This window comes from Lithobates pipiens, unplaced genomic scaffold (genome assembly GCF_037356315.1).
Source record: "Lithobates pipiens isolate NorthernLeopardFrog02 unplaced genomic scaffold, aLitPip1_a1.2 Scaffold_16, whole genome shotgun sequence".
Classification (NCBI taxonomy): domain Eukaryota; kingdom Metazoa; phylum Chordata; class Amphibia; order Anura; family Ranidae; genus Lithobates; species Lithobates pipiens.
This window is the reverse complement of record NW_027507748.1, coordinates 328,692,770-328,831,603: the sequence shown is the minus strand read 5'-3', so window position 1 is coordinate 328,831,603 and position 138,834 is coordinate 328,692,770. Positions and strand designations below refer to the sequence as shown.

At 42.1% G+C, this 138,834-nt stretch overlaps 1 protein-coding gene across 1 annotated transcript; it reads right to left on the bottom strand.

Moving 5' to 3' along the window:
• Positions 1 to 47,112: 47,112 nt before the first annotated feature.
• LAPTM5 (lysosomal protein transmembrane 5) lies at positions 47,113 to 128,169 on the bottom strand. The gene is made up of 8 exons (XM_077481755.1): positions 128,007 to 128,169; positions 85,100 to 85,190; positions 74,451 to 74,524; positions 70,782 to 70,910; positions 70,562 to 70,690; positions 60,396 to 60,488; positions 54,416 to 54,508; positions 47,113 to 47,513 (listed from the first exon to the last, which is right to left on the bottom strand). The coding sequence occupies exons 1-8, from the start codon at positions 128,091 to 128,093 to the stop codon at positions 47,439 to 47,441; spliced, it is 771 nt and encodes a 256-aa protein (XP_077337881.1). The 5' UTR covers positions 128,094 to 128,169; the 3' UTR covers positions 47,113 to 47,438.
• Between the last annotated feature and the right edge of the window lie 10,665 nt (positions 128,170 to 138,834).

Below are 138,834 nucleotides of genomic sequence, written 5' to 3'. Positions count from 1 at the left end.
CCTATTTTTGGCTGCTACATTCAACCATCTTGATAGAGGCAGGGTTTTGCTTTCTCATGTCAGAGCCTCCAGCAAGGAGAATAGTAGCAGCAAAGTAGAAACATCAATAAATCTCACCTCAAATCTTTTAAAAAAAGCAGTCAAAGGCAGCTGCGCTTTAGATTTACTCAACATATATACGGTGGCTTGAAAAAATATTCACACCCCTTGAAATTTTACACATTTTGTCATGTTACAAAGAAAAATGTAAATGTAATTTATTGGGATTTTAAGGTGGCGCATAATTGTGAAGTGGAAGGAAAATTATTAATTTTCAATTTTATTTACAAATAAATATCTGATTGTGGAGTGCATTTGTATTCAGCCCCCTGAGTCAATACTTTTGTAGAACCACCTTTTGCTGCAATTACAGCTGCAAGTCTTTTTGGGTATGTCTCTAACAGCTTTGCACATCCAGAGAGTAACATTTTTGCCCATTCTTCTTTGCAAAATAGCTCAAACTCTGTCAGATTGGATGGAGAGCGTCTATGAACAGCAATTTTCAAGTCTTGCCACAGATTCTCAATGGGATTTAGACCTGGACTTTGGCTGGGCCATTCTAGCACATGAACATGCTTTGTCCCCGCTGAAGAAAAGCATCCCCACAACATAATGCTGTCACTGCCATGTTTCACAGTGGAGATGGTGCGTTCAGGGTGATGTGCAGTGTTAGTTTACCACACACATAGCATTTTGCTTTTAGGCCATAAAGTTCAATTTTGGTCTCATCTGACCAGAGCACCTTCTTCCTTTCTGCAAATGGGACTTCTTATGGATTTCTTTCAACAATGGCTTTTTTCTTGCCACTCTTCCATAATGACCAGATTTGTGGAGTGCATGATTAATAGTTGTCCTGTGGACAGATTCTCCCACCTGACCTGTGAATCTCTGCAGCTCTTCCAGAGTTACCATGGGCCTTTTGGCTGCTTCTCTGATGAATGCTCTCCTAGCATGGCCTGTCAGTTTTGGTGGACGGCCATGTCTTGGTAGGTTTGCAGTTGTGACATACTCTTTCCATTTACGGATGATGGATTGAACAGTGCTCCGTAAAATGTTCAAAGCCTGGGATATTTTTTTTTTTAAACTTAACCCTGCTTTAACCTTTTCCACAACTTTATCCATGTCCTGTCTGGTGTGTTCCTTGGCCTTCATGATGCTGTTTGTTTGCTAAGGTTCTCTAAAAAACCTCTGAGGGCTTCACAGAACAGTTGTATTTATACTGATATGAAATTATACACAGGTGGACTCTATTTACTTATCAGTGGCATCCCGTGCATTGAGGGTGCACGGCGTCACCCCCCCATCCCTGCTGCCGCCTTACTATTCATGCACCAAGCCCCTTTCAGGACGCTGGACACATAGATTCCTATGGCGGGGGTGTTTTTTTTTTGAAGCACGTGATTAGAGTCAGAGGCTCTAATAGGCTTCAAAAAGGGGTGGGCTCGGGGCACAGAGCGTGCGCCCTGATCCCACCAAATTGTGTGACCATAGCGAAAGAATTTTTGCTATTTTCATACTACAGTGCCTCCCCACCAATCAGGAGGCAGGTCAGTGAGACCTGTTTCCCAATTGACCAAAGCATCATCCTATTGGATGCCTAGTGGCGCTTTGGCAAGCGGTGGAAGCATGAGAGGAGCGGAAACCTCCTGTGCTTCTGCTGCCTGAGTGTGGAGGAGAGGAGGAGAGTGGAGACACAGAGTATGCTCTTCAGCCCTGCAAGTGCTTGTCCTCCCATGGAGGGGGGGTGCCAGTGTTGGGAGGGTTGCTGTGGGGGGGAGGTTACCTTATCTGTAATGCTCACCTATATACCATATCTGTAATGCTCACCTGTATACCATATCTGTAATTCTCCTCTATATACCGTATCTCTAATGCTCACCTATATACCATATCTTTAATGCTCACCTATATACCCGATCTGTAATGCTTACCTATATACCCTATCTGTAATGCTCACCTATATACCATATCTCTAATGCTGCCCTATATACCCTATCTGTAATGCTCACCTATATACCCTATCTGTAATGCTGACCTATGTACCCTATCTGTAATGCTGGGCTTTATACCTTATCTGTAATGCTGAGCCATGATCTGTGAGGCTGAACTACATACTTTGTCCTGTAATGCTGAGTGATGCTAAGTGGACAGGCTCAGGCTGGCCATAGTTGGTTTGAACCTCGGGTGGTTCAACAGGAACTGGCCAAGATTTGAACCATTAATGGGCTGGCTGAATGTACTAAGTTGATCCATTGATCAACTTGGGTACAACCAGCCTGCCGGATTCTGCTATAGCCGTTAGTGGTAATGACTGTCTTCTCCCGGAGGGGACGGCTTAAACCCCCCCCCCCCGCTGGGAGAAGAGGAGAAGACCATTGCTCAACAGGAGGGTTTCCCCTGTCAAAACTGTCTGTGTTCATGGGGGAATCATGCAAATTTCTCTCCTGTCACCCATGGTGGTAGTAAAGAAATTAGCACCATCTATGGCTGACATTAGATTATGTTGTGCTGGTTGTTAGTGCTCACAATTTATCTATGAATGATATAGAGGTTTTATGGTGCTTGTCTGTTGTCATGGCTTGTGAAATAAGGTTATCTGTTCAACAAAGCTATGTCCTTGTCTTCTTCCAACCCAAAGTCTCAAACTTGCAATTATGAAGGCATGATGATTTCAATGATCAAAACATATTTGATTTATAGCCAGGCTATATATTTCCACATCCTTTTACCAATAAAATAACGATGGCTTCATAACTGAAGGTTTGAAACGTGTAATCACTGAGGAGCAATGTGACTCAAAACATTTGTAACACCTGTGAGTGGCCAACTTCTCAGGAGGCCCTCCATGATTTAAGCAGAAACAGGGAACCCGCATACTCTAAATATACATTGGCATGAACCTTAAATAATTTCTCTACTTGATCCACTTCCAAGGTGCTTTTCCAGCAAAAGCAGTTTATGTGTCATTATATGGACAAAGCCCACTTTATTTTGGAAAATGATGTGCATTTCATGCCCATATTTTTTAGCAATCATGACAGAGACAAGCATTTTATTTCTATTATTTATTGTTCATTATTCAAATACTATTTTGACTAATGCATCTTTAGTGATAATTACAACAGTAACTAGATCTTGGATGCTGAACTTTCAGCAATTTAATAACATAGTTAGGATATAACAGATGTAACGGATGAAAATAACAGTGAGGCGTAAGAAATACACATTTAGGCTCCATGCACACTGGGTTTTAAAAAAAAGTCTGTTCTCTCAGGAGTAAAAAACGCTAATATAGACTAAAGTATTTTTTTGTACAAAGTTTCGATGAGTTTAGGAGAGTTTTATGTTTTTTTTCTGCCTCCAAGCTCCAATCAGAAACGCAAACCAGAAGGTTTTTTTTTTCTGCCTCTAAACATTGAGCTCAAAATATGCCTCTTAATGTCCTAATGTACATGGACACATAAGATAACATTGAGCTGCTTCTACAGGCAGAACACAAAACTCCTGTAGAACATTTTTTAAACCAGTGTGCATGGAGCCTAATGCCGCGTACACACGACCGTTTTTTCCGTCAGAATAAACTCAGACAGTTTTTCCGATGGAGTTCCGCTGAAACTGACTTGCCTACACACAATCTCATCAAAGTCCGATCGTTTAGAACGCGGTGACATAAAACACATACGATGAGACTAGAAAATGGAAGTTCAATAGCCAGTAGCCAATAGCTGCCCTTGCGTAGTTTTTGGTCCGTCGGAACAGCATACAGACAAATGGTTTTCTCAACAGAAATTGATTCTGTTTGAAAGATTTAAAACATGTTGTATTTCTAGGTCCGTCAGAATTTTTGAAAAAAAAAGTCAGCTGAAGCCCACTCACGATCAGAATATCTGATGAAATTATTCCGTCTGACTTTTTCTGCCAGAAAGTCTGACTGTATGTACATGGCATAAGTGTCTGAAAGCAGCCGTCCGGGAATCAAGCCAAGTAGATATACAGGTTTAGTAAGCAAGTAAGCCAGCAATGGAGAAAAGTTTAGTGGTAGGTGGGGAAAGGTGACAAGGGAGATTGGGTGAAAGGGAAGTAATCAAAAAGGGTATAAATCATTTATTAACTATAATAATCCCTTAAACTGAATTTTGGTTTGTACTCTTAGCTGACTGCTAGCAGACTTTCAAAGTCATCAGGGGAGCAGAATAAAGTCTAGGTTCCCATCTATGCTAGTTGCGCTTGATGCGTTTTTCAGGCACATTTTGCGGTGAATTTTGCATTTTTAAACCCTTGTTTTTTATGCTTTTTTCCATGCAATGTTAATGCATTTTGGGTATTTTTCTTCTCTTTAAACACACTGTATACAGCTGGTTGCTAAGGAGCTTGTTGGAAAGCCAGCCACGGCATCCTTAACCACTTCCCGACCAGCGCAGGACGATGTACGTCGACAGAATGGCACGGGCAGGCATATTGGCGTACATGTACGGCCAATATTCGTTGCCGCCCTGCCATCGGGAGCTGGCCACCGGCGGCGCGCTCCCGCGCTGGTCGGGACCCCCGTGAGTCCAGTCGCGGGACCCGCGGACTCGATCGCCGCGGGCATCCCCGCGATCGTCTCACGGAGCGGCCGAATGGAGGAAATGCTGTATAAACAACATTTTTCCATTCTGCCTAGCAACTAGTGACGCTGATCTCTGCTCCATGTGATTGGAGCAGAGATCAGTGTACACTAAATGAAAGCCCAACCCCCCCACAGTTAGTAACACACCCCTAGGAACACTTAACCCCTACACTGCCACCCACTGGTTAACCCTTTCACTGCCAGTGTCATTTACACAGGAATCACTGCATTTATATAGCAGTGATTACTGTATAAATGACAATGGTCCCAAAAATGTGTCAAAAATGTCCGATGGGTCCCCCACAATGTCGCAGTCACAATAAAAATCGCAGATCGCCACCATTACTAGTAAAAAAAAAAATAATAAAAAATTATTAATAAAAATGCTATAAAACTATCCCTATTTTGTAAACGCTATAACTTTTGCGCAAACCAATCAATAATCGCTTATTGCGATTTTTTTTACCAAAAATATGTAGAAGAATACGTATCGGCCTAAACTGAGGGAAAAAAATGTTTTTTTTATATATTTTTGGGGGATATTTATTATTACAAAAAGTAAAAAATAATGCGTTTTTTTCAAAATTATCGCTCTATTTTTGATTATAGCGCAAAAAATAAAAACCGCAGGGGTGATCAAATACCACCAAAAGAAAGCTCTATTTGTGGGAAAAAAAGGACGTTAATTTTGTTTGGGAGCCACGTCGCACGACCGCGCAATTGTCAGTTAAAGCGACGCAGTGCCGAATCGCAAAAAGTGGTCTGGTCTTTGACCAGCAAATTGGTCCGGTCTGAAAGTGGTTAATAACCGATGAGTCATCAGCTGAACATGAAAATAGCAATTGCTGACAAAAAAAAATAAAAAATTGTGAACAAAACAGCATGGGGTCCTCCCCAAATCCATACCAAATCCATGGTATAGATTTGGAGGGGACCCCTCTCACATCAACATTTTAAAAAATGTCATCGGGTTCCCTGCAAAATCCATACCAGACCCTTATCTAAGCATTTAGCCTGGCAGGTCAGGAAAGGGAGTGGACGAGCAAATGCCCCCCTCCTCCTGAACCATACCAGGTCGTATGCCCTCAAGATGAGTGAGTGCTTTGGGGCAGAGGGGTTCTTCCCTACAATCCTGGCCACTTGTTGTGGGGTCTATGGGCAAGGGGCTTATCAGAATATGATCCCACCCATGTGAATGAGTATGGAGTACATTGTACCCCTACCCATTCACCAAAAATAAAACAAGAGACGGTTTTTGAATAGTCCTTTATTAAAAATGAAAAATGTCCCCTGTCGTAGCTCCAACGTGTCTTATTTCTCTGGTACTGCCACCAACGTATTCTTCCTCCGGTCTTCTCCCTCCGCTGTTTTCTCCCTCCGGTGATGTCTTCTCCCTCCACTGTCTTCTCCCTCTGGTGGTTTCTTCTCCCCTGCTGTCTTCTCCCTCCACTGTCTTCTCCCTCCACTGTCTTCTCCCTCCACTGTCTTCTCGTACCGATGGTTTCTTCTCCCTCCACTGTATTCTCCCTCAAGCGATGTCTTCTTCTTTTGCCGCCACTGACCTTCTCAAAATAAAAAAAAGCGGTCCTCCTCTAACTCTGGCTCCCTCCTTTGTGTCATCCCTGGCATCTGCCATTTTTATATAGCCATGGGGCGTGGCCATCTGGTACCACCACCCAGAGAACTCACCCCTTGTTTTCTTAAAGGGGGCTTCCAGATTCCAATAAGCCCCCTGTCCACAGACCGCCACAACCACCGACCAGGGTTGTGGGGAAGAGGCCATTTGGGGTGGGGGGGCAGAGCCAAAGAACCCCCCATGTTGAGGGCATGTGACCTGGTATGGTTCAGGAGAGGGGGACGCGTCCCCTCCCTTTCCTGATCTGTCAAGCTGCAAGCTCAGATAAGGGGCTGGTATTGATTTTGGGGGGACCCCACACCATTTTTTTTAAATTTTGGTGTAGGGGGGTCCATTCCAAATCCATACCAGACCTGAAGGGACTGGTATGGACCCGGTGGGGGGAGGGGGTGACTCCTACGCCGTTTTTTTCACAATTTTTTTTCTGCCAATTATTTTGTTTACATACCAGCCCACTTCTTAGCAACCAGCTATATACAGTGTTTAACGACTTCCAGACCACCCACCATTGTTATACGTTGGTACTTTGAAGGAGAGTATCGTTGTTATGGCTGCAGCTAGCTGCCATAACCCGGTATCTTCTTCTTCAGTGAACGGTCCGGTTTAAGATAAAAGTGGTCTCTGTGGTGGATTCGCGTCTGTCGCTTACCGGAGCCGTCTCTCATCCCATCTCCATATCATTACAGGGTGGAAAAGAGGTCAAAATGTCACTTCCACCCATAGCTCTTTAAAAAAAAAAATTTAATGACAAAATGTATTTATTTATTTTTTTATTGCATTTTAGTGTACATATGAGATCTGAGGTCTTTTTGACCCCAGATCTTATATTTAAGAGGTCTTTTCATGCTTTTTTTTCTATTAAAAGGGATGTTTACATTCCTTGTAATAGGAATAAAAGTGACACATTTTTATTTTATTTTTTTAAAACAGTGTTAAAAAAAAAATAGCTAAAATAAATAAGAAAAAAACAAACATTTTTTAAACGTGCCCTGTCCCGAAGAGCTTGCGTGCAGAAGCGAACGCATACGTGACTAACTCCCGCATATGAAAGCAGTATTCAAACCACACATGTGAGGTATCACTGCGATCAGTAGAGTGAGAGCAATAATTCTAGCCCTAGAGCTCCTCTATAGCTTAACCGGTTCCTGACCGGCGCACGACGATGTACATCAGCAGAATGGCACGGGCAGGCATATTGGTGTACAGGTATGTCCAATCTTTAATGCCGCCCTGCCATTGCTGGTCGGGACCCCCGTGAGTCTGATCGCAGGTCCCGCGGACTTGATCGGCGCGGGCATACCCGCAATCATCTCACGGGGTGGCTGAATGCAGAAATGCTGTTGTAAACAGCATTTCCCCATTCTGCCTAGCAACTAGTGACGCTGATCTCTGCTCCATGTGATTGGAGCAGAGATTAGTGTTCACTAAATGAAAGCCCAGCCCCCCACAGTTAATAACACACCCCTAGGAACACTTAACCCCTACACTGCCACCCACTGGTTAACCCCTTCACTGCCAGTGTCATTTACACAGGAATCACTGCATTTATATAACAGTGATTGCTGTATACATGACAATGGTCCCAAAAATGTGTCAAAAATGTCCAATGTGTCCGCCATAATGTCGCAGTCACAATAAAAATCACTGATCGCCGCCATTACTAATAAAAAAAAATTATTAAAAAAATGCCATAAAACTATCCCCTATTTTGTAAACGCTATAACTTTTGCGCAAACCAATCAATAATCGCTTATTGCGATTTTTTTACCAAAAATATGTAGAAGAATACAAAGATGAAGGAGAGATCAGTGAGGAGGAAAATGTTTACACGGACTGGCTGTTTTCATCTACGTCCACAGATGTTGCTTCATCCCTTCCCCCTGCAGAAACTGACATAAGTGCTCTCCGATCTGAGGCCCCAGAGTTCGTATCTCAGAGTAATCAGAGGATCAGGAAGAGCTTGGTGAGGAGTCCACGGAACAAGGTCCATTAGAGCCAAAAGAGCAAAGACTAACTTATGACATACTGGGTGAGAGTTTAAAAGAGACTATCGTTACTGCCCATAGGTCTCAAGTAGGGATGAGCTTCGAGTTCGAGTCGAACTCATGTTCTACTCACATTGCCTGTTCGCCTGTTCAGCGAACAGTGAACAATTTGGGCTGTTCGCAGCAAATTTGAAAAGCCGGAACACCCTATACAAGTCTATGGGAGAAATCTAAAGTGCTAATTTTAAAGGGTAATATGCAGGTTACTGTCCTAAAAAGTGTTTGGGGACCCGGGTCCTGCCCCAGGGGACATGGATCAATGCAAAAAAAAGTTTTAAAAACGGCCGTTTTTTCAGGAGCAGTGATTTTAATAATGATTAAAGTGAAACAATAAAAGTGTAATATTCCTTTAAATTTCGTAGCTGGGGGGTATCTATAGTATGCCTGTGAAGGGGCGCATGTTTCTGGTGCTTAGAACTGTCCCTGCACAAAGTGTCATTTGTGCAGGAAAAAAAGTCTTTTAAAATCACTTGCGGCTATTGTCGGGTCCCGTAATACAGAGAACACTCAATGAGTGTTCTCTGCATTAGCCGACAATTCATTCATTCATTGATAAAAATAAAAAAAAAGCGTGGGGGTTCCCCTAAATTCAATTACCAGGCCCTTCAGGTCTGACATGGATATTAAGGGGAACCCCGTGTCAAATAAAAAAAAAAAATTGATGTGGGGGTCCCCCTAAATATCCATAACCAGACCCTTCAGGTCTGATATGGATATTAAGGGGAACCCCGCATCAAATTTAAAAAAAAATTCAAAAAAAATTCCCCCTAAAAATCCATATCAGACCTTTATCCGAGCACGCAACCTGGCAGGCCGCAGGAAAAGAGGGGGGGACGAGAGAGCGGCCCCCCTTCCTCCTGAACTGTACCAGGCCACATACCCTCAACATTGGGAGGATGCTTTGGGGGTCTGTGACCCCTCAAAGCACCTTGTCCCCATGTTGATGAGGACAAGGGCCTCATCCTCACAACCCTGGCCGTTGGTTGTGAGGGTCTGCGGGCGGGGGGCTTATCAGAATCTGGAAGCCCCCTTTAACAAGGGGACCCCCAGATCCCACCCCCCCTGTTTGAAATGGTAAGGGGGTACAAAAGTACCCCTACCATTTCACAAAGAAAGTGTCAAAATGGTTAAATAAGACAAACACACTTTTGAAAAATTCCTTTATTAAAAATGAAAAAAACAAAAAAAAGATTCCAGCGGTGCTAATCCACTCTTGCTATCCAGCGACGGGTCTCCGGGGTCCAGCGATGGATGATCATATCCAGCGACGGGGGATCTCTCAGTCCAGCGCTGTCCATACATCCTTCTTCTGTCTCCACTCCGGAGACACTGCAGAGATCCCAGCGCTGACGTTTCTTATATTAGGAGGGCGGGGCCACCTGTCACCTGACCCCGCCCCTCTGACGCTGGAGAGGGAAGCCAGGGGTTCCCCAGTGACGTGTGGGTGACCCCGCCCCCTCTGATGTAACGCAGGTTTCCGTTACATCAGAGGGGGCGGGGTCACCCATACGTCACTGGGGAACCCCTGGCTCCCTTCACCAGCGTCAGAGGGGGCGGGGTCAGGTGACAGGTGGCCCCGCCCTCCTAATATAAGAAACGTCAGCGCTGGGCTCTCTGCAGTGTCTCCGGAGTGGAGACAGAAGAAGGATGTATGGACAGCGCTGGACTGAGAGATCCCCCGTCGCTGGATATGATCATCCATCGCTGGACCCCGGAGACCCGTCGCTGGATAGCAAGAGTGGATTAGCACCGCTGGAATCTTTTTTTTATTTTTTTTATTTTTAATAAAGGAATTTTTCAAAAGTGTGTTTGTCTTATTTAACCATTTTGACACTTTCTTTGTGAAATGGTAGGGGTACTTTTGTACCCCCTTACCATTTCAAACAGGGGGGGCCGGGATCTGGGGGTCCCCTTGTTAAAGGGGGCTTCCAGATTCTGATAAGCCCCCCGCCCGCAGACCTTCACAACCAACGGCCAGGGTTGTGAGGATGAGGCCCTTGTCCTCATCAACATGGGGACAAGGTGCTTTGAGGGGTCACAGACCCCCAAAGCATCCTCCCAATGTTGAGGGTATGTGGCCTGGTACGGTTCAGGAGGGAGGGGGGGCCGCTCTCTCGTCCCCCCCTCTTTTCCTGCGGCCTGCCAGGTTGCAAGCTCGGATAAAGGGTCTGATATGGATTTTTAGGGGGACCCCCACGTCAATTTTTTTTTAAAATTTGATGCGGGGTTCCCCTTAATATCCATATCAGACCTGAAGGGTCTGGTTATGGATATTTAGGGGGACCCCCACGTCAATTTTTTTTTTTAATTTGACACGGGGTTCCCCTTAATATCCATGTCAGACCTGAAGGGCCTGGTAATTGAATTTAGGGGAACCCCCACGCTTTTTTTTTTTTTTTATCAATGAATGAATGAATTGTCGGCTAATGCAGAGAACACTCATTGAATGTTCTCTGTATTACGGGACCCGACAATAGCCGCAAGTGATTTTAAAATACTTTTTTTCCTGCACAAATGACACTTTGTGCAGGGACAGTTCTAAGCACCAGAAACATGCGCCCCTTCACAGGCATACTATAGATACCCCCCAGCTACGAAATTTAAAGGAATATTACACTTTTATTGTTTCACTTTAATCATTATTAAAATCACTGCTCCTGAAAAAACTGCCGTTTTTAAAACTTTTTTTTGCATTGATCCATGTCCCCTGGGGCAGGACCCAGGTCCCCAAACACTTTTTAGGACAGTAACCTGCATATTACCCTTTAAAATGAGCACTTTAGATTGTGAACGTTCGAGTCCCATAGACTTTAATAGGGTTCTAAAGTTCACACGAAGTTTAGGTCTGTTCGCAGGTTCTGGTGCGAACCGAACAGGGGGGTGTTCGGCTCATCCCTAGTCTCAAGAGAAGACTTTTTTTCTTTTCCGATTTTGGTGGCAAGCGACTCTGATACACTTACATCTTTGGCAGAAATGTTTAGTAGAAAGTGTGCAATTAGATAAACCTGTTTTGTTACTATGTCTGTTTAAATGACAGTTGTTGAGTTTGTATACTTATCTGCTAACCTGCTTTTTTTCCTTTGCCTGCAACTTCACAGCTTTTTGCCAGGTTGTGGACTTTTTAATATGGTACTGGATTCTGCCCCTCTTTTGGGGAGCCAAAAGTTCTTTGGTGGGGGGAGTGTGTAGAAGGGGCTGCTGATCCCCCCCCCCCTCATCATACAATGTAAACATCAGGTGGTTCTGTGTTCATCGATCATCTCTCCCCCTACCACTGATGCTGCAGCTGTGTGTATAGTGGCTGTGCTGAATATACAGAGTGGGTTGCGTCTTCTCCCCCTTCCAAGAGGCAGGGAGAAGTGCAGGGCTGTGTGTGTGTGTAGTAGCAGGCTTTCTACTCTCAATTGCAGGATCTATGTAGAGCTCCTCCCCGCTCCTGCTCTCCCCCCCTCAGAGTGCAGGGAGTCAAGAGCCAATAAGAACATCAGAGAGGGCCGGCTGGGCAGGCACTGAGGATCATGGGAGCTTCAGTTCTTAAAGGAATGCTGTGCCATGCTTGTGAATGGAAGCTAAAGGTTACCAGACTTTAATTCCCACAAGACACCCCATCAAGAGGAGAATATCGTTACTGTTTCTTGGGCAAAGTATAAGAGGAGAGTGTGGATCTGCAGTAGGGGTCTGAACTCTCAGCCTGCCGGAACCAGAGTCATCAGGAGAGGAGCTAAGCAGACCTGTTGCAGTACCTCCCCTCTACTAGGAAGAGAAGATAGGTCTGCATGTGAGTCTTATAGAGATGCACTCAGAGCCTGAGCTTGAGGGAGAGAGTCACTGTGCCTCTAGGATTGGAGCTGAGAGACTGCACTCATGTGTGAGGATCTGGGACCTGTTGTTTGGAACCCATTTGTCATCAAGCCATTATGACCAAACAAGTCTCCTGCCTGAAATAGTGAGCTGAGTTGCACATCTTAGTCTCCTGCCCTGTACAGTAGACAACATACAGACCGCTCTCACCTAGTTTCTCACTCACATTCACTAGCAACCTTCCCAAAGGGACAGTGCACCACCTAAAGAAGACCCCCACTGAAATCCAGCCAATGTTAACCATCAGCCGACAGGTAATTTTCCGGCATCTTAAAATTTTACCCTATACACTTGTCGTGCTTATGAGGATAATTTTCCTGCATGGTATTTATGATTGAGTACATTTTAAATGATAATATTTTTAAAATATAGGATCAATCAAATATGACCACAGTCTAAAAATGGGAAATTTATTCACCAGGCATGTAATCATAAAAAATACTATATATATATATTGGTTGACAAAAACAAATGTTACATAAAATTAAACTTCCGAATGTGCTACATAAAATTAAGAGTCTCAATTCAAACACCCGCAAATGGGAGTGTTGTACCTTTGAAATGACACAGCAATGATAAACTTCCCAGACATATAACCATACAAAATAGTTACCGGTATATACAGAATGGAGGAGGTTGACAAAACAAATGCTAAATAAAATGAAAAAAATATTGTACTACAAAAAAGCTTGAATATCAGAAACACCTGCTAAATGGGAGTGCAGTACTTTTGAAAGGACACAGAAATTACAAACTTCCCTGTAGAATCAATAATGTAAAAATGACAATAAGACAGAACGTCTGTTTTTCACAATTTCAACAGTTACTATACTGCAGGTACCTAAAACGTTAACAATAAAATTAAACGTTTGTTATGTCAATAAATTGGAGACCATGCAAATGAAAAATATTGAAAATGGAATCTTTAGAGAAAAATCTACAAAGCGGTTACTGATTCGAGAGAATAATTATCAACTGTATACTACTCGATAAATCAATATCTAAGAGAACATAAATGAATATAAGGTAAGAATCAACACAACATAATTACCCGTTCCCAAAATGGCTACTGGTCTGGATTGCTGGTTACCAGAGTTTTTAGAATGGCTGCCGTGGCTTTCAAAATGGCTACTTTTAAAGAGGAATTATTTCTTGTGACCTCTGAGTTTCAAAGATTAAGGTGTCCAGGAATCTTCATGAATGGAGAGGTATGAGTTGATGAGTGGAGTGTGTGTTTGTGCATGTCTGATTGAGTGGTTGATTAAGTGTCCTTCCATGGCATCTATCTGGCTCCTAAATACCATCTCCAATGATAGGATAATAAAAATTATAATAAGCTCAGCCCAAAAGGAATGACTTATTTTCCATTGGTTGGAAAAAGATCTAATGATTAACCTTTTCTGAATTCAGGTAATATCACCTTCATCCACTAGGCATATCTGAGGGCAGAACAATGTGCTCTGCATTATCTGTTAAATAATACCCTGTTTCCCCGATAGTAAGACACCCCCGATTGTAAGACGTATCGGGAGTTTCAGAGGGGTCGGCTAATATAAGCCGTACCCCGAAAGTAAGACATATGTCTTACTTTCGGGGAAACACGGGGGTATTGCCGCCTCCCTCTCATCTAGCTGCGCGCCGCCTCCTGCCCACGTCCGCACCGTCTCCATACGTCTGCCATTTCCCTCTGATCTTAATGAGCGCCGCCTCCTGCCCACGCCTGAGCCGTCCCCCTCTCCATACGTCACCGCGCCGTCCCCTGCACTTGTCACTGCCGCCTCCTGCTTAAAATATGGTAATGCACACAGTATTAATCATACATCAGTAAAACATACACACTGGCATACTGGGGTATCATCTGCTGTATGTAACCCAGTGGGTATCAGCAGGTGTCACACTGGATTAAATATAGCAGGTGGTACTGTATCACACATAAATCTGTTTTATCCTCCAGTATTCCACTGTTCGTTCTTACCATTTTTCATTGTTTTACATGTTATGCAATGTTGTAACAAGACATTCTTGGCACTTCCTTTTATAAAACAGTTTTGTGGTGAATACAATACTGTTCAGGTTGTTAATAAATGTTAATTTTATGGTTAAAACAAAAAATTCGACAATTTTTTTCCAATATAAGACATACCCCGAAAGTAAGACATAGTGGGGCTTTTGGGGATAAAAAGAAAGTAAGACACTGTCTTACTTTCGGGGAAACACGGTATGTTCTATTTTGATAATGTTTGTCTGTTTGTATATATATCTATATTATTCAGGGACTCTGGTAACCGGTACAATATACAATACACTCTCATTTTGATTAATCAATATCACATAAAATGATTATCTATATTGATAAACATATAATTCTTGAATATCCTATGAATACTTATTTATCTTGGAACAACACATGCTATTTTATGCACATTTTATGCACATGTACAGTTGTGCTCATACGTTTACATACCCTGGCAAAATGTATGATTTCTTAGTAATTTTTCAGAGATAATGAATGATAGCACAAAAATATTTCTTTCACTCATGGTTAGTGTTTGGCTGAAGCCATTTATTATTAATCAGCTGTGTTTACTCTTTTTAAATCATAATGACAGCAGAAACTGCCCAAATGACTCCGATCAAAAGTTTACATACCCTGGTGATTTTGGCCTAATAACATGCACAAAATTTGACACAAAAGGGTTTAAATGGCTATTAAAGTTAAAGCGTGGTTCCACCCTAAAGTGGAACTTCCGCTGATCGGAACCCTCCCCCCCTCCGGTGTCACAATTGTCACCTTTCAGGGGGGAGGGGGGTGGAGATACCTGTCAAAGACAGGTATTTACACCCACTTCCGGGCATAGACTCCCGTGGAAGTCTATGCCTCTTCCTGTCCTGCCGCGCTGTCTGCTGGGACACACACGGGTCCCAGAGACAGCGCAGACAATTCTTATTGTGCTGCGCGACTCGCGCATGCGCAGTAGGGAACGGGAAGTGAAGCCGATTCGCTTCACTTCCTGATTCCCTCACCTAGAATGGTGGTGGCAGCAGCCGAGCGATCGATCGGCCTCGGCTGCCGGCATCGCTGGAACCCGGGACAGGTGAGTGTCCATTTATTAAAAGTCAGCAGCTGTAGTATTTATAGCTGCTGGCTTTTAATATTTTTTTGTAGGTGGAATCCCTCTTTAACCACCCTCACCTGTGACCTGTTTGCTTGTAATTAGTGTGTGTGTGTATAAAAGGTCAATGAGTTTCTAGACTCCTGACAGATCCTTCCATCTTTCATCCAGTACTGCACTGACATTTCTGGATTCTGAGTCATGGGGAAAGCAAAAGAATTGTCAAAGGATTTTTGGGAAAAGGTAGTTGAACTGTACAAAACAGGAAAGGGATATAAAAAGATATCCAAGGAATTGAGAATGCCAATCACCAGTGTTCAAACTCTAATCAAGAAGTGGAAAATGAGGGGTTCTGTTGAAACAAAACTACAGTGAAGTAGACCAACTAAGTTTTCAGCCACAACTGCCAAAAAAATTGTTCAGGATGCAAAGAAAAACCCACAAATAACTTCAGGTGAAATACAAGACTCTCTGACAACATGTGGTTTGGCTGTTTCAAGATGCACAATAAGGGAGTCGCCAGAAAAAAAGCCATTACTAAGCAAGTGCCACAAATTATCGCGCTTATAATACCCCAAACAGCACAGAGACAAGTCTCAAACCTTCAGGCACAAAGAAATTTGGAGTGACGAGACCAAAATTGAGCTTTTTGGCTACAACCATAAATGCTACATTTGGAGAGGAGTCAGCAAGGCCTAGGATGAAAAGTACGGAGGTGGATTGCTGATGTTTTGGGGATGTGTGAGCTACAAAGGCACAGGAAATTTGGTCAAAATCGATGGCAAGATGAATGTAGTATGTTATCAATAAATACTGGAGGAGCATTTGCATTCATCATCCAGGAAGCTGCGCATGGGACGTACTTGGACATTCCAGCATGACAATGATCCAAAATACAAGGCCAAGTTGACTTGTCATTGGCTACAGCAGAATAAAGTGAAGGTTCTGAAGTGGGCATCTCTGTCTCCTGACTTCAATATCATTGAGCCACTCTGGGGAGATCTTAAACGTGCAGTTCGATGCAAGGGTCTGTCAGGAGTCCAGAATCTCATTAACCTTTTATACACACAGACTAATTACAAGCAAACAGATCACAGGTGAGGGTGGTTACCTTTAATAGCCATTCAAACCCCTTAGGCCGCGTACACACGGGCGGACTGTTCGCCCAACTTTGTCCGCTGAACAGTGTTTCAGCGGACAGTCCGCTCGTGTGTGGGCTTCAGCGGACAGTTTCAGTGGACAGTCTGACGAACAAAGTTTTTCGGAATTTCCGTAAAACTGTCCGCTGAAACTTTGTTTGAGCGGACAGTCCGCTCGTGTGTAGGCTTGTTCGTCAAACTAAGTTCCGCGCATACTCAGAAAGAATTTACAGGGCGGACAGGGCGGAAGTGCTCGGTCTTGTAAAACTAGTGTTCGTATTGAAGCTAGCATATTCGTCATGCTGCTAATTTTGTGTTTTTTTAATATAGCCCGTTCTTTTCTTCTTCGTAATGCAAGAAAAGTGAAGTCGCTTTGCTGCTTATATTCACACAGAGTTATACCACATGTTTTTATTCATCCTCATCCTATGATTAATCTTCCAATTATAGAAAAAAAATGATTCTACATTTAAAAAAAACAAAAAAAAACCCTATAAAAAAAAAAATATATATATATATATATATATGTCTATCTTAAAAAAAATCTAAAATAAAAACCCCCCCAAAAAATGTATATATATATATTTATTTATAAAAAAAAAAAAAAAAAATAGAATTTATCTATTACTATATATTTTTGGAACTACTATTGTCATATTTTTTATTGTTTTTTTTTTTGTGTGGGGGGGGGGGGGGGGGGGATTGGTTGAAACAAGATGGACTTGCATTTTTTTTGGCCAAGCAGGACTATGCAAGTAGAGATAGATAGATAGATAGATAGATAGATAGATAGATAGATAGATAGATAGATAGATAGATAGATAGATACCCAAACCAGCATTTTAGCTTACACATGATTGCATGTTCAAAATCAGCAGAGCTTCCCCTCATTTCAAATGTTAAGCCTCAAATTTACAGCGACTGCACTTCCAAGTGCACTTGCAGTGCTTTAAAAATTGCACTTGAAGTTAGCATATTTACATGAACGTGTGTTTTGTAAATAACCCCCTTTGTTTTTTAAGCCAAAATTTTAAGCCAAAATTATAAAAAAATATTTAAAAAAAAAAAACATACAAGATTTTTTTTGAAATAATACATTTTTATTTTTCCTCAGAACAAAAATAAATCAAGAGGGAGGCAACACTGGAGACAATTTTGACGTTTGTGAAGCCTTTTGTCCCCCAGGCACACATCAAGTGAGTGGCCACCAAAATTCCGAACCTGCGTAGCATGTAAATAGGGAGCACAGCCAGGTCCTAGAATCCCAAAGACCAGGAACAGCAGCAGATGACATCTATGTCCCCAGACTGTGGTACTACAACAGCCTGCGTCTTCTTTCAGAGCAGACTGAAGCCAGGCAGTCACTTGCGACTCTTCCGTCTAGCCTTCCCTCCACGCGTCGCTGGAGGCTGTGCTTCTGGTGGTGGAGTTGTGGTAGGAGGAGGAGGAGGAGGAGGAGGAGGAGCAATAGGGTCTGTGTTGTAAAGCTTAGTGGTGGGTGTGAGCTCACCCTTCAGACCCCGTTGGATGGCATCAAAAAAGATTGCTTCACACAAGTTTCGCTGTGGTTTGTCCATTTCTTGTAGCTTACTAGCCAGATAAGTGGCATAGGCCTCCTCTGGATTGGGGGGTTTTGACAATACTTGTGTGGCTTGGCGTATAAGCGCCAAGGACTCCTCCTCTGTACGGGCCATCCTCCTGGGCCTTTTGCTGGCTAGGCGGAGGGGAGGGACCTGGCTTTCAGTCCGACTCCTGCTGGGCCCAGCTAGCTCTTGTGTGTGGCTGGTCCCGGCCTCCTCCTCCATACCACTGGTCCCGGCCTCCTCCTGGGTGAGCTCATCCTGTGTAAAAAAAACAAAGAAATCAATAACTAAAATATGTCTATATTTAGAAATCATCAATCACTAACAATTTTACAGTTCTCACTTGCAAATACATTTGTCTTGAAATACAAAAGGCTATCATTTTGACACCATCATTTTTCCATCAGTTCACCAAGATTTGAGCCACATTTGTGTAAACTACTGTATCCTTCTATCTAATTTAATTTGTGATGAAATCCTAGATTTGGAAGCAATTCAAACATTGAACTTGACATCATTAATATTTGAGCAATCCAAACTTTAGAAACTAAAATATACCTGGCTCCAGCTGGGCGCATCAACTTCGTCCAGCAAGGAAGGGTCTGGATCTTCCAGGGATGGCTCACCTGAGGCGGAGGGAAGGGTGGAGGGACGGGTAGACGGAAGAGTCGAAAGTGACGGCCTGGCTTCTGACATGTCATCCAGAAAACGCAGCCTGTCATAATACCACAGCCTAGGTACATAGACCTGACCTGCTGCTGCTCCTGATGTTTGGGACTCTAGGATCTTTCTTTGCTCCCGCCTATACACGCTACGCAGGTTCTTAATTTTGGCGTTCACAAAGTCATTGTCTGCCTGGGGGAGTCGGGTTTTCACAAACGCCAAAACTGTCTCCAGTGTCTTCTTCCGGGCAGCACGGCTTGAATATTGGGGGTGTTTTGAATCCCAAAGATTGCTGTGCGACTCAACTAGATCAAGAAATGTTGAGAGGAAGGCCTCCTCCTTAAAGGGGTCTGGAGTATACCTTTGCATTTTCTGTATAACAAAAAAAAAAAATAAAAAAAAAAATAAAGTCAGACCAAATGCACACTATATTGTGACAATGTAGGCGAGACACACACTACTACACACGCTACCCCCCACACACACACTACCCCCCCCCCCCCACACACACACACACTACTGCCCCATACACATACACACACACACACACACACACACACACACACACACACACACACACACACACACACACTACCCCTCCCACACACACACAAACACTACCCCCCCCCACACACACACACACACACTACCCCTCCCACACACACACAAACACTACCCCCCCCCCCCCCACACACACACACACACACACACACACGCACACACACACTACCCCACCCCTCCCACACACACACTACCCCTCCCACACACACACAAACACTACCCCCCCCACACACACACACACACACACACACTACCCCTCCCACACACACACAAACACTACCCCCCCCACACACACAAACACCCCCCCCCCCCCACACACACACACACACTACACACACTACTGCCCCATACACATATACACACACACACACACACACACACACTACCCCCACCCCCCCTATACACCTACCTCCACCCCCACACTACCACACAAAACACCAACCCCACTCAACCACCAACCCACATAAAAATCAATTAAACATCAATAAGAATAAAATTCAATATGCACATCCCTAACGCAGGCTTTAAATTAGACGAAAATAAAACGAGAACTATCATACCGTCGCGTGTAGCACTCGCTGCTTCCATTCGGACAAGCGTACGGCCTCGCGGTAACGCTTTATATACAGCGCATGCGCTCAGGCTCCGCCTGCGTCGCCCGCCCCTGACGTTCCTTGTGACCGTGTTTCCCCGCCCCTTTTACCCTCGTTCCGCTGTGGGTGAATGATAGGAGAAAATGGCGGACGCAAATTCTATGAGCAGCGTGAGCAGCGCGGAGGAAAGCCATGGACCCCATGCTTCCGGAGCAAGGAGGAGATATAAGGCCACCAATATGGCCTTTGAAGAGATGGTGGAGATGGTGGCTATATTAAGAAGGGAGGATTATGATGGAGAACATGGCCCGTACCCCAAACCTAATGTCCGGAAAAGCGCCATCTTGGATGAGGTAGTCACAACCTTGGAGCAGAAATTTGGGGTACGAAGAGGCAAGGACCAGCTCCGGAAACGATGGTCCGACATCAAGTCCAGGGAGCCGGACCAATATTACCGCATCAAAAAGGCCCTGAAAAAAAGTGAGTAAACTCCGTGTTTCTCGTGACTGTCGGACATAATCGTTCGTGTAGGCTTGGGAAAACTGGCGGATTTGATCGTAATCGTTCGTGTAGATAGTGTATGTAAATTTGGCGGATTTGATCGTAATCGTTCGTGTAGATAGTGTATGAAAATCTGGCGGGTTTGATCGTAATCGTTCGTGTAGGTAGTGTATGTAAATCTGGCGGATTTGATCGTTCGTGTAGTTAATAGTTCATGTAATGAGCGCATATGGTTGTTCGTATATGTGGGCGTAAATAGCATGAATTTGTGTATGGTGTAAATTTATCTGGTGTTGGATTAGATTTTAATTAGTTTTTTTTTTTTGTATTGTTCATGATAAACTGAATTGTCACGCTCAGTTTATAGGATATAAATTTTTACTAAAGTTTCATAAATGTATTCAGTGCAATGTAGACTCAATTAAAAAAATGAGATAGATAGATAAAATGCTGGTTCAACATCTGGACTGGGAAACATTTATAAGTGTAGTTTGGGCCATCATAGAACATTTTTTGACATAATCACACACAGGTACTCCAGGGGATGATTCGAGTGTGTCCGCCTGTGAAACTTTTAAAAAAAGAAATACAGTATCACAGTTTGGTTAAAGGCTAGGTTCACATTGCTGCAATGTACGAGATCAAATGTGATTTGCAACGCACTGCAGTGCAAATCACATGTGATCTCTGTGTGATGCGATTTCAGCCATACATATAGTATGGCTGAATTCGCATCGCATCCGGCCCAAACTTGTACATGGCCCTTTTTTTAGTCCACAACCGAATCGGATCACATGGGTGTTCACACCATGTGGTCCGATTCCTGTCCGAGTTTAAAGATTGCACTGTGAAATGAGAACTAATTTGGAGGTGTCAATAAAACTTTACACTGATACTCCCAGCAGGTCACATAGGGCAGTGCGAACTGCGCATGCGATGCGTGAAACCACAGTAGATTTGCAGCGTTCGCACATCGCAGCAGTCTGAACACAGCCTAACTAAAAAAAAGTAATTTTAAGGATGTATTAAACTAGGATCTTGTAATAACCAGCTAATAATTGTACACCACTTCAAACCAATGTTTCATATTCAAATTTCTGAACTCAAATATCACTATGCTTAAAAGTATCTTTTTTTTTTTTTTTTTTTTTCATTCTCATAGGGGAACAAAGACTCAGACAAGAGGCGGAGCAGCCCAGGACCCCCCGACCTCGCCAGCCTGATTGGGCACTTAGCCCCAGCCCCGCGTCAGTATTGGAGCTGCCCAGCCCTGTGTCTGTGAGGGAGCAGCCACGCTCGGTATCCTCCGCTGGACCAAGCTCCGTAGCTCCACTGGATGAGCCCAGCCCAGGGCTAGATGTGGAGGAGGAAGAGCAGGTGGAGTTACACACCCCACAAAGTGAGTGTCTGACAACCCAGCTTAAGGTAAACAATTAATGGCTGTATATTTTAACCAATTTTTTATCTACACATGTTTTTAGGTGATGATCTGGTTGTGGTTGGGAAGCCGCGGAGCCATTTTCAGCGGACAGTGCCCAGAGGCTAATTGGTGACATCATGGCCTGGAATGGGCAGATTGACCGGATGGAGAACCAGATTCTCAATATCCAAAGAGAACTGGTCACTATGAGGCAGGGAATGAAGAACATGATCGATGTTTTAGGGAGAATCTAAGCCCCTTTTCCCTAAAACCCAATCGATCATGTTCTTCATTCCCTTGTAAAAACGTTTTTAATGTTTTAAAAACAGAGTTTTTAGAGGCCAAATTTTGAAGATGCACACGGTGTGTCAACATGTGCTATGTGCCATCAGAGGATCGCAATGGACGCATTTGGTGTTTGCAAACCCTTCCTCATTCTAGTATGTGAGAGGAAAGGATTGCACACACCAAACACGTCCATTGATCACTCATGATGGTACATAGCACATGTTGACATTACCAATTTTTGGTGTGCATCTTCAAAATTTGGCTTTACCCCCTGTTTTATGTAAATAGTTAAAAATATGCTTTTATTTATTTATTTATTTTTTTTTGTGATAATTGTATTTTAGATATATCTATATATTTCTATGTTTACAAAAAAAAAAAAAAAACAATAAAAAAAAAAAAAAAAAAAAATTTCCCAAAAAAAATAACACACAAAAAAAATACGATCTAAAAAAGAGGCACTGGTTGGAATGTGCACTATTAAATAATCAAAAAAAAAGATGTGTGTGTGTGTGTCTACTTCTTTCAATACTCAATCCCAGTTTGGGAAGTCATTTTGTGTTTTCTGTCACAAAGGGCCTTATTTCCTATTGTCAAAAACCACTTTGCTATACAAATGCACTAGGACAGGAATATGCAATTTGTGGAAATCCAGCTGTTGCAGAACTACAAGTCCCATGAAGCATAGCAAGACTGACAGCCACAAGCATGAGACCCAGAGGCATGATTGACTTGTAGTTTTGCACCAGCCGGAGGTTGGCCAATTGCATATCCCTGAATTAGGAGAATGTAGGATACAAGCAACGTGAAAAGCAAACAAGAACCAAACTTCAAAATTTGAACAGACAAGACATATTTCAAGAAAAATACATTTTTATTGGTCAGCTGGCATTGGAATAGCCCCCCTACCATTAAAATAGCTGACATAGCGGTCACGCACCTCACGTGCTGTTTGGGGGGCTAAGCCAGGAAGGGCATGATCCAGCCCTGTCAGTTCTGGAAGCCTGAGTCCGGCCTCAGGCCCAATAGGCTGCAGGTACTGGTTACCTGAAAATTTCCTTAGAAAATTGTGCAGAATGCAGCAGCACAGAATAACATAGTTCAGTTTATATTTGGCCAGGTTGATGGCTGTCAGTAACAGACGGAACCGGCTGGCCATAATGCCAAAGGCACTCTCCACAACCCTTCTTGCTCTGGCCAGCCGGTAATTAAAAACCCTCCTCTCCGGGGTGAGGGTCCTTTGGGGGAAGGGTCTCATAAGATGTTCACTCAGACCAAACGCTTCATCAGCCAGAAAAACAAACGGGAGCCCCTCCACATTCTCGGCATCTGGTGGCAAGTCCAGGCCACCAGTGGTAAGACGGTGGCAGAACTCGGTCTGCCTAAAGACTCCTCCGTCAGACATCCGGCCGTTCTTCCCCACATCCACATAAAGAAAGTCACATTGTGCCGACACCACCGCCATTAGCACCACACTATGGAACCCCTTATAATTCCAATAGTAGGACCCCGAATGGGGGGGGGGCACAATCCTCACATGTTTCCCGTCGATGGCCCCTCCGCAGTTGGGGAAGTCCCAACGGGCAGCGAACTGGGAAGCCACAGTCTGCCATTCCTGTGGCGTGGAAGGACACTGGGGAGTCAATCACATGAAAAAAAAAAATTGTCATTAAATAAAAACAATTCATAACAAATAAAACTCAAAAACCTTTTGGAACAAAAGTTAAACAGAAATATTGCAAATTTGTTTTATGCCAAAAAAAAAAAGTAGGCGGACCAATTCACAGATTAATCAGCCCTCTGATGGACCAGGGGACATAAATTAGGTGGGTAAGTGGGGTGGGGGGGGACTAATTAATGAGTATCCAACACCTGCAAGCAATTTGAGTGGGGGGACTAATTAATGAGTTGACAATCTATCTATCTATCTATCTATCTATCTATCTATCTATCTATCTATCTATCTATCTATCTATCTATTCTATCTAATCTATCTAATCTAGCTATCTATCTACACACACACACAGGGTGTATACAAAGAGTATACAAAGGGTGGGGGGGGCAAGTAAAATAGTACAATGGAGCTGACAATATGAATTATAGATAAAAACAGTCTCGGCTGTGGGTGTATATGGGGCCCAGGATCGAATGCTGAGGACGTTAATGAAAGCAAATATGCACGTGGGACACAAAAAGGTAAAAAGCTCCTACAAAATGACACAAAAAAAAAAAAAAAATTTTAAACAAAAAATAAATAAAATAAAATAAACCACAAAAAAAAATGGGTGGCACAATTCACAGATTAATCAGCCCTCTGATGGACCAGGGGACATAAATTAGGTGGGTAAGTGGGGTGGGGGGGACTAATTAATGAGTATCCAACACCTGCAAGCAATTTGAGTGGGGTGGGGGGACTAATTACTAAGTATCCAACACCTGCAAGCAATTTGAGTGGGGGGAATAATTAATGAGTTGACAATCCATATCTATATATCTATATCTCTATATCTCTATATATCTATATATCTCTCTCTCTCCCCCTCTCTCTCTTCCCCTCTCTCTCTCCCCCTCTCTCTCTCCCCTCTCTCTCTATCTATCTATCTACACACACAGGGTGTATACAAAGAGTATACAAAGGGTGGGGGGGCAAGTAAAATAGTACAATGGAGCTGACAATATGAATTATAGATAAAAACAGTCTCGGCTGTGGGTGTATATGGGGCCCAGGATTGAATGCTGAGGATGTTAATGAAAGCAAATATGCATGTGGGACACAAAAAAGGTAAAAAGCTCAAAAAAAATGACACAAAAAAAAAATGCATGCATTCATATAAAGGGGACATTCACATCATATTCCTGTCATGGATATTAAAAGTCATGATGAAATGAATACAAACATACAATGCATATAATGCATATAATGCAATATTAAAAGAACAAACTTACCTTCATATATTCCTCCTGCAGGACCCGAATAATGGCAGAACAGGTCTCTGGAATAATGATCCCCAGAGCCTGGGGGGAGATGCCTGTCGAGAACTTGAGGTCCTGAAGGCTTCTCCCTGTCGCCAAGTAGCGCAACGTGGCGACGAGCCTCTGCTCCGGAGTGATGGCTTGCCGCATGCAGATATCCTGCCTGCTGATATAAGGGGTCAGCAAAGCCAGCAGACGGTGAAAAACGGGGTCCGTCATCCTGAGATAATTCCTGAAATCATCAGGATTATTCTCACGGATCTCACGGAGTAAAGGCATATGCGAGAATTGGTCACGCTGGCGCAACCAATTCTTTGTCCATGAACTCCTCCTCACCCTGTTCACAGACTGGGCTCGGGTCAAAGTATTAACCCCAACACCAAGCCCCAATATAGCACGAACTCGTTCCCGAGTACGTCCACACTCCATGGCTTTGAAACGGTCGGCTGGACAGACAAGCTCAACTGAACGCACTGAAGAACAGCCAGACCTATGAAGAACGACCTGAAACCCAGAAACGAGCGGACCAGAAGCGCCTAATAACAGGTACAACTGATCCACGCGTACCGAAAGACAGATACAAACCTCACAGGTAGACTGCGCCGCAGTGAACGGACAAATTAAGCTGAAGTCTGAAAAGCGCGAATCGTCTCTAACCAAACTTCTACTAACGCAAAGTCAGCAGAAGGAGCCCAAAGGGTGCTTTGCTGTGTCTTGGACTTCCTATTTCTAGTCCCGTCGTACGTGACGTACGTCATCGCGCACGGTTTCAGCGGACTGTTCGTTCATCGTGTGTAGTCAAGTCTGTTCATGCTAATTTTGAGCGGACTGTTTGTCAAACTGTTTGACGAACAAAGTTGGGCGAACAGTCCGCCCGTGTGTATGCGGCCTTAGTGTCAACTTGTGTGCATTTTATCAGGCCAAAATCACCAGGGTAAACTTTTGATCAGAGTCATTTGGGTAGTTTCTGCTGTCATTATGATCAAAGAGTAAACACAGTTGATTGATAATAAATGGCTTCAGCCAAACACTAACCATGAGTGGAAGAAAAGTGTTTGTGTTATCAATCATATTCTCAGAAAAATGGCCAAGAAATCATAAATTCTGCCAGGGTATGTAAACTTATGAGCACAACTGTAGTCACAATGTATATGTCTTTCGTAACAATGATTGGTATCTTCAAACAATTCTTATTTCTAATTTGTTGTAACTTGTTCTACATCAAAATATTATATTTTTACCTTATGACAGAATAATCATTGGGTCAGTAGACACTAAAGTCATAATTGTTAATATGACCTTGAATATAATACATAATTGAATGACTTATAATCATATGTATTTTAAAATATCACTGGGTATTCAGATGTCTCTCAGAAATTACTTTGGGCAGGCTCAATTTTTTTTAGATAGCCAGCTTTATACACATTCCTGGAGTCCTCACAATAAGTTTTGTTAAAGATTTTGTTTGATAATGGCTTGTCTCACCTGGGAAAACAACGTGTTTTCTGGGTTTCCCAAGCTTTATTGTTGCTTCAAAGCTTCTCAATTGAATCTAGTTTAGAGATAATAAAATATACTTTTTGATCAGACAATCTATGTACAGATTTATAGCTGAGTGATAACAAAACAGCATGTTCTACTTAAAAAAATTCTCATGTGACAGCCCTGGGCTTGAACTCTGTTTTGAGGCCTAACTGACTTTGCAACCATATGTCCCCATATTAAACTTATGAGAGATGGTTACATCTTCCTCATAATTACAACACACTAGACACGCATACTTCGTCTACCATTGGGGTTTTATGCACAGCATGCACGCAAGGACCCTGATATAATTTGGAGTTAGTTTATATAGTTCTAAATACTCTAGCTGCACTCGCTTTAGTGTTATCTAACTCTGCTACAGTTTTTTTCTTGTTCAAAATTTTTTATTTTATGTTAAAATAAATTACATGTACAAAATATAAGACAAATTATGTGATACCAGAAATAAAAAGTAGACATATTGAAGTACGGATGATACAAAGCAAAGAAGAATTTCAAGATATTCTCGTGGGAATGACAATAAATGGCCTTATATATTTTAGAATTTGAAAACATTCTTATAGCTGAGTTTTAAACATTTTAATCCCAAGAAAATATAAATATGTCTACAATAAAATATATGATTTTAAAGTTTTGACCATAACTTCTAAAGTATGTTTATAGTAAGTTTTATGAAGTAAGGGAAGAACATAAAAGGTATATAGGAGGGGAAGGGGAGGGAACAATTCTCCGGAGGAGGTTTTATATATCATCTAATGTTGTAATTCTATAAAAAATCTTAATCACCATAACAATAAAACTCGGTTGTCAATATTATCTGACGTATAATATTTAATCCAGGGTTTCCATATGATATCAAACTTAGTCATCTGGTTTTTATCTTTAGCGTCCATTTTAGCATGGATGAAAGATTGATTCATTCTACGTTTGGTTTCTGTAATATTCACCACATCTGTTTTCCACGCATTGGCTATAGTCTGCTTTGCGGCTATCAGGAGTGTAAGAACTAATTTGAATTGTTTCTGATTCAGAAAGGCTGGTTTTAAATTAAGGAGAGCTATAATTGGGTCTGGAAAAATTGGATGATCAAAAAATGTTGTAATTATCAGAAAGATCTTTTTCCAAAATGATTGTACAATTGAGCAATGCCACCAGGTATGTATATAGGTACCTTTTTCTGGACAGCCACGAAAGCAGAGGCCAGTGTTGTCTGTTGAGAATTTGGCGATTCTCGCAGGAACCAAATACCAGCGTGTGAGAACTTTATATGATGATTCAGACGTCAATATATTTATAGAGGAAGATTTTGGGAAAGACCATATGTTGGACCAAGACCTAGAATCGATCGTACAATCCAAATCTTTTTCCCACTTGGCCACATATTTAGGTATAACAGTATTAGAATTAGATATCAATTGTGTATACAATGATGTAATACGACCTTTAGCATGTGGTTCCTTGAGACAAAATCTTTCAAATTGAGAAATGTTATGTAAGTTTACATTTAAATTGAAAAGAGGAGTATAAAAATCTTTGATTTGGAGATATCTGAATATTTCTGATTGTGGAAGCTTATATAATTCACATAGATCTGTAAAAGATTTTATTGATGTAGTTGAAGTTAAATTATATAGACAAGTGATACCAGCCTTAGACCAAGCTTTAAAGGTTTTGGGATATTTCCAGGCTGGGTAAAAAGTCGGATTCTTGTGGAAAGATAATAGCGGATTTTGCGGAGATTGCAGACCATGTGAATTTCTATACCTATCCCATATAGATAGAGAGTGCTTAGAAATGGGGTCATTTATAGACTTACTATCCGCAGGTTGTAACCATAATATATTGTTTATAGGAAGAGGATCACAGTCTACAGCTTCAATGAGGACCCATAAAGGAATCTCTGTAGAAGAGTGATATTTTGTTAATTGAGATAATTGAGCTGCCTTATAATATATGTTAAAGTCAGGGAATCCCAAACCACCCAAAGCTTTGGGGAGAACAAGTGTTTTTTTGTGAAGTCTGGGTTTTATTTTCCCCCAAGTAAATTTCGTTACTTTTTGTTGAATCAGACTAAGAAAATATGCAGGAATATGAATCGGGAGAGTTCTGAATAAATATAAAAATTTCGGAAGAACAGACATTTTTATGATATTGATTTTCCCAAACCATGATATCGGCATTGATGACCAATTAGATAACGACCTTGTAATATTTTTTAATAGAGCTGGGTAATTAGCTGCAAATAAATCGGAGGGGTTAGGAGTAAACTGCACACCCAGATATGGGAGGCTATGATCTACCCACTTAAAGGGTAGTGAATTTTGTAAAGATTGTTTATCTTTTTCGACAAGTGAAATGTTTAATGCTGAAGATTTTTGAATATTGACCTTAAGGCCCAAAATAAACGAAAATTCTTGTAGTACAACCATAAGATTTGGGGCCGAAACATGTGGAGAAGATAGAAAAAGGAGAATATCGTCTGCGAATAAACAGAGCTTATGATGAAAGCCACCCATTTCAATACCTGTTATAGTGGGTTCCATCCTAATTCTTTGTGCTAAAGGTTCAATGAGTAAAGCAAATAATAATGGCGAAAGTGGACATCCTTGACGAGTCCCCCTCAGTATATTAAACTCGTCCGATTTGTACCCTGCATATCTGATATAAGCTTTGGGATCTTGATACAAATTAGAGAGCCATCGTAAAAAATGAGGGCCGAATCCCCATTTGGAAAGGGTACAGTTCATATATGACCAAGATACTGTGTCAAAAGCTTTCATAATATCTAAAGAAAGAAAACAAGTGGGAATACGTCTTTTTTTAGCGGCATGTGACAGGAGTGTTGCACGTCTAATATTATCTCCTGCTTGACGTAATGGAATGAAGCCCACTTGATTACGATGTATTAGATTGCCTATAATAGTATTTAACCTGTTAGCTAGAATTTTGGCTAAAATTTTTATGTCCAAATTTAATAACGAAATAGGGCGATAATTAGACCATATTGAATCGTCTGTGTGAGGTTTAGGGAGCATACAGATAATTGCAGTTAGGGTTTCTCTTCTAAAAGAATGACCTTCCAAAAGGGAATTAAAAGTGTTTGTCAAGACTGGAGATAGGGTGTCTACAAACGTTTTGTAATACAGCGCAGAAAAACCATCAGGACCTGGCCTTTTATTTAGTTTCAGATTTTTGATAACTTCAGATACCTCTATAATTGACACTGGTTCCTCCATCATTTCCATTTGTGTTTTAGATAGTGTCGGTAGAGATATATGAGAGAAAAAATCATTTGCTCTAGAAGTGTCCAACTCATTATTAGAAGAGTATAAATTTTTTAATTGTGTTTTGAATTTTTGTAATATTTTTAAAGAATTATTTGTGTATACCCCCCTAGAGATTTTCAGACGTATCGGTTTCGTTGGGTTCTGGCAGGATTTTAATGCCCTGGCTAATAGTGTGTGAGGTTTATTCGCATTGATATAGAAATTGTGTTGTGATCTCTTGATGGTTTTATCCGCTGCTTCAGTAAGGAATAGATCAAATTCCAATTTAGCTTTGTCAAGATTTATTTTAGATAAAGAAGAAGGGTTATTTTGGAATGCTGTGTGACATTTATTGAAATTTGTTTCTAAAGTCTGACAAAGGATTTTCCGCTCTCTGTTGAATATGTTTGCTTGCTGTAGACATATGCCACGGAGAACAGGTTTGTGTGCTTCCCATAATGTAGTCGGAGAGACGTCAGGTGTGGAGTTATATTTTATATAATCTTTGAGCGCAATTTCAATATTATTTTTATGAGCTGGATTTTTGAGTAGGAAACCTCTTAATATCCATGTTGGATCTTTTTTTTTTTGGAATTATAGAGGCAACAGTAATGTAGCCTGCACTATGATCGGACCATGGGATGGGAATAATTTTTGTAGATATTATTTCTGGAATTAGCCCTATGGACATAAATATATGGTCTATCCTAGAGAAGGAGCGATGAGGGAACGAGTAATGTGTGTATTGTCTCTTGGTTGGATTCAATTCTCTCCAAGTATCTACTAGGTTATGTTTTGTAATTAGTTTTGATAAGAGTTGTTTGTCTGCTGTATGTGACTGTGGGATTGGTGATTTATCCAAAAATGGGAATATGGTCTGATTAGAATCTCCACATAGAATTGTAGTACCTATTTTGTGGTGTTCTATAGTTTGAAATAAATGAGAAAGAAAAGAAATAGGATTTTTGTTAGGAGCGTAGTATGATGTAATGGTGATAGCGGTGTCAAGTAGGTGTCCTTTAAGAATCAAGTAACGACCTTCTGGATCCTTGATTTCCTTCATTAGTGAAAATGGTGTATTGCGATGGAAAACTATAAACACGCCTCGTTTTTTAGAGGAGGCCGAAGCTGTGTATACTTGGGGGTAGTCTTTACTGAAAAATTTGGGAGTGGATTGTGACGCAAAATGAGTCTCTTGGAGGCAAACTATATGTGCTTTCTTGGATGAAAATGTGCGGAAGGCTTTAGTGCGTTTGTGTGGAACGTTTAGTCCCTGAGTATTTAATGATATGATGTTTAATGGGGCCATGGAGTTGGGAAAAGTAAATATGTGTTGGTGTTTATGTTAGAATGTGTGTCATATAAGAAATTATTTGTCTCCAGAGTATAGGGGTGGAGGGAAAGGAGATAATGACTGAAAAAGAAAATACAATTAATATACAATATTGAAATATATCTTAACATATCTATGTTCTTAATGTGTCCGTTGGGAGGAGAAAATCTCTCCCTCCAAGGGTACATGAGCCACTGTCAACTGCCCGGTGTACACCGAGCTGCTGAGGGTAGCAAGAGAGGGTGCAAGGAACTTCCCTGCAGGACACCAAGAGCCAATCATATAATTTCATTTTTCAAGCAAAAAATAAAAATGTAAGATTAAGGCAACCTCAGAGACAAAGAAGAGAAGAGAGAGAAAAAAAAGTTATAATAAGGTGCCTAAATTATTAGGAACATTTCTTAAATAAGATTATGATAAAAATATTGATTGGAAGTCAGAGAAAAAACTCGGCAGTAGCCATTCTGTTGAAAAGGCAAGATAGTAGCCTCAGTACAAGTGTTTCAGTCCATAGTGTCAGCCAGATCTGGAGGTGGAGATTGTATGCGACTTCTTTTCTGTGGATTGTAGTCTTCTTCTCTTCTGGAAGCAGAGGAGGGAGTATCAGCATATGAGGATGATTTTTGGCGAGTGTCCGCAGCATCTCTTGATGTGTTTATCATCCCTAGTTTCTGTAAAGTAGTTTGCAGGTCCTTAGCTGTTCGGCACATATATTTGCGACTTTGGAAAGTAAAACGCACTGAGAAAGGAAAGCCCCATTGGTAGATTATGTCATTTCGCTGTAATATTTGCAGTAGTGGTTTCAGGGTTCTTCTTTTGTTGACTGTAATCTGTGAGAGGTCTGTGAATAATTGATATTTATGACCCTGGAAAATTAGGGGATCTTTATTTCTAGCTGTATTTAGCAGTAGTTCCTTAGTGCGGTAGAAATGCAATTTTGCGATAATGTCACGGGGAGGACCATCTATTTTCTTTGGTGCTAGGGCTCTATGAACCCGGTCTATTTCAAGACGCTCTAGTGGGATAGCTGGTTGTAATTCTTGAAAATTTTAGTAATAGCACCGTTTAAATCAGTCACAGATTCGGGTATTCCTCTAATACGTATATTGGAGCGTCTTGCACGATTTTCGAAATCCTCCAATTTGGATTGTAATATGTAATTTTCCTCTTTAAGAAAATCAATTTCTGAGGCAATGTTAGATGTATAATTTTCCAGATCGTCTGCTCTAATTTCCAGTGCTGATGTATGCTGACCAAGTATTCTAATTTCTTTGGTAAGGTTTGTGGTGATGATATCTGCAGTGGTTTTTAGTGATTTTTGAAGCAGATTTTCTATTTGTTTCAGCGTTACAGGAGGGGATAAGTCTTTTTGTGTGGAAAGTTCTAAATTCTCCAGAACTGACATATTTTCCTCAGGTATTTGGTTAGAGAGACTATGTGCTTTTAACGAGAGAACATCTTTATGTAAAGCAGCAAAAGAGGCTGTCTGTTTGTTCTCCTCACTGTGTCTCCCCTCAGAGGGAGAGGGTTTCAGTGCCATACTGCTGTGTGTGTGAGGCGGCACTTTCTTGTTAATTTTCTGCCTCATGAGTCTCCTCTGACCCCCCCCCCCCCCGAATGTCACCAATGTAAGGTAGGGATATTTATCTACCGTTTGGTATGATATATATGCGGTGGGTCAAGTAACCTCCGCCGTTATATGGCTCTGTTGTCCTGCTGAGAATGGAGCTCTAAGCCAACATTACCTCTCGGCTAGGCTCCGCCTTCTCCCTCCCCGCTACAGTTTTTTTCTTTTTAATGCCAGTAGTGGGTCAATGACTGTTTACTGGATGTAGTTCCCTATAGCATTGGCAATCATCTGTTCATTGATGCAGGCCTTATTTGATTGCAATATTGCCTTAATACATTTAAGTAATTTACCAACAAGTTGTTGTGACTGTTTTCCTGTGTTATTATAAAATAGTAGCTCACTAACTCTTTAGTCACACAGGGATAACAGTTTTGGATAACAGTTTTTTTGCCCACAACCAAATGTGTCAGGGGATCATACAGTTGAAAGAGTCATGATAGAACAGAGAACCTTAAGCGGAGTCACGCACTGACTTCACTTGCGGGTGTGATATCGGCTCAGGGAATCTGTAGAATGCAGCTGGAACGCATGCTGCAAATGGGATATACCACAGCTTTGTAGCTATCATTCTTCCCGTAGATGTAGAGCTTTTTGAGGAGTTTCCATTAGATGGAATGCTTGTTTTTATTTTTATCTTAATTTTTCTTTTCTCCCACTGTTTGAATCTTTAAATAAAAAAATTCCCAATTTGATACTACACTATGGGAGTCCATATCTAATTTTTTGTGCATGAATTTCCTACCTGCACTGAATACTGGAGAAAGAAATAGGAAAGGATTCTAGTTGGGTAATCTGCCCCTGGAGAAACCAATTTCATATTCAGTCTGATCCAGATGTGAGATATCCTTGGGAGGTTCATAGGAGCTGGATATTGGATGTAAAGGCAGGAAATATCATCTGGGCATCAAGGCTGTCCTATATGCGAGATACCCCTGTAGGGGTTATTGGAGCTGGTGAGTGGGGACCCAAGAAGGGGAGCACTAAACGTCACCTGGATTTTTCCTGTGTTCACAGTCACCAAGCACCTAAGAACCACAAAAAGACTTTGTTTTGATTGATTTTTTGATGTGTATCTTTTGGATTTAACACTAGGGACTTTACTTTTTGGACTTTAAAAATAATAAAGTGATTTTGCGCAAATAAGAAACAGATCACTTAAATAGAAACAGTCAGTAATGAATGTTCTATATTAATGCAATAATGGATAGTAGGTGAAGTAATAAAGGGCAGTGATCCTGTTAGGTAAAGTGTCTCAGTGCAAACAAATGTCAATCAAAAGTGACCAAATGTGCAATGAAAAAATAAATAGATAAAATCTGATAGGTGGACAGTGTAGGAAATAGGTGTCCTGTAGTGCAGATAAATGCTTTAATTTTACTATATTATATGCAACATATGTTGATTCTATCACCCTTCATGTGACCCTTATGCATGGGTGTTATATGTTTTATTTAGCTTGATTTTATTAATTAATCGTTTTTTTACAAATGTTTTTCTTGCGCAATATTTCCATGTATTGTGGCCTCTAGTGGGTTAAACCGTCAATCTTTTTTCTATTAAAATTTACTCTTAGATTTTAACGGTAATTCACTATTGGAGTCCGTTTTTTCTCCCCTTTCCTACCCGCACCCGTGGCCGGCTGGTCCAAGTGTGTGTGTTTTTTCTTTTTAGATAAAGCTGATATATCCAGTAGACATGTGCATTCGTTTTCGTCCGAATGCATTTTCGTCCGAATTTCAGCTATTTTCGTTTTCGTTTTGACAAACGATAATGAAAGCACAGAATCCGAAAAATGAAAGATCCGACATAAATAAATGCTTTATTTTTGTTTTCATTGTTACAACAGTTCGATATAGAATAGGAGATTCGATGTGACTCTGACAATAACAATCTGTCTATAGAACCTGTGGTCGAATGTGCCTAACCTTACCTCTATTAGTCCAAGATTATATTGAGAAAATATTCGACAGAGAAAAAAGATTTGACAGAGAGAAAAGATTCTGCAAGTTAGTTACTGTCTAAAAAGTGTTTGGGGACCCGGGTCCTGCCCCAGGGGACATGTATCAATGCAAAAAAAAGTTTTAAAAACGGCCGTTTTTTCGGGAGCAGTGATTTTAATAATGATTAAAGTGAAACAATAAAAGTGTAATATTCCTTTTAATTTCGAAGGGGGGGGGGGGGTGTCTATAGTATGCCTGTGAAGGGGCTCATGTTTCTGGTGCTTAGAACTGTCCCTGCACAAAGTGTCATTTATGCAGGAAAAAAAGTCCTTTAAAATCACTCGCAGCTATTATGAATTGTCGGCTCCGTAATACAGAGAACAATCATTGAAAGTCATTGATAAATAAATAAATTAAAAAAAAAGCGTGGGGGTCCCCCAAATTCAATTACCAGGCCCTTCAGGTCTGGTATGGATATTAAGGGGAACCCTGCCTCAAATTTAATAAAAAATTTGACGTGGGGTTCCCCCTAAATATCCATAACCAGACCCTTCAGGTCTGATATGGATATTAAGGGGAACCCCGCGTCAAATTAAAAAAAAAAATTGACGTGGGGTCCCCCTAAAAATCCATACCAGACCCTTTATCCAAGCACGCAACCTGGCAGGCTGCAGGAAAAGAGGGGGGGACGAGAGAGCGGCCCCCCTCCCTCCTGAAACGTACCAGGCCACATGCCCTCAACATTGGGAGGATGCTTTGGGGGTCTGTGACCCCTCAAAGCACCTTGTCCCCATGTTGATGAGGACAAGGGCCTCATCCCCACAACCCTGGCCGGTGGTTGTGGGGGTCTGCGGGCGGGGGCTTATCAGAATCTGGAAGCCCCCTTTAACAAGGGGACCCCCAGATTCCGACCCCCCCTGTTTGAAATGGTAAGGGGGTACAAAAATACCCCTACCATTTCACAAAGAAAGTGTAAAAAATAGTTAAATAAGACAAACACACTTTTAAAAAATTCCTTTATTAAAAATAAAAAAAATAAAAAAAAGATTCCAGCGGTGGTAATCCACTCTTGCTATGCGATGGCTGATCTGAATCAGAGCAGCGAATCCATCCTTCTTCTGTCTCCACGGAGGAGACACTGCAAGGATTCCGGCGGCCTGACGTTTCTTATATACGGAGGGCGGGGCCACCCGTCCCCTTACCCCACCCCCCCTCTGACGCAAGGGGAAACCCGGGGTTCCCTGTGACGTATGGGTGACCCCGCACCCCTCTGATGTAACACAGGCAGGTTTCCGTTACATCAGAGGGGGGCGGGGTCACCCATACAACATGGGGAACCACAGGTTTCCCCTTGCGTCAGAGGGGGGCGGGGTCAGGTGACGGGAGGCCCCGCCCTCCGTATATAAGAAACGTCAGCCGCCGGAATCCCTGCAGTGTCTCCTCCGTGGAGACAGAAGAAGGATGCTGCGCTGGATCAGATCAGCCATCGCTGGACCCCGGAGAGATGATCGTCCGTCGCTGGATAGCAAGAGTGGATTAGCACCGCTGGAATCTTTTTTTTATTTTTTTTTATTTTTAATAAAGGAATTTTTCAAAAGTGTGTTTGTCTTATTTAACAATTTTTTACACTTTCTTTGTGAAATGGTAGGGGTACTTTTGTACCCCCTTACCATTTCAAACAGGGGGGGCCGGGATCTGGGGGTCCCCTTGTTAAAGGGGGCTTCCAGATTCTGATAAGCCCCCCGCCCGCAGACCCCCACAACCACCGGCCAGGGTTGTGGGGATGAGGCCCTTGTCCTTATCAACATGGGGACAAGGTGCTTTGAGGGGTCACAGACCCCCAAAGCATCCTCCCAATGTTGAGGGCATGTGGCCTGGTACGGTTCAGGAGGGAGGGGGGGCCGCTCTCTCGTCCCCCTCTTTTCCTGCGGCCTGCCAGGTTGCGTGCTCAGATAAAGGGTCTGGTATGGATATTTAGGGGGACCCCACGTCAATTTTTTTTTAAATTTGACGCGGGGTTCCCCTTAATATCCATACCGGACCTGAAGGGTCTGGTTATGGATATTTAGGGGGAACCCCACGTCAAATTTTTTCTTAAATTTGAGGCAGGGTTCCCCTTAATATCCATACTAGACCTGAAGGGCCTGGTAATTGAATTTGGGGGACCCCCACGCTTTATTTATTTATTTATTTAGTTATTAATTTTTTTATCAATGACTTTCAATGAGTGTTCTCTGTATTACGGAGCCGACAATTCATAATAGCTGCGAGTGATTTTAAAGGACTTTTTTTCCTGCATAAATGACACTTTGTGCAGGGACAGTTCTAAGCACCAGAAACATGAGCCCCTTCACAGGCATACTATAGACACACCCCCCCCCCCCTACGAAATTTAAAGGAATATTACACTTTTATTGTTTCACTTTAATCATTATTAAAATCACTGCTCCCGAAAAAACGGCCGTTTTTAAAACATTTTTTTTGCATTGATACATGTCCCCTGGGGCAGGACCCGGGTCCCCAAACACTTTTTAGGACAGTAACTTGCAAATTAGTCTTTAAAATTAGCACTTTAGATTTTGAACGTTGGAGTCCCATAGACTTTAATAGGGTTCTAAAGTATGCTATATACTAGCTCCGTCGAATCTTCTTTATACATTCGACAGACACCATAAGCCTTCAAAGACAGATTCGACCGTAATTCATGTAGATTTTTGGACGAATGCAATTTTTGAACGAAAAACGAAATAAATAAAAACGAATTTCGGGAGTAACTAAATAAATTAAGTTTTCGGACGAAAACGAAATTCCGAAACGAAATATTTTACTCTGCACATGTCTAATATCCAGAAACCAGAAAAGACAATTCATTTGATGGGTTTAATTAGATTTTATTTGTGAGGGTTTTTTTTCATTTTTTTCACTGTGATCTTCACTCTCATTTCGCATCTTGCAGCGCAACTTTATTTTTATATTATTTTACGTTAGCCCTAAGGATATTTGATGGTGTTTAGTTGCAGCTTTGTTTAATACTTTTTCTATATTTGTTTCTAGCGCGGTAATTTCTCTTATTTGGTTAGTGTAAATTTTCTGTTCCCTCAAAATAACTCAACACACAGCGATTAATGGCTAAAACGCTGGCAACAAAAGTGAGTACACCCCTAAGGGAAAATGTCCAAATTGGGCACAATTAGCCATTTTCCCTCCTCGGTGTCATATGACTTGTTAGTGTTAGAAGGTCTCAGATGTGAATGAGGAGAAGGTGTTTTAAATTTGGGTCACTGGAAGTTCAACATGGCACCTCATAGCAAAGAACTCTCTGAGGATCTGAAAACAATTATTGTTGCTCTACATTAAGATGGTATAGGCTATAAGAAGATTTCCAAGTCCCTGAAACCGAGCTGCAGCATGGTGGCCAAGACCGTGCAGCAGTTTAACAGGACAGGTTCTATGTAGAACAGGCCTCACCATCCAGAGGTTGTCTTTGGGAAATAGATGTATGAGTCCTGCCAGCATTGCTGCAGAGGTTGAAGGGGTGGGGGTCAGCCTGTCAGTGCTCAGATGCCGCACACTGCATCAAATTGGTCTGCATAGCTGTCATCCCAGAAGGAAGCCTCTTCTAAAGATGATGCACAAGAAAGCTCACAAAAAGTTTGCTGATGACAAACAGACTAAGGACAGAAATTACTGGAACCATGTTCTGTAGTCTGATAAGACCAAGATAAACTTATTTGGTTCAGATGGTGTCAAGCGTGTGTGGCAGCAACCAGATGAGGAGTACAAAGATAAGTGTGTCTTGCCTACAGTCAAGCATTTTCGTGGGAGTGTCATGGCCTGGGGCTGCATGAGTGCTGCCGGCACTGAGGAGTTACAGTTCATTGAGGGAACCATGAATGTCAACATGTATTGTGACATATTGAAGCAGAGCATGATTCCTTCCCTTCAGAGACTGGGCCAAAGGGCAGTATTCCAACATGATAACATTCCCAAACACAACTCCAAGACGACCGCTGCCTTGCTAAAGAAGCTGAAGGTAAAGGTGATACACTGGCCATGCTCCAGGCCTAAACCCTATTGAGCATCTATAATAAAAAGTGCAGCACTAGAAAATATCAAATGCAAATATACATACTATAAAAGGTGCAGATGTGCACATGTGAACCGTAATTAATATACAATATTTATGTGAATATAATATAATGCAAAAAACAAAAATGGCTAACTTGCAAGCAAGAATAAAGTGCAAATTAAACACATATGCAGAAAGTTCATTGATGATAAAAGTTCATAAGAATAGATCCTCATGAAGCATGGATCCAATAGTTGAAATCATGTAAAGTATATAATATAAATTTGACCACGTGAAACACCACAGAGAGATAAGAGGCTTACCAGAGAGACAATGACCACCCTTATTCAGGGGGGTCATAGGGCGCTTGTTGGATCTGAGGTCCTGTGAAACGATAACCTAATGTCCTGGTGCATCCCTCTGCAATTTGGGACCTTATACAGGGATAACCCAATGTCCTAGTTTGTCCCTCTCCGGAAATCCTCACAGGTACCAAGCAGTGTTCAGATCCAATACAAACGAAACCAAGGCCCGATTGCAAAAAATGCACATATGCAAAAAAAAGGGGAAAACTCCAATAGTGCAATAATGCCTTGTAAGGATACTTTGATAAAGAGAAATGGAAGGCTGCATGTAAAACTAAGAGAACCACGTACGAGTCAGGCAATAAACATAGTAAACTGGAATTCCAAGGAAAAGTAAAATCACATCAACATGTGAAAGCAATCGTTCATGCGCAGATTGTGTATGCGTAGTGTCCCGACGATTGTTTCATCAGATTTGACGTCATCAGGGGTACACCCACACGCCTGCGCCATCACTCTAAATAGTCCCCTAGCAAGACAGAGTAGCACTGCCATTGGCTGAAACGAATGATCCAAAAGCACTCATTGGATGGTTGTAATAGAAAATATAGGAGGACATGTCTTGTGTATGTTGGTCAGACCATCAAAAAAGGGAGTCTGTAAGCCAATAAAAACACAGGACAGCAGAAAACATGCCAGCCCTCTATAAACCGCATGTACTGACATCATGCAGCCATTAGGTAAAATAGCAACATATGTAGAACAAATATAAAAAGGCCTGCTCAAACTCCGAGCCACATATGTCGCCATCATGTGGCCAAAAAGTGAAAAAGCAAACCATACAATATCATTATAAAAAGGCTTGCTCCCCTGTATTACCAAATTACCAAACTTAACAAAACAACATTATCATTGTAATATCCAAATAGGTAATAAATAAAAACAAAAACGTGCCCTTTAAAAATATATATGGGCAAATGTGAACAATTAATCTGTCAGAGCAGAGAAACATTAGTGATAACCTCCCCAAAGATGAATAATTCCGAAAATTGGATGGAGGGAAGTGGACATCAACTGTTATTAATAAAACAGTTGATGTCCCACTCCACATTCAAGCCTCCAGGCACATGAGACCCCAATTTAAAGATCCAGTTGGTCTCGGTACTGGAGATGCTTTGCTTCCCATTGTTCCCATGCCAATGGGGCACATGTTTTTCAAGGGCAACAAAGGTAGTGCCCTAGAGTCCCAGTTATGCTTAAGATCATAGTGTTTTGAAACATTATTCTTATCAAAACCATTACAAATGTTCCTTATGTATTCCCCCCAGTCTAACATGCAACATTCGTATAGTACGCCCTACATATCCCAGGCCACAGGGGCAACTAAGAAGATAAACCACACATTTTGTCATGCATGTAATGCACATCTCAATGGAGTAAGTGACCCCCGTGCCAGTCAAAGTGAATTCAGTGATCTTCCTACCCTGATGGGCATTAATCTTACAGGTACGACACTTACTACACATGTAATACCCTTTTAGATCACCAAAAAAGTGGGTCTAATCGAGAGGGGGATCGGGAACATTCAGAGCTATTGTGTTCCTCAAATTGGGAGCACCACTAAAGATAACACAGGGCTGCTCAGATAAGAGAGGACCTAGGACTTCATTGTTCTTAATAATCGGCCAATGCATTTTGATCACCCAGTGTTGACTGGAGAATGTGGTAAAGAAAGCCAAACCGTAGTCCCCCATATCAGCAATCTGCACCTCTCTCTCCACCAGCAGTTCCTGACAATCCCTATTACTGAGCTCAATTATAAGGGAGTCCAAGGCTTTGCTAACGTAATCTTTAGCTACAAACCTAGTTTTTAAAACTGCAGCCTACTTAAGAAAGTCTCCTGGATTTGTGTAGTTCCTTTTCAAGAAAAAGAAGTGACCCAAAGGAATATATCCATTTCAGTCAGTTTGTTTAAAGATGGTAGAAGTGACTATTCTACCCTCTTGTATTGTGATCTTTAAATCCAGAAATTGGATTTCTGTGGGACTTATCTCATGGCTAAGAATAATTCATCTGTCATTATTATTCAAACAGATCAGAAAAGCTTGAGCAGATTCAATGTCACTATCCCTAACAAAAATTATATAATCGATGAATCTTTTCCACACATCAAGTTCAGGGCATCTCTTGCATAGAATCATATCCTCCTCCCATTTCAACATAAAGAGATTGGCCATGCTTTGGACAAACTTGGCTCCCATGGCCACTCCTTTGATTTGCAGGAAGAAGGCCCCAGCATGTCAAAATTAATAATGGGTTATTGAGAAGTCTAACAGTTCCAAAACAAAATTACCCTGTGTAGCTGAGATAGTAGAGTCATGATGTAGGAAATGTTGTACTGCGTCATGCCCTAATTAGTGGGAAATTGGCGTATATAGAGAAGCGACTTCTGCAGCCACTAATAAGTAAGTTGGTTGCCATTCAATGCTGTTTAATACAAAAATGGCATGTTTAGTGTCCTTTAAGAATGAGGGGGTACCCATCATCAGGGCCAGAATGGCCTACGGGGATACCGGGAAATCTCTTGGCAGGCCGCCTGCCCTGGGGCCGATTTGAGCTGCGGCTGCAGTGCTCCTGTCCCTCTCTCTCTCCTCCTGTTTATATTAGAGCTGGGCCGGTGTGTTTGGTGGCCGTGCTGTTACAAGGTCCCGCCCATCTAGACCAGCTCATGTGATAGTAGATTGAAGGTTCCGCATATCACACAAGCCGGTCTAGGGGGGTGGGACCTTGTAACAGAGCGGCCACTGAACACAGTAACCAGCTCTGTGATACAATGCGGGAGATGTCTGCTGTCTCGGTGTGTGTTAAAATGGTGAGCCTGTATGGATTGGCACAGTGAGTCTGCATTCATGGGCACAGGCAGGCTGCATTCACGGCACAATGAGGCTGCAATGGTGGGCACAGTTAGGCTGAATTCACAGGCACATGCTGCAATGGTGGGCACAGTGAGGCTGAATTCATCAGCACAGGCTGCAATATTGGGCAGAGTGAGGCTAAATTCATGGGCACAGGCTGCAATGGTGGGCAGAGTGAGGCTGAATTCATGGGCACAGGCTGCAATGGTGTGCACAGGCTGAAATGGTGGTCACAGTGAGGCTGAATTCACAGGCAAAGTTAAACTGCAATGGTGGGCACAGTGAGGCTGCATTCACGGGCACAGTGAGGATGCAATGGTGGGCACAGTGAGGCTGCATTCATGGCCACGGGCTGCAGTGGTGGGCACAGTGAAGCTGCATTCATGGACACAGGCTGCAATGGTGGGCACAGTGAGGCTGCAATGGTGGGCACAGTGAGGCTGCAATCACAGGCAACGTGAGGCTGCAATGGTGGGTGCAGTGATGCTGCATTCATGGGCACAGTGAGGCTCAAATGGTGGGCACAGTGAGGCTGAATTCATGGGCACAGGATGCAATGGTGGGCACAGTGAGGCTGAATTCACAGGAACAGGCTGCAATGGTGGGCACAGTGAGGCTGAATTTAGGGTACAGGCTGCAATGGTGGGCACAGTGAGGCTGAACTCACGGGCACAGTGAGGCTGAATTCATGGGCACAGTGATGCTGCATTCACAGGCACAGTGATGCTGCATTCATGGGCACAGTAAAGCTGCATTTGGTAGACACAGTGATGCTGCATTGATGGGCACAGTGAGGCTGCATTGATGAGTACAGTGAGGCTGAATTCATGGGCACAGTGAAGCTACATTTTATGGGAACAGAGATGCTGCATTGATGGGCACAGTGAGGCTGCATTCATGGGCACAGTGAGGCTCAAATGGTGGGCACAGTGAGGCTGAATTCATGGGCACAGGATGCAATGGTGGGCACAGTGAGGCTGAATTCACAGGAACAGGCTGCAATGGTGGGCACAGTGAGGCTGAATTTAGGGTACAGGCTGCAATGGTGGGCACAGTGAGGCTGAACTCACGGGCACAGTGAGGCTGAATTCATGGGCACAGTGATGCTGCATTCACAGGCACAGTGATGCTGCATTCATGGGCACAGTAAAGCTGCATTTGATAGACACAGTGATGCTGCATTGATGGGCACAGTGAGGCTGCATTGATGAGTACAGTGAGGCTGAATTCATGGGCACAGTGAAGCTACATTTTATGGGAACAGAGATGCTGCATTGATGGGCACAGTGAGGCTGCATTCATGGGCATGGGCTGCAGTGGTGGGCACAGTGAGGCTGCATTCATGGACACAGGTTGCATTCATGGGCACAGTGAGGCTGCAATGGTGGGTACAGTGAGGCTGAATTCACAGGCATGGGCTGCATAGGTGGGCACAGTGAGGCTGAATTCACAGGCACATGCTGCAATGGTGGGCACAGTGAGGCTGAATTCAGGGTACAGGCTGCAATGGTGGGCACAGTGAGGCTGAATTCACAGGCATAGTGAGGCTGAATTCATGGGCACAGTGATGTTGCATTCACAGGCACAGTGAGGCTGAATTCACAGACGCAGTGAAGCTGCATTTGATGGACAGTGAAGCTGCATTTGATGGTCACCGTGAGGCTGCATTTGATGGGCGCAGTGAGGCTGTAATGATGGGCACAGTGAGGGTTAAGGCAGTGCTGGAAAATAATGATGGACACACAAAATATTGACACTTTGGGCCCCAATTTGGACATTTTCACTTAGGGGTATACGCAGTTTTGTTGTCAGCAGTTTAGACATTAATGGCTGTGTGTTGAGTTATTTTGAGAGGACAGCAAATTTATATTGTTATACAAGCTGTACACTCACTCGTTTACATTGTAACAACGTGTCATTTCCTCAGTGTAGTCACATGAAAAGATATACAATATTTACAAAAATGTGAGGGGTGTACTCACTTTTGGGAGATACTGTATATATGCAGTATACAGGTGCATCTCATTATTAGAATATCATCAAAAAGTTCATTTATTTCAGTAATTCAAGCCAACAAGTGAAACGGTATTTTATATAGATTCAACACACAGAGTGATCTATTTCAAGAATTTCTTTCTTTTAATGTTGATAATTATGGCTTACAGCTAGTGAAAACCCAAAATTCAGTATCTCAAGAAATTTGAATATTATATAAGACCAATAAAAAAAAAAATAATAGAAATGTTTGCTTACTTGTCAGGGCTCCTTTGCATGAATTACTGCATCAATGTGGTGTGGCATGGAGGTGATCAGCCTGCGGCACTGTTGAGGAGTTATGGAAGCCCAGGTTTCTTTGATAGTGGCTTTCAGTTCATCTGCATTGTTGGGTCTGGTGTCTCTCATCTTACTCTTGAAAATACCTCACAGATTCTCTATGGGGTTTAGGTCAGGCGAGTTTGCGGACCAATCAAGCACAGTGATACCATGATCAATAAACCAGGTATTGGTACTTTTGGCAGGTGCCCAGTCCTGCTGGAAAATGAAATCAACATCTCCATAAAGCTGGTCAGCCGAGAAAAACATGAAGTGTTCTCGGTAGAGGGCTGCACTGACTTTGGATTTGACAAAACACAGTGGACCAACACCAGCAGATGACATGGCTCCCCAAATCATCATGGACTGTGGGAAATTTTGCATTTAATTAGTAAATCAAGGTTCCAGAGTCTGGAGGAAGAGAGGAGAGGCACAGAATCCAAGTTGTATGAGGTCCAGTGTGAAGTTTCCGCAGTCAGTGATGATTTGGGGAGCCATGTCATCTGCTGGTGTTGGCCCACAGTGTTTCATCAAGTCCAAAGTCAGCGCAACCCTCTACCAGGAAATTCTAAAGCAAGTCATGCTTCTTTCTGCTGACCTGCTTAATGGGATGCTCATTTTATTTTCCAGGACCTGGCACCTGGCCACACTGCCAAAAGTAACAATACCCGGTTTAATGATCATGGTATCACTGTGCTTGATTGGCCAGCAAACTCGCCTGACCTAAACTCCATAGAGAATCTGTAGGGTATTGTCAAGAGGAAGATAAGAGACACCAGATGCAGCAATGCAGATGAGCTGAAGGCTGCTATCAAAGAAACTAAGGCCGCGTACACACGCGCGGACTGTTGGCCCAACCTTGTCCGCTGAACAGTGTTTGGGCGGACAGTCCGCTCGTGTGTGGGCTTTCAGCGGACAGTTTCAGCGGACAGTTGGACGGACAAGGTTTTACGGAAATTCCGAAAAGCTGTCCGCTGAAACCTTGTTTCAACGAACAGTCCGCCCGTGTGTAGGCTTGTTCGTCAAACTAAGTTCCGCGCATGCTCAGAAAGGATTTTCAAGCCGAAAGTTATAATGCAGTGTATAGGACGTCGTATTTTGCGTCCCGTCGTACGTGCCGTTCACGTCATCGCGCACGGTTTCAGCAAACTGTTCGTTCGTCGTGTGTGGCCATGTCCGTCCATGCTAAGTTTGAGCGGACTGTTCGCTCAAACTGTTGGACGGACAAAGTTGGGCCAACAGTCCGCGCGTGTGTACGCGGCCTTAGGCTTCCATAACACCTGTGCCACAGGCTGATCGCCTCCATGCCACGCCGCATTGATGCAGTAATTCATGCAAAAGGAGCCCCGGACAAGAATTTAGTGCCTACTATGCTGTACATGGACATACTTTTCAGTAAGCCAACATTTCTGTAATCATTTTTTTTTATAGGTCTTATGTAATCAAATATTCTGAGATACTGAATTTGGGGTTTTCACTAGCTATAAGTCATAATCATCAACACTCTGTGTGCAATGATCTATATAATATATGAGTTTCCCTTTTTGAATTGAATTACTGAAATAAATAAACTTTTTTTTATGATATTCTAATTTTATGGGATGCACCTGTATATAATTTAGCCAGTAAGTATGTAAGTATTTAATTATACTTTTAATATCTCTATATTCTCTATAGACATTCGTACAGCAAAAATATCTCCTGATGAAGTGAACCATGGATCACAAAATGCGTTGAGAGCCCAGACAATTTTCCTGGCTATGATCTCAATTTACAGGTTTGGATGTATTTATGCAGCTGATAAATGCATTCTGTCTGTGTACATTAATTAAAAGCTTTTGGATAAGTGAACCCCTTAAAAGGAGAGACACAGAATGGCCATGGTGACAGTGTATTAGAAGCTGCTGTAGGGAAAGGATAGGGAAAACAAAGTGCATAGGGAAATGTAAATGAATTCTATCTGCTAGCTCTTTGGGCAATAAACTTCATTGACTTTTTTGTTCTTATTATTGGGGAGTTTTGTCTTTAATGTTATTTTGTGTTTGATTTGAGGTCAGTGGTCACTTTTAGTGACTATTCTGTCCAAGAAAAATGTTTGTGTGTATTGCAAATCATCTTATTAAAAATAAGATTTTGTTTCAGAGGGTGCAATTTGCAGTTTTCATTTTTTTTTTTTTTTTTTATATTTTGCATATCATGTTTGTTGTTGTGATCAGGACCCACTCGAGTATTTTCTGGTAGGTTTTATGGGCATGTGACCCTGCTTACAGTGCTTCAAAATTATATTTATGTTGCAGTTACTTATACTTTTACTTAATTTACCAATATAGGTGCTTGTTTGTTAGTTTTTCTATTTTGTATTTAGATAATCAATATAGATAAATACCGTATTTTCTTCTCTATTTGTGTTTTCAGCCCGTGTGCTGAGCCTGTTTACTTTCTAAAATATTAGTTATATTTTTTGCTTCTCTCTGGCCTTTTACGATTGTTTGTGTCACAGATTGACTGTAATACCTTTACAGTGTTTATAATCAATAATGTACTTTACTCTGCTCGTTTCAGAACTTGTGTGTTATTATCAATAGTTTATTTTTAAAGCAAATTAAACTTTAATTGGCAAATCTAAAAGTTACTTTTGATTTCCCAAATGTTTCCTCTAATTTAAAAGTATTTTTCTCCTATGCCATAACTGGTGTTCTATTGTTCCAAGGTTAATAATGAAACTTCCCTATAAATCTTGACTCACAAAATGATACAAGTGCACATAGGTTTATACTGAGCACATTTTATTGCATATAAAAGCACAGCTCATTTCAATAGATCTTTTGCTTGGTATTAAGAAGAGTTAAAATTAATTTTTAGTTGTTCTGCTGTAATCCTGAAATTCTGAAGACAGTCTGTCTGCAAAAATGATTTTGAAAACATGTTTACTAGCATTGCTTTGTATAGCAAAACAGCCTCTATGCACTGTAGTTCTTTTTGGTCTTTGTTGCTTTGCATTGGAAACTATGTTCCCTTTGGTCTCCATCACTTGGAGGCATGAAGAATGTCTCATTACTGTGGACAGAAGCTGGTTTCTTTTATGGGCTTGTGGTTTAGACAGTGGAATAAGGAGGTGGCAAATCTTTTGATGTTGTTTTAACGGCCTCCTCATAGGATGGTAGTGCTACCTGTAATACAAAGAAACAACATTTGTAGAAAATAAAGAAGCAGTATATTGACAGCTTTCTGGGTGTTTTTTTTTTTTGTTTTAGTTACTACTTTTCAATAACAAAAAAATCTGAATGAAATAGAGCAGCCTAAGGAGCTTCTAGATATGCTTTAGCTCCTCTGCAATTTCCAGTGGTGACCCATTCTGAATTGGACCTAACAATCACCGACACACAAATAATAACACAAAGGTTTTTTATTAAGGCCAAGCCCTGTAAGAGAAGACTCGACAATGACAGGATCAACCGTGTATTAAAGTCGGAACAATTATAAATACAGCCAGATAAATGCCGTTAGTTTCCCAAGCTGTCTGTGAAACAGCCTGGCCAGAATGCCCTAAGCAGGTGTAAGAGAATAATGTTAACAAAGCAATATCAGCAGAAACAAAAGTAAATATTCTGGTAATGTAAGGTATTTGTAATCCAAAGGTAACATAAGAGCAATGCAACCCCTCATAGGCAGAAACTCAGTGACAGCAAACCATTAAGCATACAGAAATACTGGTAGCTAATAGGTCTCCTACCACAATGATGAAGGATAGATGTCCTCCTACCAACAATCTGTCAATTGATGGCCACTTTGTCACCTCATCCCTTTAAACCCACAAACACATTAATTACACAGGTTATGTGGCTAATTAAGGTGATAATTAAACTCACTTTATCTGCATTAAATTTGCCTTTGAACCTGTGTGATTAATATGTGTTCGGGTTTAAATGGGATGAAGTGGCAACACTAATGGCCACATTTGTAGGCTAGGTGGAGGCAGGTGGCTGTAGACCATACTCTCCCTAGTAGTCTGTGCACAGTTGGTCTCTGGGGGTTCAGGAAAGACCGTAATGCCCTGACCCCTCCTTCTAAAACCTGCACATTTCCTCTGCTCTAGCTGCTCTGGTGGTCTATGTGTATCCTTTGTATCTAGTAGGTTCCATGTAAGCAAAAGCAAAAGAGCTTTTTTTGTATTGATTATTGGCCACATTTTTTTCCCTATCATCAGTAGCATTAAAGAAGTCATATACAGTATCTCACAAAAGTCAGTACACCCCTTACATTTTTGTAAATATTTTATTATATCTTTTCATGTGACTACACTGAAGAAATGACACTTTGCTACAATGTAAAGTAGTAAGTGTACAGCTTGTATAACAGTGTAAATTTGATGTCCCCTCAAAATAACGCAACACGCAGCCATTAATGTGTAAACTGCTGGCAACAAAAGTGAGTACTCCCCTAGGTAAAAATTTCCTTATTGGGCCCAAAGTGTCAATATTTTGTGTGGCCACCATAATTTTCCAGCACTGCCTTAACCCTTTTGGGCATGGAGTTTACCGGAGCTTCACAGGTTGCCACTGGAGTCCTCTTCCACTCCTCCATGATGACATCACGGAACTGGTGGATGTTAGAGACCTTGCGCTCCTCCACCATCCATTTGAGGATGCCCCACAGATGCTCAATATGGTTTAGGTCTGACATGCTTGGCCAGTCCATCACCTTTACCTTCAGCTTCTTTAGCAAGGCAGTGGTCATCTTGGAGGTGTGTTTGGGGTCCTTATCATGTTGGAATACTTCCCTGCAGCCCCTTTTCTGAAGGGAGGGGGATCATGCTCTGTTTAAGTATGTCACAGTACATGTTGGCTTTCATGATTCCCTCAAAGAACTGTAGCTCCCCATTGCCGGCAGCACTCATGCAGCCCCAGACCATGACACTCCCATCACCTTAATTGACTGTAGGCAAGACACACTTGTCTTTATATTCCTCATCTGCTTGCTGCCACACACGCTTGACACCATCTGAACCAAATACGTTTTCCTTGGTCTCATCAGACCACAGGACATGGTTCTAGTAATCCATGTTCTTAGTCTGCTTGTCTTCAGCAAGCTGTTTGCGGGCTCTCTTGTGCATCATCTTTAGAAGAGGCTTCCTTCTGCAATGACAGCCATGCAGACCACTTTGATGCAGTGTGCGGCGTATGATATGAGCACTGACAGGCTGACCCCCCACCCCTTCAACCTCTGCAGCAATGCTGGCAGCACTCTTATTTCCCAAAGACAACCTCTGGATATGACGCTGAGCATGTGCACTCATCTTCTTTGGTCGACCATGTCAGGGTCTGTTCTGAGTGGAACCTGTCCTGTTAAACCGCTGTATGGTCTTGGCCACCATGCTGCAGCTCAGTTTCAGGGTCTTGGCAATCTTCTTACAGCCTAGGCCATCTTTATGTAGAGCAACAATTCTTCTTTACAGATCTTCAGAGATTTCTTTGCCATGAGGTGCCATGTTAAACTTTCAGCGATCAGTATGAGATAGTGAGAGTGATATCACCAAATTTACAATATACAATGAGTCATATGACACCGGGGAGGGAAAATGGCTAATTGGGCCCAATGTGGACATTTTTACGTCATCGTGACATGTAATCATGGAGGAGTGGACTCCAGTGGCAACCTGTGAAGCTCTGTTGAACTTCATGCCAAAGAGGGTTAAGGCAGTAATGGAAAATAATGGTGGTCACACAAAATATTAACACTTTGGGCTTAATTTGGACATTTTCAATTAGTGGTGTACTCACTTTTGTTGCCAGAGGTTTAGACAGTATTGGCTGTGTGTTGAGTTATTTTGAAGGGACAGCAAATTTAAACTGTTATGCAAGCTTTACCAAGCTGTACACTCACTACTTTACATTATAGCAAAGTGTCATTTCTTCACTGTTGTCACATAAAAAGATATAATAAAATATTTACAAAAATGTGAGGGGTGTACTCACTTTTGTGAGATACTGTATATATTTGAGTACATTTACAGCGTCTTTCCTTATTTTAAACTGGGTAGGAACCTGTAAAACAAGCTTTGTGTAAAAGAGGTAATTCTAGCTAAGGGTCTGAGCTCCGGGTGTGCTCACCTACAGGTTCCAGTAGTAAAAATATGGCCACGGTACCATCAAATCTGGATATTTCAAATTTTACAGAAGATTAATTTTAAAGGCCATGTCTGCTCTGCAAGTTTACAAACTTGGTTTTGGAATTGCTGTGTAAGGAAATATTGTAACAAATGTGATGTGGAAGCTTCTGTTCAGATTAGATATCCTTGGGGGTAGGGAGTGTGTCTATAATAGACATCAATACTAACTCTACTGCCGCGTACATACACACGATCTGACTCTTCGGTAGACTTGATCCGGCGGACAATTCGCCAGACTTTGCAGTGGAGGTCCGCCGGACATTCCAAATGAACGGACTTGCCCACACACAGACTGAAGTCCGTTAATTTTGAATGTGACTTCAGGTACGATGGGACTGGAGAGAGAAGTCAATCTCGCAGCTTTCATCGGCTAGATTGACCCCCTATGCCAGAAAAACAGTGTGGGGGGCCCCCCCAAAGTCCATACCAGACCCATATCTGAGCACGCAGCCCAGCCGGTCAGGAAAAGGGGTGGGGACGAGCAAGCGCCCCCCCCCCCCCCCCCTCCTGAACCATACCAGGCCGCATGCCCTCAACATGGGGGGAGGGTGCTTTCAGCTTAATATTGAACCCTATGAATTAAGACTGGGATACCATTAAGGTTTATGTGTGTGTAAAGGCAGGTGTCCTAATACTTTTGGTAATATTGTGTATGTTTATGTTTGGTCAGATGACTTATAGCTCCAGAATTAATGCACCAAATTAAAAATCATGATTTGCTTTCATTAGAGTGAAAGGCATGCTTAGTATTTGTAGTGTCCTTGTCCTCTTCGCTACTCTGCTCTCTCCTCTGCTATTCTACACTGGGTCACAAGGCTGGGGAGAAAGCAGGCACGGCTGGTTGTGGCTCTGATGCCGCGTACACACGATCAGACTATCCAGCGGCAGGGCTGGACTGGGACAAAAATTTGGCCATGGACTTCATCATGAACGGCCCACTTTAATTTTGAGTGTCTCCATCAGCACTCCTTACATCAGAGTGTCCTCCCTCTCCTCCCCCTCCCACCTGTACTCACAGTTTTGAAGGCAGCTTCTCGTTTCTCTCTCCAGCCATGTGATAAGTGACAAGTGGTAAGGAGAGAGAGGATGGGATGTCCAGCTGTCTATCTCCCCCTGCAGGCTGGAAGGAGCAGAAAGCCTAATGCTCTCTCCACCAAGTGACAGCAGCTGCTCCGCCTAACACCCCTTTCACACCAGGGAGTTTTGCAGGTGCTATAGCGTTAGAAATAGCGCCTGCAATCCGCCCTAAAGAAGCAGCACCATTGTTTGTAGTGTGAAAGCCCAGAGGGCTTTCACACTACAGCGGTGCGCTGGCAGGACGTCAGAAAAAAGTCCTGCCAGCAGCTTCTTTGGAGCGGTGAAGGAGCGGTGTGTTTACCGCTCCTCCACCGCTGCTCCCCATTAAAATCAATGGGGCAGCGCTGTATTGCCGGCGGTCTTAACCATTTTGCGGCCGCTAGCGGGGGTAAAAGCGCCCCGCTAGCGGCCGAAATGCGCCGCAAATCCGGCGGTAAAACGCAGCTAAAAATAGCGACGCAAAGGGCTGTGTGGTGTGAAAGGGGTCTAACAGGAGTGAAATCGTGATCACTCACTGTCAGAGAGGAGCGGCTCCAGGACTGCACCTGATCGGCCCACCGGGAAACTCCCTGTAGTCCCGATGGCCAATACATGCCTGTCCAGCGGACTTAGTTCCGGCAGACAATCTGCCGAACTTTCCAAATGAACGGACTAGCCCACACTCGGGCTAGAGTCCGTTCATTTTGAACGTGACTTCATGTACAACAGTACTAGCGAAGGAAGTTAATGTCGTTGCCGCCTCCATCGGCGAGATTGACACCTTGCGAGCCCCGTCGCCAGGTATGGGTTTTAAAAAATGGCATGGGGTCCCCCAAAGTCCATACCAGATCATTATCTGAGCATGCAGCCTGGCCAGTTAGGAAAGGAGCGAGCAGGCCCCTACCCCAAAGCACCTTGTCCCCATGTTGATGAGGACAAGGGCCTCTTCCCGACAACCCTGGCCGTTGGTTGTTGGGGTCTGCGGGCGGGGGGTTTATCGGAAACTGGGAGCCCCCTTTAATAAGGGGGCCCCCAAATCCCAGTCTCCCACCCTATGTGAATGAGTATGGGGTACATTGTACCCCTACCCATTCATCTGGGGGAAAAGTGTCAATAAAAATACACACTACATAGGTTTTTAAAGTAATTTATTAGGCAGCTCTGAGGTCTTCTTCCGACTTCCGGTTCTTCTCACCGGGCTCCTCCACTATCTTCTGCTATTTTGCCGCTCTTTTGCTAGCGGAGGAGCCCGGCTTTCTCCTTCTCCGCTGTCTTCTACTTCCTTCTTCCGATGTTGACATGATGCGCGGCGACTTATATAGGCATACGGCGCGGGGTCACCGGGTGATGTCACATGGTGACCCCTTCCCTTATGACGTCACAGTCCCAGCATACCCAGGGCTGTGACGTCATAAGGGGCGGGGGTCACCATATGGCATCACCCGGTGACCCAGCCCCTTATGCCTATATAAGTCGCTGCACACCGTGTCCACGGCATTACAGTGGGAGAGAGCATCATATCAATATCGGAAGAACAGAAGAAGGAAGAAGAAGAAGAAGAAGGCTAGCAAAAGAGCGGCAAAAGAGCAGCGAGAAGAACCGGAAATCGCGGAGAAGTCGGAAGAACATGTGTAGTGTGTTTTTTTTTATTGACAATTTTCCCTCCAGGTGAATGGGTAGGGGTACGATGTACCCCATATTCATTCACATAAGGTGGGGGCTGGGATCTGGGGGGCACCTTATTAAAGGGGACTCCCAGATTCCGATAAGCACCCCACCCACAGACCCTGACAACCAACAGCCAGGGTTGTCGGGAAGAGGCCCTTGTCCTCATCAACATGGGGACAAGGTGCTTTGGGGTGGGGGGGTCACAGGGCGCCCCCCTTCCCCAAAGCACCCACCCCCCATGTAGAGGGCATGCGGCCTGGTACGGTTCAGGAGGGGGGCACTAGCTCGTCCCCACCCCCTTTCCTGACCAGCCGGGCTGCATGCTCGGATAAGGGTCTGGTATGGACTTTGGTCGACCCCCACACCGTTTTTTTGGCGTAAGGGGTTACCCTTAAAACCCATACCAGGCTACGGGGCTCGCAAGGTGTCAATTTCGTCGAAGAAACCGGCGAGATTGATTTCCTTCTCTAGTCCCATCGTACCTGAAGTCACGTTCAAAATGAACAGACTTTAGTCTGTGTGTGTTGGCGTCGGACCAGCATACAGAAGAGCAGACTTCGCGACAGGAGCTGGGTCTGGCGGACTTTCGCGGAAAGATTTAAAACATATTTTAAATCTAGGTCCGCCAGACTTTGGGGAAGAAAAAGTCCGCTGGAGCCCACACACAATCGAATTGTCCGACGGGCTCTGGTCCACCGGACCAAGTCCTCCGGAAAGTTCAATCGTGTGTACGCGGCATAAAAGAATATAATATAGAACCTAAATGTCTATTTAAATATATATATGTATATATATTTGACCCAGGGGACAATCTAGAAACCCACGGTGTCCTTTTTTATATATTCAGGCCAAAGAAAATTATTTCAGCACTCTTTCCTTGTGTCCATTCTGACCCATTGAAACATGTTATGGTTAAAAATCCTTACAAAAGCTTCTGATCTAAATATCTATTTCCATTCATATTCTTACTGCTTCTCAGAAAATGAGAAATGCCTGCGAATTAGGTGATCTCCCTGCCCAGTATTCAGCATAGAATAGAGGTCTCTCACAGAAGTCTTCCCTTGGGTAAACTTCTGAGTTCTCCACAAAAAATCCATGATGATGTATCTTACAGTTACCGTATTTCTACCTATATACTATTGTAAAGTCACTGGTAGACAGGTAAGCTTGACATCTTACCTTTGTGAACTCTTGTTGTTGAGGCACATCTTTCTTCTTTGCCAGAGGATTCAGAGACTTGAAGACTTTCCAGACACAGGAGATCATAAGTGCCTGTAGACATTGGGTAGAACCATTAAACTATCACTCTACACGCTATATAAAGGATGTGTGTCTTTGACAAATTTAGACTATGACTTCTTTTTACCTACTGCCAACTGGACCATGGCAAAGACAGTGTAAAACTTGCTGCAAACTGGCACATTGACTCAAAAGACTTGTGTTACTTTACCCATAAACAACTTTCCCATCCAATAAAATGCAGGTAGTTGGTGTAACTAAATAAATGCATTTCTGCCCAGAACAGAATCTTCTCTTTAATAAGATATGTTGCTATAGCCTTTATCAGTCACTTTTTTTTAATCAAAACTACTTTCAAAATAAAGTAAATAAAAAATAATTTCTTTACTTTGTAAGTAGATTCATTAGGCTTATATTTATCCAGAGATTTGTGACTAGTTTGCAGTCTGAATTTTGCTCTCACAGGAAGTACATTTATGGGTTTACTAAATGTAATGTCAAAAACCTTGTAGTGATCATTATACAATTATCTATTTTTTTTTTAATAATGTGCAGATTTAAAAGAATTGTATGTTACTTGCAAAGTACTAGATGCTCAGCTCAGCTTGATGTTTTATGTCTCTTTATTGCACCTTTACTTATTAGTTGTTTGTCATTTTCATTTTTCTGAGTTATTCCATTAAAAATGAACACTAATAGTGTTTGTGTATGTAAGATATAAAAGCCCATGAAAATGATTAAAAAGTTTCATGTGCCTTTTTGCATACTTTACTATCTATAAAATGAATAATAAACATAAAATGTAATGAACAGTAATGGCTAGGAATTTGAGATTTACTCATTAGTACCTGTATTTTAATTGTTTTCATGGTTAAAATGTTCATCTATCACTATTATCCACTATTCCATGATTATATCCTGTTTTCAGGGCTGTCTTAATGATTGGACACAGCTGGGCACTGCCCAGGGTCCCCAGCTGCATGGGGGGCCTCTGCACTTTTTTCAAAGCAGCTGGTCCTTGAGCCCACGTTGCCCCAAAATTGGGGATCCATGATGGCACTGAAAGTGATGGATACTTAGGGGAGGCAGACTGGCAGCAGTGCACTGTGCTGTGCAGAACGATACCTATTATTTCACAGCCAGCAGGGAGGGGCAGGTCCGCAGCTCCAGTGATGCTCTGACCCCGCCCCATGCAGCTTGAATGCTCGGGACTCCAAGGCTGCGGAAGTAGCATTGTGGATGGTGTCATGGTGAACCCAGCTGTCCAGCACTGTTTGCATTGAAAGGCTTGGAATGGAATGCTCCCTCCTCTGCCCCTCTTTCTGCCTGCTTGATTGGTATAAATGAGTCCAGTGCTGGAGGTGGGCACATAGCCAAAAGTTTACATACACTGTATCTCCACTGGGAAAGGCGATACTACATGGATGGAATAATGGTGCTGGGGGATATCAAGGGTGTATGGGGGAAAACAATGCTGATGGGGGTCTGGGGTGTATAGGGAGTAGCAATGCTTGGGGTAGCTTGGGTGGCTATGGTGCTAGAGGTATCAGGGATGTAGCGAGGCCACAGTGTAGGGGGTATCAGGGATGTCGTGGGGTCACAATACAAGGAGTATTTTATGGTATATGGTAACAGTGCTGGGGGGATATCTGTGGTGTAGAGGGATCAGAGTGCTGAGGGGATATCTGGGGTGTAGAGGGGTCAGAGTGGTGGGAGATATCTGGGGTGTAGAGGGGTCTGCGTGCTGGGGGGATATCATGTGTAGAGGGGTCAGAGTGCTGGGGGGTTTCTGGGGTGTAGAGGGGTCAGAGTGCTGGGGGGTTTCTGGGATGCAGAGGGGTTACTGTGCTGGGGGGATATCTGGGGGAGTAGAGGGGTCCGAGTGCTGGGGGATTTCTGGGGTATAGAGGGGTCAGAGTGCTGGGGGATATCTAGGATTTAGAGAGGAATTCATCTGTCAGATATATTATATGCACAGGCAGCTTTGTTACTTTATGTATGTAGTATTTCCCCACTGTTTCTTTGCTTTACAGAATGATTGTTCATGTAGTTCCCCAAAAGGGGAAGCTCCGCTTGTATGCCTCCTACCTTGTTGATATCTGTTTACCTGCGCTGTCTCCATTGTAGGGGCCCTAGAGCATTACTTTGCCAGGGGCCCATGATGCTATTAAGACGGCCCTGCCTGTTTGACTAGGGCACTGGCAATTCTAGTGTGTGGCACGATCACAGAAGAGGGAAGGGGATGCCTAGTTGCCTACTATGGCACAAGTCACACAGAGGTCATCAGTAAGCTGTTCTAGACCAGAGTACATGTAGCCTCTTCATTCTATGTTCATCTCTCATTCATTACACCTAAGCAAATCATTGTCTAATGCTGGTATAAAATTCGGGAATAAAAACAGCATTATGAAATTATTCTAAAATGTGCACATGCTTCAAATCTCTCTGTTAGAAATCCAATTATTTCCTCATTTGGCCTCTGGAAGCAGCTTCGTGCAACCACGGGAATACATAGTCAACTTCCCGCAGTGGTGTCTGAAGTCGATGTAACAGGTTTCCAGCTTGACCACCCCCTGATCTCACAGTGCAGTATGGAGCAAGCAGCAGATGTCATGTGATCACAGTATACAGCAAAGAAAAAAGATACAATATATTTTGCTTCAGTATTTCCAGTGTGAAATGTACTACTGCTTATGGTAATAGGGATGATGTATGTGAAATACTGTAAAAGGGTTTAATGGCACTTTACAAAATCTAAAGTCAGAATTTGAGATGGCTGGATGAGTGCTTGTAACATGTTGACTAATGTGCCAAATCATTTTGACACAGGGAAGCTGGAGCAGCTGAATCACATGTCCAGATCAGATTCCAAAAAAGGTAAGTACATAAGGTTGTGTGAAAAAGTATTTGCTCCTTCCTGATTTTTTTATTTTTTTTTTACATATTTCTCACACTTAAACGATTCAGATCATTAAACACATTTTAATTACACAAAGATAAGTAAATAATAAGTACATTATAAAGTAAAGAATAAGTAAATTCAAGATGCCGTTTTTAAAATATTTTTTCATTTATTAAGGAAAAAAAGCTGTTAAAACCTGCCTGGCCCTATGTGAAAAAATAATTGCCCCCTCCCATGCTGAATCATGAATTAACTGTAATTAACCACAATTTTTTGGAAACCTGAGTTAAATTTCACTTGCCACACCCAGGCCTGATTATTGCCAGACCTGTTGAATCAAGAAATCACATAAATAGAAGATGTCTGACAAAGTGAAGCATGCTAACAGATCACAAATGTCACACATCATGCTACAATCTAAAAAAAAATTCAAGAACATATTAGATTAGATTGTAACAGATTAGAAACATGTACATTACTTTGTTTCTAATCTGTTACACAGTTAGATGGACCAACTAGATGGACTTGTGTCTTTTTTCAACCTGACTAACTATGTAAATATGTAACAAATTAGAAACAAAGTAATGTACATGTATCAGTCTATGAAGGGCTTCAAAGCCATTTCTAAGGCTTTGGATCTCCAGTGAACCACAGGGAGAGCCATTATTCACAAATGGAGATAACTTGAAACAGTGGTGAACCTTCCCAGGAGTGACCAGCCTACAAAAAGGACTCCAAGAGCATGCCGAAGACTCATCCAGGAGGTCAAAAAAGAACCAAGAACAACATCTAAAGAACTGCAGGCCTCACTTGCCTTGGTAAGAGCAGTGTTTATGATTTAACAATAGGAAAGAGTCTGGGCAAAAATGGCATCCATGGGAGAGTTCCAAGGCCAAAGCCACTGCTGACCAAAAAGAACACAGAGGCTCATCTCACATTTACCAAAAACCATCTTAATCACCCCCAAGACTTTTAGGAAAATATTCTGTGGACTGATGAGACACAAATTTAAATTTTTGGAAGGTGTGTGTTCCATTACATCTGGCATAAAACTAATACAGCATTTCATAACAAGAACATCATACCAACAGTCAGACATGGTGGTGGTAGCGTGATGGTCTGGGGCTGCTTTGCAGCTTCAGGACATGGACGACTTACTATAACTGATAGAACCATGAATTCTGAGCTCCACCAGCAATTAATAAAGGAGAATGTCCGGCCATCAGTTCGTGAGCTCAAGTGCACTTGGATTACGCAGCAGGACAATGATCCAAAACACAACAGCAAGTCCACCTCCAAATGGTTCAAACAAAGCAAAATTTAGGTTTTGGAGTGACCTAATCAAAGTCCGAACTTAAATCCAACTGAAATGTTGTATCATGACCTTACACAGGCCATTCATGCTGGAAAACCCTCCAATGTGGCTGAATTAAAACAATTCTGCAAAGAGTTGGCCAAAATTGCTCCACAGCAATGTGAAAGACTTATTGCCAGTTATTGCAAATGCTTGATTGCAGTTGTTGCAGCCAAGGGTGGCACAACCAGTTATTAGGTTTAGGGGCAATTACTTTTTCACATAAAGCCAGGCAGGTTTGGGCAGCTTTTTTTCCTTAATAAATGAAACCATCATTTAAAAACTGCATTTTGTATTTACTCGGGTTATCTTATCTGTGTAATAATGAAATTTGTTTGATGATGATCTGAGTCATTTATGTGAGACATATATGAAAAAAAAAAAAAATCTGAAAGTGGGCAAATACTTTTTCAACTGTATATATATATATATATATATATATATATATATATATTTACCACTTTAGGTCCACCCTATAGTAGTTCCATGGCTACAGGAAGGCACCTGTGTGCCAGATCATGTATATATATATATGTGTCTATATTTGTATGTGGCTCCCTTCCACTGTGATTATATAGAGTAGAAGCCGACCAGTGAGTGCAGGGTACTCGATTGTCTTCCGACACCCCCCGATCGTAGGGCATAGAGCCAGAACTACGATCTGCCTATGTAAGCAAGGCAGATCACCGTTCTGACAGGAGGGAAGAAATGGAGTTTGTGTCCCCCCCCCCCCCCCACCTCTTCCCTTAGTAAAAGCACCTCACACAGTATAGTAAAACACTGGCTAGATTCCCTTTGATCGCCCCTGATGTGAACCCCTTCCTAGTCAGTGTCATTAGTACAGTTTTTTTTTTCTAAATTGTCAGTCTTTTTTTTGTTTATTTGTTTTTATTTTATTTATTTGTTTATAGTGCAACAAAAAAAATGCAAAGGTAATCAAACACCACCCAAAGAAATCTCTATTTGTGGAGAAAAAAAAGGACATATGTTTAATTTGGGTGTTGCATAACCACGCAATTGTCAGTTAAAGTATTGTAGTGCCGTGTCGCAAAAAATATCCTGGTTATTAAAGGGGGTAAATCTTCTGGAGGTCATGTGGTTAAAAAGGGTATGTAGGATAAACAGGTAAAGGAAGTGGGAATATTTCTGAAATAAAAGATTGCGTTCAAAATGCAACAACACCGTTCACCAGAAATGCTCTGGTAGCAAGCCACGTTGTGGCTGTTGTGGTTCCATTTATATAGCCGTGTAATTTTACCACTGCGCATGTTTTATGTGCTCTACTGTAGCTCATCAGAGAGACTTCTCCAAGGACCACTGGCACTGCTCTGGTGATGTTGCCTGGACAGTTTTGATTTTCAGCGTTTACAAAACCTAATTAACTTTAGGCTTTAAGTACATAACCTTGTTTTTTTTCAGTAATCTTCATCTTCTGATGACCTTTTAATAGTATTTTGCTAGACAATGCACCGTGTTTATTCCAGTGAGTGCTGGAACTCTTCTTGTGCTAAGCAGCAGAGTTTATGGAGCAGGGATGGTATATATTCATCTTGCTAATTACATCGCACTGAACTGCTGAATCGTCTTTTTTTTCTGCTCACTCGGTTTGATTAAAAAGCTTTCTATAAAGTTTAGACATGTGTACTCAAACAGAGAAATGTTACCTTGTACAAAATCACTGCAGCGTGGAGCAAAGTGAAGATGATCAGTCTGGTGGTATATTTCTGAGAGGGGACTTTGTTCACCAAAATATAATTCTGAGAAGATAAAGAAAAGTGCTCATTACTATTTTGTACCCTGAACCTAATTGCTAATGGGTGTCATAAAGAGAAACACAGTACATAAATATAGCTATACTAGCACAGGCAGCTGGTGTACTCTATAACATTTGTTTTTTTCAAGATCATGGCCTATTCTGATTTCAGTCTTAATAAAAGCCTTAAAATTAAAGATAATTAGTCCAACCATATACTATATAATGCTGGTCTGTAATACGGCTTCTCCAAGATTGGTGGCAGCTGGCAGGGTGCGTTAACAAATAAGCAATAAACAGTGACCCAATCTGATCTCCCATTAGGTTTTCACTGCTATCTAGGAACCCAGTGGTGAACTTTCCCGGTATTCTCAGCAAGTATACAAGAAGGCTAAAAGCTTGTGTTTTCAGCAATGATAATTGTCACCAGCTTGAGAATTCTTTATCTCTTCCTAAGGAAAATCAAAAAAATGGAGCAGGATTTTCTGTACTCTGCATCTTTTATGAACAATTCATTTCAGATAGCAATAATAGTAGCTCTACCGAAAAGCCAGGTAAATATCTACATCAGACAGCTGCTTGTTTACAAGAAGGAAAAAGTAGCCAGGGGATGTCATAAGCCAGCAATTTAAATTATTTTTTCTTTTTATATGTCCCTTTAGCTGCAGTACATTGTAAAGGTGCACTATTTCACAGACAGGTTTAGGGCATCCCCCCAAGCATTGTATTTCAAAGGAACTGCGCTTTTTTATTATTGCCCTTTAGGCCTCTTTCACACGGGTGCCTCCATGAAGCAGAATCCACTTGCTCAGCAGGGGATCTCTCCGCCAAATCTGCTGAGCAGGCTGATGACAGGTCCATGTCTGCTCCACTATGCAGAGCGCACACAGACATAGTCCCGCTCTCATCTATAGGGCAATCAGATGGAAATGGACTGCCTGTCCATTTCCATCCGATGCCATCTGATCCGATCCACCAGGAGGATGGGGAACAGGTCCACCATCTGTCTGCTTTTGGTGGACAGGATCGGATCGGATGGTGGCAGGAGCAGGTGTCAGCGGACATCTTCTACTCCATAAAAGAGACTGGAGGATCCGAACAGGTCAGCCTGAAAAACTGAGAGGCGGACCTGATTGGATCGTCCATGTGAAAGGGTCTTGCATCCCTTATCCTTTAAGTGCTGCTCCCCTTTTTCTTTTTCTTTTTTTTGACATTGGTACAGTGGTGTATCATCCATGTGTGCAGGGTGTTCACTGCACATGGGCCTCCGAGGGGAGGGGGACCCATTGTGACCCACCCTGCACACATGGATGATTGTTCCTTGGTCCACAGCCAGGGATGACCGGTGCGGCGGGAGGGACAGCTGTAAGCACCAATCTGCCTGAATGACAGCCCCTTCTCCTCCTCTCCCTCCCACGGCTATCAGTGCTTACAGCTGTCCATCCCACCGAACCGATCCTCCTGGGCTGTTCTCTGTGTCCTCCTCCTCCTCCGCTCCCTATGCTCTCTCCCAGCCCGCTGTGTCCTCCTTCTCTGCTCCCCTGTTTTACTCCTACTCCACCCCTCATTCTCCTCCAGTCCGCTGTGTCCTCCGCCCCTCGTCCCCCACAGCCAGCTTCCCTCCTCTCCTCTCCTGCGGTCGGCGGGGGATGTGACAGGATGGAGAGCGAAGGAAGGGGCCAGTAAATATGTAATTTACTGGCCCCTTCCTTTTCTGAATTGGACACAGAGAGCGATCGTTATTGAACAATCTCTATGACCTGTAAAGACTGAGCAGAGTGTTTTACTCTGCTTCAGTTTATAAATGGACAGGAGCCTGTGTCTCCTGTCCATTTATCTTCAATGCTGAGAATGGGACTGGGCAATCTGTGTCCTCAGTCCCTTTCCCTGTCTCAAAGGGGAGATGTCAGGGGTCTCTTTAGACCCTTGATATCTCACAAAAGACCACCGACAAGGCTGATTAAATTTAAAAAAAATGCAAAAAGTATTAAAAAATGTAATAGTAAAAAAATTCTAAAAAATATAATTTGCAAAAAATAAAAATAAACTACTGACACCCTGCACTGTCCACTTCCCCAACCCCCCCTCCCCTCCCAAAAAAATAAATAAAAACAAATTAAATTGTAAAAATAAATAAATCCACTGCTCTACTGACACCAACCTTTGCCCTATTGCCACCGTCCACTGCCTCATACCCCATCCCCACCCCCTTCCCCAGAACCACTGTGAAAAAAAAATATTAGGAGAAATATCAAAAAAATAAAATAAAAATATACAACAAAATCGTAAAAAAAATAATAGCTAATAAGATAATAAAAACCAAAAAATTACTGACATCGTCCACTGCCCTACTGACACTGGCCAACAACCCCCCCCCACCCCCAAATCATTGTGAAAAAAATAAAATAATCCAAAAACAAACAGTAAGAAATTATTTAAAAAAAATTATTAAAATAAATAAAATTCTAACATTTCCATTGCTCTACTGACACCATTGGCACCACCCACTGAATGCCAAAAAGCATTTTGAAATAATGAAAAAAAAATACAAAAAAATGTAATTGTAAAAAATAAGAAAAAAAAATACTGACAACGTCCACTGCCCTACTGACACAATCCTGAACATAATACCCACCACTGTACACTTTGCGCTCCTCACCTGCACATTCTACCCACCACCATACACTCTGCACTCCACTTCTGCACATAATACCCACCTCCATACATTCCACACTGCCCTTCTGTACATAGTACCCACCACCACCACCCACTCCACACTACTCTCCCTGCACATACTACCCACTGCTGTACACTCCACACTCCTCTCCCTGCACATACTACCCACTGCTGTACACTCCGCACTCCTCTCCTGCACATACTACCCATCTTCATAAACTCCATACCCCTCTCCCTGCACATACTACTCACCTTCATACACGCCAGACCACTCTCATGCACATACTACCTACCTCCATACATTCTGCACTCCTCTACTGCACATACTACCCACCACCAAACACACCCCACTACTGTCCTGCACATACTACCCACCACCAAACACACCAGACTCCTCTCCTGCACATACTACCCACCGTCATACACTCCACACTGTACATTACCTATTTAACATTACCGCATTCTGCACTATGTGAGTTATCTCAGACACTATTAAGCCACACCCAATTTAGAAATGCCCAATATTTAGCACAATCTAAGCCAAGCCCATTTTTTGCAGTGCTATGCGTGTCACATTTTTTCTTCTGTGCCTAGGGCCCACTTTTTATCTTGCACATGGGCCCACTCATTTCATGATACGCCTTTGCATTTCTACATGTTCTAACTGCCAGTATTCAGTTCTTCTTGCCATTTGTTTGACAATCCCTTGTCTAGTAACCTTAAAAATTGGAGAAATGTATTTGCAGGGTTGCTTATTAGACTTCAGTTGGGTTCAGGGAGCATTTGCAATTTCCAAACTTTTTTTGCAAGCATCCCATGAACCAAACCCAAGCGCATTCTGCTCCTCACTTTTCACTGACAGGGGGTTACATCTTTGGGAAGTATCCTTCTGCTGATTGAAAAATCGAAGATAATCTGCGCTGAGGTGAAATAGCAGTAAGTAGAAATCAGCTACTAAATAATTGTGATACCAACTGAAATAGAACAAAGAAACTTCAAGAAGCACTAAATACAAAATAAGTATAAAGGAAATACAAATAAAATAAATAAATAAATAGTATAGTGAAAAACAATAGATTCAAAATGTTCATGTGAAGTGTTCAGTAAAGTGCACACATTTTTGCAATACTATAAAAATGTGCAAAAACCGCAAAGAGAGTCCTGATTATAAACCTGACATCATCATTCATGCCTGCCAATCTTACTGGATACATTTTTTTCTGGTGTATTAAAAAAAAAAAAAAAGGAAGTGGTTTGCTGTTTCTTGATGAATTCTTCCATCATTGATTATCATTCATACATTATTGACCATTTCAATTTTAATGGTCCTGGCAGTGTGGTACCTTTTTTGAATGGTGATTAACATGCTGGAAGCATAGCCGTCTTTAATGCAGGGCAAACGGGGCAGCTGTCCTGGGCCCTGTCATTAATCGGGGGCCCAAAGTAGCTGCCCCATTAGCCCACACTGCCCGCCTGTGGGGCTCCAGAGGAAGTAAGATCTATGGCACTTTGTATAAAAGACCGGGGGAGTGTTGTTTTTAACACTCACGCTGAATCCTTAATTAACTCCAGCAAGTTCTTAGCTAGGCAGATTTTCTCTAGCTAAGAGCGGTTGCTTGGAAATCAAGCTGTAAGCGCTGCCTATCCCGTCCTGTCACTACCTTTCCCCCAGCCCTTCCCTCACTATACCATGTCCACATGTCCAATCCCACACTGTGCTGCCATTTGGGTCCACCTAACCCCACCCAACACCCTGCATTGCCCGCAGTGTGCTGTGAAAGGGAATCTGTGAGCCACTGTGCGGGAGATTTAATACAAGTATAGCTGCCTAAGCCGCCCAAGGGGAAGCAGCCTGAATGGGGGAGGCATAATTGGTGAACAATCCTTTTGCACTCAGAATAGCCCCCACCCCTCCGTGCCCCACCACCTTTTGCTCTGCCCCCCTTCTCCCTCCCTCTCTAATTTTGCACTCCCTTCTTACCCCCCCCCCCCCCCCACACACACACACACACTCTCTGCTCTTTCACCCATCCTCTTTCCCTCTCTCCCCTCATTTGCACCCTCTCTCTCTGCCCTTTTCTCTCCTTCTCCCCCCGATTCTTTTCCCCGTCTATCTTTCACCTACCTTTCTCTCACCTCCTTCTCTCCCCCCACCTCCTCTTGCTCCCCCCTCTTCCTCCCTCCTGTCTCCTCTCTTTTGCCCTCTCTATTTTTTTCTCCCATCTCTTTCTCCACTCCCCGCCCCCCCCCCCCATGGTCCCCCCAACAGTCTCTCCCCTTTTCCTCAGTCCTCATCCTTGTCTTTCCCTTCTTTTGTCCCACTGTTTTCTTCCTTTCTCTCCCTCCTCTCCATCATCCTCACCGCCCCTATATTTTCTCATCCTTTCTCTCTCACCCCCCTCTTATCCCCCGTTCTCTTTCTCCCCTTCCCTCCCCCTCACCTCACTCTTTCGCCTCTCTCTCACCTCACTCTGTCTATCTTTGCCCCCCTCTACCTCGCCCCAGCTTTTTTCCTCCCTTTCTCTCTTGTTCCCATATCTCCTTCCTTTTTTTCATTTCTTCCCCTTCCGCTCTCTCATCCACCTTCTTTCCCCCTCACACTGCCCCTTCCTCTTTTCTTTTCCCCTCTTTCTCCCCCCTCTCTCACCCCAGCAACCCCCACACTCTCCCCCCTTCTCCTCCCTTCCTCTTTCTTTCACCCTCCTCATCTTTAGCCCCTCCCCTCTCATTTGCCTCACTTTCTGTGTCCCCTCTCTCCCCCATGCTCTTTTACCACTTTCTCTCCCCACTCTCTCTCTCCATTTTTCCTACTTCCTCTCTCTTCTTCTCTTCACTCTCTCATATACCCCCATTTCCTTCCCCAGTCCTGTCCTGATGGGGGGGGGGGGTTCCAACCCTGTTCACCACCTCCCCACTGCAGCATATCAACCTATTTAATCACTTTTACCATTTTAACTATGCCCACTTTTCACTGTGGCCTCTAGCAACGAATCAGTGAGCAATAGTGACATGCTATAACCTTTGGCAATAAATTGCTGTAGCTGCCTGATTTGCTGCAGTAAACAGATTTTGAGCCTAGCTGTTATCTGTTGTAGGTCTCAGAGCACTAGGGTGATCTTTAACGCAGGGCAAAAGGGGTTTGTTTTTTAGGATGTTGGGGTGGAGAGCAAAATTACTTGGAGGGAGGCCCAAGAAAATATTTGCCCAGGGTCCAGTTAATATTAAAGACGGTCCTGGCTGGAAGCACATATTCTCCTACTGGAAAGTGGAAAGCCTTCCCAGAAGAGTTGAAGCTAGTATAGCTGCAAAGGGGGGAGAACTCAATATTGAACCCTATGGATTAAGACTGGGATACCATTAAGGTTTATGTGCGTGTAAAGGCAGGTGTCTTAATACTTTTGGTAATATAGTGTATGTTTGTGTACTTATAGCTCCAGAATTAATACATCAAATTAAAAATCATAATGTGCTTTCATTAGAGTGAAAGGCATGCTTAGTATTTGTTGTATCCTTGTCCTCTTCGCTACTCTGCTCTCTCCTCTGCTATTCTATACTGGAGCACAAGGCTGGGGAGAAAGCAGGCACAGCTGGTTGTGGCTCTTAGTCATGTCCTTGCCTCCCATAGGATTGGTGGGAACTCCATAAATATTTAGGCTGCAGCCTCTATTCCGCCACCTTCTAAGTTCCAGACCTATCCAGAGCGTTCTAGATAGTTGTAGAAACCAGGAGGAGGTAAGAAAGCCACAGCATTTGAAGTACTGCAGTGTCCAAAAACAAATTAACCCATGCTCCTCTGTCAACAGAGTAAATTTACCTAAGTTGCAACTAGAAAGGTGCTACAGAATTCTTTAATTACTTCTATAGCTTGCAGGCATTCTACTGTTTCTAGTGTATATCGTATATGGTCCTACATGTGCTGGCTTTCATTAGCTTAGCCTGGTAGAGCTTTCTAATTAATGCAGTTTATTACTAAGATTTTCTCTCTCATGCCCTTTCTGTAGCTCTTCTCATATTTGTTTCGAGATTTCAGCCCTGCAATTGTGCATAACTCGATCACCATCTATGCTCAAGGTAATAGTACTTTGAGCTTTTTTAACTTTTTCTGTCAACTAATTTGTAGGTGGATTTGATCTGGGCTCTCTCTCATATAATACCAAGTATCATTTTTATCAGTAACATCAATATTTTTAAATTCAAGGACTGGAAATTCTTGTTTAAGATTAACAATTGAAAAAATTGATGAAGCACTTTTAGTAGCCATCATATATACGTTCTGACCCTTTTCATTTTTCAGAGCAGTACTTTAATGTTTTGGCTGAAACTGTTGGAAAGCTGCTAAAGATATGACTCTTACCAGTCACAGGCTGCTTTACATATGGTTGAGCCCTTCTTGGTTTGTTGCACAAAGAGACAGAAAATTACATCATAACTAAATGGTTCCACTAGGAGGAATATTTCATTGAACCAACATAAACATAATACTACCACAACTGTTGTGAAGTACCTATTTTACCCACCATGCTCAAATGCATGTAAAAATGCCTTTATCTCTAATACCAGTATCTCTAATGGTTTCCTGGACATTCCCAGGGGATATAAATATCTCAGATGCCCTCCTTCATCAGCTAAGATAGGTCGCACCTGATGAGGCAGAGGAAGTAGGGCAAGTGATTTGCAGCCAGGTGAGATATCCTCCACTTCCAGAACCAGTGTGCAGACAGCCAGGCCATTCTTTATTTCCATACACTGATCCAGCTACTGTATGAATCCCCTCCCCAATTGCTACCAGATTAATCTAGTTCCAGTGTGTTGGCTGTTGTCAATGGACCTTGGATTCTTCCAGCTGTATACCTGTGTTAACAGCGCTACCCTGAATTTCATTATGAGGGATGCTGTTTATAAGAAAAATGGCAAGTAGCTGTGTTCTCTAATGTTTTACTGAAGGAGTGATTCTCAACTTGACTTTATGTTGTTATAGATTCTTTTAGACCATGTCATTAAGCCATATGTTACCCTGATTGAGTCACAAAGACTTTGCTGTGTAGAGTCCATGTTTGTGCATGGTCTTTGTCGTCAGGAACCTGTTTTTGAATATTCTGCAATGTATGCCTGTTTTTGCCATACTAAATCTATTGTCCATTATTGTTTCTAACTTTACATATGCTTAGGAAACTGCAAGTTACAATTAATCTCTCTCTCTCTGATGATTTAGTTGATTACTTATTCTGTTAAAGCGTTGGAAAGCTTTTTATATGATGTCCTCAAGATACTTATTTCCAAAATCATTGAAACAGGCTTTTCACTCACATTTTGACAAGGAATGCCATGAGAATGAACACACCTATTAAAAGCTTTAACTGTTCAGCTGAATAACTTATCTGAAGATTAAAATAACCATTCCTCCTTTTTATATATTCCATAGCTGTATATGGCCATTAGGCAAGTGGTCATAACAAAAAACTAATCAGGATGGAAAAACTTGTCATGGTAGGTCATAGAGAGCAGCTAAACACCCATTCTTCTTTGTTGGAGCAACTAAATACGTAACAAAGTACATGGAAACATAGTTTGCTAAAGTGCCATGTGTGACAATAGCCATTTTTGTTAACTAAGTATGTAGATTTACCTTTTGATTATCCTTTGATATGTTTGAGTGCTGCTAATCTCCTGCAGCCTCTACATGCACACACCTGTCAAAGAATGCTACACCTACATGGCATCTCTCATGCTAGATTTTTGATGGAACATATCTGTTGTTAAAATGGCCAATTGTAGTTTCAGAAGCTTACATGACTGGGTGACAATGAAGGGACCCACTCCGAAGGAGTCACTATATAACAAAAATGGCCTGAACACAGACCATGGTGACAGAATCATCAAGCATTACTGTAATTATAGCCACAGATTTCAAAATACTGAAAGTTACTTTTGAAATAACATTATGTGTTAAAAGAGAATTTGGTGATTGTATTTAAATCTGCTTTGATGGATTAAAGCAGTGGTCTCCAAACTGCGGCCGCTGACACCAAAGATGGGACATTGTTTATTCCAACTGACTTCAGTACCTTTTTAACTCCCAATGGCTACAGTCCAGCCCCCCTTAAGTCGGAAGAACAGCAAACTGACCCTTTTGTTTAGAAAGTTTGGAGACTCCTGGATTAAAGCATGATTATGTATTGGCACATTTTCTCTTTTATGTGGCACTGGAAAGAATTTTAGAAAGCTAGGAATGCAAACAACAGGCCACATCTTTATCAAACAAGAACAGGTATTAGTATATTCTGATAAAACTGACACTGTTGCAAGATATGTAAACACCCAAATCTAAACTCAAAGGCACTAGAAAATACAGCATGTAGTATGGAATGTATGGTTAATCAGGAGAAAACCAAGTACATGACTAATGCTAGAAGTAATGAAGAAGATGAAAGCCACTGCTCACACATGGACATAAGAACAAATACAGATGGCATATTTCTCTTAAAGGTCTAATAGGTAGAATCAGACAATTGTATTGGTGACGGAACTGAAGTTGGTGTAATGATTGGCAGCAGATCTTCATGCACAAATTAATTGAAATTCAAACTTTTGAGAAAGACAGCCAAAGTTCAGCTATATAAGACTTTTGATTATCTGTCATGTATAAAACTGAATATTTAAGCTGGTCACAATAATATAAGGAAAGGCTGGATATATTTGATAGGATGGTGTACTTGAAAATGGAATGTGTGGATCAAGAAATAAAAACCTTTATGAAAGATATAATGAGTTTATATTATCATAAATCATTTGCATTGCTCTTAAATAATTAAATAAATATTTGAAAATGTTCTGATCTAATTAAAGAGGTGGTTGGAGATCGTAGACAAAAATTGATTCAGACAACAACATTAGGTGGAAGGAGACATACTGGCTGACCCAGAGCAAGATGTCGGATGAAGTCAAAATGCAAGAATGGAAGCAGGGGATGGTGACCTGTGGTCAGGATCAGAACATAACAAAGGAAGCTATTGAAGGAAACCATAACTCTGAATCAGTTGTTTCACAATGATGATGATGATGATGGCGATTATGAACAACAATAGTAATCATTCTAATATAAATATCCCCTATTCATTAAACATAATAAAATTGCACACTGGCTCATTGGTATCTTTGCAACAGCTTTGTTATATGGTGCACGACTGATGGTTTAAAGTATGGAATTTTATTTGCCAGGTAGTTTTTACCTGTTACCTTGGCTTGTGCTTTCTTTTGAATAACCAATTAAAGAAATGGTCATAATGAAATTAAGATATATCTTCTATATTAGATTGTGAATTTAGAGTGAACTCAAATTAGGGTGTAAATCACACCCCCTACCCTTCTTATAAATAAAGTAAACTTTTGCTTGTTACTTACCATGTAGCTTATAGCCTTGAGATCAATATAGGTTGGCACTTCAACAAAGCAACTACAAAAAGTCAACAGTCTAAGACACATTTCACAAACTTTCTGTACTCCAACTGGAGTGTCAGGATCGAGAATTACCTGAAAATAATAGACAAGAGTTTTATGGATGTAAGTAAAGTAAAGGCAAAATAATTGAGTGCTAATAACAGTACTGGAGAACATCACGCACCATCTTGTCTTCTGTGATAGATGTTTGGCTGGAAGGCATATCGCTGTAAAAACTACAGAACATGACAAAACTTAGGATCAAATCCATTGTCTGCAAAGCCAAAAATGGAATAACCAAAGATCTGTGATTCTAAAACACAGGAAGAAGAAGGAAAAAATAAATACAGTTATCTGTTTGTTTTAAAGAGACTCTCATCGTATACTGTACAATATGACTATCTTAGCAAACACAGCGGCCCCTTAAAGGTGTTCTATAAGATTCTGAAACAAAAGGCCTCCAATTTCTGTTTTTATACAACGAACATAACTTGATGCTGAGATTTAATTTACTGTATAAAGATTTTCAGACTGGCAAATCCCAAGATCATGTCGCCAATTTTAATGATTGCAGAACCAGAGATAATTATGCACCTAGACACTAACAGATGTGTTCAGACACATATACATCGAGATCTGAGACTCGTGATAAACCCTCTTTAACTCAATTCAATGTATTTTTGAATAAAATTTACATTTTAGTTAGATGAAATGAACTATGTAGCAGAAGAGATTTTCTAAACATTTAAAATGTAGGTTGCAAAGTACATCACAACAGAGCTTACCTTAAAGTGACACTAAACTCTGGTTTTAAAAAAAATATTTTCAAGTATGCAGTCTTAGCTCAGAATAGTACCTTTATTGCTCTCAGCCTTGGAGCCTCTCCTCCAAAATCTCCAAATTCCTTTTTTTCTTTTTGCTGTGATCCAACTTCCTGTTAGAGGGTGGCTATGTTCATTGGTCACCCTATATGTAGGAACATAGCCACCTTCTTTTGCTCGCATTGGGGATAGACTTTAGACTGTGGACTATGGAATGTGTAATATATATATATATATATATATATATTAGGGCTGTGGAAATTTGGAAATTAAAGATTAATTCCTCCATTAATCAATACATTTTTTTGATTGATCAAAATTCTTTTGATCGGTACTCACGCCGGCTCCCGGGTCTTCAGGGAGTTCTGTTGGCGATCCGGTGAGGTCACAGACATCAACGTCACTGGACCCCCCCACCCCGAAAGTGCCTCCGTGTGCTAACGAAGAGAAGGGGGGAGGAGTCCAGTGACGTTGAAGTTCTGATTGAACGTAATGCGTATGGTGGAGGAGCTACGCATGACGTCACCCGCTGCTGCCCTATGGAACTAACGCTGTTGTCAGCTTTACATGCTGTATTTTTATCATCTTTATGTGAGTAGTTTGTGTTTGAACATAAAAATTTAATCTTATACTTAAGTGGTGAGCACTTAGATCTTTTCTTTCTACCCATGACCTGGCGTCCTTGCTGAGATCTAAGGAGACGCGAGAGAAGTTTATGGTCCGTGTTAACCCTTTTGATACCCGCTTGCATGACCACCTGTTTGCACAGGGGTCCATGCCATAAAGTGAGAGTGATTAGTTAGACCGGAGGTGGAGGGATTGTGACGCTACTGTGGAGAAAAAAATTACTTACGTCAGTGCTACAGTTTGAATTTAAAAAGTATTTGTGTGAACTGTGAAGTTAAGTCATGGATTGTGGAAACTAACTAGTGTCGGGTGATTGTATATAGTGTATACCACATATACCACTGACTAATGCAGAGTTGCAATGCAAGGAGATCAGCTAAAAGTAGTTGGATCTGTATGTGCGTTATAATTAATCAAAATTCGTCGATTAATTGATTAATAAAAAATTGATTAATCGAACACAAACATTTTAATCAATAACAGCCCTAATATATATATATTGTATAGCAGTGTACATTACCATAATTAACATGCACTGTTTGTAAGCAAAAGTGAAATGGCAGCACAGAAAATAATCTCCCCTGCCAGCTAGAACTGTGCTGTGAGGCAGAACTGTGTAAATGTGGATGGACCGGAATACAATTATTTTTAGAAGGTAAAACTGCTCTCATATACTGTATGTATTTCATCTGTGTATTTAGCTGTATTACCAGATTTTTTTTCATTTTGGATAGAATAGGAATTTAAACAAATCCACAGTTTTTTTTCCCCCTCTGTGTCATATTCAAGAGATTTCTATTTACTGTCTGTCTTGTATACAAAGCAGAAAGTGTGAGGAAATGTATCCAAAGTGAAGGACATCCCCACCTAGAAAGTTGTTATCAGAACACATATCCCCTTTGAAAGATTTCCCTTATTTTCCAGTTCTGGTGTCAACGAAAACTTTTAGATCTTCTCTCACTTTTAGGCTGTATTCACACTACAACGCTTTGAATTGCGGGCAGATTTGCCATGGATTTGCACCAAGGTGTGAATGACAAAACACGGGACTCGCATTCGAGGTGGCGTCCATTTGAAAGACACCACAAAACGCGGTCTGACGCATGTGTCGCATGACAAAACGTGCTGCAATCGCAGGACGCATGTCACATAAAAGTAGCTCCTGAACTATTTTTGGGCGACACGCTCCACGATGCCGCAATTGCAGCACGTTTTACCACGCGACAATCACGGCAGACCCGCACCGCGATTTGAGGTGTAATTCAAATGAATGGCATCTCGAATACAAGTCCCACGTTTTGTTACAAAAGTTACGAAAATTATCGTACGGCAGCTTAAAGAATCGGAAGTGATGTCATGTGTTGTAGTGTATTTCTATTGTATTTTCGGACAACTGTATTGATTAAACAAAAATCGTCCGATCTGGGATCATATGAGAAAATTTTTCGTGTTTGTCAGAGCGAATATTGGATGAACTGTCATGATCGGCTCTCGAAAGCTCTGTAATAAGGATCCGATTATCGTACGGCATTAGTTGCAGTATGTTACAGGGTTATTTGAGAAATATGAGCTGCCTCTCTGAAAAGCACCATGGTAAATGGATGCCAGAGCCCCTGGCCTCACCTGCCTATCTTGACTCCTGCGATCCTCCTGCGTCAGTTCAGGAAAGTCCTGGATAATATCCCAGTCTACTCCATTCACTTGGCAGCTACTTCCTGCTCTGCATGGCTAGAATCATCCCAAGCTGGGATGTCCGGTCCACTTCTCCCAGAGTTACTTGGTGACTTAGTTTCCTTGAAACCATCCAGCACTGAGATCTCTGAACCCTCAGGCCTTCAGGTTTTGCTCCTGCTATCCAGCACTGGGATCTCTGAACCCCCAGGCCTTCAAGTCTGCTCCCTGTGGGTTACATTCTTGCTGCTGCTCTGGATCCAACTCCTCCCATCTCCTCCTAGGAACATGTGACCCCCAGTTTATATGCGAGGCCTGCCAATACAAGTTAATGATTCTTCCAGGGCTCTCCATACAAACTGCCTGCACCCTCTCCCCAGCCCGCCTTCCTTCTAAAACATTTCAATAGAAGGTAAGGGAGATCTTTCAGGGCAGAATGCAGGTGGCCACACTCTCCTTTCTCTTCTCTGTCACTCCTCCCATCCAAACCAAACAGGCCTCAAAGTGCAAGGACCTGGTAAATTTACCTAACACTTACTTAATTATCACCCACCTAAAGGTGGTGGGTGCTACATATCTATAGAGCTTTGGCAAACACATAACATACTGTAAGTGTTTTTTTCTTCTTTTACAGTTTTTTGTTTTATGGTCAATTTATTTGATAACAATGATTAGTAGAGCTCTTTTTTTAACATAAGACATCAATTTAAAGTGTAAAAACATGATTCACTTACCACTATAACTCCATATAAAAAAGTACTGCTGATCAGAAGTAAGACCATAAGCAGAAGATAACTTGAGATTATATCTGATGAAAAAAGAGAGATAGTATAAAAAAAAAAAGACAAAGGTGTGTTCCAGGTGATTATTATTTTCAAACAGCTACTGATTAAATCTCAAACACTTATTTGTATGTATATATCCATGTAGTTGTATGCAAGCCTCTGCGGTTCTATGGGCCAGCTCTCTTGTGCCGTGTGTAATATGCTTTAAAGCCTTTTTTCTATAGAACTTTCTTGCCAATTAGCTTATAAGGTTGGTTGCTAGGTCTTTCCCCAACCCCCCCCCAAATTGCTCTGATTAAAACATACATGTACATAGCCAATTAGTGCACACATACTAGGGCTAATTTAAACAGGAGCCAATTAACCCACTTCATGTCTTTAGAATATAGGAGGAAACTGGAGAACCTGGAGGAAACCCAAAAGAACACAGAGAGACCATGCAAAAGGGAGTGCTTTTTTTTTTAATAGAATTATTATTCAACGAATTCCCATTCCAAGGTGGATTGTTTCAGGTAGCTAATACTTTGGTACAAAAACATCGATAGGTATTACCTTTATAATATAACCATATATTAATTCAGGATTTTAGATACATCATATCTGTCAACCCAGAGATCTGGTTAATACGTATTGTGTCTTCTTCCGAAGAATACTAAAGAGACAGAGCTTCGTAGACTCAAAAAAATGCAATTTTTATATATGTATATTTTATATCAGTGGACCATAGTATTCATATATATTATTATCAGATGGTCCAGTCTTCTACATACTATCTTCCATTAATTATATTAGTCAGCACCATTGCATCATTGACAGTATGTCTATTGTAAACAACAGTTTTTTTGTGTGTTGCCTCAAAAGAGAACCACAATAACTTATAGCAGTGATGGCGAACCTTGGCACCCCAGATGTTTTGGAACTACATTTCCCATGATGCTCCACTACTCTGCAGAGTGCCAGAGCATCATGGGAAATGTAGTTCTAAAGCATCGGGGGTGCCAAGGTTTACCATCACTGACTTATAGGATGTAGGTTTAAATTAGAAAATGATTTCCCAGCTCACCAGCACCTTAGTAGAAGGTCTCCATGCACCTCATTGGAAAAAGTTGCATCTAGTCTGCTACGTATGTTGTATTAATCCTGTTCAGTCCAGTCATTTTTGCTATCATACATACTGAATTTGACATGCATATCAGTGCAACCATTTGCAGTGCTTTCTTAATAATTGTTCATATCTTTTTCACATCAGCAAGCTGTGTGCTGTTATCTGTACTGTTATACTTCTCTAATGTGGGTTCCTCCCTCCCTGGTTTTTCACTGCAGGCTGTGTGCTGTCATCTCCACTGTGCCACCCCTCCATTCTTCCCCTGATTCTGCTGTAGGTGGTGTCCTCTCTTTCTCACTGTGTCTCTTTTTCACTGTGACTCTTTTTTCCTGGGTTTAGTGCCACAGGCTATGTTCTGCATGGTGTTTGTATGTTCCCCTGATGCCTGTGAGGGCTTTATCTGGGTACTCTCATTTCCTTCTATTCTCCAGAGAAATGCTGATCAGTTAAATGGTATGTGTGTCTAGTATGTGTATGTGAGATAGGGACCTTTAGATTGAAAACTCCTTAAGGGCAAGGACTGATAGTTCATGCTATATAAATACCTGCAATAAATACATTTGCTATATTTTATATTTCCATTATGGCTTCTTCTACTCTTGACTCTTTGCACCAAGCTATATGCTGCCACTCTTTATCATCCACACTGTACCACTTTTCCTCTGGTGGCCTCCCATCTATATATATGTACCACACTGTATGTCCTCTATCCCCTCAGCAAACCTGCTTTACCAACCATTTGTCTTGGATTTTCTTGGCAATCACTGTGGCTGTAGGGGGGGCTGACAATTAGTAATGTAATGCATATTAGTAAGTTGAATCTCACTAATGTGTCACTTCAAAAACATCCAGGCAGCAAGAATCACAGCAAGAATCACAAGGAGAAATCTGAAGTTACTTTAGAGTGTGCATGAAACATATCAGGTATTTAGTATTTGCTATATAATTGCACACACTGATAACATTGACATGGAGGAAGAAAGCAGAGAGAGGGCACAGTTAGGTACCTGCATTTTAGTACTGAGGCCATTTTATTAAAGTGGTTGTAAACCCTTACAACACACTTTGACCTACAAGTAAGCCTAGATTAAGGCTTACCTGTAGGTCCAAGAAATATCTCCTAAACCTACACGTTTTAGGAGATATTTGCCGAAAGACAGGCACCGCTGTCTACATCGCATGCATCGTAGGCAGCGGCGCACAGGCGCACTGAGCGCGCCGCCGTCAACGGCAATATACCGCGCGTGGCGGCTCCCGTGCGCATGCGCGGGAGTGACATCATCGTGGCTTCGCCGAATGACAGCGGCGGAGCAGCGAGACCCACCGAGAAGATGGATGCGCTGGACCTCAGGGGACATCGGTGACTTCGCTGGCTCCTGTATCAGGTAAGTGACACATAATGGGCTACTATGCGATGCATAGTAGTCCATTATGCTTTACCTTTGCAGGGAATGAAAGAGGAAATAAACTCATCAGGGTTTACTTCCTCTTTAAGGGCAATTTTATTAGCATTGTCTTAGTTATACAAAACAAGAAAATGCACAATTACACAAAAGTATATTCAGTGCAATTGAAAATACACTATGTTGTCAAAAGTATTGGGACACATGGTATAGTGGAAAATGACCGGCAAAAATATCAGGTATCGGTGAAAGTGGAAGACAGTGATCACAGAGGGGAGAAGCATGGGCATGGATCTATGAGGATGAAAATGGCAAGAAAGGAAACTAAGCATCTCCTATCTGGGGCAGCCTAAAATAAACCTCATAATATCCAAAGTTGTTAAAATGGCCCCAGGACATGAGCCCTCTAGTGAGACAGTACTGGTTGAATATTTGAAATTTTTTAGAGGAGAAGTTACCTATTCCAAATATCTGTCCACAAACTCGCTCATCCATGTCTTTATGGACCTTGCTTTGTGCACTGGTGCACAGTCATGTTGGAACAGGAAGGGGCCATCCCCAAACTGTTCCCACAAAGTTAGGAGCATAAAATTGGCCAAAATGTCTTGTTATGCTGACGCTTTAAGAGTTCCTTTCACTGGAACTAAGGGGCCAAGCTAGGGTTGCCACCTGTCCAGGATTCACCCGGACAGTTCGGGTTTGGAATCATGTGTCCAGGTTTTGACCTGTCTGAAACCCGGACACATTATTTAGACTGGACTATGGCTAGGGTTACTGACTGCAGTTGTTTCAGCCGAGAGTGTCTGTTACATTCTTTCACACTGCCCAAAGCCAACACTAACAAACCCCCCCCCCCCCAAACACATACAGAGGGCAGAGGAGAGAGGCCTCAAACTGCACCTCTTCCCCCCACCTCTCTTTGTCTGCCCACACTCCAATCCCTGGCACTGTGCCTCAGAAAAGGAAAGTGACGGCTGGAAATTTGAAGTCCAGCAGCCTCAAATCCATCTGGATGAGAGGTGCTAACTGTCAAGGGTTGAGTGAGCTCACCATCCATCCATCTGTCTGTGACTGAAGTCTTCCCCTTCTCTCTCTTGCCTCTGAGTAAATACACTAAGGTAAATCAGGGTTCTCAGAGCACCCCTTACTTCAGAGTTCCCCTTTACACCAGAGGCCACAGTGTTTCCCCTTACATCAGAATCTTCTCCGTACATCAGAGTTCTCAGTGTACACCCTCAGTATTCCCAGAGCATCCTTTATGTTGGAGTCCCCAGAGTTCTCCCTTACATCAGAGTCTGCAGAGTCCCCCCTTACAGTGAAAGGGAACTCTGAGTTCAGATGTAAAAGGGAACTCTGTGGACTCTGATGTAAAGGGGGACTCTTGTTATTAACTTCATATGATTAGAAATGTTATTTAGTAGAAAAATATATGTATAGTTTATACTATAAAAAAAATTGCGGTGCGCCGCAAAAGTGTTCGGTTTGACTTGAAGAAAAGGTGGCAACCCTAGGCCAAGCCCAACCCCTGAAAAACAACCCCACACCATAATCCCCCCTCCACCAAAATATTTTGACCAGTGCACAAAGCAAGGTTCATAAAGACAAGGATGAGCAAGTTTGGGGTGGAGGAACCTGACTGGCTTGCACAACTGACTGGCCTGACAACAACCTGATAGAATGCCTTTTTTTTTTTCAATTAAATCATTTTTTTATTTTTATTATTAAACATACATACAAACAAATAACTATATTTAAATCACATAGGGATAAATAACCCCCCCCCCCAAAAAAAATAAAAATAAGAAAATACATTCAATGACATATATTATGTAAAATGAATCCATAAAGTATCGAAATAGGAAAGCACACAAAACAAACAAACCTTGCACCTCTCAGATTAAAATAGCTTAGCATATAATAAACAAAACATAATATTACAGAGATATGGATACATTTACTGTAACTTCACCCCTGATATCAAGAATCAGATTATAGCAACTTTCTTTTAGATGCTCATTTCTTCTCTTCTACTCCTCATCCCTACACCTCTGCTCTTTGCTCCCATCTATCTCCTCTACCGTCACTCCTCTCCACTAGGCAAACCATCATATAGTTGATTACTAGGTTCTATCCAACATGACCATATTTTACTAAACCTTTGGGGTGTACCTCTATGCTTATATGTTAATTTTTCTCTTTTAAGTATACAGCTAAGTTTCTCAACCCATTGTTTATGTATGGGTTGGAGGATCAGCAGATGACCATTTTTGTAAAAGAACTTGTAAAATAACTTTACGTGCTAAATATAAGGATCGTATCCACATAGTATGCATCTCTACCGCTAACGCTCCATCAGGGATTATTCCTAGTAGTGTAAGTATGGGCGTCCCTGTTATCTCAGTGGAGCATAATAAATTTAGGGTTATAAAACTATTTTTTTGTTTTCTAGTATTCTCTATTATTTGTAAATTAGAATAAAGGTCTCCTATTAATCCTCGTTTCATGCAGGTAACCAAAATTGCCTTTGACAGTATTTTAGAGTAGTTATACTGTCATTGGATTTTTGAGCTTTGGATTTGTAATCCCCTTCATGTAACTGATACAAAAATATTATGCCCGCTTTTTTCCAATCTAAGAATCCAGAAAGTCTATTCAATTCATAAAGGTAGTAGTTATCCCATATAGGCATATGTTTCGTATAACCCTTATGCTGAGTAACATTTCCCACTGCTTCCCATACTATATGAATCAAGTAAAAAGTAGGGAATGTTTTTAATTATAAAAGTGGTGAGCTACTATTAATTGAACCAAGGGGTATTTTTTGAATTGGGATATTATTATCTTCTGTGTGGGGTCCTGAACCTCCCAGCCATGGCAATGTTGCAATTGTGATGCAATTAAGTATAATCTTGCATTAGATGTCGCATTTCCCCCTTATCTATGGCCTGTTGTAATGTTTCAAAGCTAATTCTAGGTTTTCCAGACAAAATCCCTAAAAAAACAAGTCGCTAGTCCTAGATAATCATAACGTCAACCATATGGAACCATTATGCAATACATATAGCAATTGGGACATCCACGCCATCTTCACCAAATTCGCTCTTCCTACCGTGGATAACAGGAATTTACTCCATGTTTTGCTCAGTTGTCTAAATTTGACAATAAGAGGGAGTATATTCTTATCTGTATATTCTGTAATATTCAGTGTAATTATCACTCCCAAATATTTAAATGATGTAACCAGGGCCATCTGATGAGCCTGGTGTGGATACTCCAAACCCGCAGGGTCCAAAAGCAGCATTATTGGCTTGTCCCAATTAATACTGAATCCTATAAAGGATCCATACAAGTCTATTAAGGACATAACATAAGATAACTATCCCCCAAAAACACTAGAGTGTCATCCGCATAGAGTGCTATCTTACCTTCGCCTGTAGATCTACAAAATCCTACAACATTTGTAGAAGAGCAAATAGCCTCAGCCAGTGGTTCAATGACCAGAGCAAAAAGAAGCGGGGATAGGGGACATCCCTGCCTTGTCCCTCTGGTCAATGAAAAAAGGGCCGATACTAATCCATCCACCTGTACCATTGCACTTCTATTAAGGACATAACATAAGATAACTATCCCCCAAAAACACTAGAGTGTCATCCGCATAGAGTGCTATCTTACCTTCGCCTGTAGATCTACAAAATCCTACAACATTTGTAGAAGAGCAAATAGCCTCAGCCAGTGGTTCAATGACCAGAGCAAAAAGAAGCGGGGATAGGGGACATCCCTGCCTTGTCCCTCTGGTCAATGAAAAAAGGGCCGATACTCATCCATCCACCTGTACCATTGCACTTGGGGAGTCATATAAAAGTTTTATCCATTTAATAAATCTAGGGCCAAACCCATATAGTTTTAAGCAATTTCACAAAAAGACCCACTCTATACTGTCAAATTAGCTGCATGGAGTGACAGTATAACTCTGTTTCCCATGTTTTCTATTGGGAGTTGTAGATTTAAAAATAGACACTGGATATTATTTGCTGTAGATCTATTAGGAATAAAGCCCGACTGATCACAATGAATTCATTTTGAAATGCATCTTGATAATCAAACCGCCTACCTTTGCCAGCAGCTTGATGTCTGACATTAACAAAGATATTGGACGGTATGAGTCAGGATTACTTGGGTTCTTATCAAGTTTCAATAAGACAATAATTACTGCTTCAGTCATAGAGGTGGGTAATGAACCCACTTCCATAGCATAATTAAAGACATCAAGCAATTCAGGTAACAACACATCCTCATATTTTTATATATTTCCACTGGAAGACCATCTGGTCATGGTGCTTTATAATTACCGCATTTATCGGCGTATAACACGCACCCCAAGTTTAGGAGGGAATTTTAAGGAAAAAAACTTTTAGGCGGGAAGTTTAAGCAAAAAAAAATTACATTTAAATGCCCATCAATACACCCTTATCAGTGTCATTTGCAGCCTTGTCAGTGCAGCCCTGCCCCAGTGTCCATTGCAGCCTTGTCAGTGCAGCCTTGTCAGTGCAGCCTTGCCCCAGTGCAGCCTTGCCTCCAGTGTCCATTGCAACCTTGTCAGTGCAGCCTTGCCCCAGTGCAGCCTTGCCCACAGTGTCCATTGCAGCCTTGTCATTGCAGCCTTATATGAATTTATATGTGCCGCCAAGATCGCTGCTGAGACTGGGCGGAGCGAGGCGAGCGCTGCCGAGATCGCCACTGAGACTTTCCGGAGCAGAGCGAACGCCGCAGAGATCGCAGGGACTGGACTGGATACACATAGCCGAGTGTACTTGGCTCTTCTCAGCTCCGCTCGCAGTCACACCCAGTCCTGCCTTATGATGGACATAACACAGGTCAAATTGCAGGACTGGGCTTGACTGTGAGAGGAGTCGAGAAGAGCCGCGTACACTCGGCTATGTGTATCTCGGCGGCGATCGCTCCGCTCACAATCAGCTCCGCTCACAAACAGCAGGGATCGGCGGGGATCAGCGTATAACACACACCCATGATTTTCCCCTGATTTTAAGGGGAAAAAGTGCATGTTATATGCTGATAGATAGGTAGGCAAATTAGATGCAGAAATTCTTAGCTTATCCAATGTAAATGGGCCCTCCAAAGCTACCCTTTTATCATTTGAAATGCTTGGTAAATCAATAGTATCATAGAATCTATTCAGGGATGCCTCCGGGTAAGATACCCTACTCTTATATAGTGCCTGGTAAAATTCCCTGAATACCTCCAATATCTCTGGGGTAGTATCAGTTCTCTTATTTGAAGATGATTGTATTTCAATTATATATGATGCTGAGCTTTTACAATAGTTGCCAATAGGTGTCTTGTCCCCTTCCCCTCCTCAAATATGGTTGTTGTAGAAATAATCTTTTATTTTCTGCCTTCTTCTTAGCCACTGCTGCATAATGCAGTTGGATAAGAAGCCATTCTTTTTTAGTATCTTCATTTGGATTAGTTAAATATAGGAATTCTGCCTTCATCATGTTATCAGCTAGAGTTTTTTCCCACTGCTTAGATTGTTTCTTAATTTTTGATATCTGCACAATAAGGAGACCTCGGAGTTACACTTTCAATGCATTCCAATATATTAGAAGTGAGACTGAGGTTCTGGAGAAAAAAGTGACAACCAGTGTGAGTTCACCTTCCATACTGTACATCCTGGACTAGTCCTAACTCAATATTGAACCCTACGGACTAAGACTGGAATGTCATTAAAATACATGTGTGTGTAAAGGTCTGCGTCTCAATAATTTTGACAATATATTGTAATACATTCTCAAGACACAGTACCAATATTAAGTAACATTTTGCAGCTAAATGTACATGGCATTTAGTTACAAATGACCAGAGAATGTGTTTCAAGTTTCACATTGAAAGGTTCGTATTTAACTTATGGCAATATGAATAACTGGTACGAATGCAATACTGCACACATTTTTTCTCCAAAGAGTTCAGAGTAGAGCGAACATCATAATACACGATAGAAAAAGTCTACTTTAAATACATTCAGTACCAAGCTGGAGACACACATTTAATATATAGTATCACTCCTCTATGGTAATGGACATAATGGAGAAGATCTATCCAGAATTGGATGATGAGTAGATTTACTTCTTTCCATTTCTAAGACAGAGTAATGCCTTCTGTGAACCATGCTGTTACTCTTCGACAAATGGGGTGCATATATGCGGAATAGACAGCTTTGCCTCTAGACACCTAATAATATCCAACCAGTTCTGTCTCACTCGTGGACAAATGTCCTGGGGCAATTTTGATAACTTTGGATATTAAGAGGATTATTTTAGGCTGCCTCAGATATGAGATCCTTAGCTTCCTTTCTTGTCATTCTCATCTTCATTGATCCATGCCCATTCTTCTCCCCTCTGTGATCACTGTCTTCCACTTTCATCAATACCTGGTCTTCTTTCTGGTCATTATCCACTATGTCTATTCATGCTTACCCGATTCACCTCTTTAATCATTATCTATTCACCGACTAGGAACGTTCTTGACCAAGCTATATTGGTGTTGGAAGGAGTTTCTCTCTGATTGATACAACCAGGTGACTTAAGTTAAAAGTTGACCCAGCAGGGTGTTGATTCACGCCCCTATCAAGGATGCTGAACAAAAGCTTGGCTCCTAACCAACTAGTATAATGAGATTGAAATCCTTGATTAGCACTCTGCAGGCAAGCTTCAAAGAAGGCCATGGCTGCCAGGATGATTGATGATGTTGGGCTACAGAAGATCAAAGGACCAACAATCACCGAAGATGACCCGGGTCACATAGTGATGATGCATGAACGAATGTTGCCCCTAGAGGCCAATACAGCAGGATGGACAGAAATATATTAACTACTTTGAATTGTCAGAAACCGAGATGGGCTAGCAATGGGGTTGGGTCTGGATGGTGTATGGATGGATTTTAAAAAGTGCACACACAGAAGGGAAATTGTCCCTTTCCTCTCTTAGCTTGCTTGACCGATGGCTCTCGTGCCGCATGGCTCTCTCTTGCCATTTTGAGCTTAGCTAACAAGGCAATATCTAGAGGATAGCCTTGCGTTAAGTATCTTTGATGTTCTTTGTTATATGCTCTGTAATATTTTCCTTTAGTGTTTTTTATGTTAGCATTCCCTATTTTCTTGGGAAATAATTAAGACATTGTTTTACTAAGCAGTGTGTTTGTTTTCATAGCTAACCTTGTATCAGTGTACTATAAACAATATCAGACTTTTAATAGACTAGCTAACTATAGGACTAGACAAATATGTATATGGAATAAATAGAGGAAATCCATAACCACCCGGGCAATATTATTTAAAAATGTTTATTTCAATTGGTTTAACGCAAGTAGAGAAAAGTGAGGTCAGATCTTTGCTGTGATATCTGGCAGGACTGTGTAGATTACAAAACTGAAAGAATAGCATCAGGGTCTCTGTTGACAGGCTTTTGGGCTTGTGTCAATTGCATCAATTTGACATCAGTTTGAGAGCTGAGATCTTTCAGAATTCATTGACGGATGCAGTTGACCTGCAGTTAACTGCTTTCTGTCCTGCATTTGACCTGCTTCAAGCAGGTTTTGCATTCCCATAGACGTGTATGAGAATGAAAAAACTGTCCTACTATTCCTAATTGGGTTTTTTTCAACTGGGAATTAGCTCTTTGCCTACTTGTTCACTTCAAGTGTTATAGTTTTCCTAAGATGTTCATCCCCATAGAGGTAATAGGAGAATCTCGCAGGTGATGTCTGTCTGGCAGTTTATTTGGGGCACTGGTGTTAATGTCAAGTTCCGCAGTGAATAATTACTACTAATCCACTCATCACATACAACATATCTATTACAACATACTGGATTTCTGGTTTATTTTCAACTGAAAAACAGCTGCTGATAATTTAGCTAGAACTGCAGCGTCTAACAAGCACAGTTGATGATTAACATTAATTTCCGGTTTGCTGCTTTAAGAAAAAGCAGAAGTCCAGGAAACCACAACCGCATATAAGAAATATTAATAGTCTGAAAAACAAGCCTTAGCTTCAGGTAATGACTGTGTGCTTACCAAGGCGAATATAATTGCTGATCTCCAGGCAGCAGCTCTTTCTTCTGGTCAGTTCAACAGAATATTCGATTAAAAGAATAATGCTTAGTACCTGTAAAAATTTAAATTAGAATATGTGTAAGGTACTTCATAGTACATTGAATAGGATACACTATTTTATGCACAGCATCATAGAATATTTATGATCAATAAATACCTGGTGATTCCTCTAGTGGGCACTTTATTTTACTTATTAATGCTCGTGTCTATTGGCAAGTCTGTGTCTATGCCAATCATGAAAATAATAAGTGCAGGTTTAAAACTCTTCAACTGTTTTAAAATACCTAGGTTGTCTCACCTTCATTTCTATTTGTACATGCTATCCTTCAAGTTTGTTTATTTCTTGATGTTAAAAGGTCATCGATACCTTGCGTGTTGGCAGTCAACAAGCATTTGATGCTGCAATATATTTAAAGCGGTAGTAAACTAACTTTTTTTGTTGTTATGTTTTTTTTTTTTTAAACCTGCAAGGCAAAGTTATAATGTGTGAGTATGCATCGCATACTCACACATTATGTGAAACTTACCTTAAAATGAAGCCCTCCAGCGGCACGCTGTCACCTCTGACAGAGTTTCCATCTTCACCCAGTCTTCCTTTCAGGTTGGCAGGCTCTGGTCATTTGATTGGATGAGCCGCGATGATGTCACTCCTGCGCATGTGAAAAGGAGCCACTGTTTATGGCACAAGGCTCTGAAGGAACAGCAAGGTATGCCATTCCTTCAGAGCGCATGCGCCAGTGACGTCACCGGAGGCTTCACAAGTAAATATCTCCTATACAGTACACGTTTAGGCGATATTTACTGTACCTTAAGGTAAGCCTTACTATTCGTCCATGGGAGTTTACGCTAATTTGAAAGTGTATGTAAACTCTAACCATTAATGCAAAATTTTTTGCTCTGTGCAATATACTATTGATAGTATTTTAATATATCTGTTGTACAGGTTGAAAAAAATACCTGTTCAGCCATACATTTTATGAGCTGATAACTTTCTGTGCTTTCTGCCTCTAGACTACTATCAGTTAGCACTGTTCCCTGCTATCTCCTGGACTACAACATACCTCCCCTTGTTATGGAGAACAGAGGGAGGTGTTATGTAACCCTAACATGCGTCTTGTGCTAGGGTGACAATGCTACTTAGTACAGTCGTCACTCAAGGAAAGGAAGTTAGAGGCAGAATTACCTTACTGGGTTGAAACAAAGGGAAAAAAGTGTGAAAAAAATAAATGTGAAGGTAGGAGGGGAAGCTAGGCACCAGCATTGCAGGGAGGGGGCACCAGGGGATTGATGAGGTGGGGAGCTGTACAGTGGGGAGTCAGAGCAGCTGGGGGGGTTACTTTCAGATTTAAATCCCCTGAGGCTCCCTTGCAGCACCCAAAGCCAGCAGAAGGAGAAGCCGGAAGCTGCAGGGGAGTCTTAGGGGATAAGCACTGTGATGGAGGGGGATTGGTGGACTACTTCCAGTGTGCGATGTGTGAGAGGGACCCCATTCCCTCAGTGCACCCCACAGACTTGCACACTGGATGATAGCCACTGGTGCTCACCCGCCACAACAAGAACAAAAGTCATGTAATCCGCTCGGTAGCTTTGAACATTAGTTCGAAGCTGCCTGAACTATCCCCAGGAAGCTCTCAAAGCTGACAGCTAATGATAAGTAGGAACACCTCTGTCACCTGTGATTAGCTGTGGACTTTGAGAGCTTCCCTGCGGACATAGGCATGTGCACGGAGTGTGCCAAGTGTGCCCTAATCACCCCATGTGAGTCTTATTTCCCCTGCTTTCTACCCTCCCCCCACCATCTCCCACCTGCAGTGCTGCTAGCTTCCTTCCTCTCCTCTCCTGCCTGCTGTGCAGGATGTTTTCAGGATGGAAAGAAGGGGAAGGGGCCAGTAAATATTTCATTTAGGGGCCCCTTGCTTTTTGGAAAAAACACAGTGAGTGATCTGTACCAGTCATTCCTGTATTCATTCCTATCCTTCAGTTTGTGAATGAACAGGAAGCTGTTCAGCACAGAGCCCTATCCGTTCACTGTCCAGTGCAGCTGAGGCTGCAAAGAAACGGACTCTGGAATTTCTGTCCCCTTTCTCTGTTTCAAAAGTGAGACATCAGGGGTCTGTTTAGATATGTCACCAAAGCCCCCCAATAGGGCTCCTAAAATAAATGTAACAAAATCTAAAAAAAGTGTAAAAAAATTATTAAAAAAATGTAATTGTAAAAAATAATAAAAATAAAAAACTACTGACACCATCCACTGCTCTGCTGATGTACATGAATGTGTGTTTGTGCTCTGTGGTGCACACCCTAATGCAATAGGATGTTACCAGATTATGAATTAAAACCAGGACTGGGGGCACCTTAAGGTGAATAGGAATACCCAAAACTCTAAAGTAGGCAGAAACAGAACAAGAAGTTAGGGTATATTATAGTGTTTGTTAAGGCAATAAAATAAGTCTATGCCAGCTCCTTTATTAGAGGCTGGCATAGCACAATGTTTAAGTCATATTTAACCACTTGACCACTGGGCACTTAAACACCCTTAATAACCAGACCAATTTTCAGCTTTCGGTGCTCTCGCATTTTGAATGACAATTACTCAGTCATGCAACACTGGACCTGTATGAAATTTTTGTCCTTTTTTTCACACAAATAGAGCTTTCTTTTGGTGGTATTTAATCACCGCTGGGTTTTTTATTTTTTGTGCTATAAAAGAAAAAATACCGAAAATTCTGTAAAAAAATGAATTTTTCTTTGTTTCTGTTAGAAAATTTAGCAGATTAGTAATTTTTTCTTCATAAATTTTGGCCAAAATTTATACCACTACATATCTTTGGTAAAAATAAGTACAAATTGGTGGATATTATTTGGTCTTTGTGAAAGTTATAGAGTCCACAAGCTATGGTGCCAATATCTGAAAATTCATCACACCTGAAGTACTGACGGCCTATTTCAATTCTTGAGACCCTAACATGCCAGAAAAGTACAAATACCCCCAAAATGACCCCTTTTTGGAAAGAACACATTCCAAGGTATTTAGTAAGAGGCATGATGAGTTTTTTGAAGTTGTCATTTTTTCCCACAATTCTTTGCAAAATCAAGATTCTTTTTACTTTTTTTTTTTTTTTTCACAAAATTGTCATATTATCAGGTTATTTCTCACACACAGCATATGCATACCACAAATTACACCCCAAAACACATTCTGCTATTACTCCCGAGTATGGCGATACCACATGTGTGAGACTTTTACACAGTGTGGCCACATACAGAGGCCCAACATGCATGGAGCGCCATCAGGTGTTCTGGAGCACCCAGGACAATTCTGACATTTCTCTCCTACATGTAAAAATCATCATTTATTTGCTAGAAAATTACATAGAACTCCAAAACATTATATATGTTTTTTTAGCAAACACCCTGGAGAATACAATGGTGGTCTTTGCAACTTTTTATCTCGCACGGTATTTGCGCAGTAATTTTTCGAATGCTTTTTTTTTGGAAAAAAAACAGTTTTGTGCTTAAAAAAAAAAAAAAAACACAGTAAAGTTAGCCCACTTTTTGCATAATGTGAAAGATGAAGTTACGCTGAGTAAATAGATACCTAATATGTCACTCTTCAAAATTGCACACGCTCGTGGAATGGCGCCAAACGTCGCTACTTAAAAATCCCCATAGGCGACGATTTAATTTTTTTTTACTGGTTATATGTTTTGAGTTACAGAGGAGGTCTAGGGCTAGAATTATTGCTCTCACTCTAACGTTCGCAGCGATACCTCACATGTGTGGTTTGAACACCGTTTTCATATGTGGGCGGGACTTAAGTATGCGTTCGCTTCTGCATGCGAGCACATGGGGACAGGGGCGCTTTAAAAAAAAACATTTTTTTTATTGTTCATTTTACTTTATTTATTTTAGTTTGACATTTTTTTCCCCAAAAATAATTTTTTTGATCACTTTTATTCCTATTACAAGGAATGTAAACATCCCTTGTAATAGGAATATGGCATGACAGGTCCTCTTTACAGTGAGATGTGGGGTCAATAAGACCCCGCATCTCACCTCTAAGCTGGGAAGCCTGAAAAAAAAAAAAAGATTCTGGCTTTGATCGTATTAGCGATTCGGTAGAAGCACTGAGCGATGAGCGGCCGTTTACCGTGATTCGTGATGCGCCGGGTCCACTGGACCCAGCGGTCATGGATGCTCTCGTGTGCGCGCCCCAGGGGGCGCGCGAGAGCAGAATTCTGGGAGGCCGTTAATTAACAGCCTCTCAGAGTTAAACAACCGCCCTGAAGCCGTTAATCGGCAATGGGCGGTTGTTAAGTGGTTAAAAATGAGTGCTATAAATATTGAATTTCCGCTGTCTTCAGGCCAGCCACTTTCCAACTCTTATGGATGTCTTCTGCGGGAGGGGCCATGATCTCCATCTGACGTCAGAGGGAGATCACGTGGCCTCTCATCTCCTCTGCAAAAGTCACCCATCGGAAATGGAAAGCGACGGGCCTGAAGACAGCAGAAATTCAGTATTTACAGTGCTCGTTTTTAAATACAACTTACACAGTGTGCTATGCCAGCCTCTAATAGAAACGCTGGCAGTGACAAATTTAAGATTTTAATATTACAATAATAGCGGCAGTGGAGCAGGGCCGGGCCGAAGACAGACAGAGAGGAAGGAGGGGGGTGAGGGGGGAGAGAGGAGATCAGAGGGCAGGCAGCCTATCACGGAGGGAGGCACTTTGACCACGGTGATCAGTGAGGAGCAGTCCTGGTTATTGTGGTCTGTTTAGAGAGGGCATACAGGAAGTGGTAGGTTTAGTTTTTTTTTTTTACAGTTTAGAGGGGGGCACATTACACAGCACAAGTGCTGTGCTGTATAATCTGCTTTAAGTGTCCAGAATCTACATATTTATTTTTTGAGTTAACAACCAATTTAATTCCATCACTGGAGTTCCAAGTGTCTTTGTCCTCTTTATTGACATAATTTTGTTTCAGGTACTAATGCTAATGTTTTTGTTTTTTTATTCCACAATATTATATTAGTTGAAAAAAAAGAGTGTAGGTTTACAATATTGTTAAACAGAATGCTGGTGAAACATGTTGGTAATTACAATCAAAGGTAAAACAGTTGTGGTCAGAACAAACATATATAACTATGCTGAAAGTCACATATAAAAGTCGACAAAACAAGTATTAATTAAAGTGGTTGTAAACCCTCCCCCACAACTTTGTACCATGTAAATCAGCATAAAAAACCCTAATGGACACTGCTTGTAGATATCTCCTTACTTGCTTAGTATTGTTGTAATCCTTGTTGTTCTGTAGAATGACGTCACTGAGCATGCCCAGATCTCCCCTGATTTAAGGCACACTCTCTATGTCTTATCTATCTGTTATCAGGACTTCCTACAACACACCACTGAACTCTGCTAATCACTCAGAGCTTCCTCCTACACACCATGTGACCATGTGACCACACATACAGTCTAAACTTGGCCATTACTGCAGTCTTATCAGTATAAGTCTGACAAAGTGAAACATTAGACATCCGCACAAGTAAATACTATGAAATAAACAAGTAAGCTATGAACAGGGAAGCAGGGTTGCCATAGAAATGTTGGATTGAGAAGGAGACTTGGTTAACAGTACAGGAAGTGCTCAATGTAAGGGCGGAAATACACTCCACTGTGGACACAGAAAAAAATACTTAAGATGGCGCTGCCTAACCCCTGGAAACAAGTTTTTCGAAGTTTCTTTACACAGTAAGTAATATGCAATTTGGGCTGGATTACAGTGGCTATAGTCTGATAATGACTTATTATAATGGACTAAATGAAAAGAAGCATCAGAGTGGGAGAGTTTACTTCCTCTTTAAGACACAGGGTGTGGTTGTGTTGTATCCATTAAGGTTAAGTGCTAACTATAATAACAAGCCTTCTGTCTATTGCTAGATTGGTTTGGGGTGTGTATCTTGTATAAAATGTAATGTTTAAGAGTAGGTATAATAACTACAGTCATTAGGTGTGGTATTTTGGCCATGTGACACCTGACCCGATCTGGTACATTTTTGATGCTTTATGGAATAGAGCTCTAGTGGTTGCATAAGTTTGGTGAAGATGTAAGCCATAAGAAAAAAAGAAGAGAAAACGAGTAAGGCTTCATGTACACTGAATGTTTTTAAAACCTCTCCTGGATGATTTTAACTTGACAGATAGTAACCCACGTTTAAAACGTCCGGTTTGCTGTGTTTCAAGTTTAGAAGTGTTTAAAAAAAAAAAAATTTTTTTTTTTAAATAGCCTAAAATGAAAAATGCCTGTAAACGAAATGCAGGTAGACGCGAGATACCACGTTTAGCCATGTTTAGAAGCGTTTGGCGCTTGAAATACCTGCAAACTCAGCTTCTGAATGCATTTTTTTGCTTTCCAAAAAATGCCTCTAAACACAACTGCCCAGAAATAACTATAAACGACCCTGTGTACATGTACTGATAAGATAACATAGAGCAGAGTTCAGGGGCAGTTAAAAAAAACTCCCAACTGCTCCTAAACGTCCGTTTACCAGCAGCAGTGTACATGAGGCCCAAAGGAGGGGGGGAGAGGAAGTTGTGTTGGGGGGGTGTAATTCACCTCCCAGTCTCCACCAACCATTGCCAAAAGTTGATGAAATACGGATAGAACAGCCAAGTCCAAAAGTTTTAGACATGTAATTAGATGTCTCGAGAGGGGTCCTCCCTCACTCTTCCTTTAAAATATGAGACATAGGGGAGGCGCTAAGTCTCGTATTTTATTAGTTGTCACACTAAGCTTCCAAAAAGCTTGCGTTGAGGTTAAACATTAAAATAAATGACTTTACACAAAAGTTATTTTATTTAGAGTAGCAGAGCAGTTATATAACTCTAAAATGACTCCTTCTCTATTTGCAGTCAGAACATCCTTATAACTCAAAATACAACTTACAGTTTCAAGGTTTACAGTTAAAGTTCTCTTATCACAACACATGTCACAGTTAGATTCGCTTTGTTCCCATCTGACAACTCTTTTTTTAGATACTATTGAGAATTTTCAGTTTTATCCTTGTATTTCCCCTATGTGCGCTTTCCGACACTTGTTTACTGTACTTTGGGTGAAATGACTTTGCAACTTAACCACTTTCAGACCAGACCATTTTGCTGGCTTAAGACCAGAGCACTTTTTGTGATTCGGCACTGCGTTGCTTTAACTAACTATTGCGCGGCCTTGCGACGTGACTCCCAAACAAAATTAACATCCTTTTTTTCCCCCACAAATAGAGCTTTCTTTTGGTGGTATTTGATCACCCCTGAGGTTTTTATTTTTTGCGCTATAAACAAAAAAAGAGAAACAATTTAGAAAAAAAAAACACATTCTTTTTTACTTTTTGCTATAATAAATATCCCCCAAAAATATATAAAAAATGTTTTTTTAAGCCGAAACATATTCTTCTACATATTTTTGCTAAAACAAATCGCAATACGTGATTATTGATTGGTTTGCGCAAAATTTATAGAGTTTACAATATAGCGGATAGTTTTATGGCATTTTTATTAATAACTTTTTTTTTACTAGTAATGGTGGCGATCAGCGATTTGTATTGTGACTGCGACATTATGACGGACACATCTGACATTTTTGACACATTTTTGGGACCATCGTCATTTAAACAGCAATCAGTTCTATACAAATGCACTGATTCCTGTGTAAATTACACTGGCAGTGAAGGGGTTAACCAGGGGGTGGCAGTGTAGGGGATAAGTGTGTCCTCGGGTAGTGTTACTAACTGTGGGGGTGTGGCTGTGTGTTAGTGAACACTGATCTCTGCTCCAATCACAGGGAGCAGAGATCAGTGTCACTTGTTGCTAGGCAGAACGGGGAGGTGCTGTTTACTTCCGCATCTCCCTGTTCAGCCGCCCCGTGAGACAATCACAGGTATCCCCGCGACAATTGAGTCCACGGGACTCGCGACTGGACTCACGGGGATTCCGACCGGCGCGCATGCGATGGCATGGCGGCATTCTTAAAGGGAATTACCTGTACGCCTATATGCCTGTCCTTGCCATTCTGCCGACGTACATCGTTGTGCGCCGGTTGGGAAGTGGTTAAAGCGGAGAGCTAACCGTATCTTAGCACCACAAACTGAAAATGCTTTTAAATTAATTTGTAATATTTAAAACAAATTCACCCATCCACCCTTGCCTCCATTCTTTATTTTGTTGAGAAATTGCTCCTCCCCCTCATGGCCATCTTGAGTAAGGGCAGATGATTCATGAAGAATTTACTTTCTGGAAACCATCTTCCCTTAGCTCAGGCATGCAGGAAGAAGGTGTGCTTGGCTGAGAAAGTACCTCCTCCAGATAAAAGATGATGAAAATATCCATGAAGACATCACTTTGGCCTAGGCCAGAAAATAGGAAGCAACTGAACAAATGTAAAAAAAAAAATAAAAAAAATGTTTAACTTTTTTTTAGGGAGTTTAGCCCTGCTTTCAATTTTTGAACTTCCAAGATATATATTAATGATAATTCCTTTGCAAGCTTTTTGTTTCAAATATGCACACATGCAATGTAAATGGGATTATGTTTTTAGGGCCGGTACTAACAGGCTTTAGTTTGTGTCAGATCTTCTTTACTCAACATTAGACATGTGCACACTGAAATATTTTGTTTCCGAATTTCGTTTTCGTCCGAAAAATACATTTATTTAGTTACTCCCGAAATTAGTTTTTATTTATTTTGTTTTCGTTAAAAAATGCATTGGTCCAAAAATCCAAATGAGTTAAGGTTGAATCTGTCATTGATAGCTTATGGTGTCTGTCGAATGTTCAAAAAAGATTTGACAGAGCAGCTAAATTGTATGACTCCGTATAGTTTAGCTGCTTCGTCGAATCTTCTTAGAACTTTCGACAGATACCATTAGCCAAAGATTAAACGTTTGGATGTTTTTCACTGCTTTGTCGAATCTTTGTCGTTCACGTTGAATGTATATAGTTCAAACAGAAAATGGACTGGTGATAGTGATCACTGATCAGACAGGTAACAAGATAGGGTATATAGAATCTATATAGCACCTCAATCTATACTAGAAAATGCATTTCCTGGAGAAAATGCATGGGAATGCTGAATAGCGTCAAAACCAGGGCCGTACCAAGGGGTTGGCGAGACCGGCACATGCCGGGGGCACAGGCGGAGCAAGTGGGCAGTGTTCTACTGGTGCCACACTAGTCCCAACTCCCACAGAGGCCGCCCGCTGCACTGGCTCCTAACTCTCAGCCAGTGGCGTAATGCAGGGGTAGCTGGAGCGCTGGAGGGGTGCAGAAATCAGTGCCATGCTGCCCCCTCCAGAAAACCAGTGGTTCCATCCACCTGCTCCTCTTCTCCCTGCCCCCCTCCTTTCATGTCCCTGGTCTCGGTGTGGGTACAGTGCGGTGACAGGCGGCTCACGAGATGTGTCTGTCCTGTCCTGGAAGCTGGAAGGACATGATCCCCACAGGGCTCTTTCCACTTCCAGTAGCAGACACAGTATGCCAGAGCGTGCCTGCATCCTTCTTCTCCCGCCCCCCTCCCTTTCTGTCTGTGTGCTGCATCTGTAGGAATGTGGGGGCTGGAAGATTAAACAAGCCGACAGTGACTGAGAGCTCCCGGGGACCATCCAAGTGAGTGACCAGACCCTGACTCTCTCTCTCTCCCCCTTCTCTTCTCTCTCTCCCTCTCTCCCTCCTCTCTCTCTCTCTCTCTCTCTCATCTCTCTCTCCTCTCTCTCCCTCTCTCTCTCTCTCCTCGCTCTCCTCTCTCTCTCTCCTCTCTCTCTCCTCTCTCTCTCCCCCTCCTCCCCCTCTCTCTCTCTCCCCCTTCTCTTCTCTCTCTCCCTCTCTCCCTCCTCTCTCTCTCTCTCTCTCTCTCTCTCATCTCTCTCTCCTCTCTCTCTCTCATCTCTCTCTCCTCTCTCTCCCTCTCTCTTAGCTCTCCTCTCTCTCTCCTCTCTCTCTCCCCCTCCTCCCCCTCTCTCTCTCTCCCTCCCCCCTCTCTCTCTATCTCTCTCTCTCTCCTCTCTCCCCCTCTCTCTCTCTCTCCCTCTCTCCCTCTCCCCCTTTCTTCTCTCTCTCTCTCTCTCATCTCTGCTCCCACCTCTAAAGCAAACATTTATTTTATTGCAGCTTTACAAATTTTAGATGTGGTGGCCGCACTCGTGTTTTTTATTTTTTAATTTTATTTTCACCTGCTGATCCTGCTAAAATTTCTGATGGCTGCCCTGCTCATTGGCGTAGTGATGGGGGCTGTGGGGGAGACATTCCGCACCAGTGAGTGTCTCCATCCGTCTCTGTCCTCCTAATTTTGATCTGTGTCCCTGCGCTTTGGCCACCGTGTTTTGGGAGTCGCGTTGCTGACCTGGGGGGTTGGTCTGGGGAGAAGGAGCAGTCAGTAAATCTGGTCATTGTGTGGTGGTCAGGTCAGTGTGTAGTGTAGTGGTCAGTGTGCAGTGGTCAGGTCAATGTGCAGTGGTCAGGTCAGTGTGCAGTGGTCAGGTCAATGTGCAGTGGTCAGGTCAGTGTGTTGTGGTCAGGTTGTGGTGGTCAGGTCAGTGTGCAGGGGTCAGTGTGTGGTGGTCAGGTCAGTGTGCGGTGGTCAGGGTGTGGGGGCCAGGTCGGGGTGGTCAGATCAGTGTGCAGTGGTCAGGTCAGGTTGTGGTGGTCAGGTCAGTGTGTGGTGGTCAAGTCAGGTTGTGGTGGTCTGGTTGTGGTGGTCAGGTCAGTGTGTGGGGGTCTGGTTGTGGTGGTCAGGTCAGTGTGTGGTGGTCTGGTTGTGGTGGTCAGGTCAGTGTGTGGTGGTCAGGTTGTGGTGGTCAAGTCAGTGTGTGGTGGTCTGGTTGTGGTGGTCAGCTCAGTGTGTGGTGGTCAGGTCAGTGTGGTGGTCAGCATGTGGTGGTCTGGTTGTGGTGGTCAGGTCAGTGTGTGGTGGTCAAGTCAGTGTGTGGTGGTCTGGTTGTGGTGGTCAGATCAGTGTGTGGTGGTCTGGTTGTGGTGGTCAGGTCAGTATGTGGTGGTCAGGTTGTGGTGGTCAGGACTGTGTGTGGTGGTCTGGACAGTGTGTAATGTAGTGTAGTGGTCAGTGTGTAGTGTAATGCAAAAATGACATTTATCCTGCAAGGCTACTTAAAAACATCTGAACATATTCAAAAATATGGGGGTGACAATGTATATTGAGAGGGGGGCGCCGATACAGATTCTCGCTAAGGCTGCTGGAGACCCTAGGTACACCTCTGATCAAAACTGCCCCATTATATTGCCCCCATCAAAATCAGCTGAAAGAGATGAACATTTTAAACGTTGAATGGCTTTAATAGCTGAAAGTATGCAGAAGTTACGCAGAGCCAAATAACATACACAATAAAAAGATGATTAATAAATAAAAAACGAATAACAATAGTGGGACTGCTAAAGCATTCCCATTAAATATAGAATCTATAATAATAAATCCCCCCCCCCCCCCCCCACAACACGGGCAGCCTTTGAGGCTATCACAACACTAGTAACTCTAGTATTACTATCAAGTTCCCAACACTAACACAATAGCAGCAGATTATTATGAAAAAGTTAAGTTGAACTGTAGCTTGCTTCATTATTGTTCTGCTGCTGTGCTTATGCTTAATTGCTAAATAATTTAGGCTCTCTAACAAACGGACCAGCTAAGCTTGACTGTCTTCTGAAATGAATCAGTGTGTGTGTCTCTCTCTGCTAGTATTAATAAGTGAAAATAAGTTGGCTGTACGTGTGTACTTAGTTCTAGCTATATTACTGCTCCTCCTCTTTGGTTACAATCAGCCAATGAAAGGCAGGAAGAGCTAAATAGCGACCCTTGCCTATGGGACCAGGGACTGAAACAAACAGTGATGGTTATTATTTTAACTGTTAATAAACTTTATTGATAAACTGTCAGTTTTTTAAGAAAGTCAGGTGACTTGAAAATCCTATATTAGAAAAGGAAAAAATTAACGGTCATCACTTCAACGGCAGCGCTTCAAGGAGAAACATCCTTCCCCCACTCCCTATGTTATATTTCTTGTTATGTGGCTGGTTTGATTTGTGTTGTGTGGTTGGTTCCATCTACCTTAAGGGGTAGTTGGTATAATTATTTGTATATAGTTTGAGTTTTGATGGCTGAACTATTGAATTTAAATATTTAATTATATAGTTCAAGCTTTGATAGCTGAACTACTATTATTCTGGTATAAGTTTAGTATTGGTTATAAAGAAAATGTATTATTTAAATTTGTATTATTTTATGCCAATAATAAAGGACCATGGACATTTTTATTCAAATCTTTAGTCTGTGTGTATTCATTATATTATTAACATTACATTTTAAATGAAGTTTTCAGCCTCTGGTCCCATAACATTTATCATCATCATTTTTATTTTACTTCCCCCACCCAGTTCCAGCAGCGATCTTTTCTCTCTATGTCGAATCTTTTCTCTCTGTGTCGAATCTTTTCTCTCTAAGTCAAATCTTTTCTCTCTATGTTAAATCTTTTCTCTCTAAGTCAAATCTTTTCTCTCTATGTAGAATAATCCTGGACTAATAGAGTTAAGGTTAGGCACATTCGACCATAGGTTCGATGGACACAGATTGTTATTGTCAGCATCATGTCGAATCTCCTATCTATATCAAACTGTTGTCACAATGAAAATGAAAATAAAGCATTTGTTTATGTTGGATCTTTCGTTTCTCGGATTCTGCACTTTCAAAATACCTGAAATTCGGATGAAAATGCACACGTCTACTCCCCATGAGAGTGTGTGGGAATGCAATACCAGCTCTAAGTAAGTCATACGACAGAAATCTGTAGGTCGAATGCACCTGACAATTACTTTTGAAAGTGTTATTAAATGTTATGTCATACTCACCTGCAGTGGTTTTGCACAGAGCAGTCTGATCCTCCTTTTCTCGGGTCCCTCACCGGTGCTCTTGGCCCCTCCCTCCTGCCGAGTGCCCCCACAGCAGCTTGCAATGTGGGGTGCTGAAGCAGGCTAGTTCCCCCACCACGGCTATGCATGTGTCCATTCACACACAGAAAACTTCCAACGCACTAATTGCAAGACACACGTTTATGTATGTCACATGCCTGATGAAAGTGTCCTGCATGTTTCTGAAACGTTGCTATCAATTTAACGATGTGATCACTGATTAAAGCTTTGTACCCACTCTGGAGAACCTTGGTGTGCTGGAGTTGGCTTGGCCTGCTCTCTCTCTCTCCTCATTGGCTCCCTTTTTGTGATTGACAGCAGCCAGAGCCAATGGCGCCTGCTGCTGTCTCAGCCATGAGGAGGGAAAGGAGGGAGAGTATCCAAGACTGGATATATATATTTAGCTCTTCACCAGCAGTAGCCACTTGGTAATTTGGGTTCTCTGTTCTGTGCCTTGACATTAAGAACAGCCTCAGCCCCACTGACACACCTAGTCAAATGAAAGTTACTTCAAGCATTTATAAGAATATGACTATATCTTGAACCCAGCTATGAATTAGCCCCGGAAATAGACACAAGACCGTTTAGTGGTAAATAAACTCAGTATAATGGTACAGGTTCAAATAAACGGTGGTTTGAGCATAAATGAACACACAGAAGGTAGGTTCAGACACAGTCTGCTAGACCGTATAATCACTATGCCAAAGTAACTTAGAATAGACCTTTGTACCACTAGACTGGGATTAACTCACGAGTCAGCAAAATCACAATAAACAGTGCATATAAGCATTAACTGCAATGTGAACAATAATACTATAGCTAGCCTAAAGGACAAGGGCTAGCATATGGTGCAATGTCCTCTGAGAGATACCTCTTAGGATAAGCAATAGGTGAAGATTTCTGTTCAGCAGCTGTTAAAGGACAGTCTTTAGATCTAACTCCGCTGGCTAGCGTTGGGGTCCAGGTGTACTGTTGGTGCATGTGCTGATAGTCCCAATAAAGCCTGTAGGCAGCACTAAAGCTGCTAGATGACTGTATGGTCAGTTACTAAAGGACCCAACCTCTCTAACAGCAGATAGTAAATACCCACAACAGCAGCTCACCAGTCCCAGTGATATGGCAGCTCACCATCCGGTCTCACACAGTGATTGGTCTACTCTTTGTACCCAGGTGTCTCTGGCTGTTGAAGCCCCCAAACTCAGGGCTCCAGATCTTAGCCAGGCTGACAACATGCAGCAATGGTGGTGCACACTGGACAGTGAGGTGCACTCTCTGATCACTCCCATGGGAAGAGGATGCTGACAAAATGCAGTCCTTTCCCCTTCTCCTGACAATCTCTCTCTGGGAAATGCAGTTAAAAAGCTCTTGATTATAATAGTGTTTGCTCTGGACTACAGTTCCCACAGTGCAATGCTTCCCACAGTGCAGCTGCAAACAGTGTTTCTCTGGAGAGTGAGAGAAATATAAGAGATTTGCAGGTGTTGTCAGGTGAATAAACTGTACAAATCTGAGCTGCTGCTTGCTAAAAAAAAAGTTGTTATTAAAATTTTAAATTTCTTATTCAGCTGCTATAAGTGTCTCACATTGCAGGAACTAGTAAAAGCCATTTTTCAGGATGTGACATCAGCTGGTGAACAGTAGATAGTGATCTGCCGCCTTCTACTGTCAGGTGTTAAAATTATAATGCTATGTATAACCACTTCAGCTCCGGACCAATAAACACCTTAAGGACCAGTCTTTTTGCAATTTCGCACTGCGCTGCTTTAACTGGTAATTGCGCGGTCATGCAATATTGCACCCAAACGAAATTTGCGTCCTTTTCTTCCCACAAATAGAGCTTTCTTTTGATGGTATTTGATTGCCTCTGCGATTTTTTTTTTTTGCGATATAAATGGAAAAAGAGCGAAAATTTTGAAAAAAAAAGATATTTTCTTCTTTTTGTTATAAGAAAAATCGAATAAACTAAATTTTAGTCATACATTGAGGGCAAAATTTATTCAGCCACATGTCTTTAGTAAAAAAAATGTCAATAAGCGTATATTTTTTGGTTTGCGCAAAAGTTATAGCGTCTACAAACTAGAGTACATTTTCTGGAATTTACACAGCTTTTAATTTATGACTGCCGATCTCATTTCTTGAGGTGCTAAAATGGCAGGGCAGTACAAATCCCCCCCAAATGACCCCATTTTGGAAAGTAGATACCCCAAGGAAATTGCTGATGGGTATGTTGAGCCCATTGAATATTTATTTTTTTTGTCCTAAGGGATTGAATAATGACAAAAAAAAAAAAATATTTTTACAAAAAGTTGTCACTAAATGATATATTGCTCACACATGCCATGGTTATATGTGGAATTGCACCCCAAAATATATTTCGCTACTTCTCCCGAGTATGGGGATACCACATATGTGGGACTTTTTGGGAGTCTAGTCGCGCACGGCACCCCGAAAACCAATCACCACCTTCAGGATTTCTAAGGGTGCAAATTTTTGATTTAACTCCTCACTACCTATCACAGTTTCGAAGGCCATAAAATGCCAAAATAGCACAAAACCCCCCAAAATGACCCCATTTTGGAAAGTAGACACCCCAAGCTATTTACTGAGAGGCATGTTGAGTCCATGGAATATTTTATATTTTGCCACAAGTTGCGGGAATATTACAAACTTTTTTTTTTTTGCACCAAGTTGTCACTAAATGATATATTGCTCACACATGCTATGGGCATATGTGAAATGACACCCCAAAATACATTCTGCTGCTTCTCCTGAGTACGGGGATACCACATGTGTGGGACTTTTTGGGAGTCTAGTCGCGCATGGCACCCCGAAAACCAATCACCACCTTCAGGATTTCTAAGGGTGCAAATTTTTGATTTAACTCCTCACTACCTATCACAGTTTCGAAGGCCATAAAATGCCAAAATAGCACAAAACCCCCCCAAATGACCCCATTTTGGAAAGTAGACACCCCAAGCTATTTACTGAGAGGCATGTTGAGTCCATGGAATATTTTATATTTTGCCAAAAGTTGCGGGAATATTACAAACTTTTTTTTTTTTTGCACAAAGTTGTCACTAAATGATATATTGCTCACACATGCTATGGGCAGAAGTCAAATTACACCCCAAAATAAATTCTGCTGCTTCTCCCGAGTACGGGGATACCACATGTGGGGGACTTTTTGGGAGCCTAGCTACGTACGGGACCCCGAAAACCAAGCACTGCCTTCCGGATTATATATAAAAAACAAACTAACCAGAGTCACCCGTAACACTTATACGGTGATCAGTGGTGAAAGGGTTAACTAGGGGCAATCAGGGGGTTCAAATTTTTATTAGGTAGTATATGGGGGTCCCTGGCGCTATATAAAAACCTGACGGGGAACCTAAATAACTAACTGGCTAACCAGCGTCACCAGTGACACTTATACTGTGATCGCTGGTGAAAGGGGGTGAAAGGGTTAACTAGCAGCAATCAGGGGGTTAAAACCATTATTGGGTAGTATATCGGGGTACCTAGCGCTATAAAAACCTGGCGGTGAACCTAAAAAAATAACTAGCTACCTAGCGACACTAGCGACACTGATGCAGCGTTCAGAAAAATTATCGCTTAGTAACACTGGCAAAAGGGGGTGAAAGGGTTAACTAGCGGAAATCAGGGGGTTAAAACCATTATTGGGTAGTATATCGGGGTACCTAGCGCTATAAAAACCTGGCGGTGAACCTAAAAAAATAACTAGCTACCTAGCGACTGTAGCGACACTAATGCAGCGATCAGAAAAACGATCGCTTAGTGACACTGGCAAAAGGGGGTGAAAGGGTTAACTAGCGGCAATCAGGGGGTTAAAACCATTATTGGGTAGTATATCGGGGTACCTAGCGATATAAAAACCTGGCGGTGAACCTAAAAAAATAACTAGCTACCTAGCGACACATGCAGCGATCAGAAAAATGATCGCTTAGTGACACTGGCAAAAGGGGGTGAAAGGGTTAACTAGCGGCAATCAGGGGGTTAAAACCATTATTGGGTAGTATATCGGGGTACCTAGCGATATAAAAACCTGGCGGTGAACCTAAAAAAATAACTAGCTACCTAGCGACACATGCAGCGATCAGAAAAATGACACTGAATGCATTGATCAGTAAAGAAATGATCAATGCAATCAGTGACACTGTGACTGGGGGGATCGGGGGGCGATCAGGGGGGGGATCGGGGGGGGGGGGGTTTGTGTGCCTGTGTGTACCTACATGTCAGTGTAGTGTTGGTGCACACTTACTATTAGTCTTCTCCTCGTAGTCCGGTCAAAAAGACCGCCCCGAGGAGAATGACATCACTTCCTCCTTCCTGTGTAAACAATACACAGGGGAGGAAGCTTCTCATTGGCCAGGAGCGATCCAGAGGGGGTGGCCGAAAACCAACGGCCATCCCCTCATCACGGAGCACTCCTGGACCGAATCGGACCGCCGTAAACAGCGGGAGGGGGTCCGATCGGACCCCCCACCCGCTGGAAGGCAATCACGTAAATCTACGTGATTGTGCCTGCCTGTGCCATTGTGCTGACGTACAATGGCAATACGGCGGTCCTGAAGTGGATAATTATGTATTAGCACTTCCTGTCTTGTACGAACATGTACTGTGGCAGGGCGTACCTTCATCATGAAATCACGTACCTGTACGTCTTTTTTATTTTCGGGTCTGGGATGCCCATGTGTGCCACTGGTGACCAGCTCCTGCTGTGATTGGACACATCAGAAACCAATCACCAATGTTCAACGGCACCTGCCAACCGTTCCCAAGAGAGGCAAAACGGTGGTCAAACAAGGGAAATTGCTGTTCTGTGAGAGGAGAAGTTGGAGATCCTGTGTTTCTGCTAATCTGGAACAAGGATCTCTGTCTCCCCACAGTCAAAGCCTCCCCCACACTGTTAGCAAGCACTCCCAGGGACACACATTTAACCCTTTGGTTGCCCCTGATGTTAACCCCTTCCCTGCCAGTGTCATTAGTACAATGACAGTGCATATTTTTTAGCACTGATCACTGTATTAGTACCACTGGTCCCCAAAAAAAGTGTCAAAAGTGTCACTTGGCATACGATTTGTCCACCACAATGTCGCAGTTCCGCTATAAGTCTGATCGCCGACATTACTAGTAAAAATACTAGTAGATACTTTTAATTCAAGGCTCAATAGCCAGCCTAGGCTAGGACCAGGTTAGGAAACCAACGGCCACTTCTGGTAGTTAGAGGTCAAGTTGCATGTCAGATTAGAAACTACTAGGGAAGTACTGAAGCACAGAGTGGATAGAAAGGCTCTGATTTCCAGTGCCACGCCACTGTTTTTGTACTTTTTTTTCTTTTTCTTCAGGTCTTCAACACAAAGACAGATGCCACATAATCCTCAGGGGTCCCTGTAACTGGACCCTACAACATTCATCTGGAGGTATCTGTGGTAATAACTATTATTATATATCACCTGGTATACATGAACAATTCCACCAGGACTCCTATCAGGCCCAATTGCTAATAATACTACTCTTTTCTTATATAAAGTTTGTATTATTTCTGTTAATGTTATATACCTTTTGCAGTATTTCTTCTGCTCCCACTTACTTTGTTTAGATTACTGGTTAATTTCCCAGGAAGGGACTCCCCTATGTTCACAGAGGCCCTGTGAATGTGCTGCCAGCTTTATTATCAAACCCATGCTTCCACTTAGCGACGATTCTGGTTCTCTTATTTACCTGCAGGTTTAGCACAATATCCCATTCGAGGAGGACCATTTCTCATAACACCCACCCAAAAAAGGGTTACAGATGCTAGGTGCTTTCATTAGTTTGTGGATCACTGAGGAAATGAGGTTTGAGCAGGGTGTGATTGGGAGAGGTTAGCACTTCCCGGCTCACCAAGAGTTACATACTTCTGGCACTGTTTAACTCCTGCCCAGCTTACCAGTCCATGGAAATGACCATGCCCACCACATTCTAAGTGGGAGCCCCTAGATGCTCCTAGGTGTCCTGTTTAATTCAGCTCTAGCCAATACTATGAAGCTGAAACATGGAAATGCTCAATGCACTGTACAACTGTACTTTTATTTTGCACAGTTTTAAAAGACCTTGGGTCCATTCACATTAATGTGATGATTTGAAAGATATTGGTTCCAAAACACTGTTTTTCACACAATCAGATTTCTGTACTTTACCTAATTTTTGCATCATTTAATTGTTGGTTTTACTAATAGTGCAAACTTTCCAAAATAATAAACTTCATGTCTTTATGTTTCTCTATATATTCGGAAAATGAACTGTGTTGTAAATGTCTTGCATAGAGACAACAAAAATAAATATATATCGTAGCTGTCATATATTCCGTGTTTGAGACTAGTTAGCTGCTATTAACACCATTAGAGTGTAAGGCTATCCAAAGCAATTATTGCTTATAATGAAACCATATGTAGTTCCAGCTATAAGCACATGAAGCACTAATTGTGCGTAGCCATGGAATATGCTGCACGAATATTTCCATGAAGTCACTGAATGTTTAAATATCATTATAATACGGCACTAATTTAATCCTAGCACAGTTTTATAGTTGACTGTAGAGAAGCTTCAGTAAAAGTTGAAAATGAACAAATATGAAACTTTCAGAAAAGGCAACAGCAGTGTCATCCAACTTTCACCAGGTGTTTGACTGTAGAAAAATTATATACTGATAGTCAACAGCTGTTTATAAATTGGAAAAATTACAGATATTTACAGTGTTAGCCAATAATATTGTACATATCCAACATTGGGATGGGAAACGAATGCCGTATACACGCAATCAAACATTCCGACCACAAAATCCTGGGATTTTTTTCCAACGGATGTTGGCTCAAGCTTCTCCTGCATACACACACAAATGTTGGAAATTCCGATCGTTAAGAATGTGCTAACGTACAATGCGTGCGATGGCACTATAAAGAGGAAGTTCAATAGCCAGTGCGCCACCCTTTGGGCTACTTCTGCAAATCTCGTGTTTATCTCGTGTTAGTAGAAGTCTGGTGAGAGACGATTCGCGGTTTTCATCCTCGTGCTTTTCAGTTCATTACTGCTCTTCAGCTTGCGCTTGTGGGTTCGTATCTGGTTTTCAGTGCATGTAGTCAGTTTGCATCTAGTTTTCAGTGCGTATTTTTATATTACATATTTGATTTTCAGTGCATTCTTGTCCACTCATTTTTGATTTTCAGCTTGCTCTTCTTAGGCCTTTCTGATTTTTAAGCCATGTTGCGGGTACGTACTCATCGTACAGTTCGTGCTGTGCAGGGGCTTGGTGTTGAGGTTCTTACTTTGACCCAATACCAATCCATGAACAGGGCGAGGAGGAGTTAATGGACGAAGAATTGTTTGCTCCAGTGTGACCAATTCTCTCATATGCCTTTGTTGCAGGAGATCTGTGAGAATAATCCTGATGATTTCAGGAATTATCTCCGGATGACGGACCCCGTTTTTCACCGTCTGTTGGCTTTGCTGTTCCCTTATAGTATGAAGCAGGACACCTGTATGCGGCAAGCCATCAGTCCCAAGCAGAGGCTAGTCACCACCTTGCGGTACTGGGTTCCCTCCCAGCAAAAATCCTTCCCCATCTCCCCCTCCCAGCATATTTCCTCCTCTTAGAAAAAAAACCTCCCCCATCTCCCCCTCCCAGCAAAAATCCCCCCTCTCATCACAAGTCCTCCCCATCTCAAACCTGTGCCTCCTTCTCTTCCCTTTCAGTACAAATCCCCCTCCCAGCTCCTTCTCCTGTTCTGTAAGAGCAGCCTGATATGCTGGAACTTGTAGTGCCCTAGATTATAGGGGACTGAAGAATGGCACCCTACACTGCTGGGACTTTTAGTGCCCTCTGTGGGGGGACTGAGGATTCCTCAGTCCCCCCACAGTCTAAGGCACTACAAGTCCCAACATAGGAGGCTGCCATATCTCAGCCCCCAACAGAGGGCACTACATGTCCCAGCAGAGCGGGCTGTCACCAGTCCTCCAAACACAGCATGAGGAGACCGCACAGCCTTTCACCCCCATACACTCCTCCCCACTCTCCCCTTACAATAGTGTCCAGCTCCTGGCCACCCCTCTCCAGAAAATCGGGGCGGCATGTCACACTGCATGGTGGGGCAGTGGGTGGGATTTCCCCTTGTCAGACATGTCCTCCCTCCCAGACTCCAGGGCAGCACACAAGGCTGGAGATCACTCTGGCACTGCTCAAACACCTCAGTAGCTGTGGGTAGCAGTGGCCAGAACTACAGACTGGGCATCGGCAGATGCGGCTGCCGACTTCCTTCCTTCACTGTGTCCTTCTGTCCTTCACTATGCAGCGATGCTGGGCATCGCCACTTAGTGAAGGGTCGGCTCAGGCGGCTCTAGCCCTGCAAAGGGAACGGCGTTCCTGCTGTGAAAAAAGTGCAGGGACACCGTTCCCATGCATTCCCGCAGAACTCGAGCCCTGGTTGTGTCCAATGGTTCCACATAGATGTAGTTCGCTTCTATATCAAAAAATGTACTCTAGATCTGGGCTCAATGGCATTAACAGTAAAAAATAACATTACATTGTCTAACTAGCTTCACCAGTACCAATTAAGCACTGTAATATGAATCCTCTTATTGTACAGAGGGGCATAAATGTCACAATTATAGTGTAGAGGCCCCATTGGCCCAGTCCCCATATTGGCTACGTAAACTGGAACTCCACACAAGATTGGTGGTTATTTAATAACGTAACCAAGAGCTAGGATGTGTAAACAATAAAGGAGCGTCTCTTCTCAGTCTAACTAGTGTAGGTTAATACAAATCAATTCCTGATTTTTTTTTATAGTATATACTGTACTTGCACAGTACACTGTGTAGCGCTGGCTCCTGACGAGCATGCCCTATATGTTTTTCAAAATTTATATTTCTGAAACCACAGCTGGGTTTTAGGGCTAATTTTACTAAATTATGATTTCAGTACCAGTCCAGCTGGGTTGGACTGGGTTCTCCTTGGCCGCAGGTGTCGCTGTCCCCGCCGGCAAGTGGTAGAATGCAGTTTAGCTGGGTGTATTGAGTGCCACGTTTTCTCGGAACCAGCCCAGTGGGAGTGTTCTCCTGCTGTGCACTCTGGGAGGTGGTTTTTAAGGTGCTGACATCACGTGTTATGGGGTTCCGTGCCAGAGGATTTTCTGTCTGTTTGGTTCTGGTCCTCCTGACCGGCCCCCATTGCCCTCCTGACCTCGGGTGTGGTTCCATGCATTTCCAAGTCTCGGGGCTGGATAGCCCGAGGTGAAGCAACTGTAGTGACAGGCCTGAATGGATGTCAAGGCCTGGTGATTGAAGGGTGGTCTGGTGCCGTCTCACCTAAGGAGAGGCCCAGCAACTGGAGAAGCATCCAGGGGAGGACTCTTCAGGAGAAGGCTATGCACAAGGATGGCTTCTTTGAAGGAGCCTGGAGGCTCAGTTGAAGGACAGAGACTTGGCAGAGACTTTTTCTCAAGTATTCTACATTCAAGTCTGTGGCAGAGACTTTAGTTTACTTAACACCCTACTGGCTGATAGGCCTAGTGAGAGGAGGTCTATCCGGGGGTTGTGAAAATCCAGGTATGAAACGGTTATTCTCTGGATTCCTTCTTTAAAGACTTTCCATTTTTGACAGTCTAAAGTATCTCAACTTCCTTCTAACCCTCTACGTTAAACTGAGAGATCTTGTTCCTGCTCTAAATAAATAACCCAAAAAAAGATCCAGTGTCAGTTTATGCATTTCTGTGGGCCATCTACCACGGGAAACCCTAGACGGAGACGAGGTCAAGAAGGTAACGGTAGGCCCAATAAAACCAGCAGCTCCTTCGGGGGTCAGTGCTACTACTGTGTCATTAAATAATCCCCTAAAACTTCATCACATACCTAAAACCCAAAGAAGAGTGAAAGCTCCTTTCCAAAGCGGAATAAGGTGCACATGTTGACACTGTACAAATTCTCTATACCTTCTGCTTATTTTGCACCTACTGCATATGCTCCTGCTTCACTACTGACTGGAAACATTTTCATCTTCCGATTCAGTGGTAACTTTAAAGTTTCCATTTTCACTCAGCAATAGATTCCCTTGAGATGTGACCATGTCATCCTACAGACAAGATGAACATTTGTGTGCTGGCACCTGCTATCTTTAGTGTAACCGCAGATACCAGCTGCTGCAGCAAAGCTAGGTATTTCTATTTATATTATATTGGCAGATATACATGTCTGAATTTAAATAAAACCAGCAATATTAGTCATATTGTATTCACACCTACTATTCTGATTCAGTAAATAGTAATTTCCAGACTGTTCAAAGTTATGATGGAATAGCAATAACTTACAAATTGGCAGAATCCACAGATATGTGACTCAATAGAAGACAAAACTAAGTAGCTTCTGGAAACTGCATTGCTGATCTGTGTGGCCTGGGCATCCAGGAAGATTGTTATGAGTGACAGTGGGCAGCCATCTTCTTCAGTAAGTGAACAAAGAAAGCCCTAAAATAAGCTGAAAATTGGTTCACTAAAATGACTTGCAACAGCCTTGGATCATCTCCTCTTGACTCCTGGCAGCTTTATGTGCAGCTCCAAGCCTTCCACCAGACTCACACACCACACACACCTGGGCTCACTCTGTAGACACCTTACAGTTTTGTATACTGTATAGGACTCTATATAGAGACACGTACTCTCCAGGTTTACACCCCATGATTTTGTACTGACTACGTAGGATGTGATAATATTGATTCCAAAAATGTACCTATTACACATTATCACTTACCATCAGATATTTCTTTATCTTTTTTTTCTTCAGATTTTATTTATTGAAATGTTTAATCTTGAAAAATACAGACACAACATACAAAATACATTGCGGAGCCTCGTGCATGTGCATTAGGGACCCGGCGTGAAGCCATAATGCTACACTGCTGGGCTCCCTTACCCGCAACAAGTCGATAGATATTAGCAGGGGTGGCTGGTATCGATCCTCCACACTGTAAAGTGCAGGGACACTGTGATATAAAGGGAACTGCATTAAAAAGGGGCATTGCAATGATTACAGTGCCCCTTTACAGGGCAGTCCCCTTAATATTACAGTGTCCCAGTCCTATTGTGGCCATACAATGCCAGTACTGTCTGTCTCCTATTGTGCCCACTGCCCAGTGACACTGACCTGCTCTCCTTCTGGCAGTGCGCTAGAGCGTGGCTTTCTCTCTGGTTGTGCAGGTACAGCGTGTCTCTCTCTCTGGTGGTGTGGTACAGCGTGGTTCCCTCTGGTGGCACGGGTACAGGGTGGCTCCCTCTGGTGGTGTGGGTACAGTGTGGCTCCCTCTGGTGGTGCGGGTACAGTGTGGCTCTCTCTGGTGGTGCGGGTACAGCGTGGCTCTCTCTCTGTTGGTGCGGGTACAGCATGGCTCTCTCTAGTGGTGCGGGTACAGCGTGGCTCTCTCTGGTGGTGCAGTGCAGCATGGCTCTCTCTAGTGGTGCAAGTACAGCGTGGCTCTCTCTAGTGATGCTGGTACAGCGTGGCTCTCTCTAGTGGTGCGGGTACAGCGTGGCTCTCTCTAGTGGTGCGGGTACAGCGTGTCTCTCTCTAGTGGTGCGAGCACAGTGTGGCTCTCTCTAGTGGTGTGGATACAGCGTGGCTCTCTCTAGTGGTGTGGGTACAGTGTGGCTCTCTCTCTGGTGGTGTGGGTACAGCGTTGGTCTCTCTTTGGTGGTGCGGGTTCTCTCTCTGGTGGTGTGGGTACAGCGTGGCTCTCTCTCTGGGGGTGCGGGTACAGCGTAGCTCTCTCTCTGGTGGTGCGGGTACAGAGTGTCTCTCTCTCTGGTGGTGCGGGTACAGCGTAGCTCTCTCTCTGGTGGTGGGGTACAGAGTGGCTCTCTCTCTGGCGGTGCTGGGCTATTAGTTCCCCCAGCACAGTCCTCTCTTTCGTTTTCCATGACTCCTGTAGTAGCTGCTACAAGCACTCCTCAGCTTGTTTCTGGGTTTTCTCTTTCACCCCAGCAGAGTGCATGCTGGGGACTGTAGTCTGCTCCCTGCTGAGACCAATGGTGCCACCTATCTCTGGGACTACATTTCCCATGATGCCCCTCTAGTTGCTTCTGATTGGCCCTCTGTTTTGGCCAATGGGGAGGGAAAACGAACAGACAGGAAAGCTTTCTCTTCCCCTGCTGCCGACATGAAAATGGGAGGGGGAGCGAGGGGGGAATATCGTGACAGCAGCCTGCAGCTCTCCCCACCATGCAGACGCTCATGGCTGGAGGAGGAGAGCGGAACTGTCAGCATGGCTCTGAGGCTGAGTTGTGTGTGAGAGAGACACACAGCTCAGCCCATGCAGCCGCCAGTTCCGCATGGCACAGGCATGGTCGCATGGCGGTAGGCAAGCGGCGGCCGTGGCCTGTGCTACCCATGATCAGGCTGCGGTCGCCGCTTACCTCCCGCCTGATCATCAATATTCCACGGAGCGAGCGGCCCCGGCCCACTGGGCAAATGCCGGTCTGCCCTATGGCCAGTCCGGGCCTGGTTCTGGATACCCTGTGGAGAATAAAGATCTAGGTCAATCTTTGTGATGGAGAAAGAGAGGCAAGGGATAGGGAGCGAAGGATCTCTCCCCAAACCTCCTCAGAGATAGGGCCAATATGCTGTTCCCACCCCGCCTTGCAATGGATAGGAAACCTCAATAAAAACTAGACATGTGCATTCGTTTTCGTCTGAATACATTTTCTTTCAAATTTCGGGTATTTTCGTTATCATTTTAACAAGCGATAACGAACGTGCAGCATGCGAAAACCGAAAGATCCGACATAAACAAATGCTTTATTTTCGTTTTTGTTGCAACAGTGAAAAAACATTGTAAGAAAATAGCTGAGGCTGGGTTCATACTATTTTCCGCATGCGGCTCACAGCAGGAGTCCGATGCATCCCCGTTCACCGTTTCAGGTCCGATTTCACCCCGAATTTTTGGATGAAATTGGACCTGAAATGGACCAAAAGACACACAAATTTGCACCGGAGCCGCAGTGGAGATGTGTGACTGGCTCTATAGAAAGTCGGTCACAATCTCCTGCTATTGCGAATTGGATGCGGAAAAATTTGCACTGGTGTGAACCCAGCCTAAAGATCTGTGTTTGGGCTGGATCTTCTGTAGAGATGAACCCAAATCTCATCCCTATTGAAGAGCAAGTTAAGTAGATGAGGATCAATGGGCAATGAAGGATGGTCTGCTTCTGCTTCAAGTTTCAGTGTTAGTCTAAACTTAAAGTTGATGTGAAGCCAAAACTTTATTTTATTTTTATTTTTTGGGGTGAAATAAAAACCTGACATGGTCTCTAAAACCATGGCACTCTATCCAAAACTAAAAAATGTTAGCCTTTAGGCTGGGTTCACACCGCTGCGGGGGGAGAACCGGATGTGATTCGCACAGCAAATCACATCCGATCTCCGTAGCACTGCGAGTTCAGCCATACAGATAGTATGGCTGAACTCGCAGCGGTCCCGCAGCAAACTCGCACAGGACCCTTTTTTGGGTCCGCAACGGAATCGGATCGCATGGGGGTTCACACCATGCGATCCGATTCCTGTGCGAGTCGGCAGATCGCACTGCGATATGCCGACGGATCTGGGGGTGTCATTAACATAACATTGACACCCCCAGCCGTCCGCATAGGGCAGTGTGAACTGCCGGCGGGAGGTGAGCGATGCGGGAAAACGCCGCGGATTCGCGGCGTTCCCGCATCGCAATAGTGTGAACCTAGCCTTAGGCTGGGTTCACACCGCTGCGGGGGGAGAACCGGATGTGATTCGCACAGCAAATCACATCCGATCTCCGTAGCACTGCGAGTTCAGCCATACAGATAGTATGGCTGAACTCGCAGCTGTCCCGCAGCAAACTCGCACAGGACCCTTTTTTGGGTCCGCAACGGAATCGGATCGCATGGGGGTTCACACCATGCGATCCGATTCCTGTGCGAGTCGGCAGATCGCACTGCGATATGCCGACGGATCTGGGGGTGTCATTAACATAACATTGACACCCCCAGCCGTCCGCATAGGGCAGTGTGAACTGCCGGCGGGAGGTGAGCGATGCGGGAAAACGCCGCGGATTCGCGGCGTTCCCGCATCGCAATAGTGTGAACCTAGCCTTAGACCCAATTTAAAAAAGATATACTTAAGGAAATCAGCTCACTATTGTTGCCACTGACATTCTGAAAATGCTAGCTGTATGACTGTTTATAGCCATAATACTTTTTAAATCACAGAATTGAAGTAAATATGCAGCAAGTAAAGTCAAGAGTCTTGATGTTCGTATATGTTCCTCATGAGTAACTTAGATAGTACAATATTGACCAACAACTAGAGTTTTGAAAGGGAGCTGAGCAATGGCAGTTTAGGTTTCCTGGTTGGGACAAGAAAGTCTCTTGCCTAAGCAGTTACAACAAAGGGGCCAAGCAGTATAGCCTTACAAAGTAAAGCAGTTTATTGATTATATGAAAATACAAAACACTGGAAACATCACCTCCACCCAAAACCCCATTAAAATCACATAATGTTGTCATTTATAATGGCCAGGTGCTTCAGCTCTCAAGTGCACACACAGACTATCGTACTAAGCTAGCAAATTATAAAAACCACATAACATGGTAAAGCCAGCGGGAATTAGCAGGGAGCACCCAAAGGTGATAATTAGTGGTTTAGATTTCCTCCAAGGTTTTTTTACGCAATGGACAGTTTAATTTCAGTATCCACACATACACTATAAGCAGTATGAATCTCATATGAAATTATTAATAACAGTTTTGAACATTGTTTTAACACTATTAACAGGGATGTTTAGTTTGTTTTCTTCTATCCTGATGTTCAGAGAGACCGAAATGTGCCAGACTTTGCCCTTAGTAGCCAGATTTGACCATTTATAAGAGTATAACAATCATAATGAAAGGTACTTGCTAATTGGTTGTTATAGGTTTTAGTTTTATGCATACTGTTCTTTTTTTGGGCTTAAGTATTCAGACAGTACAAATAGCTGTGATGATGCATAACGCATGAAGAAGATAATGAAACAACTTTAGTTCTTCATGCATCAGTCTACCCCACTCCCTTTTGTCATTAATCTGGTGATATGGGATCAACTATTTCCCAGGAGAGTTAAATATGAGTGTATTATCCAAACAACCCTTAGAACTGCTTCTCTGTGTAACCATAAAATTAACATTTACATCTACTGGCTGAAGTGAGACTGAGCCTGGTATAGGTACGGTAGAGCAGGTTTTTCACCTACACCAATTTCTTAAAGCTGAACCCTAGGCAGGTATAAAAGACACAAATTAATGCAACTCTATAATTATTAAAGAGTAGCTCTACTCTGGTGGAAAAAACAAACTCTCACTCTCTCTCCCTCTCTCTCTTTGTATGTATATATATATATATATATATATATATATATATATATATATATATATATATATATAGTTGAAGGTTTTTCTTTCAGACACTGCAACTCTTCTCATCAGAACACAAAGAGTGTACCAGCTGAATGATAATGAAAAAGTCACTCCCATTCAGAATCAATATACACACAAATACACAATATACGATAAACAGCTTTTTCTTCAGAGTTGAAACAGGCAGGAATCTGTAACAGTTTATTAAAATCTTTGCAATTGCAAATATTGATCACCTAGACTAGAAGGTAATTTTTTTTTATCAACAGAAGCGGAGTTACTATTTAATAAATTGTATCTGTTTAGATACAAGTAGTGTAAGTATGAGAATTTGGTCTGGTATCAGCCTCTTGCAGTCCCTGTATTGCAAAGCTGGAGCATACGAAGAAGAATTAGTACAAGGAACCAGATCATGTGCTGACAAGAAGCAAACTGTGCTGCTTCTCCTTTCGCTGTCCAGTAACAGGCTGGAGCATTCCAGGATAACCTGGGCTCAGAGGAATTGGATTGAAGGATGACTGGGTACATTTAACAGCAGAAATAAACAACTACAGTAAAAATCCCTGCATTGAATGGGAATATCACATAAAAAGCTGGCTTTGTTATTTTATATTTTATTGAACTTTTAATTTTTATCCTGTTCATATTTAATGGAATTCTGCACTGATGAGGTTGCTCTGATGGGCCCAAATTATACGGCACTGATGGGCACTGATAAGCTGCACTGATGGGCACTAATGAGGAGGCACTGACGAGGCTGTACTGATGAGGCGGCACTGATGGGCACTGATGGGTGGCGCTAATAAGCTGTACTGATGGGCACTAGTGAAGAGGCACTGCTGAGGTTGCACTGATGAGGTGGCACTGATGGGAAGTGAAAGGTGGCACTGATGGGCACTAATAAGCTGCACTGATGGACACTACTAAGCTCTGATGGGGCTGCACTGATCATCAGGGCACTGATCATCAGTGCCCTGATTATCAGTGTAAACAATGTACTCACTGTGCCCTGTCAGACTTGCTGGTTATCAGCTCTCCTTCCCTGATATAGAGACAGTGTGTGAAGGATGGGAGCCGATAACCAGCAAAGCCTGTTTACATGTGACTAGTTGTGATTGGACACAGCTGATCACATGGTAAAGTACCACCACTGTGATTGGTCCTTCCTTTTACACCAATCTGTACTTAGCTGTGTCCATGACAGCAGTCACAGAGCACACCCCATGTGTTCCCTCTGGGGTTTTGCAGGCAGCACGCTCATGGGATATCATCAAAGGGGTGAACAGCGCTGATCAGCAGACATAAATAGCACCCTTAGAGGCAAAGTAAAAACTTTTTATGATTGTTAAACAAATAATAAAATGTTCACCAAGCAGCGGCTGACTTCCGCCAGGCTGTGACATCACTTCTGGGCTTAGTACACAGTGCGAGCAGCCACTGTATACTGGCTCCAACAATTCCTGTGCTTGCAGTTTGGTTCCCCCTTCATTGGACCCCTGGCCTTACCATCCTGGATGGGCCCTCCAACAGTGGTGCTCCTGTGTTCTTTGTCCAGCGGCTTTGTGCTGGGTTTCCCTAAGCCCCTGTGTCATCCATGCTGCTCCAGCCTCCAGGTACTGTTCGTTTTATTAATCCAAGTCTCTGCATGATCATCAATTGACTGCTGTATGCCTTGGTGAACATTTTATTATTTTTTAAACAATAATAAAGAGTTTTTACTTTGCCTCTAAGGGTCCTATTTATGTCTGCTGATCACCCCTTTGATTGTATCTTCTGTCCTCATTTGTCTATGAGTTTTGGACAGCAGCGGCCACAGCTACATTTCATTTTTCTTTTTGACTTTTCACTTGGCCTCTGGTCTGTGCGCCTGGATTTTTGTTTTTAGTTTTTAATGCTCATGGGAGAATATCCATGGACATCCTTCCAAAACTGAAGGCCTGTGCTGTAGCAGCCTTTCAGTTATAGTGCGGGTGAAAACTGGTTAAAAGTTTTTAAATTTATATATTCCTTATTTCTAATGTACCTATCTTTTTTTTTTTGTCTGTGCACTACTACTCCTTATAAGGGGGGCATTGCCACTACAAGGGTTAGGACCTCTGTCTGCCATCTGTGCCACTTTTGTGCCTTAATCAAGGTAGAACGTGAGGGGATACAAAAAAAGACACCTCGCTTAAAGAATATCAGTGGCATATAACAATCCTTACTTATTTCAAGTAAAAAAGTTTTGCTAGGAGCACTACCTTAATAATAACAAGAATATGGTAATACCTGTTCTATTCAGACTTTAAAGTGTGTGTCTGGCAGATTAAAAGAAAAAAACATGTAAAACATCTGTGATACATGCACTTTTCCCCATGTTCTGTCTCATTAAAATTTCTGTAAGAACAAAAAAATATCTGATGATCTGCCAGATAACCAGTGAGCATCTAATTTCCTGTTTGAGCTGTGCTACACTGAAATCCCAAGCAGCGTTGTCAGCCCTGCTTCCCTCTATGGATGGCTACAGAATACCCCCCCTCATGTTATGGAGATGAGGAAAGTGGGAGATTTTCAGTGTTCCAGCAGGAGAGGTGGCAATGTTAATTGGGATTTCAGTGCAGCAGAGGCAATGTTCCCAGCCTAAACTAAAAGCTATAAACCCACTGGATTTCTGGCATGATCATTAGATATTTTCGGTAATTGGAGCATTTTAAAGGGCAAAGATGTATGAATTTATTTATATTTTTTTGCCCAGACACACTTTTAAAGGAAATTCCATTTTTGTTGCGATTAAAAAAAAAAAAAAAAACATTATTTTTTCTGTTCTCAAGAAAATGCTATTTGCTCCTCTATGTTCTTATAAGACTGATTCCTGAATGGGAGGGTCTGCACTCCTTATAATCCCCTGGTGCACCTTTAGTGATTGAATCCCTTTAGAAGTAGGGAGTATCTCACCTAAAATGAAAATCCTATTGCAGGGGATACCTACAATGTTACAAAAGAAAAAGGAGAAAAGAGAGCCTCACCTGCAGTAATTACTACGGACCATGCAGTTTATAGATAAGGGAACTTTATTGCACAAAAATATCAATTCGTAATACAAAAAACACCCGATAAAAATCCCATCACCAACACCTCAGTAAAAAATTATTTAAAATAGACAACATTGTCTAATCAAGATGCAGCTGCATCAAAAATTCACACACATACATAGATTAATATAACATCCCTGGAGTAATAAAGCAACTGACACTATGGTGAAGTCACTGTTGAAATACCATAGATAAGGAATATTCCCGCAGGGTAAGTGATGATTTAGCAAAAAGGGAGGGGGGGGAGCAAGTTTTTCCTATGACCACCATAGATAGCAACTCCGGGTACTAACATGCCGGATGTAGTGCAAGTATGTATCCCAAGTCCAAAGCTTTTCACAGGCGGGTGAAGCTGGGAAGTAGTGATGCAGTAAGGTGACCAGTGTTCACTGCAGTACAAAAAGACACAGCATAGGAGTATAGTGCATGAACCAACAGATCCGCTCACCAGCCTGGAAGCAGTGTGGACTTCCGTGGATACTGGCCTTCCTGCCTGCAAATACATTGGATTTTGATCAGGGATGTGGCCGTGTTTCCGGTCACGCACTAGATCAGCGGTGGGTGCAGTTTGATGCAATCCAGTCCCGTAGCGGTCTCAGCATCCCTTAGTTAAAATGAATGCCGTGTTACTCCCCGATTCCTATGAGCATGTGCAGGCTAGCAAGCCGACATCGATGGTGACGCCAGTGCATCATTCACGTGGTGTCGTGAAAAGCGACTAGTTTTGCCAAATCAGCTTGAGCTTCTTCTGAGATGGGGGGGTTAGTGGTGCGCTTTTATTTATACTCTCCAAAAAGCATGGAAGGGAGTGCGGTTATTTGCTTTCGCAACTAGAGATCACCTTAACCATCAACACCACATACTGTACAATTTATCTGTAGCTGGCTTTCATCAATCAAGTTTAACCCAATATTGGGGAAGCTTAGAGTAAAAATGAAAATGAAAAGGGGGCAAACTGGTAGCAGGAGAGAAGCAGGGAAGCATTTTTCTTAAATGGCAAGCCAAGACATTAAATTGAATCCTTATTAGGGAGGGAGAGGAGGTGGGGAGGCCAAATGAGAGGAACAAGAAAATGAGAAAATTAACTAAAGGAAAAAAAAGAATTAAAATTAAATGAAAATCAATTAGAAACAAAAGCGAAAACAAAAAGAAGGCAAATAGGCGATATGCCTGCTAGAGGGAGAGTATTCATAATTCTATACATTTATTAGATCGGGTTTTCAGATTTTCAGCCAAATATGGAGTCTAAGGCCGCGTACACACGGGCGGATTGTCTGCCCAACTAAGCTCGTCAGACAATCCGACAGACAGTCCGTTCAACTTTTGAATGAACGGACTTGACCACACACGATGAACAGACAGTCCGCTGAAAACTTGCACGATGACGTGTACAGCACGTACGACGGGACTAGAAAAACGACTTCCAATACACTGCAATGCAACCTTCGGCCGTGTAAATCCTTTCTGAGCCTGCGCCATACTTAGTCCGTCCAACTTGCCTACACACGAGCGGACTGTCCGCTGAAACCAAGTTTGGACGGACAAAATTACGGAAATTCCGAAAGACTAAGTCCGTCAGACTGTCCGCTGAAAAAGTTCCCTGAAGCCCACACACGAGCGGATTGTCCGCTGAAACACGGTTCAGCGGACTAAGTTGGGCAGACAATCCGCCCGTGTGTAACGTGGCCTTAGTGATCTAGAAATGCCCCAACACTGCATTCTGTGTTTAAGCCAGTGGGAACGAGTGCATTGAGGCGATAGATCCACATCTCCTTCTGTAGGAGAATAGTAGTGTAGTCACCCCTCCGTGGTGGCAAGTTGAGGGTATATATACCCTTCATTTTGGTATTTACCACCATGGAATCAAGTGTGCAGCCACTGGAGACAGGTCCTTTTTCTTCTCCTTTTTCTCCTCCTTGTTGGCACTAGTGATGCTCCTGATGTGCTCACCAATACGTACCATAAGTTGGCGCTTAGTTTTACCAATGTAATATGACAAGGGCACATGTAGGCTACCCTTGAAGTGGCATAGTTAATGACATTTTTAATCTGGTATCTACAGTGTGGCCAGCGTTGGTGAACACAGCAGACCTATTGACATGTCTACACATTTGGCAGTGGCCACATGCATACATTCCCTTAAGGGGGGTAAATCTGTTAGTCAGTTACCGGTTGTTTCTCTCTTGTACTCTGAGTGAACCAAGGTATCCAGGAGATTGCGAGATGTACAAGGCACCAGTTGTGGACATGGGCCAACAATCTCTGGAAGCACTAGAGCTTTAGTCAGAATGTTCCAATGTTTGGTGAGAACATTACTGACCCATAGGCTGAGATTATCCTTAATTGAAGAAGGGTCCTTCTATCTCACAGCCAGGCTTTTTTATGCGTTTTTTTGAGGGCTCGATGGGGGTAACCCTGGTCCTTGAATCTCAGAAACATATCAGTCGCCTCCACCTTAAAGTCCTGATCCTACAGCAAATTATTTGCTGCAGTAGGTAGTAGTAGGTTTCCCGTATGTACAGGTAATGATTTTTCCTCCTATTATGAATATTTATAGATCTAAGAAAGGGATAGTGTCCTGATCCACTGTGTACGTTAGTTTTATATTCCTATCTTTTCCATGTGGATGAATTTGTCAAGCTGTTCCCCATCCCCTCTCCACAGCATCAGGACATCTTTGATGTACCTCAGCCAGGCGGACACATGGCTGAGGTACATCTGTGAGTCATACAGCATCTCAGTCTCTTATAGGCCCAGGTGTAGGCATGCATATGCTGGGGCCCGACTTGGCTTATCACTTACCTTTGATTGACCCTCAGCTGGCCTCATCACAGCTTCCCATCTGCTCTCCTGTGTTCTACCCTTAGCCAGGCTCTTACTAGTGTCTGGATTGCTCCTTGTCATCTTCTCAAGCAAAGTCTCCAAGTGATCATCAGCTCAAGCCTTCTCAACCTGCCGGCAACCCGTGCTTCTTTGAGCGCTACGCCTCCTGTACCACCTTCAGTGGTATACTGTGCTTAGCCACAAGGGGAGCCTCTCAAGCCTGGCCTGGAAAAGGTACCTTACACTTGGTCTCTGCTTCTAAAAAAAGTGACAGATTTGACTCTTCGTTATCACTATCAGAGGAATATTGTCTGGTTCTTGATTGGGCATTAGATCTATTCCTATTACATTTGGATCTGCTCCGTCCTCTAGGTACTGTTAGATCAAAAACATTGCCCTTTTCCCAATCGTCTAGATTGTGTCTGAACTTCTGTTGTTTGGTACTTCTAAAATGTTTTTGAACTTTTTCTACCACCCTTTTAAGGAGGTCATTACATTTTTCAAACTCAGGTTCTCCTGTGAGGGGTTCTAGGACTTTACTGCTCTCATCAATCTCTGACTATATTTCATCTAGTTGGATTATTTCTTCCTCAATAATACTTTTTAAGATTGAGATCCCATGCTCAATGCATTTGAGTTTCCATTTTTCCAGAAACCTGGGTGTATGTAGGTGCTCTGCAGGAGTTACCCTTTCTCGCAGACCCCTAGGTATGACCCCGGACTGGAGCTGTGACTCCAGGGAAGAAATGTCCCACTTCCTATTGAGGTATTTAATTGTTGGCTTTTTATGTTGTTTGAACAGTTGTTTAATATGGTTATTACCTGCTGATTCCAGGCACTGGTCCTGTGAGAACGCTGTTTAAATTTTTTTGTGTAATAAAGTTCCCTTATTTATAGCTGCATGGTCCCTAGTAATTACTGCAAGTGAGGCTCTCTTTTCACCTTTTTCTTTCGTATGCTTGGCTGATTACCAGGATCACACCTTATTGAGGTGAGTCAGCTATCTGAAGGATGCTGTGTTTGCTATCATACAGAGCTTTCCCAGCCCATACACCCCAGTGAGCTACTGGCTATCCTCTTGTTTTCTTTCCCTACATGCTTACAATGTTACAGTTTTTTGCAACAGTGAAATTTCCCTTTAATCACTTTTCAGCAATGTTTTATTATTCTCACATGTTAAAATCTTTTTTTTTTTGTTTGGAAATTACCTTAAACCCCCCAAATAATTTTATATTATCTGAAAGCAGAGGACCTTAAGAATAAAACGCTGACAGTTTCACTTTTTTTATGTTATGCAACATTTGCACAACTGTTAATCAAAGACACATTTAACCACTTTAATACAGGACATTTTCACCCCCTCCTGCCTAGGCCAATTTTCAGTTTTCAGTGCTGTCGCATTCTGAGTGACAATTGCGCTGTCATGCAACACTGTACCCAAATAAAATTTTTATATTTTTTTCCCCACAAATAGAGCTTTCTTTTGGTGGTATTTGATCACCTCTGTGGTTTTTATTTGTTTGCGCTATAAACAAAAGAGCAGTGACAAGTTTGAAAAAAACACAATATTTTTTACTTTTTGCTATAATAAATATCCCATTTTTAAAAAAAAAAAACACACATTTTTCCACAGTTTAGGCCAATATATTTTCTTCTACATATTTTTTGGTTAAAAAAAAATCACAATAAACGTATATTGATTGGTTTGCGCAAAAGTTATAGCGTCTACAAAATAGGGGATAGATTTATGTCATTTTTATTATTTATTTTTGTTTTGCTAGTAATGACGGTGATCTGTGATTTTTATCATGTCTGTGACATTGCGGCAGACACATCGGACACTTTTGATGCATTTTTGGGATGATTGACAATTATACAGCGATCAGTGCTATAAAAAAGCACTGATTACTATATAAATGTCACTGGCAGGGTAGAGGTTAACACTAGGGGGCGATAAAGGGGTTAAATGTGTTACCTAGGGAGTGTTTCTAACTGTAGGGGGAGGGGACTCACAAGGGGAGGAGATCGATCAGTGTTCCTCTGTACTGGGAACACACAATCAGTCTCCTCTCACCTGACAGGACATGGATCAGTGTTTTTACACACACAGATCCATGTCCTGGGCTCTGTTACTGGCAATAGCGGGTGCCCGGCAGACATCGCGGCTGCCGGGCACATGCACCGGGTCCCAAGTGACAGGATAGGTGGACGCCACTGGCGGCATGCACACGCCCCCTAGACAGCTGGAAAGCACAGGACATCATATGATACCCACCTAGGACGTCATATTACTATGGGTGGGGTATGAAGTGGTTAAGGAAGAATACACTAAAATTTGCTTTAGTGCAAACAAAAAAGGTGTTGTGTTGAATAAATAAATATCGAACATGCCAAGCCTCAAAAATTGTTTGCACCTGTGAAATACAAAAAACTATGGTAAAAAATATTCTTCATAGGCAATGCTTTTAACGCCTTTACAGATTATCAGTTTGAAGTTATCCATGATCTATGGCCCTAGAATTATTGTTTTCGTTCTGATGTTCATGGTGATACTTCACATTTTATATTCACATACACATGTGGGTCCTATGCTGTATTCACATTGGGGTGTGTATGGGGGTGAGAGGGTGCTGTGCTTTTGATTTTTTTTTTCTATTAATTTTAATTTTTTATTAGTATTTATTTTTGTTACAATTTTTCCCATGTAACTGATAGCAATATCACATGGGGTCTAACAACCCCCCTATGTGATAGCATGTGCAGATGGCAGGTCAACCTCCCCTGCAGCTAATTCAGTACTTCAACTTTAACCCTTTGCTGACTAGAACCTTTGGGACTGGTACATACATTTTCACTATTGCAGTTTTATATGGTCCAATTTCTTTTATTAAATACTTTACCATCACTGATTTCACAAATCTTTTGCTAATTTTCCACACCCAAAATACTGCAGCGTAGTATACTTAAAGTGTTTTTTAAGGACTCAAGGTTTTTTACCTTCATGCATTCCTTGCAGTGCAGTGCAGAACCCATCCAACCCCTCCCCCTATATATTTTCCTGAGCCCCATATCCATCCCAGTGAGCAGCAGCTCTCCCAGGTCTCTCTCTCTCTTCATTGACTTACACAGCAGCTGGAGCTATTGGCTCCTGCTGCTGTCAATTACAGCCAGTGAGCCAATGAGGAGAAAGAGGAGAGAGGGGCCGAGTCACAGCTCTGTGTGTGAATGGATACACAGAGCTGTGGTTTGGGAACAAGCCTGCCTGGGTGCCTCCATTGAAAGCTGCTTGCACTGGAGGCAGGAGGAAAGCCAAGAGCGCCGGTAAGGGACATGAGAAGAGGAGGATCATGGCTGCTCTGTGCAAAACCACTGCACAGAGCAGGAGAATATAACATGTTTGTTATTTTATTTTTATTATATATATATATATATATATATATATATATATATATATATATATATCCCCCCTTGCCAGGGACCCAAGAAGAAGAGGAGTGGGGCTTCTCTGCGCAAAACCATTATATATTATAATACATTATATTATAATATATACTGTAATATATATTACAGTATATACCTTAGTAAAATATGTTTGTTATTTTTTTAATTCTTTCCTTTAGAATCACTTTAACTCTAATTACTAGATGTCTGGGATCTGGAGAGATATGGTGCTCTGGAAGAAAAATTCTAAGCTAGGCCATCAGGGTGTCATAGAACCTGTCATTCCAAAATTTCCAATATGTCCTAATTATTTAATGGCAGGTTCTATGGAGCTCCATTCCAGTCGAAGTCTCCTAAGAGGAAACACGTTGGATAGGAGCTAGCAAAACGGCGTCCATCTGTGCCGACCGATCTGCAGGCGGTCGAGTCGAGAGTGATTTTTTGATTCATTGCTCTAGACCATCTTTTTTTGGATCCAAGCCTGATTCCATGCTTTGAAGCTGGCTGTACATCAGCCTAAAGGGAGGATCCGCACGGGTTCATGCGATCTCTTGGTCTTTCCATGAGGAGCTACTCAAGCCTGATTCTTTGCTTTATTATCCATGCCGCCATTCACCTACAGGGAGGATTCATACAAGCTCATATGATCTCATGGTGGGATCATTCTTTCTGGTAAGCAGTTCACCTTATATATTCAGCACAGTGGTGATATCTCCATAATGCGGGATTAGTGGATTCCCAGTACGATCAATCATTTAGAAACACATATGGGAAACTGCATTCACAGACTTGTATTTTTTATCTATCTTTTTCATTACACCTTTTTTTTTCTATTTATTTTGTGAACATATTATATTGTGAAACATTGTTTTAATTTTTCATGTATATTATTCACCAAATTGACACGTCTGTCTTTAGCATTTAAACCCACATGCTGTGAGCAGTTTTTGGGGACCCACTTGTTGTGGTTTATTGTGGTTTTCTTTACACTTTTTGTTTCATTCATTGTTCTAAAGTGGTTTTGATCACTTTATAGTGTTAATAATTACACCTATTTACTATTTTTTAGTTTTTGTGACAATCAGTTAACGGCACCTCTTATGTTTCTATTATATATTATTTCTCAAGGATTTTTGATTGCAGCTGTTTTTTGATCTTATATTTCTTAGGCTAAGCGCACCTTTGTTGTTTTTATTTAACGGGTCCTATGAAACCTTGATGGTCTAGGTTAGAATATTTCTTCCAGAGCACCATATCTCTCCAGAATGCAAGCATCCAGCAATTAGATTTAAAGCGATTCTAAAGGAAAGAATTAAAAAATAACAAACATGTTATGCTTACCTGCCCTGTGCCATGGTTTTGGACATTATTATTTAATGAAAGTGGTAAAAAATAAGAGTAGACCATTGTTATTGTTAATACTGTCATTGCTAATAATTTCAAGAGAGACAATTTTATTGAGCTGATAACAGCCTCGGTAAAAATGAGTCAGGGTAAGAGTAATGACTGCAGTTTTGAAAATATATCTGTAAATAATTTATAGATCTGTGTTTATGTATTTATAATGATAACCATACTAAAAGTTTACTGTAGGAATAATGTTCCTTACCTTCTCTAACTGCTTAAACTATGAATTTGTACCGTTTTAGGCCCTATGCATAGATTTTCACTTTACGGGGACCCAGGAAAAGTGGTGCCCAAAAATATATGAAATTAATATATAATGGTATGATCTCCATACACTATACCCAATAAACTGGCTTCATCAAACTTATACTCTTGAACCCTGTTTGGAGTGTCAACTAGCATCAGCTCCTCTAATCTAAACACGAATTTCCATCAGAGCAGTTAAGATGACTTTTGTTTTGTGAGAGTTGTGTAGATATAAGAATGACAGTTTCTCTCATTTGGCTAAGTTATCTGCACCTCCACTGTCTACTTTTGATTAACTGCAACAAACTTGTCAATGTATTTTCAGGTTGAGCATGTTCTACATTTTTTTTTCTTTACTTCTACAGCCGTAGCCTTGTCAAATGTAATTAATTGGTGTTAGATGTATTTTTTTAACATCAGTTATGGAACTCAGAACAGGTTACCATAATTATAAAATATTGAGGAAACTGAAAGCATGCTACTCTTGCTATATAGAAATGGAGGGCAATGATACATTGAGTATGGATAACGGTATATTTATTTGTTTATTATTTATAATCTTTTATTCTTTACTCAAATCATTAAGTTGGATAAATTATCTTTTTTTTTCTCTGTTCTTTGTTTGGTTGACAAATATAATTGCCACATACAGTATTTGTGGAACCTTTATTTTTTTGTATGAAATAAGAGTTTAACTAACAAAAGCCTTCTTGAGAATCATTATATTATCTTACAAAGCTTTATTCTGTAACCACTTCAAATAACTGTTTTCTGTTCTCCTCAATAGATACCCCACTGAAAGTCACAGTTATGGCTGACCTGAAACTGTTTAGGAGAGGTAGACTGTACACAAACCTGTGCGATTTTACTTTTACAGTCAAAAGCCATCAGAAACCGATAAAAAAACATATGTATAGTAATCTGTGCAGCATTGTTTTTCGTGACTCTAAAATGTATTTTTTATCTTAAAATAACCCCAAGGCGTGAAAAACAAAATACTGCATGTTTTACCAATTAAGAGTTAGGCCTATTATAACCATTAAAAAGTTCTACTTAGAACAGACTTTGATAGTAGATTGTGACCAGGGTACAGTAAAGCTTTGTGGGTTTAAAATGTTTCTCAATAAATATATATTTTTTAAAAAGCTATGTTTTTATTTATTAGATAAACATGCAAAGAATCTACTTTTCCGTATCTGCGTGAAGCGATAGCCGGTTGGTGACAGTGTATTGATATCACAACGTAGATGTGCACTTTTAGACAACTATGCATTCACACCCATTAATCTTTCAGGATCTGTTTCATAACCTGTCATCCTTTTTCCAAGGTGACTGTCCAAGATGACAATTTTGTAACTATCATGCTGAGGAAACCAGATGACCTTCCATTAAAAGACTTTGATCTACTTTTTTTAAAATTTCATTGCAGTGAAAATATCAGTCCTCCTTTCTGCCTGACTTGTCATAACATAGGCTTTCAGATTCTATGCTGTAACTTAAAGGATCGCTATTGTGTTAATCATTGTGGTCTGGTAAGTTGTAATAATTGTGGTCTGGTAAGTTGTAATAAGTTGAAATAATGTGTTCATTTACATGCCTTTAATTGTTTTTGTTCCACATTTTAATTCCACACTTTTTTAGCATGGTTTAAATCTTCTTAAAAAAAAAAAACTTTTAAGGGTATTCTGCAGTGTCTCAATATTGGTCGCTTTTGCTGGACAACTTGGTCTGCATGTAACTAATAGGCTCCATGCACACTGGGCTTAAAAAAAAAAAGCCAGTTCCCTTGGCAGAAAAAAAGCTCTTATATAGAACTTTTCTTTGTACAAAGTTTAGACAAGTTTAGGAGAGTTTTGCGTTTTTTTTCTGCCAGTAAGCTCCAAGCAGAAACGCAAACCAGAAGGTTTTTTCTTCCTGCCTCTAAGGCGGGATTCACACCTATGCATTTTTAGCGCTTTTTGCATTTTGCAGATTTGCACTACAGTCTATTTATCATGGTTTCCTATGGAACACGTTCTGTAGTGCAAATCTGCAAAATGCAAAAAGTGCTAAAAATGCATAGGTGTGAATCCAGCCTTAACGTTGATCTCAAAATGTGTCTGTAATCGTCCTAATGTGTATAGACACATAGGATAACATTGAGCTGCTTCTACTGGACAAAACATAAAACTCCTGGAGAAGCAGCGATTTTTAAGGCAGTGTGCATGTACCCTAAGGAACAAATACACATACATACATGAGAAGAAAATAATAATTATTAAACTGAATATTATTACAGGATATTGACCCTCAGACTTTATCAGAATATTAGTTACAGCCACACCTATTTCTGACCAAGTTCTACAGCTCCAGTAGTAAACCATAGACAATAAGGCCATGGCTCGAATTTTAGTTGGTTCCTGCTGAACGGACCAAGATTCGAACCATCCATGGCTGGCTTAAGACAACATATTGTCACCAACAGACAATCACAATAACTGATTATGTTATGTGCTTGTTTTGTCATTTGTTTGGCTTGTTTTGGCATGTAAGTGTTTATGAGTGTTTATAGATGTAGAAGCATATGCATGCAAACTTCTATTGGCTAGAATATTATTTTATTCCTGACACTGGAATTAACTTACACACATATATGTGTGTTTATGTGCATATGAGTATTAATGTTGCAATAATCTCCTTCCTGAATGCAGGTTTAAGGCATTCTCTTGTATGCCTCTAAAATACAAACCTAAATGCTGCAATGTACATAGACACATGGGGGGGGGGGGGGGGGGTACTAACACTGATGCACTCAGAATGTGATGAAGCTATGCATGGTAGACAACTTCAGCATGTTCAATTAAACTTTACCAACAAAAAAAGAAAGTTGATTGGTCTCTACACAGAGCTTCACTAGATTTTGCTCTCTCCGATTTTAGTAAATAAGCTCTGTTTCAACCAATGGGGGTTAAGAGGCATAAAAAAATGAAAAATGCCTTTTTTCTGTGTGCATGTGCATTAGGTCTAAGGCAAAATATTTTATAAACAATGCAAAACTTTCCTTTTTTATATTATTTAGTTACTGAAAAAGTGTTTAGTCCAAGTTTAAGCGACAACGACATTTCAAATGATGCATCCAGACAACATATCAACTGTACTCTTACATAACTATGTGGTGAAAGCACACCTACTGCCTAATTGCCATTGCTTGAAAAAACAACAAAGATTACAAGTCGTCCAGGTACAAAACTTGGGAGGATGGAAAATCTATGTTCGAATGTCTTTTGAAGAATGAAGATTTGCAATCTATAATACTTCTATCAATTCTTCCATGGAGTTTCCTAGCCTCCTGTCTGTAAAATATTCCTATTGGGTGCATCTTAGTATTGTTTGTGAGTATCCACATAAGATTGCCAAGAAGTCTGTTTCCTAGGACTTAAAGCATAAAACGAATACATTTTGTGACTCACCAAATGGTATATGGCCAGAACGTGTGCCACAGCTCGGATCTTGGAGCTGCTGGACTTGTTAGATGCCTCAGTCTGTTTAGCTGCCATGTCTGTGCTGGATTTGTCTTTGTGTTAAGTCACTGTTGCTAAGAAAGAAACTTGCTTGATGTACAAACTCTAGCCAGTTTCCTTCCTGTTTTCATTCTCTTTTACATAGATGCACAGCTCAAAACCGATAAGATTATATCTACATGTGACAAATATGGAAGCAGTAAGGGGATGTAAAGCACTAAACCTCATCCTTCCTCAGACCTAATATACTTATGTTTTCTCCAGGCTGACTGAACGCTAAAACATCAGATTTTTATTTCTTTCATATATATGAAATAGTTTAGCTGTATATAAAAGCTGCCTTTCAGGAGCTTAGTAGTTTCTGTTTTCTACATGAACAAAATTCCAATTAATTATATAATATTTAAAGCTGAACTCCAGTTATGGCAATGTTTACAAGCTTGGACCAATGTAAGTATGTATGCACGATACCTATGGGATCGCCCTTAAAGCTGGAAATTGCTGTAGTAAGCACCACCTCTACAGTTCTGGGCGCCTGCACTGAGACGCTGTGCTACTGCTTATTTATGTAGCACCCTCTTAGGTAGGTGCTAGAGAAAAAGAGCATAGTTTTGGATCTTCCTGCATACCAGGGAGGCTATTAGGTAAATATAGGCGTTCTCTGCCTACCAGGGAGCAGTGATCCATTGATAGGGCCTGCTTATTGTGCTCAGGTGCTGCTTATTTTGTCTGCCTGTTTCGCACTGGTCCAATAGGACAAGGCATATTGAACAGTGGAAAGAAACCTGACAACTATCTAACACAGTCAGGTAGCCATGTGCAGCACAAATGGTTAATGTACTGCCACTGGTCACTGATGCATTAGTAATTAGTGGCTGTGTTAATTAACCTCTTTAAGCTGCATTAGTGGCTATTAATGCAGCACTAAGAGGTTAATTGATACCACCAATGACCACCATTGGGGAGGTAAATCGAAACAGCACTGCCACACTGATCATAATCGCAGAAAGTGGAATTCCAGCATAAACCTTACTAGCCTTAAAAATGCCACCTCCCCCACTTAATACCTATGCTGACTAATTTATTTTCAGGTCGCTCCAGTCCGGTCATGTGATCTCCCCTGTTTGACTGTTTGAGCCAGCAGCGTATGCAAGGGAGTGGAAGGAGCAATGGTAATGTCTGGGACATGGAAGCCTATGAGTGACATCATCACTCAGGCTATACCAGCTGTTGTCAGAGTGCTCTCTCCCCTGCAGCCTCTGCTGGCTGATACAGGGAAGATCACATAGCCAGACCAGAGTGGCCTAAAAATAGGTAAGCATATACTTTTTTTTTTTTACATGTTGATCAGAATATGTTAGGAGGGGAAAGGGGCATTTTTAAGGCTAGTAAGGTTTAGGCTGGAATTCCAATTTTAGAGGCTACAAATGGGGGGGGGGGTTAGAAAGCATAATGCTATTGACCACTTAAGCTAGGGATACATTTTTGCTGCTACTGACACCGATGCCGGGGGCTAATATCTGCGGAAACTTACACTGATGCTGGCCAGTATGGAACTATTATTATGCAAAATACCATCTATGCTAGGCGTTATTATTACATAAACTGGCATCACTGCTTGGGGTTGTTATTGCAAAAACCAGCACTGATGCTGGGGGTTAGAATTACTGCTACTGACACCAATGCTGGGGGTTATTGTTACAGAAACTGTCATCTAAGCAGGGGATTATTCTTACAGAAACTGACACCTATGATGGGGGTTTTATTTCTGCTACTGACACCAATGCTGGGGATTATTGTTGTGGCAACTATGCTAGGCGTTATTATTAAAGAAACTGCCATCTATGCTACGGGTTAATATTGCAATAACTGGCACCAATGCTGAGGGTTATTATTGCAGAAACTGATACCGATGCTGGGGGTTATTATTGCAGAAACTGGCACTGGTGCTGGGGGTTATTATTGCTGCTACTGTCGCCAATGCTCAAGGCTATGACTGCGTTTGAGCAACTGTCTCTGATGCTGTGGGATATTATTATGGAAACTGATATTTGTGTGTGTGTGTGTGTGTGGGCGCAGTTTGCTATTTTGTAACTATGTAAAAAGTGCCACTCCTGGAATTCTTTTAAAGGACATACTAATTTGATTCCATATTTCAGAGCTCCATTGTATGCCCTTCAAATGTTAATTTGTGTACCTCAAAAATCCTTTTTTTTTTACTAAGATGCAGCAGCATGTAATTTATGGCTCTCACTTAGTTACAGAATTCAGAAAATTTGTAGTAAAAGTGTAAGATAATTACAGTCAAGGGACTAGTGAAATCACTTAACCTTCCTTTGGGATCCGGGAAAGCTAAAGAGCCCAAACCTTACAAGAATGAACTCCAGAATTTGTACTTTTTTTATTACTGATTTTAGATGAGAAGGGGACCAATTAATAGAGATAAGATGATTTTTTTTTTCAATAGTTTTTATTGAATTTATCAAATATAAGGTATATATATATATATGGCATGTTATATATTTTATCAAGGAAGCAAACAATTTAAACGTGAAAAAAGCAAGACAAGGATTAGATGATTTTCAAATGCAGTGTCTGCGTAACTTAATAAAGGGAATATATATATACGTTTTCTACATTAGAAATATGCATATTAATATTTAGAATATACCTTTTTTGAAAACAGGTGGCACTTTAGGCTCCTGTTCATTATTTCCAGGTTCCTTCATTGCTTTTTAACCACTTGCCGCCCGCCCTATAGCAAATAGACGGTGGCAAAGTGGTTGCATAATCCTGACCGGACGTCATATGACGTGATCAGGATTATGAGCCGCTGCGCGCCCCCGGGGGCGTGCATCGCGGTGATCGTTGTTGCGGGGTGTCAGTCTGACACCCGGCAACTACGATCTCGGTAAAGAGTCTCCGACGGAGACTCTTTACCACGTGATCAGCCGTGTCCAATCACGGCTGATCACAGTGTAAATAGGAAAAGCCGGTGATCGGCTTTTCCTCACTCGCGTCTGTCAGACGCGAGTAGAGGAGAGCCGATCGGCTGCTCCTCTGACAGGGGGGGTCTGTGCTGATCGATTATCAGCACAGCCCCCCCGAGGATGCCCACACTGGACCACCAGGGACGCCACCAGACCACCAGGGATGCCAAGGACAAGGTATGCCACCCTAGACCACCAGGGATTCCAGTCAGTGCCACAATGGATGCCAATCAGTGCCCATAATGGATGCCAATCAGTGCCCACAATGGGCATCACTGATTGGCATGCATTATTGATTGGCACTGATTGGCATCCATTAGTACAATATATTATAATACAATGCTGCCTATCAGTTCCCATCTGTGCCGCCTATCAGTGCCTACCCATGCCCACCTGTGCCGCCTACCCATGCCCACCTGTGCCGACTAACCCATGCCCACCTGTGCCACCTATCCATGCCCATCCATGCCAATCCGTGCCAGCTATCAGTGCCAATTTGTGCCACCTATCAGTGCCCATCCGTGTCGCCCATCAGTGCCACCCATCAGTGCCGCCTATCAGTGCCACATATCGGTGTCCATCAATGCCACCTCATCAGTGCCACTTCATTGGTGCCACCTCATCGGTGCCCATCAGTGCCACCTTATCATTGCCCATCAGTGTAACCCCATCAGTGCCCATCAGTGAAGGAGAAAACTTACTTATTTGCAAAGTTTTGAAACTGAAACAAAAAAAAACATTTTTCTTTTCAAAATTTTCTGTATTTTTTTATTTGTTTAGCAAAAAATAAAAACCGCAGAGGTGATCAAATACCACCAAAAGAAAGCTCTATTTGTGGGAAAAAATTATAAAAATTTCATTTGGGTACAGTGTAGCATGACCGCGCAATTGTCATTCAAAATGCGACAGCGACGAAAGCTCACAATTGGTCTGGGCAGGAAGGTGTTTAAGTGCCTGGTATTGAAGTGGTTAAAGTAGAATTCCAAGCTAAACCTAACTAATCTTAAAAATGCTCCCTTTCCCCTCCTAATACATATGCTGACTATCCTATGTAAGAAAGATGTAGATACTTAGCTATTTTAAGCCCACTCCAGTTTGACCATATGATCCACTGTGTCAGCCAGTGGCAGCTACAGGGACGAGGAGAGAACATGCAGCAATGGATGGCAATGCCTGGTAGCGGTAATGCTACCTGTAGGCTCCTATGATCTATCCATTATTGCTGCTCTCTTCTCTCCCCTGTAGCTGCTGCTGACTGACACAGGGGAACCAGATCACGTGACCGGACCGAAGTGGGCTAAAAATAGGTAAGTATATACATCTTTCCTACAGAGTTTAGTTAGCATAGGTATTAGGAGGCAGAGCAATCATTTTTAATGCTTTTAATGCTCTAAATGAGTTCTCTTTATCCTGGAATTCTATATTAAAGTGGACGTAAACCCAATTCATGAAATTTACCTTGGGCACATATAGCTGTAGTGTTTACTTTTCTCTCCCGAAAGCCCTAAGTCCTGTGTCTTTCTGCTGCCCCATTCTTCTGTTATCAGCATGATAAGTTCTGACAAGTTCTCTGACACAGCAGATAAAAGCAGCTGGAAATGTGTATCGGGGAGGGTGCTATAAATAGATTAACAGAGAGTGTGTCTAGTCACAGCACAGCTCTGCAAGTATCTTCGTTCCTCTGCCTGTATGGAGGGGGGGGGGGGGTGTGTGTCTTTGCTCCAATCAGCAGTCACGCATTGTATGCCCAGACTCCCCTCCCAATGCTGAAAGAGGAAGAAAAAAATCTAACACAATGTTTACTTTCTAAAGAATATAGAAAGCTGAAGACAGCAGATATACACGTAAAACTTATGAAGGGAGATTTGTTTCATCCCTGTGTATCATCTGGGGCTGTTCACTTCAATGGGTATAGGAGAGGGTTTACATCCACTTTAAGGCAAACACCCATTGTTTACACAGGTTAACAGCTCAAGCTAAAATGTACACATATGTAGCACCCTCTACCAGTAGGTAGGTGCTAGTAAGGGTTATATTACTAGGGTGTGTTCAGTACAGGCAAATTTAGGCAGGCTTATGCTGCAAGCTAGGCCTGTCGGTTTTGATCTGGTGCTGAGAGTGGTCAGAGTAGCAGTGGGTGTGACCACCTGCACATCAGTTCTGCGACGCCTCCCCTGTTTCTGAGGAGAATGTTCTAGAAAAGGGGCTGGTTCTGGAACTGGAGTGGCAGGCAGCTTGTGTGTGAGCTCTGACCAATCCCCATCAGTATTGGCAGGGGGCAGGCCTCATATATAAGCTGAAGTCACATGTCACTGGGGAGGAGAAGTCAACTGAGTGAAGTGAGGAATGGAGTGCTAGACAGCCGCAGGAGGACACCCCGTCTGGGGGGGGGGGGGTGTAACGATCGCAGGAGGCCCGGGGAGAGCGGTGAAGGAACATTGTCTCTACATGGACATTGGCAATGTCTCTGTCACCACATGGTCAGTGGCAGGGAACCCCTGGAGCAGAGGGGCAGGAGAAGCTGTTGGACAAGTTACTCATCAAGTACTCAGGGCTGGAAGGTCGGTGAGTGTTACCGCCGTGGATGGCTGGAGGTGCCAGGGAATCTGTGAGGGAACTCTGCTTCTACACGTTCATTTGCAGAGTCTTTATCATGCACATGGTGGATAGTGAGGAGTCCTAGATCAGAGAAGAGACTGTGGGGATCTGTGTCAAATCAGTGTGGCCGGAGGGCACATGGTTTGCAAGTTGGGCTGGATGGGAGCAATAGTCCATTTCCTAGAAGACAGGCTTTTAACCTACTAGGCCTCCGGGGAGAGGTTAAGCAGGCTTCAGGCCTAGTAGCAGTGAGCCACCAGAGCCAGTAGAGGGCTTTGGGTATTGGAATCTTTAAATATGATGGCAATGATGAATTCTATGTGCATACTATATCCCTATCCCTATCCAAGTTGTACCTCCCAATAAAACAACAAAAACAAAGCTTGCAAAAGACTGTTCATTGTCTCTGCAAAGGATGCATGAAGTCTGGCAGTGGGGTGATGGCGGATTGTTTCTCATTAGTGCTACCACCATGGCTACACATACAAGTGATAGGCTCATTGTAGTGACTCATCTCTTATTTATGGCTCTCCTCAAAGTTTCATTCAGACAATCTGAACCTAAAAATAAGCAGCTCTTGCTGTGCGTTCTTTTAAAATAATGAAATGTTTATTCCTAAATCAAAGATTATACATATATAATACCAAATACCAAAAAAAAAAAAAAAGATAAGGGATGAACTCAAATCAAACAACAAAATGTAGTAAATATGAGCTTATTGGCTCTTAGATGATGTAGCTGCATTTGTTTTTGTTGTTTTTGTTTGTTTTGTTTTTTATTCATTTTCATTATATAAGTTTCCTGACATTTGTATTATTTTCACCCAGTAATCCTGGTAATGACACACTTCCTGTCCTTGTGTGTTCACTCCTCCACTGTATCTATGGAGTAATGCCCCGTACACACGATCGGAAGTTCGGCCAACAAAAGACCCATGGGAGTTTTTGGTCAGAAAATGCGACTGTGTGTATGCTCCATCGGACTTTTGCTGGCAGAATTCCTGCCATCAAAAGATTGAGAGCAGGTTCTCTATTTTTCGGTTGGAAAAAGTTCCAATCGTCTGTAGCAATTCTGATGAGCAAAATTCCTACGCATGCTCAGAAACAATTCGACACATGCTCGGAAGCATGGAACTTCATTTTCTCGGCTTGTCGTAGTGTTGTACGTCACTGCGTTCTTGACGGTCGAAAGTTCAGAGAACTTTTGTGTGACTGTGTATATGCAAGCCAAGCTTGAGCGGAATTCTGTTGGAAAAACCATCCAAGATTTTTTGGACGGAAATTCCGCTCGTGTGTACAGGACATAAGCCACCTTTGACACACAGGCTGGATTTCAAATATGTCTGCTTGTACTGTAATTGGGTTTAGTTTTTCTTAAGTAAATATGACACAAAAACATTGTAGATTCCCTTTCAATGTCAGATTTTTTTTTTTTCAAAAAAGCTAGCTGACACATTGATAATACAGTAGTGCACGGTTACAATGCTTTTATTATGCAGAAATTATATTGAAAAATCACCACATGTTATTTGTCCTAATAATTCACAGGCAGTAATTATCTACTAATAATAGTACAGATCATTAATACCTGCAGGGCTTAGAGGACCAGTGTACAAATGTACTACCATTTGCAAAAGGCCAGCACGTATCTTTAATTGTAAAGGTAGGATTCCACCCTGCCAGTCCCAGCTACAGGCTATAGGAAGATCATAGAGGAGTCACATGTTATCTCCCAGTTGGATCCCACTGTTGTAGAAAAGGGATTGCAAATGGTTGAAAAGTTTTAACACAGGTTTTAAGACACAAGTTGTGAACCATATTTGCATAACTTTTTTAAACTGTTCTTTGTATAACTATTGTACTGATTGCAATAATTAAACATAAATGTCATGTATTAAATATAAAGAGCAATTTACTGTATGTTTTTACCAAGTTCAACAATTAAACTATACAGTTTATTAGGGCTGCTGATTATTTATGCATAGACAGTAAGTAAAAATATGTAGACTTGTAAAATGATGACGAATGCTTAGGCTTGAATGAAAATGATCATTCTATGTTCATAATTCTTCCTCTTCGATGTCGTGACATTCCAAGAGGACACCTTTCACTCTGTTGCAGCTGTACATAGAGGCTTCTTGTATTCAGTCTACATAGCTAGCTGAGGCTGTAATATGAATTGTGCAGATGAGTGAGCTCTCTGTGTCTGTGGAATCTGCACATTCCTCTACCCCTAAGGTGGGTTAGTTGATCGGTGTGGTAGGAAATAGCTGGGCCCGGGAGACGCGAAGAGTTGTTTGTTTAGGGAAAAGCATCCATCAGACGTTCTCAATTCATGGTTTGTCCTCCTGAACTGAATGAGTCTCGTATCCCTTGACTTTGACTGCTTTACAGGTAGCATACTTATCATTTCTGTTCAGGGATAAGAACACCTTGGGTGTGACAGTCTGGATTCCACATATCCGGGACTGGGGATTCTGTACAGTCTAACAAGGTTCATAGACAGGATCCCCTTGTTTATTCTTTATGATATAAATCCTCATCCAATGAATCCTTAGGGCAAAAATTTACTTTACTGCGCCTTTGGAAACGAAGAAAGAATTGGAGTCTATGGTGATGTCTGTGAAAAGAGAACGCTATTTACTAATTCTGTTTGCAGGAGCAATAAGCAGGAGCAATAAATCAATAATTTATCAGTCTTTTTCCTGCTGGGCGTCATAAATAAAATAAAGGCTTACAAGCTATAATTTGCAATACTGTTTTACAGTCTTATCGGGAACAGTAAGCATTCTTTGCTTTTGCAGGTAGATAACAGCAAACCAATCAACCCTTTTCCGAATTTTCATCACCCCCCCCCCCCCACCACAAAATTGTCCACAGTACTACCAAAGCTAATGTTAATGCAGCACAGTCCTACAAAATACTGGGCATATATAATAAGGGAAAAATTTAAGGCCCCTTTTACACTGAAGCGTTTTTCAGGAGCTACAGCACTAACAATAGCGCTTGTATAGCGCCTGAAAAAAGCCGCTCCTTTCACTCCAGTGTGAAAGCTGGAGGGCCCGCACCGCCTGCCCCACCCCAGTGTGAAAGGGGCCTAAATTGCAGTAACCATAGACGCCAATCAGGGATCGTATTTTACTCATCTGACTTTAGAAGAACTTTTGCATAGCTGCCCAGAGCAGATCTATGATATTCTCTATTTAACCACTTCAGCTCCGGACCAATAAATACCTTAAGGACCAGAGGTCTTTTTGCAATTTCGCACTGCGCTGCTTTAACTGGTAATTGCGCGGTCATGCAATATTGCACCCAAACGAAATTTGCGTCCTTTTCTTCCCACAAATAGAGCTTTCTTTTGATGGTATTTGATTGCCTCTGCGATTTTTTTTTTTTGCGATATAAATGGAAAAAGAGCGAAAATTTTGAAAAAAAAAGATATTTTCTTCTTTTTGTTATAAGAAAAATCGAATAAACTAAATTTTAGTCATACATTGAGGGCAAAATTTATTCAGCCACATGTCTTTAGTAAAAAAAATGTCAATAAGCGTATATTTTTTGGTTTGCGCAAAAGTTATAGCGTCTACAAACTAGAGTACATTTTCTGGAATTTACACAGCTTTTAATTTATGACTGCCGATCTCATTTCTTGAGGTGCTAAAATGGCAGGGCAGTACAAATCCCCCCCAAATGACCCCATTTTGGAAAGTAGACACCCCAAGGAAATTGCTGATGGGTATGTTGAGCCCATTGAATATTTATTTTTTTTGTCCTAAGGGATTGAATAATGACAAAAAAAATAAAAAAAAATTTTTTTTACAAAAAGTTGTCACTAAATGATATATTGCTCACACATGCCATGGTTATATGTGGAATTGCACCCCAAAATATATTCCGCTACTTCTCCCGAGTATGGGGATACCACATGTGTGGGACTTTTTGGGAGTCTAGTCGCGCACGGCACCCTGAAAACCAATCACCACCTTCAGGATTTCTAAGGGTGCAAATTTTTGATTTAACTCCTCACTACCTATCACAGTTTCGAAGGCCATAAGATGCCAAAATAGCACAAAACCCCCCAAAATGACCCCATTTTGGAAAGTAGACACCCCAAGCTATTTACTGAGAGGCATGTTGAGTCCATGGAATATTTTACATTTTGCCACAAGTTGCGGGAATATTACAAACTTTTTTTTTTTTGCACCAAGTTGTCACTAAATGATATATTGCTCACACATGCTATGGGCATATGTGAAATGACACCCCAAAATACATTCTGCTGCTTCTCCTGAGTACGGGGATACCACATGTGTGGGACTTTTTGGGAGTCTAGTCGCGCACGGCACCCCGAAAACCAATCACCACCTTCAGGATTTCTAAGGGTGCAAATTTTTGATTTAACTCCTCACTACCTATCACAGTTTCGAAGTCCATAAAATGCCAAAATAGCACAAAACCCCCCCAAATGACCCCATTTTGGAAAGTAGACACCCCAAGCTATTTACTGAGAGGCATGTTGAGTCCATGGAATATTTTATATTTTGCCAAAAGTTGCGGGAATATTACAAACTTTTTTTTTTTTTGCACAAAGTTGTCACTAAATGATATATTGCTCACACATGCTATGGGCAGAAGTCAAATTACACCCCAAAATAAATTCTGCTGCTTCTCCCGAGTACGGGGATACCACATGTGGGGGACTTTTTGGGAGCCTAGCCACGTACGGGACCCCGAAAACCAAGCACTGCCTTCCGGATTTGAATATAAAATGCTACCAAAAAACCTGTTAGCGATGGCAGGGATCAGGCCTGACTCTGCGATCGCTGCAGTTATGTGTTTAGTGTTTTGTAAGTGACAGTGATCGATCGATACTGCACTTGGGTGGGCTGGGCAGAGGGGCAAAACGCAGGTGCCAGCAGGTATTTGGGCTGATCCCGCTAACAATGCGTTTTTTTGGAACCCTAAACTGCTGGGGACGCTAGTATAGATCTGATCAGATCAGATATTGATCTGTTCAGATTCTATACCACTACGGGAGGTGTATGCTTTGTGTGTGGGTGTTAGCGGTACTGGCACTAACCTAGCGCTGCCTGGGGCGACGCAGACCCTGACCCTAAAACCTAATTGATATCACCCGCCGGGTGATCAGGGGGTTAAACCTTTATTGGGTAATAAATGGTGGGTGCCCTG

What these genes read in the sequence shown, in the direction of transcription:
- LAPTM5 (XM_077481755.1), bottom strand. Translation starts at nt 128,093, where the DNA reads ATGGCAGCTAAACAGACTGAGGCATCTAACAAGTCCAGCAGCTCCAAG. An exon ending in CAGCAATTATATTCGCCTTG is followed by an intron (nt 74,525 to 85,099) that starts GTAAGCACACAG and finishes TTTTTTCATCAG; the next exon opens with ATATAATCTCAAGTTATCTT. An exon ending in AACAACAAGAGTTCACAAAG is followed by an intron (nt 47,514 to 54,415) that starts GTAAGATGTCAA and finishes TTTGTATTACAG; the next exon opens with GTAGCACTACCATCCTATGA.